The sequence below is a fragment of the Eptesicus fuscus genome, chromosome 2 (assembly GCF_027574615.1).
Source record: "Eptesicus fuscus isolate TK198812 chromosome 2, DD_ASM_mEF_20220401, whole genome shotgun sequence".
Taxonomy (NCBI): Eukaryota; Metazoa; Chordata; class Mammalia; order Chiroptera; family Vespertilionidae; genus Eptesicus; species Eptesicus fuscus.
The window spans coordinates 113363364-113500515 of record NC_072474.1 but is presented as its reverse complement, the minus strand read 5'-3'; the positions used below and the strand labels follow the sequence as shown (position 1 = coordinate 113500515).

Below are 137152 nucleotides of genomic sequence, written 5' to 3'. Positions count from 1 at the left end.
ATATCATTTGATGTTTTTAAAATAACTTAAGGTTGGGCACTGTCTTTCCTCAAGTTATTTTCAGGGTGTAGTTCCATGTGTTCTTATTCTGTATTAGTTTTGAAGGAAGTGTGGAGAGACAAGGACCAGAGGCCGCTGCTATTGTCTTCAGCTCCTCTTCCTCTTCTCCCTGATAAAAACTAAATTTCCTAACACAAGTGTGAAGTAGTGGCAGCACCACTACTCCTGCACTTTAGGGCTATTCTGCAGTAAAATAAGGGTGATTTGTTGGTCTAACAACCAAGACAGCTACTGAATGCCCTACAGGAAGGGAATTGACACAGCATGGGTATGCTGGACAAAGGGATGATTTCATCATGCTGCTCAAAACAGCATGCAACCTAAGCTTATGTTTTATTTCTGGAGTTTTCCATTTAATATTTTGGACCATGGTTCAGCCTCAATTATCTCTAAAGGCAGGGCAGATCTCAGTGATAGACACTGAGGATATTAGGGGGAAAATCAGTACATGCTGGGGACAATGCCCATGGTCAACATCTGCACTTTCTCTGAGAAGATGGGGGCCTGATCTGAAAGGCACAGGTAGAGAATGCTGAACCCATCTCAGTCACATGGTAACCCACCACTGAGCTCACCTCGGTTCAGTGAGCTGGAACTACTCCCATTGAGGATGTCACCAGTGGCTGCAGGACATCCTCTTGATCCTCAGGGATGAGGTCATGGTACTTCTGGGGTGCTCTGTCCTGACTGCCCTCTCAGAAGGACCGTTTTCATCCCAAGGAGTCTTAGGTTGCTGCTTAGCACCATGGAATGACATTTCTGAGCTTGAATTTGGCTCTTCATGTTGATTCTGAATTTCTTTTCTTCCTCAGAAATCAGAGCTACAGACTCTTAATGGCAGGCATGACTTGTTTGCAGCTCCTGTCAGTGGGTTCTATCAAGGCTGCTTCAGAGGGTTATGCTTTGTGCCTGAGGTTGAGCAACCATCCTAGATTTTGGTGAAAACCCAAGGGCTGAGAAACAGATTGAAGGAGCTTGTAATAGGATGCAGGCAATAGGAGTGTGATTGTCTTCCACAGCAGTGCCCAAAACCAGTAGGCACAAAGAATGTGCCATGGAACCATGCCTAGCCTCTGCCACACTAGCCCAGAAGAATGACAAACCTCCTGGGTTCTCTTAGGAGAAGAGGGATATGGGCTCAGTGCCTACTAGAGTAAGGCTACCATGATTCCGAAGCTGAATTCCTTGAGCTCTGGCCTATTTAAAATCAAGTGTACCAATTAAAGATGTTTGGAAGTATCATTTTGTTGAGCAGAGTCATTGGTCAGAATTTGCATTCTGTGTGTGAGCCATACTGAAAATTGGTGCCAGCTTCTACAGGTAGGACACTGAGGAAGAAAGATTAGCTAGGATGCTGGAATCATCTTTCCGGAGAAGGTGCAGGGTTGCACAAATTTACCTTTGTTTCAGAAAATGGAGACCCAACAAGGTCCAGAGATCCCCAGCCATGTCTGCTGGCCATCCTGATTAATTTTATTTTATTTATTTATTTTTGAAGATCTAATGGGGTTTATTAAGTAATTCCTGAATAGAAAGCATCCCGTCTACGAACTACCTCAGAGTGCTCTCAAGGGGTTGTACAAAATAGAAGTTTGAAGTTTGCTTTCAGAGAGAAAGGGAGAGGGAGAGAGAGGGAGAGACATCAATGATGAGAGAGAACCACTGATCGGCTGCCTCCTGCATGCCCCACACTAGGGATCGAACCTGCAACCCAGGCATGTGCCCTGACCAGGAATTGAACCCTGACCTCCTGGTTCATAGGTCTCTGCTCAACCACTGAGCCACACTGGATGAGCAGGTAAACCATTTTTATTAATGGACTAGAGACTCGGTGCACGAATTTGTGCACAGGTGGGGTCTGGCCTACCCCGATCGAGGCCGATTGGCGGCTGGTGGGGGGGGGGAGGGGATGCGGAAGGTTGGCCACCGGCCCTGCCCTCTGGTCGAACTCTTGGTAGAGGGGACAATTTGCATATTAGCCTTCTATTATATAGGATATTAAATAATGTGGAGGAGGAGAAGCTGATGCTGGGTCTTGTTTACACTTCTTTTGTTTACACAAGCTCTTCATGATACTTGCCTGTTTTTGGGGGGCATTTTCTTAGCACAAGCATCTTCTAGTTCTTGGCCTTATAATAGTGGGATGCCACCTCCAGAAGCCAACTGCTCTCCATCTCCAGACCTGTCTCACGAATTTCTTGGTGGTAAGGACAAGTTCATACTAGAGCAGTCCGTGAGGATGTTCCTCAAACAGCTCATGATAAATTTTAAATGGAGGCATTAGCCCCATGGGGTACCAGGAGAGTCGGGTGTATCAGTGTCATAGGCATGAAAATTCCAGGACCTATGGGAGAATGTTTGCAGGGGTTCTAATGAGCCCTCGCCCCCTCCTCCTCCTGCAATGAAGAGTCTGTTTGTGCTTCTGATGACGGCAATTGCTGAATTTTGTGCTGTTTCCTCCATTTGAGGCAAAAGTGCTTGAGCTACTGGCTCATCCAGGCTGAGAGTTGAATCAATTCTCCAGGTAACCTGGGTGTGTGAGATGGCTGAACACATCTAACAATACTCTTCACCTGTAAATTCCCTGTAGCCCAATGGGCACACTTTGACTCTGCTGTCAAAGACTCTTTGGGGGAGTACAATAGTCTAATCAGCTGGGTCACTTCTAAGTTCCTCTGCCTTAATTTATTGTCTCATTTGGCCTTTATTTAAAAAAAATTATTTTTATTGTTGACGTTGTCACAGATGTCCCATGTTTGAATTCACCACCTTTTTGTATCACACATCTTATCCCAGCTTCTTCCCCTTAAGTAGCAGGAAGTGTGGTTTTTCACCACTGTCATTGGCTACCTAAAGATGGGATTAGCAGAAACTTTGTGCTCGATGCAGAATTCTAAGATGGCCCCAGGACCTCTACCCCCTGGTGTCATGACCATAAATAGACTGCCTTGGAGGGCAGGGGTTGAGGGATTTTCCAGTTGTGCTTAGGACCTCATATCAGGTGGCTGTAACTCAAGAAGGAGATCACTCTGGTTTGTCCTGATTCAGATAGTTTAATGAGATCTTGGGTTTGCCCTGACGATGGGACTCCAGTATCTGCAGAGACTCTTCCTCCCCTTTGGCTTTGATAATGTGCCAGTCACAAGGAATTGAATCCTGCCAATAACTGAGTGATCTTGGAAGTAGATTCTGTCCCAGTCAAGCCTCCAGATGGGAATGCAGCCCAGCTGTCACCTTGCAGACTTCTGACCCACAGTCACCAGGAGATAACAAATGGACATTGTTTTAGCCACTCTGTTAGTGGTCATTTGCTCTAGAGCTAGAGAATACAGTAACCTTTCTGAAGCCTCTCCCCACCTGACCTACTCCAGGGTTTGTAGAGCTGTTGATGCAGAAGGAGTTAGGTGGCGCCGCCCTCAGGGCTGTTACTGTAACTGCGTGGGTATATATATTTCCGTAGTTCTACTCTATTATAGCACTTCACTGTGCAGTGACAGGTCAGCATTGGAGACAGATAATTCCCATCCTTTCCTTGTCACATCGATGTAGCTGCTCCTCCTTTCCCCCCCTTATCTGCCCTTTAGTGTTGAAAGTAGCTGGGTGACATCACTGTTGTCTCATTAGGGTTCTCCTCAAAACATATACACACATTACATGGAGGAAGCTTCTGGTGTGGAGGCCCCAGTGTGGGCAGTTCTCTGGTGCAGCCTCGGGGGCCGGTGGGTGGTAGGTGCATGACTGGTGGTCTCTTTTCTCGCCCTGAGCACACACATAGGGCTTCTCGCCGCCCGTGGATCCTCTCCTGAGCCAGCAGCTGGTTCTGTGGCTGAAGGCCCTGGCGCACTGGTGGCACCTGAAAGGCTTCTCTTGGCACGTGAATCCGGTGATGCACATGGAGGTCCGAGGCCTGGAAGAAGCCTTTGCCACACGGGCGCAAACCAAGGTCCTCTCATTGTGTCTCCTCTGATGCAGTTTGAACCGAGAGAAATACCCGAAGGGCTGGGGACACTTCTCACATTGGTAGGACTTCTGGGCACGGTGGCTTCTGTCTCCCACCTCCATGGGCACATCTTGGTGAGGCCCTTCCTGGGATGTGGAGGTGCCCCGACTTGCTGTTCTGGAGCTGAGTGGATTCTCCAGGGAAAGCCCTCCCTCTTCAGACCCAGGACAGCCCTCTCCCTGGATAATGAGTAGGGAAGGTGTTTGATTGCCTTGACTAGACGGGCTGCCACCATTTTCTTTACCTTCATCTCCTGGTCCTGTTTGCAGGGATGTATCTTGGGGAGTCCGGAAGTGTCCTTGTGTTGACCACCGTTGAGTCTGCTGTTGACCGCTGCTCCTTGAAGTGGGCAATGACTTAAGGGCATGTTCTCAGAAAAGAGGGCTTCCTGTCCCTGTCTGTGGTTGTGGACCAAGCCAGGGGCTTCATGCTCTCATCACTCAGGTCCTTCATGGATGCCTCCAGATCTCTGCCACTCGACTCCCACTTCTCCTCCAACGAGGCCCTGTTGCTGCGGTGCCTGCTGAGCATGAACTGCTCCAGCCCCGGATGGGAAATCATCTCGTCCTTGCTGTGTCTTTCTGGCTGCAGCCACGAGTGAAATGACTGATAGAGACTTTGCAGCTCCTGCCTCACACACCCGTTTGTAAATGAGTTGAGCCCAGTGCTGGAAAGCTGACCTCCGCTCCCTCCGCTCCCTCCGCTCCCTCCGCTCCCTCCGCTCCCTCCGCTCCCTCCTCTCCCTCCTCTCCCTTCTCTCCCTCCTATCCCTCCTCTCCCTCTCTTTCCTCTCCCTCCTGGTGGGCAGGTCCTCGGCGAGATCTAAGCTCTAGGTTTTCTGACCCAGGACCATTCTTGGATGGTTCACCTTGAGATGAGATTTTGAGACCCAAAGCCATTCTTAACACAGATTTTCAGAAAGAGTCAACTTCGGGAATGCACTCTCTGCTGGGTTGTTTCTCTGGGAATCTGTTTCAATGCTAACTGGTAAATGACTAAGTGCTGCAGTCCTCATGAAGACGGCTGTTCAAACCCCATAATCCTGGCCCAAAGCTGAGCTGCTGTGGGGCTCCATTGTCAGCCCTGGTGCCTCTCGGCACACGGTTCTTTATATTCCTGCCATTTGGGGGCTAATGTGACTTAAATGTTTGCTGCTTATGTTCTAGCTTGCTACATTTTTCTTGTCAGTGCTTGAGCTTCTAACAACGGTTTCCTTCTGTCTTGACTGTGAGCCATGTATGCTTTTCCTGCCGGGGGGAAAGAGTTTCAGTTCCAATCTCTGACTTTTCTCTTCATGTAGTCCCACCATGTCTAGCGAAGTTTGACTTGGGAAGTACTTTCTCTTTTGAAATCCCCAGGACTAACCCCAAAACAAGGGTGAGGTGTGTTTAAAACCCTGGTCCTGCCTTTACTTCCCCCCGGGCATGGTGGTTTAGACACGTGCTGATGGGCCAAGTGGAGCAGCATGATGAGATCCCGCACAGTCCTCTGCCCCACTCGGGACAGGGAGCACTCTTTGTCCGGTGCATCCAGGCTGTCTTAGCTGTCATTGCATCTGCTGGCCTGTGTTGCATTGATTCTGTTGAGCCCTTATTCTACTCATAATGGCCCCATAGTGCAAGAGTAGTGATGCGGGCAATCCGGGCACACCAAAGAGAAGCCCTAAAGTGGACGTATAAGAAAAAACATAGGGTTCAGACTCTTCGTGGTTTCAGGCATCCACGGGGAATATCTCGGGCGTATCCCCTGCAGATATGTGGGGACGACTGTACCTCCACGAAGCTCTGAGGGGTTAAGAGCCATTTACTAGTAGAATGAAATGCCTTTATCCTGTGCTGCAGCCCACAGCCTAGGAGTTTTCTCTGGACTCATTGAACACTGCCATCTGGTGTGTCAGAGGAGGAACTAGCAGAGATTCAATTCCCCGGAGGAAATGGAAGCAACAAAAACAAAAGTTATGGCTGCACCAATTTACATTCCCACCGAGGGTATGCACGGGGTCCTTTTCTCCACACCCTGGATAACACTTGTTAGTTGTCTTTCTGAGAAAAAGTCACCCCAGCAGGTGTGAGGGGAGACCTCGCTGTGGCTTTGATGTGCATTCCCCTGGGGATTAGTGATGGCGAACCCTTTTTATGGACACTTGCTCATTGGTATCTCCTTTGGGAAAATGTCTCTTCTGGTCCTTTGCTCCTTTTAAAATTGGATTATTTTTCTGTGTATTATTTTTTTGCTATTGAGGTATATATTCTGAAGATCAACCCTGATCAGATATGTTTGCAAATATATTCTCCCTTTCTGTCAGTTGCCTTTTCATTTTGTTGTTGATTCCTTTGCTGTACTGACACTTTTTAGTTTGTAGTCCCATTTTTTAAAAAATGTTTGCTTTTGTGTTGTTTCGTCTGTGCTCTTGGTGTCAGATCCAAAAACCATGATTGCCAGGACCAATGTCAAGGAGCTCCCCCAGTGTTTTCTTCTGGGAGTTTCAGGTCTCGCGCTTACATCTTGAATCCTTGTCAGGTTGATGTTTGTGTGCGGTGTAAGAGGGTGGTCCAATTCCATTCTCTTGAGGGGGCTGCCCAGTTTTCCCAGCACCATTTATGGAAGAGGCTGTCCTGTCCCCATTGTGCGGGAAAGTTATGGATCCTCTTCCCAGAAGAGAAGCCTGCTCGGTCCAAACATAATGTTGTTGCCAAGTTCAAGTGTTTCTGATTCCATGAAAGTGCATCACTGGCTCCCTTACAGGATTATTTCTAATTATCTTATTGCCCAGCCAGTGTGGCTCAGTGATTGGGCATCGACCCATGAACCAAGAGACCACCGGTTTGATTCCCGGTCAGGGAACATTCCTGGGTTGTGGCCCCAATCCCCAGAAGGGCAGTGTGCAGGAGGCAGCCAATCAATGATGATTCTCTCATGGATGTTTCTTCTATCTCTCTGTCCCTCTCCCTTCTTCTCTCTCTAAAAATCAATAAAACATTTTAAAAAATTACCTTATTAATTACCATATCTTTCTAACTTTTTTCAAGGCCATAAGACCCACATAATCAAGCGCAGATTGTGACTGAGGAAATATACATTCTTTTGAAGCCAGAGTGGTCACAACTGCTGTTAATTTTTTTTTTTTTTTGAGCAAAGATGTTATTTACTACCAAGAAGAAAGTGTTTAAAAGTGCAATTCTCCCAAACAGTTCTCCCTATGTTCTTGTTTTAGTTGGAGACAACCTGCATCTTTTGGTCATTCCGTCTAAAGCCCGGAATCACCCTTACCCTCCATCCTCCCTCTGTCCCTTAGACCAGCCAGTCCTGCTGGTCTTTTCTTTCTCCTCTTGGTCCAGTCTGCTTTTCACCATCTTGGCTCCCACCACTTTCCCTCTGGATTACCTACCACAAGTGTCCTCACTAGCCTTTTGGTCTCTGGTCTTATTTCATGTTACTTTGGTGGGACCAAAGAAAATGGATTTATTTAAAACCCATCTACCCATGACATTCCTCTGCTTAAAACCCTTTGAGATCATCGTACCCCAGGGTAACAGCCTGCCTCTCCCCATGTTCCATGAAGTCTTTCAAATAGTGTTCAGCTCGTCTCTGCTTCCCACATTACTGTCCGGAAACAGCCCTCTTTGTAGTTACCCTGTAGGACGCTGGAGCCCACCTCTGGGCCTTGCTCATCACGTTTGAAAGGCAGCATAGTTTGTCTCTGTTAAAACGTAGGCTCTGGAATGATACTGTCCTAGGTTTGAATCCTTGTTTGGGTGTGTGCTGACAGCTTCTTGGGCAAGCTAGTTGTCTAGCCTCAGTTGTCTCATTTGAAAAGTAGGGGTGCTAACAGTAGCTGTTTCATGAGCATGTTGCCACAGGAATTTAAAAACCTGGATCAAATTCCAGTGTGTGTCATTTAGGGATAGTAAAGAACATTATAAAGTGGTGAACAAAAAGATAGATACAGAGACAGTAAAGCATCAAACAGACTTTCAAATTACAGGGGGAAAGTTTGGGAAAGGTGGGGGAGTTTTGAAATCAAACGAAGGACTTGTATGCATGCATATAAGCATAAACAATGGACGCAAAACTCTGGGGGGGGGAGGGCATGTGTGGGTGTGGGGTGGGGGGGGGTAATAGTAAGATATGTACACATATAATACCTCAATAAAAATATTTAAAAAAAAAAATTCCAGTGTGTGGGTGGGTAGGGGGACGGGGGGTGTTTCCACACCAACAACAGTTCTGACACCAGCTGGGTCCCCTTCAATTCAATTCAATCTTCACGCTTGATACCCAGAGATAACATCCGACTCCATAAGTTATGGGCTTAGTTCTACAAAACTGTCCTCCCTCCACCCCCAGAGGTACTCACCAGCCTAGGTTGCCGCCTGTTGGAGACCGGGTGTAAGCTGACACGGTCCTTGCACCTGAAGGGGCTAGCAAGGCTTGGCCCCCTACCCACACAGTTTTCCCAGGCCTGTTTGGATGGCGGTTATCAGTAGAATGAGAGCAACCATTCATGGCTTGCCAAGAAGTCTGTAACTATTTACTGAAATTTACTATACTAAGAATCTGCCCGATTCACTGTACCGAGAATTTGTCCTTCTGCTCTGTCTCTCCCTTAGAGATTAAGAGGAACAAAGAATACATTCCTCTTCACAGACCTCCTATTCAGTATTTGTGTATAAAAGGCATTACAGAGTTAATAAACTCACTACAGTCTCTCATAGTCCTCCCGATCCCGCTGTCCTGTCTTTCTTTTCTTAATTCCTACCTCCCTACCGCAGCCCGGTTCAACCTGTCAGGCTGGCCCTGACAGCCGCCTGCTTCTGACTCAATGGCTCTAGATTGGAGATTCCAACACTCCCTCTTTGTGTTCAGTTTGCTGGAGTGGCTCACAGAGCTCAGAAACATGTTAATCACTAGATCACTGGTCTATTACAAAAGGATATAACTAGGAACAGCCAGATGGGATGCATGGGACAAGGAATGGAACTGGTGTGGAGGTTCCTCGCCCTCTCCAGGTGAGCCTCTCTTCCAGCACCTACATGTTCATAAATCCAGTAGCTCTCCGAACTCGGTCCTTTTTGGGGTTTTAGGAGGGCTCTGTTGCCTAGGCATGTTGCATTAAATCATTGCCCATTGGCAACTGAACTCAACCTGTAGCCCCTCTGCCTTCCCGGAGGTTTTGGTGGGACTGAGCAGTGGTTGGTTCCACTGGCCACCAGTCTCCATCCTTAGGTGAGGTCCAGTAGTTGCTTAGGAAATTCTAAGATTCAGGACTCTGCCAGAAATGGCCGAAGATCAAATACACATTTCTCATTATAAATCACAATGCCACAGGGGCTTCGTGGGAAGCAGGTAGCACATTGGAAGGCAATGAGACTTGGCGGGTGTTAGACAGCATTTCCTCTGTCTAGAGCTCTCTCATCACTGAATTTACCCTGCTTCCTCTGCTTGGCTCGCTCCTTCTTAACCTTTGCCTCAGCTCTGGTATCTCTTTCAGAAGGCCCTCCCCAGGTCCCAGGGGCTGGGACCACCTCCATCCTTGCTCTCACTGGGCTGATCAGACTCAGCTCATCCGAGCTCCTTGGGGGATGAGACAGTGTTTTCATGTCTGCATCTCCAGCTCCTCACAATCTGGGGGCTGAGTTGAATAGAAATGTTAGTTATCTTCCTCCTCAGCCTGTGACAGGGAGCACGAGGACCCAGCATTAACCACACTCATTTCCTTGGATCCTCTCGCTTGCTACTTTTCATTTATTTTCCAAGTCCACATAAATGAGGTCTATTATTCCTGTCTGTTTCTATCCTGTCGGGCTCGACAGGTGACACATTGGGAGAGACAGGGCTAATGAATATGAATGGAGAGGAATTGGCAAACATTCTCTTTTCCCTACCAAAAAAAAAAAAAAAAAAAAAAAAAAAAGGCAGCCCTTTTCCCATTGTTCATCGGCCTTGGAATGATGGATTTCAAAAATGGAATCAACTCCTTTTATTACAGCACATTTTCTAGGTCCAGCTGAGGACCCCAACGCCTTCTGCAAGGAAAGCGAGTCTAGAGGGATATTGAAGACTGGTTTCTACCAGCCCCTTGACCTTCACCCCCCCACCCTAACCCTCAGTGACTGGATGGTCCACACACAGTTCCCAGGTCATCACGGCGTCTAGGAGTTAGAGTGAGAACTTGGATGGCCAGGGCAAAAGGCTTGTGAGCTTAGTCTGTTTTATGAATCAGACCCCTATGGATGCTGCTCGATGTTTGTAATGAATTTGGAAATGAGTTTGCATGTCTATGTGTGCCGCGCCAGCACAGCCAAGGGTTCGGGGAGCCTGAGCGGGGGCGACGAAGGATGGAGAAATGATAGACAAAGAGAAAAAGCTGGGTCTAGGTGGATCTTCTGTGCCTTGATGAGGCCACAGAACAGATCCAGACTGCAAAGCTGAGGCTTTATTTATAATCAGGGACAAATAAGGTAATCTACAATGTTGTTTTAAGTTTCACTTGTTTTGGCAGCACTTGCTGCCCCTCCCACAGCCCACTAGCTACCCAGGAAAGATCTAGGGAGCAGTCACAAGATCAAGCTTAACTATGCTTAGAGGACTGTGCCCTCCAAGCTGGGACTTGTTTGTGACTTTGCCAGCAGGTCAGTCCAAGGCTTAACCCTATAACTGCTTACTACATCTCACCCTTTCTTTTAAATTTAAGCTACTAATAATGGAAGTAAAATTTAAACAACAAGAACAAATTTCTGACTATTAAAACATTAACAAAACAGCCGAAACCGGTTTGGCTCAGTGGATAGAGCGTCAGCCTGCAGACTGAAAGGTCCCAGGTTCGATTCCGGTCAAGGGCATGTACCTTGGTTGCGGGCACATCCCCAGTAGGGGGTGTGCAGGAGGCAGCTGATCGATGTTTCTCTCTCATCGATGTTTCTAACTCTCTATCGCTCTCCCTTCCTCTCTGTGAAAAATCAATAAAATATATATTAAAAAAAAAACATTAACAAAACAATGCCAATGCAAAACCCAATAACAAAACAATGCCAATGCAAAATCTAGACATGGCTATTAATAAAACAATGCCAATGCAATACAACAATAATGCCAATGCAACACAACAATAATGCCAATGCAACACAACAATAATGCCAATGCAACACAACAATAATGCTAATGCAACACAACAATAAAGAAATCAAACTACAGTAACATTTTCCTACTAAATGAAAGTTTCTTTTGCTGATTTACTCAAGAGTCCTCGGACTTGGCTGTGAAAGAGTTTGCAGAAGACTGGCAGCTAACCAATGCTAGCATGGCCAGAAACATGGTCGAGGGAGTCGCCTCCACTTCTTGCTTTCTGCCATCTGCTGGGCCTCAGTTGTTAACTTCTTCAGCTGACCCCATGTTGGCACCTCGGTCTCTTGCGTAGCCTTCGTCATCTTCCTTTTCCGCTTTGCTGTCATCGGGGCAACTTTCAGTCTTTTGAACGATGGGACAAGGAGCTTCTCTGGGTCCATGGTGGTGATGCACGTAACGCTCTGGCACCCAAATTGGCTGCGCTGCTCCTTCTGGAAAGATACAAACACAACCTCTTCCCCACATCATTACTGGATCTGGTCCAAACCACTGTCCAGTTTGTGCATCCTTCCATCAGGCTAACCCCGCGGATGCTATTGTACAGGAGGCCCAATGCCTTTCGGCTGCTGTACAACCCTCTGCATCGCAGTTCAAAAAATTTAAAGTATAAAAAACATGACTGAGTTTGTTTTGAGGTGACACATAACATCCATCTCCCCCTTTCTGTTTTAGTAATACTTTAGTTGGAGAATGAGCCAAATAAGCCATTCAACAATTCCAGGAGCTTGCCAAATGACCCCAGTGGGTGTATGTGTCATAAGGAAAATTAAAACCTGTAAGGGAAGGGAGTAATCAATTCTAGTAAGTTGTGCTGAACTTAAAGCATCCTCAACTTTATGTAAGGATGTCTTGGCTTCCTCTGTCAAGCAGCGTGGGGATGACGGAGATGAATCTCCCCTTAGTATATGAAATAAAGGGCTTAAGTCAGCAGTGGTTAATTTTAAAGCAGGTCAAACCCAGTTAATATCTCCTAATAATTTTTGGAAGTCATTTAATGTAAGTAAAGTGTCAGTCCGAATTTGGATTTTCTGAGGTTTTATTGTTTTCCCTCAATAATGCTGCCAAGATAAGAAAAAGGAAATGTCCTTTGAACCTTTTCGGGTGCTATGCATAATCCAGCACAATGCAGGGAATCCTGTATTATAAGATATTTAGTTACTTCATTTTTCCTTTCTTACAGGCCAAAACATTTAAAATATATTTATTAATTTTTACTTGATAAGGCTTTCCATGCAATTTCAAGTATATCAGATTCTGTTAAATTTAAAGATTTCCTTTAAGAAGAGAGAATAAATTTCTTGTATTACTCCGGGCCCTTGGAGCTTTCCAAGAATCATCTCTATTAAAGCCTTGAAATTTTAACATGGAAAAAAACCATCAAACAAATACCTATGTATGATTTAAATATTATAATACCTTCTATAATTATCTTAAGATATTAATTAGATTTTAAACTAGTTTTTGCATAGAAAAATTTTGGTTGGGATCACAGAATTAATCCTCTTTTTTAATTAGACCAATAATAAGCAACTTATTTTGAATTCCTAATTATTAGAGAAAACACATTTTATTTTCTCAAAAATAAATTCTTATACTTTAGGCATTTAATTACCACAACTATATAATTTCTCCCAATTTAATTTGCACTTGGAACTTTTAAAGCTGGCAAGTCAAATATATTTAGCATTTCCTAGATTAATAACACTTTATATTTTTAAGAATAAGCAGTAGCAAGCCTGCAAGTATTCAAATGCAAAGATTGTCCTTAAAGAATGGCTACTGGTGGGAAACTGATTTCAAAGGTTCTTTAAGCGTTTGCCACCCTGACAGGGGAAAAAAACTTTTAGGCTACTGAAACAGGTTTTTTTGGCCCCAGCTGCTTGACTCTTCAAAACGACCAAGATTTTTCTGCTGGGGAAGTCGAGAAGCAAAACTGTAGCCATTCAAATTAACACACTCTTCAAAGATAGCTGCTGGCAGGAAACTGGTCTACCTGTATGCTGGGGGAAGGCCAACTACCCTTCTTCCTCCATTAACCAAGGGCATAGCCAGTTACCTGGGCTATTTAGATTTTTATAATTAATACATTATATTTCAACAATTTTTTTGAGATTCAAATCCAATTCCAATTATTTTAAGGCATTTACTTTGGATAAATTCTATAACAGAATTTACTGGTTTTCTTAAAGTTAACTTTTTAACAAGGTTCATTAGTATTTTGAAAACTATTCTTTATTATGGAAATGCGAATCCTGTTGCTGGAATTTGCTTGAATTTCTTTGGAGAACACTTTTTCGCCGTTTTTCTTAGAAAAGAAAAAAAAGCCCAAACCGGTTTGGCTCAGTGGATAGAGCGTCAGCCTGCAGACTCAAGGGTCCCAAGTTTGATTCCGGTCAAGGGCATGTACCTTGGTTGCAGGCACATCCCCAGTAGGGGGTGTGCAAGAGGCAGCTGATCGATGTTTCTCTCTCATCGATGTTTCTAACTCTCTATCCCTCTCTCTTCCTCTCTGTAAAAAATCAATAAAACATATTAAAAAAAGAAGAAAAGAAAAAAAAAACAGTTCTGGGTTTTTCATTTTCTTTCTATAGCTTTTGCAGAGAGATTCCAGCTTAAGACAATCTAAATGTCCAAAATCGGACTATGCGTGCATTCTGTCTTACAGCTTGGTTCTCTCCCCATCAGCACAGAAATTCCAGACACATTTCTAAATTTTTAAGACTTTTTCATGGGGAAAAAAGAAACTTTAAATTAGCATACTGAGTGGGCTTCCATATTGGATAGCCACGTGTTTCCCTTCCCCCACATCCTGCTTACTTCGGGGGAAGTTTCAGCAACAGATCTTAAATTTTTTTTTCTTTTTTGCTTTTTGAAGTAGTAACTAATCACCCAATTTGGCCAAGATTTGCATTTCCCTGCCACATTCCTCCACTCCCCTTCTGGAGTGGGCTCTAGGCAGTCCCGAATCAGGGACCACAGACTGAAAGCAGAGGTGGGCATTTCCTCTGGACCTTCAGCTATATAATGATTGCAAAGTTGTTTTCCTACCTTCTCCCATGCCTCTATATTTAAAATCATGGGCAGGTTTTCCAAAAAATCGAAAAGCTGTTCAGACCTCACAGAACAGCCCCTTGCTTGGAGCATAGCCTTAAGCATGGATACGCATACATTTTTTCCCTGCGATCCTGAATTTCCCGTGTTTTACACCTAGCTAGTACTAAATTGTGCTCCTTACCTTTTTTGCACGTGCTTCACTGGAGCATCCTTTCACCTGACAATTTGCAGTTCCCTCACACTCAGGTCCGCATTGAGTGCCACTTGGGCCGAACTCAGCACCGCGTTGGGCGCCACTTGGGCTGCGCCTGCACAACCAAGGGTTCGGGGAGCCTGAGGGAGGTGGTGAAGGATGGAGAAATGATAGACAAAGAGAAAAAGCTGGGTCTAGGTGGATCTTCTGTGCCTTGATGAGGCCACAGAACAGATCCAGACTGCAAAGCTGAGGCTTTATTTATAATCAGGGACAAATAAGGTAATCTACAATGTTGTTTTAAGTTTCACTTGTTTTGGCAGCACTTGCTGCCCCTCCCACAGCCCACTAGCTACCCAGGAAAGATCTAGGGAGCAGTCACAAGATCAAGCTTAACTATGCTTAGAGGACTGTGCCCTCCAAGCTGGGACTTGTTTGTGACTTTGCCAGCAGGTCAGTCCGAGGCTTAACCCTATAACCGCTTCCTACATCTATGTATCCCTTGTATAGGTGAAGAAATCATGGCTCAGACAGGTTAAATAATCTCCCCAGCATCACCCAGCTAGGAACTGTGAGTATTTATTTTCCACAAGCGCTGTTGGGAGGAGAAAGCTATGCGTGTAACGCCCAGCGACGTGCTGGCACCCAGGATCACACCACCTTCGCACACCTAGCCAGTGTCCCCAATAGTACGCTTTTCAGGTTTTTGTGTCTCCTATGCCGATGTCCTGTCATCCCTCCCCACACCTCTCATATTTTCACCTGTAGAGGGGATTTTCTGCTCCAGCCCTCTTCCCCGTGACCTTCACGGTGGGCAGAGGAGGAAGAGGCAGTCCTGTCAGGTTCAGTTTAGTGATCTGAGCACCTCGGGGGCCACCTGGCTGCCCATTCTCTCCTGGATTCACCTCGCCCACAGGATGCATGCTCTCTGTTTCCTCTTGTGGGCACTTATAGGGAAGCCCTGCCATCTGGTCAGTGGCTGGGCATCATTCTCTACATGAATGCAAACTATCAGGGGACCCATCGTGACCACAAATATTCACGACGTTCTCCACTCTAGTTGTGTCAGCAATGAAGTTGACATGTTTAATGCCATCTGTCTGACTTCGTGGTCATCTCCTGGTTGATTCCAACTTTGGGAGTGGATTAAAGGGTTTTAAGGAGGCCAATTGAACCTGGCAAGACTGGCTCAGTTGGTTGAGCATTGTCCCAGTTTGATTCCTGGTCAGGGCACATGCCTGGGTTGCAGGCTTGATCCCTGGTAGGGGGAATGCAAAAGGTAGCCGATGGATGTTTCTTTCTCTCTCCCTCTCCCTTCCTGTCTCTCCCTTCCTGTCTCTCTACTCTCCGGTGAAGATTAAAAAGGCCAGTTGATAATACTAATCTTGACCTATTGGCTAGGGACTTTGAAACGCACATTCTGCTGGCTGGGAATAAAAATAAGATGCAGGATCAAGGCTTTGGGCTTAGCCAGGGGATTAAGACCTCAGATTTTAACTCAATAGCAGATGGTGGACCAGAGAGTTTATTTCTTTGCTCACAAGTGAGGAGCTGTTTGTACTTGACGAGGACTTAGCAGAAGCTCGGTGATGCTCTCTGGCTGATCTTACCTGTCTGGGCATGAGCAGCCATCCCTTGGCGAAGCGTGGTTGAGGCAGATGTGATGGGAAAAGTGTCTTTGAGCTTTGGTTAAGGCTCCCTCCCAAATAGGCAAATCTGTCTTACATAACTGACCAGACATAGATGGATGTCCCCGTTTTTACTGTTTCTTAGCCAAATCTGCAGGCCAGAACTTTAAGCTGAAAAGACAGCTGTAATTCCTGTGGGGCTGAGAGCACTCCTGTAGGCTTTATGGAAGTCACATGAAGTTAGCCCTGCACCAGCTGCTGCAAATTTGGTTCCCGCTTGTGCTGTGTTGAGTTGCCTTTGTTTCCTGGCTTCTGGTGGGGTTCTTTCTTCTGGAAGGTAGGAAGCTCACCTGAGAACCTGGTTCAGATGTCCTGAATTAAGGCCCCTTCCAGCTCTACCGGATGATGATGATGATGATGATGATGATGATGATGATAAATAGCATTATCATGGTCTAGTCCAACCCCCACATCAGACATCTTAAAAATGTATTTTTCACCTAAAACAAAGCATAGTTCTGAGAGGGTGGAGAGCAAAGTCACAGGGAGACAGAGGGGAGGGAAGGGGGACAGAAGGAGAGGCTGGTCACAGATCAAACGCTGGTCTCCAGAGACAGCTGACAACCGGTTTGATGGCTCCCTCTGCTGGTCCTCCCCTTGAACAAAAACACAGCCGAACGAAGCTGGTTAGAAAGATTATGTTAAACTTAATAACACTGCAGCATCTGTACTCGACTAAAGGCAGGAAGCAGAAACAGTGCCTGGAAAATAAGTTCTTTATTTCTCTAGATTTTCAAAGAAGCAATACATTCAATGGTAAAACATGTATTTGTAAGAGACTGGGTTTTTGCAAGGAACACAACACTTTTTGTGAAATACAGGAGAGGCTACCTGGCTGAACAGAGAGACGCTTTTTGGGATCTTGTATAATGACATCAAGTGGAAGCGCTGGGAGGGCTAGAGCCGTGTCTGTGCTTCCTGGGAGCCCTGGGTGCTGAGCAGCCCCGGGTGCTGCCTCCGGCCCCGCCCCCTGGGCCTACACCCTCTTCACTCCTTTCACCATGAGGCAAGCAAACACCATCAGGACCGTTTTAGGGTTCACTTCAACCAGGATTTCCAGAAGGGCATACACTCCTGCTCCAATTTCCCGGGCCATAGGGATGGTGTACTTTGCACTGGGGAGTTTCTCTTCCTTGTTCAGGCTTTCTGTCTTCAGAGGTCAGAGCTCATGGGAGCTGGTTGAATGGCAGCGATGAGATCCAGAACAGGTAAGCTCGTACTCCTCTCGGGGCCCTTGAACTAGAGATGGATGAACGTTTCTTCACTTCCTCCAATGTTTCCTTTACCTGGTTGACAATAATGTCATTATTGGCCTTTTGCCCACCTCCAATTTCTTCCAGAATATTCAGTGTGTATCTGTTGAGCTGTTCCGCCCACCTGTACTGCTGGGTTTGGAGCCTAGTCCCCCCACTTGCTGCTGGGACTTTTGGCCCCACCTGCTGAGACCAGCTGAGGGGAGATCTGGGTGCCCTAAAGTGGGGTGCGGGAAGGGGGAGACTGCACAGCTGGGCTTTTCAGACTGTCTCCCGGGAGGTTGCTGTCTGGGACCCCAATGGGGCGAGGGCTGAGCTGTGTGGCTACATTGCAGGGAGGCAAATCCAAGCTCCCTGTGAGTTCGCCCCTGCCACCTTGGGAAGGAGAAGCGCTAGGTCTCAGCTTTCAGGGGAGGAGAACTGAGTGAGCTCTTCACCGACTGGACCACAACAGCATGTTGGTTTGTGTCTTTCCAAACTGATTTCTCTCTGACCAGGACAGCTGGTCCAGCCCGAGGACACGCCCCTTCAGTTCCCCACCACCGTCCCTCCTGAGTGCCCCCCCCCATCACTTCCCCTGCTTCGTGTTACCATTAATTATAGCCCTGGGCTCTGCATCTGGCGCCTTCTCTGATAACAGTGTGCTTCTTCCCCACTGCCCATGAGTCCTTTTCCCTCCCTCTGGTTTTCTAAGGGTAAGAGCAGTGCCCTGGCAACGTCTAATCCCTCACCTGGAGGTGGGGGTGGGGTGAGTCAGAGCAGGTGCTCTGGGGAAAGGAAACAATTAGCTGGATGAAGGGACTGATGAAGTCGTGTTTTAGGCCAGTGCTCCTCACGTTGTCATATGCATACAAGTCACTCGGAGATGTGCAGGTTCTGATTCAGGCGGTGAGCGAAGGGACCAGAGACTGTAGTTCTTACAAAATATCCGGTGATGCTGGTGCTGTAACGCTGAGGCTAGCAATCAATACATTTGGGCACAGAGAGAGGGAGGTACCTGCTCATAGTCATAGTTATTTTGATAAGTTGTTGATTACCCAATGTCCCGGGTGCTTCCCCTACATGTCCTAATCTCTCTTGCAGTTGAAGCTGTTCAACTAACTCCAGCCAATGGGCTGCTGGGGACATGGCATATGTCACCTCCTAGCTGAGGCCATGAGGAGCCAGCCCTCCCTGCCCCCCAGCCCTCTCTTCTCTATTTTGTACCACTCCGATTCCTAACCCTGTTGGAACAGAAAGGAGGGCATCGGTGGACAGCAGGGCACATGGGTACTCTATCATCTGAAATGTGGCCCCCAAAGTAAGATCAGCAGGAGTGCTGCCCAACCCGAAGGGCCCGGCACATGAGGACACAGAAATTATCACTGAATTTAAACCATTGCAAGTTTGAGGTTTGTAAGCTGATTATTCTGACTAGTATGACTTGCACCGAAAAACGCAGTTCGGCTGCCTACTGCAGGGAAAGCCAAACTCCTGAGGCAGATGCAAAAGGAAAGAGGTTTCCTTCAGGTGCCGCGTGACCTGGGAGAATGATGAGCTCCTGTCTCCAAGACCAGCTCCCCTTCCTGATCAAGCCCATTCTTATAGGGAGAGGGAGGGGAGGGTTTCTCCCCTATCCAATAGTCTTGCTAGCTTTTGGTGTTCTTGGGTATTGTCCATTCATCTTTCCAATTTTCGGCGCACTCAGTATAGAACCTCCCCAGGCACCATTTTAGCCAATGTGGGGGACTCCTGGTGCTCTGACTGCCTATCACAGGGGTGGGGAATGTCCAGCCCATGCGCCATGTAAGGCCTGGGAAATCATTTGGTCTGGCCCTGCCAAGGCATTAGGGGTGAGTGAATTAAATGTTTGATCAAATATAGCAGGTTAATATTTAAGTTGATAATTTTGTATGGCCCATGAATGATTGTTATAAAGATCCCCTTGTAAGGGTAACTGGATGAAGGTCTCATTTGTAGACTCTTCCTGCTGTCAAGGGGCATAGTCTCACCGATCCCCAGGTCCAGAGATTCTTGCTATCTACTCAAGGAAGAAGGGGGTCAGGAAAGGAGGGAAGCCTTTACACGAGGAGGAGGGTTGCTGTCTTCGGAAGGCAGCAGAGGGGTGCCTAGAGGATGCGATAGCTGAACAAGCGAAGCTGATACCCTGCTTCATATTTCAAGAGGTGGTGTTGCCAATGGGCTTCCAAAGTGAGAACTGCTGTGTAGACGGGCAATCAATTGTCTAGTGAGGGGCATGCCTCCTAGTGCAGGGGAATTGTAGTGAAATCAGAAACTGCAGAGGCTAGTGGATCCCCATGACCTAATCCTGAGTGGGGCCTTGTGTGGCACACCCTACAGCGGGATACGTTCCTGCTGAGCGACTCCTCTGGGGAATGCGGACAAAGGAGTTATCGGCCCAAGCATGGGCATCAAGTATTGCAATTGTCAAAACAATAAAAATTAATATTGTGAGGGCCTCAGAGAGGGGAGGGCAGGGTCTGAGTGGAGCCGGGCAAAAGGGGGGAGAATGGGGACATCTGTCATGTCAACAATAAAAATAAGTAACATTGTCACTTAGCTTCTGAAGGTGCTGTCCCTTTCCCAAAGAGGGGTTTTAAATAATTCAGGAGTGCAGGTCCAGCTTCCCCTCCTGGTATCCACGGCAGCAGCCAGATTTGAGCTTTAGGGAAGTGTGTTGTCAGCAGGATGGCATAGGGACAGGTCCATCGCTTGGCTAACTGCTGTTCAGGACCTTGAGTCTTCCAGGTCTTGAGTAAGACTTGTTCCAGCCAGAGACTGACCTGCAGTGGTGGGGAGGCAGATGAGCCTGCAATGGGCAAAGCTGTGTGGAGTTGTCAGTGGTTGCCCTCAATGTTGTGTATACTAGTATTTGATTTTTTGACTCATGTTCTACATCTAAAGGGAGTGTTTCTGAAACGGAAACTTGGAAGGGTCTCCCATAAATTATTCCAAGAAGGCTTAATTTCAGCCCACTTCAGGGCGCTACCCTAATCCAGAGCAGGGCAATAGGGAATGTCTGGTCACATTTCAAATGTGTTTCCTGGCATATTTCTTTTTTTTTTAATATACAAATATGCCCAAAATGTTTATTAACATATAGTTCATTTTCAAGATTTAAAAGCATCTGCAGAAATGAATGCTTTTTTGGCAAAGCCTGTGTCACACTGGTGACCGCCTGGTCTCCACCTGCTGATAGCGTGAAGCCGTGGAACCGCGCCTGTCGGGTCATTGCGCTGGCACTTGTGCCCGCAGCTCCTCGGCGCCTGCGGTTTGTGTGTGAACTTCATCTCTTGCGTGCCCCCATGAAAAGTCTGGTGGATACGTTTTCTTTGTTCAAAGCTCAGTCTGGCTTCACCCATTATTTCAAATCGGTTAAACCTCCAGTCCCACGGCTCCTCGCTCTGCTCTGGCATATTTCGCTAGGGTCTTTATTGAGTGGTTCATTTTCTCAGACTTCCATGTAGAACAGGGTCTCCAAGATGCATGTAGTTTCCATTGAGTCTGTAGTGCCTGACCTATCTCCTGGGAGATTTCTGAAGTGAATGGTGGTCCATTGTCAAGTTGAATGCTGTAAGGAAGTCCAGTCCTAGGGATTAGTTCTTGGAGTGGAAGTTTGCTCACTCATTTGCCTTCTCGGTTCTAGTGGGATATGTCTCTGCCCATCCAGAAAAGGTGTCTACAAAAACGAATAAAAATGTAAAGTTTCCTGTGGTTTTAGGCATCTGTGTAGTCAACTTGCCAGTCCTCAAACGGGCATCCCCCTTTCTATTGTCCTCCCTTTTCCCGTTGGGGCACATTCTGGGTTAGGATTGTTTGGTGCATATCTGACAGGCTTGGGATCTTCTGAATGGCCCTTTGGAAATGAGGGCCCTTCAAATGTGGTCTAATGAGGTCCACTAAAGCATCTCTTTCATAATGGGTCCCTTCCTGTAGGTGTTCTAGAATGGAATATACTAGAGCTTCAGGGAGCAAGGACACACCTTGAGTGTTGATCCATATAGAATGAGGGTCAGTGTTAGAGAATCCCCATTTATGGGCCTCCTCCTCCTCTGGGTCTGTGCAATGGGGTTTAATTTCCGACAAGTCCAGGTGGGCAATTAAAGCCCCAAGAAGTGACGAACCTCAGGCGGCTTGTCTTGCTGCTTTGTCGGCCGTTTGGTTTCCCTGGCTTTTTTGGCACCCATCCCGGTGTCCCGGGCAGGGCATTATGGCAATCTGGTTCAGTAAATTCACTACCTCAAGCATTGTAAAATCTCTTTTGCATGTTTGATACACTTATTCCCCCAGGGTAAGAGCCCTCTTTCTTTCCATATTGCCCCAGGGGCATGGACTGTCTGGAAGGGATATTTGGGGTCAGTATGGATGCTAACATTCTTTCCCTGGGATCATTCTAAGGCTCTGGTGAGGGCTGTCAGTTCAGCCTTTTGTGCCGAAGTTCCTACAGCGCGGTCCTGGGCTCCTGTTACCTTGTCTGTGGTGACTGCCACGTCCCTGGCTCGTGAAGCTGCTCCTGTCCGTATGGGATTCCAGCCAGGTTCTGTCAGCGCTGGTTTAACAGATCTGGTAGCTGGACTACACTTTGCCAATGATTTCTGAGCAAGTGTTGAAGGTCTGAGCTTCCCGCTGAGTCCAGAAGTAGGATGGCTGGGTTTAAGGTAGAGGTGTTTTGTAAGGTAACATTTGGGTTGTCTAATAAAGTGGCCTGATATTTTCCCATGTGCCCCGCTGTCAGCTGATGCCCTCCTTTCTGTTCCAATAGGGTTGGGAATTGGAGTGGGAAGCAGGTTGCCCCAGAGTGCATTTCTCTGCTTCCTGTAAGAAATCTCAGGTAGCTGCTATTGCCCAGAGGCATGGCGCCATTCTCTGGTCCTGTGATCTAGTTTCTTTGAGAAATAGGCTATGCCTTGAGGGGTATTTCCCCAGGTTCTGGATTAGCATCCCAAGTCCAATTCCTTGCCTTTCATGAATGTATAATTTGAAAGATTTCTGTAAACTGGGCAATCCTAGTTGGGGAGCAAAAATGAGTTTTCCCCTCAAGGTGTCATAATGCTACCTTGCAGTCTCTTGTCCATTCAAGGATTCCTGATTTCAATTGAATATCCCTTAAATATTCTGCTAATATTTCCCCAAATATGGTGGGGGGATTCTTAAAGCCGTGTGCAACACAGTCCAACTGCATTGGAGCGTGGCTTTAGTTTCTGGGTCCTGCCATTCAAAGGCAAATAATTGAGCCTGTTCATCTATTGGGACACAGAAAAAAGCATCCTTCATGTCTAGGACTGAAAAGTATTTGCCATCCCTCGGCATCATGGTCAACAAACTATAAGGGTTGGGCACCGTAGGATGGATGTCCTGGACAACGTCATTTATGGCCCTGAGAACCTGTACAAATCGGTATTAATCCAATTGGAGCTTTTTGACTGGCAAAATGGGAGTGTTAGAGGGAGACTGGCATGGACGAATTAATCCTGATTTTAAGAATTTCTGCAATACTGGTTGAATTCCCTCTAAAGCTTCCTTTTTATGGGGGTACTGTTTCTTTTGTGGGATCGATGCCCCTTCTTTTAGGTTTTTATGGGTTGGATGCTAACTGCTCTACCTGGGGTTCTGTCAGCCTAAATGGCTCAATCAGCTTGTTTGTAGATCTCGGGTGGGAAGAGTTCACCTTCAGGTCCCTCCGGGCAGGGCAGGAGCACCTGGAGCTGGAGAGCATGTTCTGGCAAGACTTCTAAACATAACTGCTGCTTCTCAGGGGAAAAGGGATTTGTGCATGCAACTTACAAAGCAAATCTCAGCCCAACCATGGAATGGGCAGTCTGGCATGTAGAGAAAACTATGGGTAAGTTTTTGGTCTGAAGCTGGCATTCTATAGGTTGAAGGAATGCCTGTTTTGTAATTGTCTGGTCACTCCAGGAGATACAAAGAACTCATACAACCCAACACCAGCAAGACAATCCAATTTAAAAATGGGCAAAGGACCTGAATAGACACTTCTCCAAGGTGGACATACAGATGGCCAACAGACACATGAAAAAGTGCTCAATGTCACTGATCATCAGAGATGCAAATTAAAACAATGAGGTACCATCTCACACCTGTCAGAATGGCTACCATCAGTAAGTCAACAGACAACAAGTGCTGGCGAGGATGTGGAGAAAAGGGAATCTGAGGACACTGCTGGTGGGAATGCAGATTGGTGCAGCCACTATGGAAAACAGTATGGAGTTTCCTCAAAAAAATTAAGAATAGAACTGCCTTTTGACCTAGTGCAGTGGTCGGCAAACTCATTAGTCAACAGAGCCAAATATCAACAGTACAACGATTGAAATTTCTTTTGAGAGCCAAATTTTTTAAACTTAAACTTCTTCTAATGCCACTTCTTCAAAATAGACTCGCCTAGGCCGTGGTATTTTGTGGAAGAGCCACACTCAAGGGGCCAAAGAGTCGCATGTGGCTCGCGTGCCGTAGTTTGCTGACCACTGACCTAGTGATCCCACTTCTGAGAATATATCCTAAAAATCCCAAAACACCAATCAGAAAGAATTGATGCAACCCTATGCTTATAGCAGCACAATTTACAATAGCTAAGATCTGGAAACAGCTCAAGTGCCTATCGGTAGATGAGTAGCTACAAAAAGCTGTGATACATTTACACAATGTAATATTATGCAGCTGTAAAAAAGGATCTCTTACCCTTTGTGACAGCATGGATGGACCTGGAGAGTATTATGTTAAGAAAAATAAACCAAACAGAGAAAGACAAGTATCACATGACCTCACTTATATGTGGAATCTAATGAACAAAATAAACTGAACAAAATAGGTCCAGAGATTGACAGACTTCAGAGGAAAGGGGGGAAGGGGAGACAGGAAGAGATTACCCAAAGAACATATATGCATAAGACCATGGACACAGACAATAGTGTGGTGAAGGCTTTGGCTGGGGGAGGTTTCAGGGGGGCGGTAAAGAGGAGAAAGTGGGTGTAATACCATTAACAATAAAAAAGAATGAACTTTGAAGAAGAATCATAATAAACAGCCTAGCTCAGCAGCACAGAGACTCAGCCATAGGTCTACTCACACATGGAGGCTGGAACCAGGGAGAAAAGCATAGACTCTCCAAAAATGGGTGTTAGCACAACCGAGGGAATACCTGGGCTGACTTTCATGAGGATATACATCTAATATGATTTAGGTATTTTTCATATTAAAAAACTTTGGACCCAGAAATCCTTTTGAAACACCTATAATTGACAGCTTGTGTTTCAAAAGGATTTCTGGGTCCAAAGTTTTTTAATATGAAAAATACCTAAATCATATTGATGTATATCCTCATGAAAGTCAGCCCAGGTATTCACTATTCTACGGAAGTTCACTTTTAATACAAAATTTAATATAAAAGACTATCTTTATGACCTAAACGTAGGGAAGGATTTCTAAAATAAAGCACAAAAAGCCCCAAAACCTAAAGGAATTTTTTTTCCTTATGGATTTAAAAAAAGTCTATATTTCTTTTAAAAGTTTAAAATAAGTAGTTCAATAGTAAACGGACAAAATACGAGCAGCCATGCACAGAAAATGAAAATGTCCAACGTGCAAAAGTACACTATCCCACTAGGAATCGGGGAATGAAAACGGAAATAATACAGTGCTTCATCCAGGTTCAATATTTATTGCCAAATAGTATGTTGATGTTCCTATTTCTCCGTGTCTTCCCCGGCTCTCAGACGACGGTCTTACTTCCCAGCTACCAGGCTGGCAAGTTGCTTTCCACGCAGGTGACTACCATTTACACTCCCAGCACCACCCGTGATCCGCGGCCAGCGATCATCAGTGGTCGATTTGCTGCACACGGACGGGCTGCAGAGCCCCTTGGGGGGCTGTGGCCTCTTCCGGACACTGGGTTGTCAGTGGAGCGCTGTGCGCTTCTCTACCTGTGCAGCGTCCTCTCCTCTTGCTCCTTCTCTGCTGGGGTGATGATGCCCAGGTGTTCAGATGGCCCAGCTATGAGACCCCTCCTCCCCCCAATCAGATGAGATCCCTGCCAGACTGTGCACATGCCATGTGAATGAGAAATAAACATTTGTTTGGCTGACCAACTCAGGTTGTTTCAAAATAGTCTCAGAGTCACAGGTGTAACCACTCTCTAGGGGACAGACCTAGAACTAGAACTGCTGGGAATGAGGGGAGGGAATGAATGCAGAACTGGCATTCCCTAAACCAGAGTTAGTGAAACCTAGTCTACCCCAGTTTGAGAGACAGACATAAATGACACCATTCCTCCCCACAAAAATGTGTAAACGACACTGTACATGTCTTGGGTCAAATATATTTAATTTCATCTTTCTATGCTTTGAAATGTCGTTACTGAAAAAGTGAAGATGACAGACATGGCTCACATCCTCTCTCTATTGGACAGCACTGCGCCAGACGGAGTCCGAAATCCTCACCAAGGCGTCTCAGCCCAACCAGCGTGCCTGATACCAGCTGCAATCTTAAGGCAAGTCTCACTGAGCTCAGCCTGAGGCCGCAGAAGGCTCTGCCTGTTGCAAACCAGAGCATTCCAGACCGAGGGGTTCCCGGTGCTTCCTGCGCTCATCTGCCCCTAAGCCTGAGAATGGGCATCAGCAACCTTTCTGAGCGTCAGTGTTCTTACTGATGAAATGTGGATGAACGACTGCCACTTCCTAACTTCATGGCCTTGAAGTCAGTTTCTGCCCAAGTCCCTTCTTCTGTTCCATGGTAGCCGTCCTGGTGGTCCAGGCTTACACAACCCCCTTCAGACCTTCACTGGCCATTGATGTCTACTGCCCCCTAAATAACCAGGGGCAACAACGTAGGAGCCTCCTTCTGTAGGGTTAGAGGACAACAACCCACTGCAATTGGGATAACTATCAGCCAAACTGCTGCCCTGAAGCAACTCCCATCTCCTCTTTGTTCTCCTCAGGGGCATCTCAAGTTCAAGTCTCTTTTCCCTTTTGACCTGCTTGGGTGTGGGATTGAGAGGAGGGAATGAAGCCCTCTCCAAATATCCTCTCGCCCCTTCTCCCCATGTAAGTGTGGTCCCGAGGCTTCTCAATGGCTTGAGCACTCCCACCCAGGACCCCTCCCCGTGGAGAGCTATGCAGGTTAAGTGCCCGTACATTCTCCCATGAGGCCACTGACCATGGTGCAAAGATTGACACTGCTGCCCACACCAGCACCTTGCAGATTTCAGCCAGAGCAAAACAAAAATGTACCTGGGCTCCTAGCTGGTTTGGCTCAGTGGCTAGAGCATTGGCCTGCCGACTTAAGGGTCCCAGGATCGATTCCGGTCAAGGGCACAGGCCTGGGTTGCAGGCTCAATCCCCAGTAGGGGGTGTGCAGGAGGCAGCCAATCAATGATTCTCTCTCATTGATGTTTCTCTCTCTCTCTCTCCCTCTCCCTCCCTCTCTGAAATCAATAAAAATATATTTAATAAAAAAATGTCACCTGGCCTCCTCTCAGGGTGCATAGTTAACCAGCAGGGCATGGAATTCAGAACAGACCCCAGGGGAAGCAAGGCCCCTGCGCTGTGTACGGTGACGCTGCCTGGACTGTACGTGGGTCAGGAATGTACCGCGTGCAGGTAGGCTGTGCAAGAGCGAGCCACGCTGCTTAACATTTGAAATGAAAGGGCAGAGAAATGTTGACAGTTGCTTTATTTAACAAAATTTACTCCAACTTCTAAATCTCTATATAAATGTTTCCAAAGCGCAGCAGCACACAGTTAACACAGAACCTCTAGGGGTGCTTGAAACGGGCTATGCAAGGTTTTATTTTTTCTCACGTTGACACTGACAGGTTCCCACCGTCTTCGAAAGGCGGGGCAGCATCACACCTTCACTTCCTGCGACGGCTTCTACGGGAGGTCCCAGAGCAGGAGGCAGGGGCTTTGGAGGGTTAATACATTGTGTTCCATTTAGTTCAACAGCACTTGGCCCAGAACAGGGGCTCACAAAATTGTTTGGGGCTGGGGAAAAAATTTGAGTAAAATATAATCTATTAAGTCATTAGAAAAAACAAACAACGTTCACTCTTTGTCATATCATAAATATAAGATCATCTCATTTCTGCTCCCCAAAAGAAAATCTGTTAAAAATAAGCGTAAAATGATGTCATTAGTTAAGTACTATTAGTAAAGTTTAGTGAAAGGAGGTCCTTCAAAATCATGGCAAGAAAGAGCACACAAATACTCAACCCAGCTCTGCTCCCTTCTCCAATCTTGTTAGAAATGACGCTACAGCGCATTTCACACTTACCTACATGCTAACAAGCTATTTTCTAATGCTCTTCACATAGGGAAGGAAGACAGCCAGTCTTTGCATCCTCACTTTTTACGACTCCCAGGAGCCTTCCTGATTCCTGAACAAGTACTGTAATTCTGAACCCCCTCATGAACGTGAGCTCTGTACAAGGACGTAAGCTGCTTTAGGTAATACTTGCAAAAGGGTTGATGCTGCAAAGTGTAAATACTTCATGTTGACACATAACACTGACCCGATTCATGGCTCTCTCCCGAAAGGCCAGACTAAGCTTTCAGGAAAGATGCGACTATGTAGTGAGGTATAGGAGGAGAAAGAAAATCACAGCCTTCTCTTCTCTGAATGCCTCAGGAGGCTCCTTTCACGTTGGAGGGGCACAGACCTACACACGGGCAAACCTGCGCATGGTCTCCTGTATGCAGCGAGGCAGGCGCGCTCCACTGCTCAGAACGCCCCGACGGGAAATGTGTGGGACCAAGGCCTGTGATGAAATGATCGCCGGGGTGGCCACTCCGTTTGTTCATACAAATCCGACCCACTCTCGACTGTGCTTTCATTTGCTCAAAGTGAGATCAGACCATTATAAAAAGGTACTTCCAAAATAAGTTATTTCTAGAATATAAAACATTTTATATTTTCCAAACCACCTAATTTCATTATAAAATAGGAAATCAGAAAATTAGGTATTAGTTTTCATATGGTAAAAAATACTGATATGTGTACATACACATATATACACATAAAAAATCCAAATTTCAAATTTCAACGAAAATTAACCAACTCAGTGGTCATGTCCCAAATTACACATAAGACGTTAACTACTGTAATGAGAAACAATGACACAGAAGAACTGCAACACCCCTCTCACCCCCATCAGAGGGTAATCTAAGACTTTCCCTGTGGGGAAAAAGAAATATCCATCTCTGACTACCCAATGCAACAGGAATCTCTCTCGCGTCTTCCTCAGCTGTGACAACCCCAGTGGCATTCCCTGCCCCAGCACAGGCCTGAATGCCACAGCGAGGAGCACTGAAGGGCCGGGCTGCCGTGTGTCTGAGCCGTTCGCCTTCTGCAGGACCGTTGGGGCCCAGCTGAGTGGGCAAGGAAGGACTAAGACGCAGTCCAAGCTCCATCTGCCAACTGAGTATTGCCCAAGAGGGCGGGCTGTTTTCTGATGCACACGAAGGTGCTGTTCAGCTCAGCATCAGTCTTGACACCTGATGATGGAGAGGGGAGCAGGAATGTTCTGAGCTGCTTCCTAGCAAAGCGAGCAATGGGGAAAGCAGGACTGTGGCAAAGGTCAATTAGAAGCACATTGTTACTATCATTGAAGACACGGGATAGTGTTCCTATAATCTTAACAAAGATGGTGGGACGTTTGCATTTTGTTGATTCATGCCCATTTTTAGTATTTTCACGAGGGACTACTTTTAAGGGGCCTCAAAGGCACAAAAGCAAAGGGACAGGAGGTGAGTGGGGAGTTGTCTGAACAGGCCCCTCTGTGGAATAAGTGGCAAAGGAGAGAAGGCTGCAACCTGGGGTGGAGGGCAGTGTCTGTGAGCCCTGCGTGATGGATGGAGAGTTAGTTCCCAAATGAAAACTCAGTCACCTTAAAGTCACAGCTGTCTCCACAATCTGACCTTGCATTATCTCCCCAGGTTTGATCTATGTTGTAAGAGGCCCTCATATCCACATTTTAAACTGGCTACTTTGATTATGAGAGGGGTAAGGACAAACGAAAGACTTAATTTGAGATATTTTCCCTTTGTGACCATTTCTTTTTTTATTTGCAAAAAGGCACATTCCTTCCCCAATTGTCATAAATTAAGATGTTCAAGAAAGAATGCAAAAGCTTGAAAATGTTTTCTTTCTCCCCTAACACACGCTGTGGAAGGAGCCAATTCAGGCAAAACTTGACAATCATTCTTTCAAACAGTCCCCAAAAGCACAGTTCTCTGTGCTGTAAAGAACACTTAATGAGGATGATAGAGGGGGTGAGGGATTTAAAAGAATGGCCACTTTTCTGTACCCAAATTTAAGATAACAGTAGAAAATATAATTTCCATTATGTACCAAATATTCAGGAGACGAGTTAATGCAAAGAAAAAGTGGATGAGCATACCAACCATGGGTTTAACTGGTCAGTAGCATTCTGGGATATGAGCCGGTGTAAGACACTCTAAACTCACCCTCTCCCTGGATGACAAGAGGTTGGTATCCACTCAGAAACCGGGCTGCTAAACAGAAAGGTCTCAGGTCCCACTGAAATTGTGTTGCAAGTCTCACTTCTCTCCAGAAAAATGCATGTCCATAAATCTGTGCTCCTTCAGGGGCTTCAAATACCTTCCGAGTTCCAGTCAGGTATCAGGCGAAACCAGACGCCTGGTTCTCAACATTCCTACAAGGGATCTGAACAATTAACGGTCCTCCCATTCCTACAACCTCTATTTCTCCTACTGAGTTAGGGATGGGAAAACAACAAATCAATCCTAATCAGAATAAACTAAAAGTAAAAAAAAAAAACCAATTTGCTTCAAACACCAATTTTTCACTTATTTGCCCTTGGAAGAAAGAACATCCCAATCCCTAGTTGCTTCTATCAAATGCCGTTGGCCATGACTCATCCACTCTTCCTGGTCTTCGTACAGCCGTCCGCAAAACCAGCACTTAAATGTACACGGTGAATCATCAGGCAAGGAATCCACCACCTGGTAGTTGTTTTTGTGGACTTTTTTAAGTTTCATTTTCAACATCATCTGCCTTTTTATTTGATTGGCTTCCTCCACGTTCTGGTAGGTCAGCCGAACGTGATGCCGTCGGATGCCTAATTGACACCTGGTCCTCTCCGATAAGACGACTTTGAGGACATTGCCTTTGTACTTGTTTATTACCTTCATCACATTGGTCACTTCCGGTGAATCAACATCAGGATGGTTTAACACAATGACGGGCTGGTTCCGACGGGGGCATTTAATCAACTGGTCCGGTTTAACGGCTATCAGTCGAAGCTGTCTTGCAACCTGAAAAATTGAAGGATCCTTGAGACAGAGGCCAGGGTCAGCCTGCATTTTGCTTTTCTTCTTGGATGAATTTACTTGCTTGGCTTTGTTTTTATTTACGGGAAGACTTCTGGAGGGCACTTTCCCTTGCTTACTCAATTCACCGCTTCCTTGCTGACCATGCAGAGGGCCAGTTTTTTTCAGGACGGCGCCACCAACAGCACTCTCTTTTCTCGGTTTAGGCCGAAGAGATGTGTCGAGGCTGTGGGACATGTCTACTGGCCCACTTTCACTTGCTGAAGACTGTAAGTCTGAATCTGTCTGCTTCGCGGGGCAGAACGGAATGGGTTTTATTAACTGTGTCTCACTGTAAGGGATGCTGACGGGCGCTTCACATGTAGCCTCGATGATGTGGGCATCCTCAGAGGAATTAAGAACCCTCAACACGGCTCCTTTGGGGATCAACACGGGAGTCGCAACATGGGCCTTCCTGGTTACTTGGCTTTCGGTTTTCCCATGGCTGCCTTCTACAAACTGTGGGTATATGTGCTGACGGGTAAGCTGTCTACTGATACCGCTGTCATCCTGAGGTTTTGAGAGAGAGTGTGTGGAATAGCCAGCTCCAGTAAGTGCCACATTAATTGCTGGAATACCTTCAGGGCTAGCTTTTGAAGTTACCTTTGCCGCTTGCCCTACGGAGCGACGATGTGCATTATTGGCAGCCAGGGAGGGAGGCTTGCCACAGGATTCAATTAACTGAGCGATCTTTCTGCGCAGCAGTTCAATTGACTTTATTTTGGATGTGGAGCTATTCCACTTAACGCCCTCAGGGACGTCTTCAGATCCGGAGCTCAGAGAAAATACGGATGAGATGACTGGGCCACTGAAAGAGTCACTAGTCCTTTCGGAATTCTTTAACTCCCAAAGTTTATCCCCAGGCGGCTGAGCTCTGATTCTGTCTTCTCCTGTTATGTTTATGTGTAAATATTCACTTTTACGATGAGAGGAAATCTGGCCTGTATTTGAAACTGCCTTATATTCCTCTGTCTGGTTGTCTTTCAGCCTCCTAGATGTAACCATTCTCACAGGAATACTGATCTCACTTCTAGATTCCAAGTCATTTTTACTGACGGGCAAAAAGCCCTTTTCTCCCGAGAAGGAAATGGCTGCAGGTGATGCAGCCAGAGGAAGAAACTTCTGGGGGTCCCTGTGCAAATGCCTCCCATCTTCAGTAAAAGAAACAGCAGCTTTATATGGAAAAGGATTTGGGGCAGTGCCAAGGCCACACAAAACACTGTTTTTCACTATAGATGATGGAGAGTGACCTTGTAAGGCAACGGGAGGAAGAGGAGTTCTATGTGGATACATATGACTTTTTTTCTGCAAATCCTCAACTCTGGCAGACTTGAGAAGGGATTCTCCACAGGGGTACACACTGGAATCTGACATGAACACATCGTAAGACCGTACCCATTTCACATTTTTAACTTGTTTCTGAACGGACTGAAGGCTATCAAGGCCTCCAGGTTCTCCAACACCCCCTTCCGTTGTCAGGGACTTGGTGTGTTCTGCAGGGAGCATTTTCCCTTGATCATCTGAACCCTTCTCGTTAGTCCTCCGTTCAGAATGACCTCCATCACCCCCGCCAGCTTCTAGGCCATTATTCTCTTCCAAAGGAAACAGCTTCAGAACAAGCTGCTGTGTTCCATTGACAACCTTCACATCTATCAGCTGGGCCAGACAGTTGGCCGGTACCACGAGCTCCGCTGGCGCCACCACGGTCAACGGCATCCCGGGCTGCACGGGCTCTGTGGCCGGGGATAACACTTCCACCTCCACGCTCTTGTTCTCCAACACGCTGACTTCACTGGGCTCCAACAGGGTCCCTTTGTTTGGAACACACACCACGTCTTTTTGGTGTTCCTTCGGCTCGGGTACGAGCGTGATGCTGCGCACTCGGTCTTTGTTTGTCTGGAGGGAGAACCTGGAGAGCTGATCGGACAACTTGCTCTGCAGTGCGGGGCCTGGATCGGAGGCTTTGGAAAGCTCCGCGTTTGGTTTGGATGCGCTGGTCCTTTTCGGCTCCAGCTTGGCCAGGACTTTGGGCTGCCGCTTTCCGCCAGCCCTCTCGTGAACTCTCTTCCTGTGTTTGACAATATAGTCGTTCCTAATAGCACCATAGTCGCAGTACTCGCATCGGTAAGGGAAGATGCCTGTGTGTTTCACCAAGTGTCTCTGAAACTCCCCCTTCGTGTAGGAAATGTGGCTGCAGTGAGAACAAATGAACTTGATCTCTTCGTGCTGAAGCATGTGCTTCCTGTACTGCAGAGGGTCCTTCGTGGAAAAGCGACATTTATCACAATAGTATTTGCCTGGTTTAAAGTTCCTTACCTTGAATTTGTTATTGCCAGGACTGGCGATGGTGTCGGCTTTATTTCCTACGCGAGTCGCGCTGGGATCACTGTTCCCGAAAGGAAAGTGGGGAGAAGCCACGCCAAGGCTGCACTGGAAGCACACGTATCTGTCCTCCTTGTGGCTCTGCCCCGGCCCCTTTTTCAAATCCTGAAGAGGGATCTGGTGAACAGCCTTGCACTTCACACACGTGGCCGTGGTCATCACGGCGGCCTCGGCCTCTGAGCCTTGATACAAAGCCGCCTGAGCTTCTTGTCTGTCTGGCCGAGTGGCTCTATTAGCATGAGGTTGTCTAGGCGACATGGTCAAAGAGTTATGTCCATCAAGTACTTGTGAACTGAATAACTGCTGTCCAACGTCCTTCATCTTCTTAGCTGCATTTCCAAACACAGTCCACTGGGATCCAGGCAGACTTCATATGACTGAATCCTTCGGGGGCAGCCTTCAACGAACTCTCATTGGCAGACACGTGGTTCCTTCTGGGGAGCATACTGAGTTATCTTTCTAAAATGCCACAACATAGATGCACGCTCCTCCGATATGACTGTTTCCAATTCTCTGCTATTCCAGGCAACACTAAAGGGGAAAAGAGAAATCACAGACCATGATGAACACATGAACTTAAGAGTTAGCTGAGCTATTACCCTATATCTCAATGACCGTGGGAATTCATGCTCAATCTCAACATAGGATCTTAGACACATTGATGGTAACACATAATACAACCGAGCAAGCAAATAAGGAATGTAAACTGAAAATATTTTCAAATCGGTCTCTAACACTCATCACTTAGACCAGTGGTCGGCAAACCGCGGCTCGCGAGCCACATGCGGCTCTTTGGCCCCTTGAGTGTGGCTCTTCCACAAAATACCACAGCCTGGGCGAGTCTATGTTGAAGAAGTGGCGTTAGAAGAAGTTTAAGTTTAAAAAATTTGGCTCTCAAAAGAAATTTCAATCGTTGTGCTGTTGATATTTGGCTCTGTTGACCAATGAGTTTGCCGACCACTGACTTAGACCAACTGTGAACATAAACAAGGAGTAAGGAAAGCACAGCGGTCCTTCAGAAGAGCCTTTCGTGAGTGACAGTCATTTTTCAATGTCGCGGAGGGCATCCTAGCCATGTCACAGGGATACTCTCATTGGCCTCACTAACAGCTGGGACAGTGCGCTGTCAGTCAGCTCAGACATGCGCGTCTTCAAGTGGTGCCGCCGGGGCTTTGGATCGGGTACCTGTTCGTTTCCGCATTACAGCTAAGGACCCGCGTGGACCCAAGGCTCTCACGCACACCCCGCTTGCTTTCACAAGTGCTAAGTCAATACTGACAGTATTCGGTAGCCAGATATTCATCCCGCCCACATCTTCCTGAGCCTGTATCGTGAACAGGGCCAGGCACTACCCTCAGTGCTGCAGGGCACTGAGCAAAAGCAAATGAGTCCCTTCCTCCTGAGGGCAGGGGGTGGGGAGGCAGGTTATGTATTCGTCAGACAGTAATTGGGAACAAAATACCATAAAGGCAGGCAGAGGGAGAGGGAGTAACTGTGTGATGAAGTTTAGGGCTGGCGTGGAGGTGAAGAGTTGACAAAGCCCCCCCCCCCCCCACCAATAAGCTGACTTCTGAGCATAGACCCCAGAGCAGCCAGGCAGTGAACATGTGGCTGTTTGGGAGAAGGCATCTCAAGCAGAGAAGCACCGGTCTGTGGGAAGTGGGCCTGGAGCATGTGAGGGACAGGAAGGGGCTGAGCAGGGAGAGACCGAGCCGGGAGGGGAAGCGAAGGAAAAACTGGAGGCAAGCAGGGGAGTGGGAGACTAGCCAAGGCGGGGTCTACAGCACAGCCTCCTAGGACGTGGCCTCTCCTTCGCGTGGGAAAGAGCCAGGGAGAGACCGGAGTGGGGATGGGACGTGGTCTGTATAGCGATTTCCGCTCCAGCCTCCAGCTGCGGAGGGTGAAGGGATGGGGCAGAGGGACCAGCTGGGACACGGAGGGGGACCAGGCTGCGGCCGTGCAGGCAGACATTTCCCACAGCAAGTGCCACAGGGCATGTAACACGGTGACCACTTTTATATAAAAAGTTGGTTATGTTTAAATACCCCCTCCCCCCCCCCCCGCCGAATTCACAATTAGGACTAAGCAAAAACCAGTCTGTTTTGGGGTCTGTAAAAGCCTTTCTTTTATGACCTTAAAAAGACCCCACTTAAACCTTTGGGCTTCAATTTTTTCAGTGGCAACTGGAATTAAGGACAGGTCTCCATGGGAGAACTGTTGAAGTCTGGCGCCTCTCTCAGTGTGGGGGGCCCCTCTCTGTGTGGGGGGCCTCTCAGTGTGGGATCCCCTCTCTGTGTGGGGCGCCTCTCTCAGTGTGGGGGGCCCCTCTCAGTGTGGGGCGCCTCTCTCAGTGTGGGGCGCCTCTCTCAGTGTGGGGGGCCTCTCTCAGTGTGGGGCGCCTCTCTCAGTGTGGGGGGCGCCTCTCTCAGTGTGGGGGGCCTCTCAGTGTGGGATCCCCTCTCTGTGTGGGGGGGCCTCTCAGTGTGGGCGGCACTCAGGGCACGCAGTGTCCACTCTGTGATGGGCAGCGCTGCGGAGGGTTGGCAGCCGCCTTCTGGGGCACCGAGAGGCCAGGAGCCATACAAGGTCTGGAAGGCTCTGCAGGGTCACGGGGAACACCTCCAGCACGTTCAGGTCGAGCCTAGAACCTGCCCGCACAAGCAGTCTGGAAAAGCGTCAGAAGGACATCAGCGCTTGATACCAAGCTTCAAAACATCTTCACCAGCTGACCACGCGCCTGATGCTCTGATGGTGCCACGAAACTCCTTTCCTGTCCACGCGGCTAATTTTACCATCGCGTAGTTCTCGTGGTCAAGAACTGACCCTTAAACGAGACTGAAACCAGCCCCCTGGTAACTTTCCTACATCCCGACGCTGGAGCTGCCAACAACTTAGTCCCCCTTCAGAGCCTGGCTGTGACCCCGCACATCTCCTCTCATCCAGCCCTCGGTTCCCAGCCCTGTTCAAATATCTGCCCGTCTCTCATCTGCCAGCCTCATGATCCTACCCTTTCCAGACAGAGAAGGGACGGGGAGAACAGCAAGAGGAGAGGAAACTAACAGGCCTGCCCGGCACAGCTTGCTCCCCAACTCTTCCAGCTGAACCCGACACGCTGACCCTAAGACGTTCCCAAAGAAATCGTGTAACCAGGTGCCTCTGTTTGAGGCATCATCCAAACCAGGATTCCGTTTGCACCTTTCCAGTTTCCCAGCCTCCAAGAGGCTTCAAAAGCCACGGAAGGCAGTTTTGCCCTTTTCTCTCAGGTCCTTTTAAAACGCAGGGATGTCATGCCTTCCTAACACTAAAGACCGGCCACCCCGATACTGGACGGTGAGATCACGTACATTAGCAAAGAGTGAGCGGGTCCTGACAGGAAGGTCCCAGAGAATGAGCCAAACCACCGCAGAGCCTGGGGAACACAGGGTCCCTTTGGAGGTGATTATGCAAAACCGTCCCAGCACTGATTTTAAGGGAAAAATCCCCAGGAGCAAGTGCTAATATGACGCACAGGCTGTGATTGGCAAGTGCAGTTTATGGGAGAACCCATCTGCTTGGTGACCACAGCATTCTCAGGACAATGCAATGTTTCCACTGGCATTTCCCTCAGTCCCGGTGAGAAAGAGGTCAGGCTTCCTTAAAGCGAGCAGACGTTCTCTGTGGCCTTTGCAACTTGTGTCGCTAGTCCAGGGGGGAAAGGCCCTCAGCTGGAACACCCCAAGTCAGATGAATGGACCAAGTGGCAGAACCGGGATGGCTTTGACCATGGAACTTCCTCGTGGACAGCAGCAGGCGCACCTGAGCAATGGGCTCCTCCTCCCCGCCCCCTCCAGCAACCTGCTCTATCGGGTTCACGGGCAAGCACTCTAGGCTGGGTCCTCCTGGCAGCTCACTGCCCAGCCGGCCGAGGACTACACTGAATCCAGCAGCTAAAGGGCCGTGTGTGCGCGTGCGCCTGACACTGAGAAGGCACCCAATAAATGACTCTCACCCTCACTGTCGGTGTTCACCTGCCTTCCAAACTTACCACAAACCTTTTAGAGAATTTAGGGAGGCTCTCAAAACATGGAAACTACTTAGTATTAACTTTTTTTTGTTGTTGTTAATCCTCACCCGAGGATATTTTTCCATTGAATTTTAGAGAGAGTGGAAGGGAGAGACAGAAACATCGATGTGAGAGAGAGACACTGACTGGTTGCCTCCTGCACGCACCCCGGCCAGGAGTACATGTCCTTGACCGGAATAGAACCTGGGACCCTTCAGTCCAAGGGGCCGATGCTCTATCCACTGAGTCAAACCAGCTAGGGCAGTGTTAATTAACTTTTGACACAATACATAAGATGGCCTTTACATTACTAGTAAGTTGCCTGTTTCTGAACAGCACAGAGCGAGCTTTTTAACGTAGCATCACCTGTGTGTCAGCCAGACCCTGCCACACAGTGTCACCAATGCACTGCCCCCCACGGCCCCACCCTTCCTGGAAAGGCCCACGTACAGCACTTGCTGCTGGTGGGTCTTCCTTTTGACTGTGAGCTCCCTTGTCCTGGTTTCTCAGATTTATTGTGGGGACACATGAAAAGCCGATACTCACTGTAAGAACCGCTCCAGTGACACTGGGGGCTATGAAAACCATACAGCACTGTACATACCATTTCTTGTTAAAAAGGAAGCATTTGACTTCTCAATACTGGAAACACCCAATATTCAGAATTAGAGGAATACTAGCGAGACGGCTCTTGAAGCTACAGGTTCTGGAATTAGATTACAGGCTTTGACTCCCCAGCCCGGTGGCCTCCTAGGCGACCTGGGCGAACTGTCGATTCCCCGTCAGACAGAGTAATAGTACCTCCACCGCAGGACCGCCGTGAGAAGGAACTGTGATCATGCGACTACAAGGGCTTAGATAAGTTCCTCACACATCAGACACTGCTTAAAATATTATTTTCCAGTTTTTATGAAATTATGCCTATCCCAAAACTAGTCAAGGGGGCTAACTAACAGGCTTCTTAGCTGCCAGGCAATTGTTCTCTCCAGAATATATACTGAACCTCACTTTATAATTTTAATGACATTTGCTTGGTTGTTCAGCCTAAAAGAGAATTTACCTCTGGGGCAACACCATCCCTGCAGCCTGACTGGCAGAGGCGGACAGGTGCTTAGATGTACTGCAGAGAAGATGCTCTAACTACAACTTGTATAACTGCCTCGTCTTCTCCAAGCCCAGTGAGCTGTGCCATGTCCCTGTAGCAAACGAATGGGTCTCCATGCGGGATGTTCACGTGAAAAGAAGAGCAGCTGGCCAACTGCGTCAATTGTATCATCACAGACACTTCTGCTCGTGAGGGATGCCCGCCAGAACCAGTTATCAGCTGGTCAACTGCTTCCTTTTTGGACGGAGAAGCAAATTTAGGAAGCCCTTTCCAGAAAGCTTTTCACTGCGGCTCCTGCCTCCCTGTCCCGGGGGCGGGGTGGCAGCTGTGTGCCCAGGAAGAGCAACGGGAATGGAGGTGAAGGTCTGCAGGCCCAACCCCGAATCTGTCCCTTTGCTGGGTCCTTAGGCGAGTGACTTCCCTCTGTGCATCGCCAGGCAAGGAAACTGGCTCTGAGGGCATCCATCTTCAAGGGTAACGAAGAGACACAAACTAGGTAACGCAGGCAGAGCACGCAGCCTGGTAGCAGAGGTGCTCAAAACGGCACCCGTTCCTCTTGTGCGCTGGGCCTTTGCACAGGCTGGTCTGTCTTTAAACCTTCCCACCCCAGCGGCCGCCAACCTTCGGACCTCCCGGACCACCACCGGGTGGCGACGGCTGTCCTACCCCACAGTGTCCAGAGCATGTAGACAGGTAATCCCTGATTGGGGGAGGGGGTGGAGAGAGTCCGACATTAGGGATCCAACGTGAAGTGTGTAAACGTAATACTTCCCTAGTAGGACGGCATTCAGGAAGAAACTTGCCTCACTCAGTAAAATCTTTTTCAGACCAGTACAAAGACTCAGGATTGAACTGAATGGTAAATGGATCTAAAGCAGGAAATAGAGCAATTAGGTTATCGGACGTGTTGCCAAACTGCTTTACACTTAGAAATGACTGAACTACAAACTGGTGGCCATTCTGAACTACAAATTGGTGGCCATTCTGATGACAAAAATTTTTTCCAAATGCTGCTGACAAATGTCCCCCCTGGGGACCCTAGCTTTCCACCTGAAACCATGCGGTTTGCTTGGGGCTCAGAACCGGGCAAGAGGCTGGAGGCCGGACAAGAGAGCCCGTTCAGATGCCCCCGCCATCCAGGTGAGAGTGTATCTAACAGCAGGGACAGCACCGACCCGGATGGCAGGAACAAGGGCCAAAACCTAGGCTTCTGACTCGATAGCTGTGAGATGCCGGACTTAGCTTCTCTGAGCCCGAGTTTTCCCGTTTGTAAGATGGGGATAAAGAATGCCTAATTTACACGGCTGATGTGAGGGACAGGTATCTATGCAAACAGCAGGTAACCTTATACGTGGCAGTCAGTACATGTTTTGTCAAGAAAGAAATGTACATTTTTGTAAGACTCCTTGGAACACAGAAGAGTCAGTGATCTGCAGAGAAGCAGAAACTCCGCTTAACAAAGGGGGCCGAAGAGAGAAAGGTCTTGAGGCAGTTCCATAGCTGGGGGTGAGGACCCCCCCCCCCCACCTCACCCCCGCAGCCTGTCAAGGAGTTACTTTGGATTGGACCCGACACCGTTGAGCACATCAGCTGAGACTACTTCAGAAAACGGTTCTGATAGTTTAAAAAGAAAAACAGTTTAACAGGAAACCTTTCGAAAGAAAGGCTGTGACTAATGCTAGAGTTCAAGTCTACAACTCAGAGTTCTATATGTGGAAACATCAACGTTAAGAAGCAAGTATGCTCTTGTTGGCATTAAAAAATACAAGATATAAACCAAGGTAGTCTTTACAAGGAATATTACAAAATTCTGTTATTAAACAGCTAGTGACTTCGGGTCTCTAAGGTAATACATTTTTGTATTTCTGTCATTTTTTTTTTTTTTTGCCTTTAGGAAAAATCAAATTTCATAAAGGAAATGAAGTAAGAGTTTAATAAAAAGTATAATCAAACACAGGAGAAATACCTCCCCGAAAACCAGTGATGCTTAAACCTTGCCTGCATCAGGGTGCCCACGTTTCATAATAGGTGCAGGAGGTGAAACCTATTTTTTAAAGAGGTCCCTGGGATGGTCGGTCACCCTGTGTGGGAGGCTCCAAACTAATGCTGCCTGGGCCCCAGGTGTGGTTCTGGGGGGCAGCCAAGGCTGAGAACAAGCACCTGGCAGGACAGGTGCAGGGGAGCGTGCAGGAGTGGCAAGAATACCAGCATCCTGTGCAGCCTTTTAGACCCGGACCCACCTGCGGGTGCCCGGAGGCAGGACAAGGCCTCTGCCTTAGACTGCAATGAGGTGATTAGGCAAGTGGACTCTGGGTCATACCTTGCTTAGCCACGTGACCTTGGAAATACCATCACTGAGGCTCTCTGTGAAGTACGTAATGACAGTCACCACTTAGCAGACTCTCGGAAACTGCAACGTTCCCGGCACAGTGGCTGGCACGGTGAGCCCACTGCGCTTGCCCCGGGACTGCCTGACCCCCACACCTGCCAGGGGCTGCTGCCTTTAACAGGAGGTGGAGAGAAGTAAAAGCTACCCCCGTGATCGGATCCGGACGCTCCGTGGCCGGCTGCATCCGTCAATCTCAGAGCCCCTTGGCCCAGGCCAGGCAGAAGGGTGCCTGCAGGAGCAGACTCATACATTACCTCCTCAAAGCACACCTCCAGTTACCTGCTTCCTGGGAGAGAACAGGCCTGGAGAAGCCGTGTGGCTTTTCTAAGGTCAAGGAGCTGGTCAGCTGGTGACTAATGGGAATCCTTCGCTTCCTGCTACCCGCTGGGTGAGGCTGTGCGCCGAGGTCACAGCATCTGCTGTGCTGGGCACGGTTCCGCCTTCTGGCCCGGAGCCGGCAAGCCGTGGATGCGAGTCCAAAGCAGGGCAGGTGGCAGCGGCTCTGGCTGGTCTTCTCAGGCACCCGGGCCCATCCGGTCTGTACTCCAGGCCCTGGCACAGGCGTCTACACTCAGAACCCTGCACGAACAGCCCTGCAACAGAAGCCAGACACTTGGGTTGAAGAAGTCCCAGGCCTGTGCAGCCTCGGTTTCTCCAGATACTTTTCTTCCAGAAAAAGGGGGATGAGCCCCCAAAGTGCTTCTCAAGCAGGGATGTTGGGCAAAGTCACAGAGGGAGCTTAGACCGGAAAACAAGGCCTCCCAGGACTCCGAGGACCCTTTGCCTGGGGTGGCTCAAGCCTGTGGCTTAAAATTCTTCCCAGGTGACGCCGCTGCCTCCCCGCCCCTCACCCCAGGATGAGTGTCTGGTTTAAAGGATCTCCAGCCACTTTCAGCTGGAGGGTGGATCCTGGAAATGGCAGTCTCTGAGTTTGTGAACAAAGAAAATGCCTTCTCTGCTAGGCAGCTAGAGAACAACTGAGACCGGAAAACCTCACTGGCAAGGAAGGACCTTGTTCGTCACAGTCAACAGCACAGGGCGTGGCCATTACACTTAATACATGCCGGATGAATGAATGAATGAGTGAAAGAAAGAAAGAAATGCCAGCCTTTATGGCGACAATAATGTTCTTTTTCTTCCTCTTGCACAAAAACTGGCCCAGATCCCCTTACTTACTTAAGAGCAAGTAGACATGTTTTCATTTTTTAATGGCTATTCCTGGGTTTTTAGAATTGACATTCGTCTGGCATAACGCACCAGGGAGGAGGCCTAACAGACAGAATCATGCCCTCCTCCTCGGTCTGTTTTCAAAACGCACTTGCAGCGAACGCCATCAGCACAGCAAAACTGGACACACGCACGTGTTACTTTTCAAGGCTACGTTAGAACCCAAGTAAATAGTAATTTTAAAAAAATGCATCCCAGAAAACATCGATCTCATGCAATTTAAAAAGCCGGACATTCTGCTTGCATTCCAGCGCTCACAGAGCCTATAGGGTGCGGGTTTCTAAAGAACCGTGTTTCTCAGGAGCCTGTGGCCGGTTACTGACTGCTGTGTGCGCCCAGCACGGGGCTGGCTGAACTGTGCGTGTGTGACTCAGAGACAGATACACACTCGTAGTGTCTGCTCCTCTAGGCAAGTCCTCCCCGCTCCTGGTGACTCTCATTCTACACTTAGGGGACAGTGTTGAAGGGTTCGAACACATCACAGTTTAGCCGTTTATAGATTTTTTAAACAACGCTCAGCATTTCGCATTTCGTTTTATAAAGGTGGGTCACTGCATGGTTTTTTTAAAGTCGGGGGTCTGTTAAATACCCAACATCCGTGAGGAACGGAAGTGTTTTTCATTCTCTCCCTTGGCTTTCTCCTTCCCATGGAGAAATGTTCGTTCTTTGGCATCCTGCGTTGTTCCCCTGGCCTGGAACTGCCCAGCAACCCTAAGATAAACAGGCAGGCTGGAGTGGGGGTGGGGTGGGGGCAGTCCTCTCTTCTCCTTCCCCAGCAAAAGATGCCCAGGTCCCCCCCAAAACAGAAGCCCGTCCCTGGACACGCCCTAAAACACCCAAGAAAAAGACAATGCCAGTCGGTTTTCAAGTTTATTGTTGGCACGCTCACACCGATGGTACAAGATTCGAGGCGAGTCCACAGCAAACGGCGTGGGCGCTGGAGGGCAGCGCGGTGCAAGGGGTGCCCCGTGGTCTCCGGGGCCGGCCGGCCGGGCCTCCTCGAGGGATGGAGGGGGAGCCGCTGACTAAGTCAGAACACGTCAGCGCGCACCTCCGAGGCCGAAGGAGGCTTTAAAAATGGCCTCCTGACGACACTTCCTGCTCCCCCGACCGGTAGAAGGCTCCCAGGAGAGGCATCATTTAAAACACGGGGCGGCCTGGAGGCACCGGCGGCGCCGCACCAGCGCCCGCAGCCCGGACCCGCGGCCACCGAGGGGCGGCCCGGCGCCTCCGGGGCGACCCTGCGGGTCTCGCCGGCACAAAGGCGGGCGGGCAGGCAGGGGGCGCCGCACCGCGCTCCCCGCCACCGGGGCCGCTCGGGGCTGTGCGCTCCCGCACCTCCCGTCCCGCTCCCTACCCCCACCCTCTGTCCCTGCTTGGCACCAATCCCCCCCGCCGCTCGCCCCCGGCCCGGCACCCAGCCCGCACCCGCCTGTGCGGGGCCACCTGGCCAGGAAGCCGGGAGACCGGGGTGGGCGCGCAGGACCCGGCCCGCACCCCCAGTCCCGCCCCGACTCGGCGGCCCCCGCGCCCCCCCCCCCCTTCTCGCCCAGACCCCACCTGCCCCGCGCATTCGAACCCGGAGCCTTGGCCCTCCTGCCCAGCCACTCACCAGCCAGTCCCGGTGCACGGAGGGGCGCCGAGACCCGGGCCCAGGCCGTGCCGCCGCCGCGGCGCCGCGCCCCACACCCGCCGCTGTAGGTCCCTACTCGGGGGCGGAGCCGCGCCGCGCGTGCGCAGTGCGCAGGCTCCGGGGCCCGTACCTAACGGAGCTGTGGTCCCGCCTGGTCCCCGCGCCATGCAGAGCCCAAGAGCAAAGCCGAAGACCCGACAGCCCGGGGGCGGGCTGAGAGCTCAGCCCAGCGCACCCACACCCGCTGGTGCAGGGGCCAGGCTCAGCCTGGATGCCCACCCGCTCCAGGCGCCTCCGTGCCCGCAGGGCTGCCTGCTTCCAGCCTGGGCCCAGTGCCCACTCGCGGGCACCCTCTCTGTGCCCTGCTGCGGCCACCCCTGCCCGCGTGGAGCTTGAAGTCCAGCAGCCGGCGAGTGACGTCAAGAGAAAAGGAATCAGGTCTTCATTCTCCCGAGTCCTCTCTTGAGATGGTCTAGAAGGCCGGGTTCGAATCCTGACTCCGCCACGCCCCAGCTCCGGAGCCTTGGGCAAGGAAGTCCCCTGGCCTCCCTGAGTCTCAGCCCCGAAGCCTCGTCGGTTACGTAGGTGGGTGTGAGGGTCAGACAAGACAAGGATTGTGGGAGCATCTGTAGATGGAGTGAGCTCATGCAATGCCAGCGGTTTTTTCCTGCTTCTTCGACCCCAGAACCATTTCTGGGACCCCCGCCCCTGCACCCCCACCCCGGCACCCGCTCACTTCTGTCCTTCTGGGAGGAAGAAGTATTTAGAATAGACCCTCCCAGAGGAAAGAGTGGGGCCATGTCGCTAGAGTCCCCACAATCAGGGACACAGATGCGTTCCCCTATCAAATAAAATTGCTCCCTCATCAGGGCAAATTGCTTCTCCAGGGATCACAGCCGAAAGTCTGTTTCAAAGCTCCGGAAGGAGCAAGGCTGGCTTCTGGCGCCTTCCTGTGGAGGCCAGGGGTCAGGCATGGGCATGGGCCAGAAGCAGGGAGGAGAGGCAGGGCTGGGTCCACTCTTCAACATGGAGTTCTAGACACAGTGTCAGCCACAGGATCAGCAGCAGGATAAAACTGCCCCAGACTGAACGAGCAAGAGCCGGACGGAGGGAATACCAACCCGGAGCGGATCACCAACATGGGCTCTCTGCTGCCATACTCGACCCATCGCTGCGAAGGGCGCTCTGTCTCCGAGGGCCCCGGGCGCTCGTGGATGTCTTCTCAGAACACACACTGATGTACCAAGAGTTCATAGCCGAGAGAACGGGACAGGAGTTCATTGTCTCCCTTAAGAGTGAGGTGGGCTTGGGAAGGGTGCCAAGAATCTAATCTGGCCACTGCCAGGCAATTTTTAGCAACGAAAGGAGCCAAATTCAGGGAAAACTGTTCATTTTAAGTATTGGAGAATCCCAAGTCTGAGTAGTAGAGATTTCCCCCCTAAAATTTAGTCTAATTTGTTTCATCTCCTTGTAACTTGCACCCATGCACCCAGACAGCTGGGCCCTCTTGAGGCAAGTAGAATGAATGGAAGTCCCTCTGCGTTTCCTGGAGGTTCCCCTGCAGGCAGAACTGGTTATAAACCCCAACTGGCACGAAGCTGTGAGCCTGCTCCCGAGCCTGTCTGAACCTCAGCACTGATGTGAAGGTCAGTGAATAATAGCACCCATCGCACAATGAGTCCTCAGCATTACGCAGGAGGGAGCAGGTCCGGGCTCGCACAGTCCCTGGCGCATGAGAAGTGCCCGGTAGCAGTTTTTTTATATTTCTCAGGAGCCCAAATTCAGTGACAAAAATACTCCGTGAAGGGTTGGGAAATGAGGAGTTTACAGCCTGCAAAAGGGCCAAGCAGGGATGGAAACCCCTAAAGTTGAAGGGTTGTTCCCTAAAAGTCCCGAAGCAGGGAGAGTTCACCCAGAAATGTTATTTCTGGACATTCACCCAGTGCGCCTGTCCCACACGTAGGTCAGCCCTTCAGTCTTCTTTCCCCGTCTTCCAGCTTAGTTTGTCTAAATCTCTTCCTCGTGTTCCATGGATCACCTCTGTTACAAGTTGAATTCTATCCCCTTCAAAAGGTATGTGAGAGCCCTAAATGGCCAGTGGGTGCGGATGCAAACTCACCCCTGTGAATGTGCGCTTATTTGGAACTGAGGGTCTCTGCAGACATAGTTTAGACGAGGTCATCAGGTGAGCCCTAGTCCCATGGTTGGCATCCTTAGAGAAGAAACAGAGGAGACTGCTATGTGAAGACACAGAGACCCAGGGAGAAAGGCCACATGAAGACTAAGGTCAAAGTTGGAGTGCTGCTGCCACAAGCCAGGAACGCCTGGGGGCCATCGGAAGCAGGGAAAGGCAAGAAAGGCTATTCCCCTTTAGGTTTTGGAGGGAGCAAGGATCTGCTGCACCTCGATTTCAGACTTCTAGCCTCTAGAACTGTAAGATAGTAAGTGTGTTTGTTACAGCAACCCTAAGAAACTCCCAGAGATGATTGCCTAACATACAGGAGGAAAGAGGAAAGGCATACGAACAAAACCAGCCACTGAGTGTAATGGCCGGGAGCTGATGTTTGCTCACTTATTCATTCAACAAACATCTGAATGCCTGTTCCTTGCAGGCACAGGTCAGATGCTGAGGATAGGATGAAGAGCAAAATAAGGCTCTGCTCTTTGGGAGCATTCCTTTAGCAGGGGGTTGTAGAGCTCGGACAATTAATGGGATAAATAATTGGGGAGTGCTAGAGGCCGGCTGGGGAGGAAATAAAACTGGGGCGTGTGATGTGAAAGGGGGTGCAAAGCAAGAGAAAGGATCTGCATGGTTCGGTGAAGCGAGGGTTAGAGGATGAGCTCTAAGTCAGGAGGAGGAGCCAGTGCAGGAAGGCGGAGGAGCTTTACACAAAGGGGAGAGCATGTGCCGAGGCCCTGCCGTGGGCACACACTGGGCATGTTTGAGGAAGAGCAGGAAGCGCGGTGCGGATTTGGATCATCCCAGCCACTTACAAACTGCGACCGTAAGGAGTCATTTCCTCCGTTCTGCCAGGGAGGACGGTGGCTCAGAGGGAGGCACTTGACCCCACTGTGCCTTGGAAAAGGGCCAGGTCTCTAACAGCGGGATTGGGAACTTTGGGCTACATTGGGGGAGGGGAGGCAAGGACAGGTAAATCTCAGGCGCTTCAAGACAATGAATAAACAGGACATCCATGGCTTTTTTTGTTATTGTTTAAGACTTTTCACAAGTTTCTAGTAATTTCTTTGGCCTCAGTTTGCTCATCTGTGAAAGAGGGATAAATGCCTCTTTGCCCCCGTCCCCCAGCTCAGTTCAGTTCTTCTCCCAGTCCTCGGGCGCAGGGAGTGGAGGCTGCAGGGTCCAATTCTCATCCCATTACTCATCTGTACCAGCTGTGTGACCTAGGGCAAGTTACTGCCAGTCTCTGAGACGCTTTTCTCAACAGTAAAAAGGAGTTAAGTGGAGCAACCTTCCATGCGGGTTGTCCGGGCAGAGGACAGCGCCTGAGGCTAGGCTCAGATCCCAGCCGCCCTGCCTCCTTCCCTGGAGCTCCCGATTGCTCACGCCTTGCTTCACCACCCACCGGCCTGCGGGACGGGAGCTTTGAGCAGCGCACTGGGCATGCGTAGCCAGTAGAACCCGGGAGGCCGCCGGGACGCTGGCCCCGCCCGCAGGCGTAGTGCGCTGCAGTACCACCCACCGCCTGTGGCGTCGCTGCGCAGCTGCCCTGCTGGCTCCCGTAGAATTCTACCAGGCGTCCGCCTGAGCTGCCTGCTGCCAGCTCTGCGCTCGCCCGCTGTCAGGGCTGCATCCTGGGCGCCCCCAGCCCATGGCCCGCCGCCCTCCCCCTGTGAGAATCTCGATGGGCTTCTTTGCTTTTGTTTCGCTTCTTTTGCGGACCGGAGCTGGAGCAGGAGAGGAGGGGGGGTGGGGGGCTGGACTCGCAGCGCCGGCGGGATAGCCAAGGACTCCACGCAGCGCTGTGCGCCGCCCCCTGGCCTCCCCTTGCGCAATCCTGACCTGTGTCTGCAATGCTTGCATTCAGTCAAGTGCAATTATCGTCCCGGAGGATCACACAATGCCGGGCGCAGAAGAGGCCGGCTTCCAAGTCCAAGCTTGTCGGAGCCATCAGCGTCCCTTGCCCAGACCAGGGCTAGGCAAAGCATGGTGGGGACAGGGGCCGGTCCCCACTGCGGTTCCCCAGGGAGGGGTTGGGTGCAGAAAGGGAGATGAGCGGTTAGAAACATTCATAGCAACTGGACACGGCTGTGGGGCCAGCAGAACAAGTAGAGGAATACGGGTGGGGTGTACTTACTGGGGCTGGTCACTCCTGGCTCAGGCAGCGTCCTTGCCCCCCAGCAGTAGACGCGGGTAGGTTCAAACAGGATAGGAATGAGGGAAGAGCCCTAACCGGTTTGGCTCAGTGGATAGAGCGTCGGCCTGCCGACTGAAGGGTCCCGGGTTTGATTCTGGTCAAGGGCATGTGCCTTGGTTGCGGGCACATCCCCAGGTGGGGGTATGCAGGAGGCAGCTGATTGATGTTTCTCACTCATTGATATTTCTCTCTGTCCCTCTCCCTTCCTCTCTGTAATAAAATATATTAAAAATAAAAAAGAATGAGGGAAGACCTGGTCCTTCAACACAGAGTATGTCCTACCCTACACTGCTTCCCACAGTATCTCCTATGGCTGCTCCTCAGCCTGTGCCCGCTGCCACATCGGGCCCCTCTCTGCCCAGCTGACCACTAGGCTTCTCCTTCACCAAGACCCCTGATAGATGGCAGGCCCACCAGCACTTACCCTCAGTTCATGATTACAATGGCAGCGGACTTTTCTTAGCTGCTTCCCCGAATCGGTTTCTCCTTTAGTTCTTGGTAATAACCCTCCTCCAATTTCTTGCTGCTTAGAAAAAGACTGAACGTACACTTCCTGTGTGTAGCTACGCGTGTGATCATCAATGGGAAGTAAGTGGGAACAGAGTATCCGTAACACCCAGAAGTGTCCCTGAAGGAAGGGACATGTGACTCTTTGCCACTTTCCTCATTCTGCTGGCTTGAAGACAGGGATGAAGAGGCAATGGCCGGAGCTGGAGCAGCCACATGGACCATGAAGTGAATAGAGCTGGCTGAGGATGGGGAGCAATAAGGTAGGAGCCTGAGTCCCTGATCATCACGGGCCCACCATAACTGACACCCACTGCTTACCCCCTGACTTAATTTACTTAAGAGGTAGATAGGCTTCTATATTTTGGATTTCCTGTCACTCACTGCAGAACCCAGTAGGAACTGATCCAGTGTCGGTAGGGAAAGGAAAGGGTGGGAATGGGCAAAGCATGGGCCAACATGATATGAAGAATGAACGGTTTATGTTGAATGGTTTACAGACTCGCACAGTTCAGCAGAGAAAGCTGCAGAGGAAGTAGAGGTACTATTTCTCTTCCTACCCCGCCCCCTGCAAAGGTCCCCACATGTGAAGTCAGGGCCACTGCATCTCCTAGGGTGCACATGGGAGGCTCTCACCGCTTTTATTAGAATCTCGGTGTAAAGGGCCGTGCGCCTTCATCTCCCTTTGAAGTAAGCGGTCCTCTATGTGCATAGCCTGGTCCCGGATGCTCAGCTGAGCACATCCAGGTCCAGGCACTCCTGTGGCACGTCGTTCCCTCAGCGGAGAACAGCCCCCAGCAGGGTGCTCAGTGTGAAGTTTTGAGCCACGTCTTCATAATTGTGTATTACTTAATGAGTACCCACCATGAGTAATGAGAAGGCAAAACAGAAGGCTGATGTGGAAATGCTAGGAAATGGGAGCTAAAATGGATAATTTTTCAGCATTTTCAAGCCTCACGATGAGCTTCCCTAGTGACCTGAGTTGCAGGTATATGTGACCCAGATTTATCAATATTACACCAAACATTTTTTTAATTTTATTGATTTTTTTTTTTTTTTTTTTTTTACAGAGAGGAAGGGAGAAGGCTAGAGAGTTAGAAACATCGATGAGAGAGAAACATTGATCAGCTTCCTCCTGCACACCCCCTACTGGGGATGTGCCTGCAACCAAGGTACATGCCCTTGGCGGAATTGAACCTGGGACCCCCTCAGTCTGCAGGCCGATGCTCTATCTACTGAGTCCAACCGATTAGGGCTACACCAAACTTTTTATTGTTATTCCCTAAACAACACAGTATAACAGCTATTTACACAGCACACACACTATATTAGGTAGCATAAGTAATGTAAAGAGGATTTAAAGTATGTGGAGGCAAGGGGATCCCAAGACAGGTGCTGGGCGCGGAGGCCATGGGGGCATAGGCGACCAAGGAGACAGAACTAAACCTCACATCACCCTGCTTGGCCCCGGAGGATGGCTGGTTAGCCAGAGACGGGTAAGATTCCTCAGGGAAGAACAACCTAAGACAGGCACAGTCGCACAGGGGCCATCAGGAGAGAACTTGGGGGTCAACAGAGGTGGGGCACAGACCTTCACCCCCCCAAGTTTGCAGGGGCCTGAACCCTCACCCCTGCTGAAGGAGATCTCCTGCCCCCATGGCTGCTCAGCTTCACATGCCCAGCTCAAATCGGGACCCAGGTAACAGAGACTTGGCTGACAGCAGATGCCCTCTCACCGCAACAAGACTTGATGGAGATGTCTTGCACCCATGATCCGGGGAACTGGGGTCTAGGATATATAAATCCAGCCTAGCACCAGGAATGCTCAGGGCCTACTCAAGAAGGCAAATAATCCTCTCCACTAATAATTACAGGGTAAAACAAGATGGTTGTTAGAGTATTAAATTTGACAGTAAAATAGTAGTCAAGTTTTCAGACTAATTTAAATTGGCCAATCAAAATAAGCAAATACTCTAGAAAAATCAATTGTACTGGACAAAAAAGCTGTTACTAAAGTGTTAACTAAAATTTTTATTGGTAGTTCATCTCATGGTAAAATTGCGTAACATATAATGAACCTAAAGCAGTCACATTTTAGTGTAAAAAAGTAAAATTTAAAAGCTATCAAGATTACAGCATAAAATTTCCAAAAGCCTCCCAATATTTAAACCAAAAAAGGGGGGATAGTAGAAGAATATCATGTAAGGAAAAATATCCTGCAAATAAATTACATCTAGAAAAGTTTTACTTTAGAAAATTAACTTTCATTTGTAATGCTAACAGCAAGTCACCCAGGTAAAACATACATGGTATCAAAACAAGCCAAAGGAAAATCATTTGGGCAAAAAAATGAAAAAGGATCGCAAGTCAAATTTATAGAAAATATTCCTTTATTAACTTTTGGTCGAGAATATGTTTGTATATTTTCAGAAAACAACTCCGAGACATGTGGATTCCTGCAACAGAGAGGAATTGACAGGAGTGATCCAGCCATGAAGTCAGAAGAGAAACAGTCCAGAGATGGAAGACGCTGACGATGCCTTGCCATACTAGCAGTCAGCAGATATGCGTCACTGCAGATTGCCCAGGACCAAACCAGAGAGGGTCGGACCTGCAATACCACCGTTTGTCCACCATCCAGAGCTGAAATATCATTGCTGTTATGAACACATTAACAACTGCTGGACATAGAAACCGGGACTCAAAAGAACTGTTGGCCCAGAAGGAAACTCACTACAGACTGATTCATTTGCCTCTCAGCATAACCATTATTGCTTGTCTTGTTTTCAGTCCCTATAAGTGTATTCCTAGTATCACATGAGCTCGCTCATCTAGGGGAAATGATGAACAGCATAGACTGAGGAACAAGAACAGCAATGATCGGACTGTCGGACCTCAGAGGGAAAGTAGGGGAGGGTGGGGACAAGGGAGATAGATCAACCAAGGGACTTGTGTGCTTGCATATGAGCCTAACCAATGATCATGGACAACAGGGGGAGGGGGGCTTGCGTGTGGGGGGGATTGGGAGAGGAACGGGGGGAGGGGATTGATGACAAATATGTGATACCTTAATCAATAAAGTAATTTAAAAAAAAAAGAAAAAAAAAAGTATGTGGAGGATGTGCAGAGGTTATACACATGTAAACATTACACCCTGTATATAGGGAGTTGAGCACCCACGGATTTTGGTGTCTGAGAGGGTCCTAGAAACAACCCCCAGCAGATCCCCAGCGATGGCTGTAGCTTTAAACTCTTCCAACCTCTCTGTTCAATGGGATGCTCTAAAAAGGTCCCTTCCCCCTTTCCAACTCCCAAACCTCCTCCCTGACATGCTTGGACCTCCAGTTCTCCTCTGTGCTGGCGTCTACCTGCCCCCACTAGACTTTCTGCACCTCCTCCGTCTGGTCTGTGGTAAAGCCCCAGATATGGAATTCCTTAGGTTTCCGTTGGTTGCTTGCTTGTTATTTGCCAGAGACTATCTCAAATAACTTACAGAGAAAGAGGATGAGGGTTAAGTTGTCGGAAGCCTTGAATCCCTAAAAATACCTTTTCAACCCTTACGTGGATGAAAACACCATTCCCTCAAGCCTTTGGATGCAGAGTTCTGCTGTCTTCCTGGGTTCAGCTGGTGAGACGCTGGTGTGACGCCTGCTTCTCCTCTTAGTCAGGTGTCCCCCTCTGTCTGCCTGGAGCGTTCAGGTTTCCTCTGTATCATTTGTGATGATGTGTTTATCTATTTACCTGCTATCTATCTATCTATCTATCTATCTATCTATCTATCTATCTATCTATCTATCTATCTATCTGTCATCACCTGCCATTTTGGTCAGTTAATGTATCTTTAAATATATAAACTATTGTCCTTCAATTTTGGATTTAAAAACACTTTTTTTTTCTCTCTATAGTATCTGTTTCTATCATTATCATCATCATCTTCTTATTATTATTATTATCCAGATAATGAAATTCTTGGTTGATCTTCTTTGCCTCTCAACCTCTTCTCTCATATTTTCTACTTTTTTTTCTGTTCTATTTACTTCCTGGAAGATTTTCTTGATTTTTATCTTCCAAGATATGTATATTTTCTTTCCTATGGAATTTTATGAATGCAGGGTATTCTCTAATCTCTCTGGGGATTATACTACTTAGAATTTTTAAATAGGTTTTTATTCTTTTGGTGGGGACAATTTTATTCTCTTTTTTTCCTTCTTTATTATTTCCCCCATCACCACTTATCCCCCCTTATACCTGCTTCTACATCTCCCCACCTCCCCCCTTCCCCCCTGCCCATTCTCTTGCTTCCAATGAGAGGTTTTCCTTAAATGTCTGGGGATCCCTGTTTGTCCCCCATTTATGATAATGAAGTAATGGGAATCCAGTGTGAAGATTAGGGTCCATGGCAGGGCCTGATGACTTTGGGTTGATTGGGTAGGAACTGTTATTCATGCTAGAGACTCCTCAAGCCAGAAAGTGGATTTCTTTCCTCTTGGGACATCCTGCCTCCTTTTAGATGATGGGGTATTTAAAACTATTGCCAGAGTATTTAGCAAACATCCACATACTCTCCACCCAGCCTTAGAGCATCCTGATGTCAGAGTATATTTACTTCGGGTCTCCCTCCTCAGAAACAAAACATCAATATGGCAGATACTCTCCAGGCCCATTTACCCTTCTCCCATGTACATGGTCTCCTTTCCTTAGAGAAAAAGACCAGTTTTTAAAGAGAAGTTAAAATGGGGACTTGAGTTGTGTATGTATTTGGAAAGGGACTCAAGATGTGAAGAGTGCTGATTGCTTGCAAATATGATGAGAAATTGCTTAGAGCTGTTGACTTAGCAAATTGTGTTTTATAGGTAACACTAGGGGCCCAGTGCACGAATTTGTGCACCTTGAAAGGAACTGTGGGCCACGAGGCTGTGGTAGGCACAGGGACGGGTCTTGGCCCATCCTCTGTGCCCCTACCTGGCCCCTCCTGCCTCGACCCCCAGTCCTCTGCTGGCAGCCCCGCTCCTGCTGCCACAGCTCCCATGCACTGCTGCTGCTCCCCAGCACTGATGGCAAAGCGATTGGGGCTGGTGCCATCAGCAGGTATGAGTGGGGCTGGCACCGTCATCAGATGTGAGCAGCGGCTGCTGCCCAGATAGCCCCTCAGGAGCAGGGGGAGGTAGAGAAGCCCTCAGGGATGATCAGGGCGGGCAGCCATCACTCACACCCGCTGATGGTGCCGAGTGATCTGGATGGGCGCCGGGCACCAGCAGCAGGTGTGAGTGGTGGCTTCGGTACTGGCTGTGGGTGCGAGCACCGGGCAGGACCGTGGCATGCAGGAGCCAAGAATTTTCAATAACCACCAGAGGCTTTCCCCGATGACAGCTACCGGCACCCAGCCTTGGTCTGGCACCCCCACTCACCTGCTCCACCATCCTGCTGTCGCCAATGCCCGCCATGTTCTGCACACGCTCCTTGGTGGTCAGTGCATGTCATAGCAACTGGTTGTTTGGTTGTTCTGGTTGTTCCACTGTTAGGTCTATTTGCATATTAGCCTTTTATTATATGGGATCATTTTAGAGGGATGTATTATGAGGCTTGGTACCAAAGTATGATGATTATTTTTTCTTTTTTTGCAGCCAATTAAGAAGTTTTCATTTTCCCATGCTGCCCTCTAATCATGCCCACATACATGTTTGGTTTCTCACATTTGCTGGTGTGTTAACAATGTTCTGGTTTACTCTTGCTCTGACACGATGCTGGAGTGCTTTTCATGTTGCACAGTCATCTCTTCCCTCATCTGTCTCCAAACCAGCTCTCCTTTCTCAAAAGGTCCCTCTCCACCATAACAAATTTTAATAACCTAGTATACTCTTATGTAATGATAATATAAAAAAATAGCTGGCTACGTGTGGTGGGGAGTAGTTGTTTTTATAAACATAGACCAATTTTATATACATTTCTTAGCAAGGTGCTTTTATCACTTGCCGCCCATCATGACTATTTCAACAGGAAAATCCATGCAATGCTAAAGCATTCTTTTAAATAGTTGCACACTATTCCACAGTGAGAGTACACTTAATTTAAGACCTTTTTATTACTGAACTTACATTTTTTTTTGCTTTGTTACTGGGCAGACAATGCTTCATTAAGTACCCTTCCTCCTTTCTACTTCCTACTTCAGGAAGTATACTTTTAATTCTTCCAGAAGTAGAAGTGGTGGGAAGGATACATATATTTTTCATTTTCACAGAGTTTGCCAGATTAATTTCCAAAGAGTTGAGGGATTCCAGTGGCCACTGTTACTAATAATTTATAGAAACCTGGCCTGCCCTCTCCTATCTCCCCAACTAGCGCTGGATGTAACGTCCTTCTGAACGTTTGCCTCCCAGTCAGATGTTTCTTCACTTCCCTGCCTCTGTTATTGTTTCCTGTGTTGCTTATGAAGTAACCCCAGCCCTGGTCAGTTGGCTGGGCTTTATCCTGTACAACGGGAGGTTGCTGATTCTGATTCCTGGTCAAGGGCACATGCCTGGGTTGTGGGCTCAATCCCTGGTGGGGAGGCAGCCAATGGATGTTTTTGCTCTCACACTGATGTTTCTCACTCCCTCTCCTTTCCTCTCTCTATAAAGATCAATAAACTATCCCTAAAAAAACAAAGTACCCCGAATACATACAATACAACCACAAATGGCAAGGGCATGCAAATATTTTCTTCTAAGTAGTTATTGTTATATATTTTTATCGTTAAATAATTAATAGCCATGGAATTTTTTTTATGTAGGTATATTTTTTCCTCTTCATTTGACAGACAATTGTGTTTCCAGCAAAACTTCTTTAAATAAACCAATCTTTGCCCACCTTTATCACATCTTCGATTTCCTATTTGTGAATTTCCAGTATGTTTCCGTTAGAATAGCTTTATGTTTAAAAAAATCTGGTAAGGCAAGCTTGCCTGCCTCCTCAACTCCTCCCACTATTTTTTTTTCTACCAGTGTCATTGCTTCTAGGCCCCCTAAGTGCACAGAGCTTGGAACTGGATGTGTGTATACTAACATGTGTAATGATTTCCATATTTATTCCTATAGATCTATATTAAGCAAAACATGAATTCATACTGACGTCTTCAAATCTCATGCAGAGTTATGACTCATTCTGACCTGATCTTTGCTTATCAGTAATCTTTCATTCTAGTTGTGAGAAGCCTGACTCCTCCACCCACCATCCATTTAGTTATTTGCATTTTGTTAAGGATTTTTGTATGTATGCGTAGGGCACATAATCTGGACTTCCTTACTTTGTATTGTCCGTGTCAGGTTTATGTGCTTATTTGTGTATTCGTTTATGATTGGGTTTATGAGTTCAGAAATGTTCTTTCTTGATCTTCTTAAAAAGTTTGTGAATTTTGTGTTATAACTTGAACATTTTTTATAGGATACTTCATGATGTAGAGCAAGCATGTTAAACTCAAAGGCTAACACGGGCCAAATAAATGAGGCATATGGCCCATGGGCTGCGAGTTTGACATGCTTGATCTAGAGCTTTCTTTGTGTGGAAAAGTTGCTAATTTCTTTTAAAAAATGGAGTGCTGGCCCTAGCTGGTTTGGCTCAGTGGATAGAGTGTCAGCCTGGGTTGCAGGCTCAATCCCCAGTAGGGGGTATGCAGGAGGCAGCCAGTGATTCTCATCATTGATGTTTCTGTCTCTCTCTCCCTCTCCCTTCCTCTCTGAAATCAATAAAAATATATTTTAAAAAATTGGAGTGCTGTTGAGATTTTCTGTTTCTTCTTGTATTAGTATTGTCTCTATGGAATTATATTTTTCAACCTCACTGAAAGGTGCTTATGATATGTCTTTAATAGCCTATCAATGTATGTATTCCCTTTTATTCTTTAGTAATTTGTTTTCTTTTGCTTATATTTTTTTATTACTTTTGCTAGCTGTTTATTAATTTTAATTGTTTGAAGAACCAACTTTTGGCTTTGTTGGTTTTCTTTTATTTCCTTTTGCTTGTATCATTGGTTTCTGCTCTTATCCTTAATATTTTCTTCTTTCTACTTACTTTGGGTTAATTTATGTTTTCTTTGTGTCTTAAACTGGAAACTTAGGTATTTCATTATGGAACTATCTTTAATATGAGCATTTAAGCCTTTTTAAGCTATCAATGCTTATATTAAATTATAGTTAAATGGCAGCTGTATCTCTTAAATTTTGCTATGTTATGTTTCATTATCATTCATTTTGAAAGTTTTAAACTTTTGTGTGTTTTTTCTTTGACCTTGAGTAATTTATAAATGTGTTGCTTAATTTCCAAATATTTGGAGAATTTTCTAGGCATCATCTTAATATCCTGCCTCGTGGTTTGTCAATAGCTCTCCCAACCCCCCACACAAGTACACCCAAGAGCAGAAGTTTTCCATTAAGTAAGTTTGAAAATTTTAACATTTTCTAGGTGAAAACATTTTAAAGCCATCATAAATTGGCTCCAGCAAAATATCTATTATTGGCCTCACTACAAGCACTTGGTGATAAAGTGTTAAAACAAAAACACAATGAAGTTATGGGAAACCAACTTAGATGATCTTATTTATTGTATACTTATTTGCTGCTGTTTCTCCCACTTAATTCACGGCTATAATTCCAACATCTACAAGATTGTCTAACAACATATACATACTCATACCGAAACTAGTGCTTGTAACAAGGTATTATTAAAGATGAGGAAGATATAAATGGATACAAATGAGGATGATTTCGTCAAAAAGAAATATTCATGAATGCTATAATCAGATAAAGCTAAAATCCCACTGCTCTACTGAGGTGAGGTATAAAGTGGCACTTTTCAACTGAAAATGAAATCATAGTTGAAGAGGGATCAAATCCCTTTGGAATTTGGGCATGCCAAGCCCAAATCATTGAGCTTTTAATTACAGATCAATGAGACGCTGGGCAAGACCCAGACCTGGCTGGCCCCACCGAATGGAGTGTTGTGTATGAAAAACTTGGATCCAGCCGTGACTAGGTCACCGTAAGATTTTGGCCAAGAAGGCACAGCTTCCTCAGTCATAGCATGGGTTCAGAATCCTGGCCCTACCCTCTTTATAGAACTGTTGTAATAATCAAGTACAGTTAAAGTTTATAAATCTTTGTCCTTTAGTGATTTATTTACAAGCAACATGTCATTACAATCAACACCGAGAACCAGATTGTCCCTTTGGCAGACATGGGGATGGGCCACCTGGATCTTCCTTGCAAGAAGAACCTGCTGATTGCCAAGTTCTCTGACAGCCTCCAGCTGCAGTGCCTCTGGATGTCCTGTGGCATTTGAAGGTCATGTTTTTCTTGGACAGCCCTTGGCAATGAGTCAACATGGGTGGTGTACGAACACCTGGCCACTTCTGCCCAGTGTGGGACTCTCTCCTCTATGGGCAATCTTTGCTCCGGAACTTACCAATGGGCTGGCCAAGGCTCTCCCAGTGCTGCGTCTCAGTCTGATGCTCTTCCTACTCATCTTCCCTCCTCCCCTCTTTCCTCTCATGAATGTCAGACCTATGTCACAGCCTGAAGGCTCTCCCTGCCTCCTCCTGTCCCTTCTCCCCTTTATCTTTCACAGGCATTACTTCCACTAAATGTTTGCACTTCTAACTCCTGCCTTGGCCTCTGAGTTCCAGAAAGACCCAGCTAACATGCCTCAAATCCCAATCATCTAAGCCAGCCCTGCCAATATCTTGAGTTTTCTATTTCCTTTCGAAGATTTTTCACATGTTAAGTATCATGAGCATTTTATTTTAAGATGGTTGATTTCTACTTCCTTTTCCTCATAGCAACATATCATGCATTTATGAATAAGAGGTGATAAAGCATTAAAAAAAAGCCTCATAAAAATGCTAGCCACCACGTGATGCTCATTTATTTTAACAAGAGCAGCGCTTGAGGAGATTCAGAAACATTTCTTGAGAACACAGCACGGAATGGCATGGCCTCATGATAGGTGAATCGGAGGTCTCAGTAAAATCTGCCAATAGCTTTTTAGAGTGAGGCCTAGATTCTTCCCACACATGAGCCTGTGGACTCTCTGCAGAGCCCGCTTACACACTGGCCTGGGTTTGCTGAAGCCCAGGTGAGCGTGACCAGCCCCCATACTGCCTTCAGCTCTCACCAGTCTGCTCCTTAGTAGCCAGGCTCCAATGTATACACTCTTGTCTCTTGGTTCCCATGTTACCCTGTGCAGGCACATCTAAGACAGGCTCAGGTGGGCATCAAGAGTTCCAACTTGCCCGGCTGGTGAGGCTCAGTGATTGAGCATCAACCTATGAACCAGGAGGTTACTGTTCGATTCCCGGTCAGGGCACATGCCCCGGTTGCAGGCTTGATCCTAGTATGGGGTGTGCAGGAGGCAGCCAATTAATGATGCTCTATCATCATTGATGTTTCTATCTCCCCTCTCCCTTCCTCTCTGAAATCAATAAAAATATATATATAAAAGAAGTTCCAACTTTACAAGGAGCTCCTGCATCAAATGCTCCTGGTCTGTCCTAGAGGTGTTACCTCACATTGACCTTGTGAAAGGTCAGAGCCAGGCACCTGGTTGGTAAATGCTCCCAGTGCTCATTGTCTGCTATTTTGGACAAGAGATAATCCTGGGCATTGTGTGTAGTATTTTCCTTGGTATCCCTTGCCTTTTAATTCTATTTTGGTTTTACTTCTACATGGAAGCTACAATGACATAGTCTATAACTTTCACATGCAGGCTTTGGTAACATTTGAAGTCATTGTGTACTATTCATTTCAACCAGGCCTCTTTTTTTACTTTTTTAAACTTCACTACAAGAGTTTATTTAGTGATATATTTTAAGGTAGGTAACTCTGTATTTTTAAATCGTTTCTCTCTCTCTCTCTCTCTCTCTCTCTCTCTCTCTCTCTCTTCCTCTCTGTAAAATTTCACAGAGCAGGAAATGTACCTGGGAAGATGTGCTTGGAGGGAGCCAGGCAAGAATGTGTAAAAATCCGGGCCCTCTTCTTCTGTTGAATAAAAGTACATCCTCCTGGCCTTGAGCAGGGACAGTGCAATGTTCCCACAATGTAACGCTAACGTGAGGCCTGCTCTTCCTTTGAATGGAAGTCCACAATTGGACTTTTAAGAATGACTGTACCTTCCCTCAGGCTTAAGCTTACTCCCTTACTAGGAATCTGCTAATTCCATTTGTCTTAAAGCAACTCTAAGCAGAGTATACTGGAGCTGGCCATTTCACACCATAGGGAACGCATTTCTGATTTCTGTCTCTCAAGCGATATTCACAAGTGCTCTTGTCTTCCTACCATATTTCTTCTCTGTAATTGAATTTCCAGGATGACAAATAAAATAGAGCTGGCATTCACTAACACCTTCAGCATAAAGGATCCCAAAAACACTGTAAATTCACAAGTCCAAACATTTCTGAAATAAACAAGGTTGCACGAGGTCCTGGGAAGAGCATAGATTTGGGGGTCTCCCCCAGACTTGCCATGTGCCAGCTGCAAACATCCCAGCGATAGTTTCTTGTAACCTCTGTTGCTCATCTGTAACATGAGCACAATGATCATCTTTACAGTTTTTTTCTTTAGAAGGTATTTTTAAAAAGCTAGGTTTTATTTATGCATCGTATACATATTTGTTCTGTGGTTTGAGATTTCAAAAACCATGGTTGAGTTTCCAATTTCCATTATAGAACATTTTTCTTTTCTATGAAATCTAAGATGTGATCCCTTAAAACCCCAGAAGAAGAATCTTTGGAAATAGGTGAAAAATAATAGAGACCCGGGATCCAGTGAACTGAAGATAAGCAGATCAGGCTACCAAAGCGAGGAGAGTCTGTTGAGAGGGAGGGGCCGCGTCAGGTAGCATTGCTCCTTGTGGGCCCGGGTTTTATCTTTCCCGTCAATCAGCACAATAGGAAAATACTTGTAGTGTTCAATGATCTCTTCCACCGAATCAAACTTCTGAAACACAGACAAGAAAGTTAATGAAGTTTACTTCCCTTTGGTGCTTGTAGGTTAAAGTACAGATGTTCAGTTTTACTTGGAAAAGGGAATTAACGTTTGGGGGGGCGGTTTGTAAAGGTGTGTCAGAAAGCCATTTAAAAAGGGGTGTGGCAACCTCTTAAAGGATGAGTGACAAGAATTATAATAATAAAAGGCTAATATGCAAATGGTCGTCATGCCATGATGCTGTAATGCCGTGACGCCGTAACGCCGTAACGACCGATCAGCAGAGACCTGAGGCTGCGTGGGGCCAGGCCAGGGTGGGGGACCTGAGACTGTGTCCCCCGCCTGGTGGGGCTTGATGGGGGTGGGGCCAGCTGGGTCTGGGTCTCCCCCAATGGGGGTGGGGCTGGGAGCGATTTCAAGGTGCGTGCGGGTGGGTGGGGATTTGACTCTGGGTCCTGTGGTAGGCCCCAGACTCTGACAGAAGGGAGATTTTCATATACATTTTACTAATTTTCTTTCATCTCTGACACTTCTATTATAGAGAAAGGGCAAATAGCAATATTAAAATATTTCCTCTAATTACCGTATTTTCTAGCGTATAAGACGACTGGGTGTATAAGACGACCCCCAATTTTTCCAGTTAAAATATAGAGTTTGGGATATACCTGCCCTATAAGATGACACCCAGCGTATAAGACGATCCCCCGAGTTTTGAGAAGATTTTCCTGGGTTAAAATGTTGTCTTATGTGCTGGAAAATACGGTAACTCCCTTTTAATGTGCATGAATTTCATGCACTGGGCCACTAGTAAGATAATAAGGGAGAAAAAAGGCACTTAAGGAGACCAAAGGTGAACTAAGGCAGCCGAGCTTCCCACACCCAGTAGTCACATCACCTGGCCAAGCTTCACCTTTCTCACAGGTCCCTGTTGTAAGCAGTTAAGATAAGTTAGATGAATGAGTTTCTCAGCAGTCAGCCCAGGGGAATGCCCGGTGCCTCCCTTACCGTCCCCCTACCTGAGACAAACCCAAATGCAGACAATCAAGACTTGACCTTCGCTTAGTAAATTGGTGGGAAAGGCCTGCAGAAAACTCTCTCTCCTGTAAACCCCTCCTGTTCTAACTTAGTGTGATCAGAAGGTCTGTGATGACCATGGGCTGCTGATAGTTCTTTGTCAATTTAGCTTCCTTCCCTGGGCTTCTTGTGAAATAAACAGCAGATTATTTCACTTTTATGTTTCTAGAGATGTGCAGATAAAGTCCTGTGCAGATTTGAGAGAAAGTAAGATTATGTCAAGTTTAGGGGAATCAGAAAGTGCTTTGTTGAAGATACAGACCTGAAGTGGGTTATTTATTCTGGGTGATTCCAGATACATGGACAGGGAGGGTTAAAGATAGTAAAAGCAGAGGGAGAAGCAAGACAGGGGTTCAGAGAATCGGGTCTGATGGGCTGAGTTTGGAGGAGTCCTTGGAAGGGAATGCTGGGAGGTAATGAGGAAGAGCTCACACCACCTGCCTTCTAAACTTCTGAACACAACATTGAGCCTCCTGGGCTATTTTGTGAGGTGAGCAATGACCTTGAAGAGCTAAAGACACTCCAGCTCAGAGGTCACATAGCTGCAAGGCCAGGACCAGGAATGGAATCTGGTTTTGCTGGACACCTGTCAGTGCTTTCCTGATGCAATGTTGCCTGTGGCTGTGACCCTGATGTCCCAACAGACCAGGGCAGAGATGACACAGCCTGAAGGAAGGCGTCATGATGGGGACAATCTGCTTCTGCTTCGGTTCTGTCTACTCCTCCCTCTGCGCCCCCATCCTGGCACAGAAATGTCCGCAGGCCTTAGGGATAGCCAGCAGGGAGCGAGATGGTCAAGGTCCCTGTCTTCACAGAGGGGACATCCTGATGGGGGCAAAATAAATTCCCACACACAGGTCATTTCAGGTAATGTGCTGTGGAACAATCAACTTTGGGCTGGAATCTCACCAGGCCACCCAGGGGCCTTCCCTTGGGGGCTGCATTTGGCTGTGGGGAGATTGGGAGGGGGTACCAGGTTGGAATGCAAGGTACCAGTAACTGCCCTGGCTGTCTCCTCTTCCTGCCCCTTGTCAAGGTATGGGGGAGGGGAGTGGGTATGAGGGACTTGAGAAAAGACATGTGTGATGAGTCTCCTGACAGTGACCAGTTCCCTGAGCCATGCCATTCTGGTTCTTCCTGGCGACTGAGTCCACACACATGCCCCCTTGCCCCTAAGCTCCTTTAAGTGGGTTCTGTCTTTCTAGAGTTCTGATTAAAACTGTACATGACTTGCACGTCTGGGCCTGTTACTGGATCTATTAGCAGAGTTTTCAATGAGATAAGCTGTCTGTCCACCCTTGGCAGGTACTGGATAAATATTACTTAGTTCCTGCCTGGGGCTAAGGTAAGGCGGTTCCCTGGCTGTCCAATGGGGTAATACTCGGTCTGCGAAAGCTGTCCTAAGGGAAGGGCCTGTGGCACCCGGATGTCTGCGTTCCACGCAGGGCTCTCCCACCCACCAGCTGTGTCCCTGGGCAAGTTTCTTACAGGCTCTGCCTCAGTTTCTCTATGAACAGCGATGGTGATGTTAGGACCTGCCTCTGAGGGCCATGGTGAGGATTAGCTGACTTACTAACTATACAGCCTTTGGAAGAGACCTCAGTGTACAATGAGGGCGCAGCACACATCAGTCGTCGCTGTGAGCTCCTCCCTCCACGGTTGTCAAGAACACAAGGAAGGAGCAACGAAATCCCCCTAGACGTGTGCAGACTGTCCCTGTGAGCCTTAAGGAAGAACAGTTTTCCCGTTTCATTTCCAGACCGTTTCCTCTCTCTCTCTTCATGCTTGACAAAACAAAAAGTGATTCATGAGAACAACGTTTCACATAGAACTCTTGCACAACATTGGTTCACGCACATGGCATGACGGAAATGCTCTTTCCTGGTGGGAATCTTCAGAGGGAAGACGCTTGCTTCCTATTCTCATTCCTGTTTGCTTAGAAGGGCCCCGGAATAATGGATTCAACATTAATTGTTTTAATAATCCACCTGGATGACATTTTATATGAAACACGTAGGAGGAAGCGGGCAAGGCAGGGGCCATAAATCAGACTGTCGATTCTCCTTATTGACATCTAGTGATAAGCCTGCAACTGATATATTCCCCTGAAGAGACTTTTAAAAATTATAATTAAGCTCTTGTTTTGATATGAAATGATGTTTTTTTCAGGAGGACAGCAAATGCCATCCTAATATTGGATCTTAATGTTTGTTTAAGCCTTTTGTGTTTGCCCTATGTGTTCACTGTAGGATATATTTCACTGCTGGAGGGTACGCCAGTCTGTTTGGGCACACACATGGGAGTGAAAGCAGAAGAGAGGAAAAGAAAGAGAAGGAGAGAGAGAAGGAGAGAGAGAGAGAGAGAGAGAGAGAGAGAGAGAGAGAGAGAGAGAGGCGAGAAGCAGACAGGGGAAGTGAGAAATAAACCCATGGGTTATTTGTTTTCTAGTCTTCAATGTTGAATTTATCCAGTGAACATCTGTCATAATTTTCAGCCATGGATCATACACCTTTGCAGGACAAGGTGAGGCCTGAGGACTGAACTGGCTCAGTGAGCAAATGGATATAGTGGGCTGACTGGTGGTCCCCCAAATGTGCCATGTCCTAACCCCTGAAATCTTATATATCAAAGAGCGACTGTCGCTTCACATGGCAAAAGTCAGGATCATGTTGAGGATCTCGGGGAAAGGAGCGTATCTCTCCTAGGTCCCCCCTAAAAGCAATCACAGAAGGGAGGGAGAGCCATTCCGAGGAGGAGGAGGAGGAGGCAGTGTGACCACGAGGCGGGGGTTAGAGTGAGGGGCCGCAGCCCAGGAAGCTGACAGGCGCTGGCAGCCAGAGGAGGCAGGAGGGATCCTCCGGAGCCTCCAGAAGGGGCGGGCCCTGCCCACACTGGGACCCCTGTTTGTGGCCCCCAGGACTGTGAGAGAACACGCGTCTGCTGTTTTAAGCCGCGGAGTTTGTGGTCCTTTGCGGAGCAGCCACAGGAAGGAAGGCACTGGATGCTTGCTCCCCGAATCTGAAGCCAGTTGCTGGCCACGTGGCTAGCAGAATGACGCAAATGCCTTCTGTGGGCAAAATGGACCTTCCCAGCCTTATTCCTTGCAGGCATATGCGAGTTGCTCGTCTTCTGCGCTTGTGCGAGGTGTCACTGTGCTGTCCCTTCCCCGGGGGCCGCGTCCGGGCGGTGGCAACTCTCAGGGCCCCGGTCCTCGCCTGTGCCCGGTGCACAGATCTAACGGAAGGGCCCCCGGGGCTCAGTTACGATGGAATCTGATACCCCTTCCGCACCTGCCTCTGTGTCCGGCACTCTATTCACATCATCTCACCTTTCACTCACAGTCACCCCTGGAGACAGGTGCTGCCGCCTTGTATGTGTGGTGACACCTAAGGTGCGCAAGACAGCCACAAAGCCACACCAAATCAGAGCGGTCTCTGAAACCCGGGTCTCACTCCATTGTCCCTGAGGGCAGACGAAGATGCTGTCTCTTCAGGAGCTGGCTCCCATTTAGCAGAGCCTCCCCCGCCCCCGCCCATATCAGATTCTTTGATCTCTTTTTAGGAATGGGTAATTTGCCTGGCCAGCGTGGCTCAGTGGTTGAGCATCGACTTATGAACCAGGAGGTCCCGGTCAGGGCACAGGCCCGGGTTGTGGGCTCCATCCCCAGTGTGGGCCGTGCAGGAGGCAGCCGATCAATGATTCTCTCATCATTGATGTTACTATCTCTCCCTCTTCCCTCCTCTCTGAAATCAATAAAAATATATTTTAAAAAATGGGCTATTCTTCCTCAGCAAGGGAAGGACCCCCACTGTGACCGGTGACAGGTGCAAGGCCTGTCTGGCTCTTGGCCCAGGGTCTGGCTCAGAGGAGAGGCAGGAAGAAGAACCTGTGAGGTAGTTTCTCACCAGCACGGTGGCACCCGTAAGCCCACGTCCGTGTGACCTATTCTCCCACCCGTGTTCTGGGCTGTCTCCCAGCGGCCTGGGGTTTGTGTGCGCTTGCCATGATGTGGTCTGAGACTGCGTGAGGAAGTCGGCATTTGAATCCCAGCTTTGCTGTGACGAGCTGTGACCGGGGGCCAGTTACTTCACACCTCTGCGCCTCACTCTCACCGTCTGTTAAATGGAGGCATGGGCAGCACCTACCTCACAGTTGCTGTGAGATTTAAATTGATCCATCGGTTACTGACTGTTAGCTGCACAGAATAATGCCTGTGCATAGCCAAAGTAAAGAAGGGTCATGGAAATACATGGAAAGGAAACTCTTGTTGGAAGATGCGTGAGAAAATTCCTTAGTCACATAAAAGGGTCTCCTTCAAATAGGCATTGAAGGCGCCAGGGGTCCTCGCTGATCCGAGTGGAGTAGCTCACCTGGAGGCTGACCTCTCACCTGAGATGGGGACGGGTGCCTGAGAGGAGGGCTGGTACCCGTGGAGGCGGCAGGAGTGGCTGTCTGTCTGATGGAGGGCCGAGGATGTTAGCATGGACATCCCAGTGTACCCATTTCCTCTCTTATTAGCAGATCAGGCTAAGGTTTGACGGTCGGGGGGGGGGGGGGGGGGGGGGGGGGGAGGGAAAGCTGTAACCTTCTCAAGCCTCAGCTTCCCACTGGTAAAGGGGTTCAACTTCTTTCCAGAGTTTTCCAGGACCACACGAGAGAGCAAATAAAACAGCCTGTTGCAGGGGGCTCTGCGGCACGGTAGGGCGCACGTTTCCACTTTCCGTATTATCTAAGGAAGGCCTGGCTGGTGTGGCTCAGTGGTTGAGGTTTGACTTATGAACCAGGAGGTCACGGTTCGATTACTGGTCTGGGCACATGCCGGGGTTGTGGGCTCGATCCCTAGTGTGGGGTGTGCAGGAGGCAGCCGATCCATGATTCTCTCTCATCATTGATGTTTCTCTCTCTCTCTCTCCCTCTCCCCTCCTCTCTGAAATCAATAAAATTATGTTTTACAAAAAAGAAATCCTTAATCCCAAGCATTTAAAAATCATTACATTTTCTTTTTATATGAGAAATTTGAGGAGCTGAAAGTTGGTGCTGGAAGGATAGAGGGATACCGAGCTGGAAAGTCCAATAACCATGGGGTCTAGTTCAGGGGAACTATGACCTAGTTACCCAGATGACTCCGTCATCGTCACGAAAACAGAACAGCTAACGTTTACTGTGGCCGATATGCTCCCTGAGTGTTCTCCTGGCTTCCATTCCTGAACTCACTGACCCTCAGCACAAAGGAGAAATGGGCTCCTCCAGTGCAGACGCAGGGCTTCCTAATCTGGCCGTAGCCGGCCGAGTTCTGCATTCATCTGCCTGCTCATCTGGGCTCTCATTTATGCCAGGCTTTCCTGGGCTGCAGCAAAGGCGGGTGAGCCGACCAGCCGCTCCAGCCCACGCGTGACACAGGCAGGGGCTCTGGGCGGACACGGGGCTCAAGCGGGACAAGCCAGGCAGCTGCGGAAAGGCTTTCGCACGTGGGGGCCCACCTGGGGCATTTTGGCAGCCCTGGCAACATGCCTTCTTTCGCTCTCTATTGAAGGAGAATAGATATTTGGTGGGAGTTCGGGCCTCCATAACCACCTACTACAGATCGGGGAGGTGGGGGACTTAAGCAAAAGAAATTTGTTTTCTCACAGTCTGGAGGCCGGAGGCCCAGGTCCAGGTGGGCGGGGCTGGTTTCTCCTGAGGCCTCTCTCCTTGGTGTGTAGATGGCCCTCCCTCCCGCCTTCCCTTCCTCTCTCCCTCCCTCCATCTTCCCAAGAAGAGTTGAAAGGACAGCCCCTCCTGGCCCCTTACTACCTCGATGTCGCTAGCATTCGCTTAATTTTCTGAGCTTCAGTCTCCCTCCACCTAAGGTAGAAGTCAAAGAATCTTTGAAAAGTAAAGTGAGATCATGCAGACAGACCAGGCCTATCGTGACCATATTCAGTGAAAATCCATCTCCTTTTCCCTTTCCCTGTGATTCATTGACACAGTTATGCATGGATGCTGTCACCGATTCATCCCTTCACCCGGCCACCTGCCAGCCCATCTGCCCTGAGACGGGGCACTGGGTGCTGTGAGGAAGCCCACCTTTAGTTTGGGGACCAAACCTCCCGATTCCTATTGCTAACAGACCTTGTCTGAAATGCCGGCAGCGGGAGTTCAGTGCTGGGCAGGCAAGGCCTGTGGCATTAAGGAGGCATTAACGTGGCCTCGGTGGAGGCTCTGGGAGGCCTGATGGAGACGCCTGGCAGAATGAGTTTTCTTTAGTGGGCGAAGCAGGGCGGAGGGTGAGTGTGAGCCTTGTGCAGGGACGCTTGCAGAAGGGGCTGGAAGGATTAATTACACTCTCCACCTCCAGGGCGGCGCTCTTTCCTCCCATCCTGCAGGCAGGGGACGTGGAGGGGCCTTGGCCCGCGCCCTGCACGTTCTCCCCTCGTTTTCCTTTTAGTGCAGAAAAGGGGAGCCATTAGTTATACCCACTTCGTCTCCTCGGAGTCCCGTCCCCAGAGCAAACTGCCGATTCCTCTCCAGGAAGCGGATTTTCACGTTGTAGACTCTGTTCCCATGAAACACCACCAGCACGTAGGGTTCTGTGCGGGACTTCGCCGAGCAGTCTCGGACCAGGAACGTGCCGTCCTGAAGGAGAGGAGGAGCCATTACCCCTCAGGCTGCCCGCGTCCCACCCTCGCCACGTGGAAACGGCGATGCCTGGCCTCCAGATTCCCCGACGGCTTTAGTTTTGGGTCAACTAGCTCTTGACTCAGATGGACTCAGTGGTTATGGGGTGACAGTAGGTATTAGGGTTCTTGTTATTTTCTGAAAAGTCAACCAGTCGGATGACACCCCTTCTCCCAGATCTTCCAGCACCCCCACCTCCTCAGCACCTGCCTCCATCCTCAGCTGCCTGCCTGTGGCTTACCTGCTGTCACTCCTCAGGCTGCCACCACCTCCCAAAGGCCCCGCCTGGCTCTGGGAGATGTCAATGGAGGGATTAGGGTCCCCAAAAGGGATGTGGAGCTTCAAGGTCATTGAGGTCAGAGTGAGTGTAGAGGCTGTAAGAAGGGGGAGAAAATGTAGCCTGGCATGAGGGGAAGGCAAGAGCAGGGAGGGCAGGAGGGGGCAGGAAAGGGCTCCAAGACAATGTCCCAGAGCGGGAAGGAAGCCCAGGGGCTTGTTGCAGAAGCCAAGGCTGTAGACAGCGAGGGTCACGGTGTGGGATGGTCTGAGGGCTGAGAAGGGCACCTGCCGTGGGTCAGCAATCATCAGGCGCTCCCTCGGGAAAGGCTCAGGGGGAAGGGCCGGGCGGAGAGGCTAAGGAATGGAGCAGGCCTCCTGGAGGTGATCACTCCTGCCTACACGGATCAGTCCTGTGGTCACGGGACGTCACTTACATGATGAGAAATCTGACTGTAATTTCATAGATTATTATAAATGACCTATACAATGACGTATTAGGTATAATTTATAATAGTTGTTATATGTAGTTATATCTTTCTTGACTAATAGCTGTATATTTACATGTGATTATAGCGTATGTTACACGCAATTAATATTTATAATATATAGATTTATATAATGCTTATGATATAACAGCGATTTTCATCTCATAGCACACATAAACTAATTGCTACAATTCTGCGGCACACCAAAAAATATATATTTTTGGCTGATCTGACAAAAAAAAAAAAAGGTATTCGTTCACACCAGACAGCTGTTGTTCTGCTGACTGTTGTCATTTTTTAAATTTGACTAAGGGAAAAGAGGTCAAGGCCCCTGACTAAATTGTCAGGTATTGCATGTTTTAAAAATTCTTGTGGCATACCGGGGTTGAAAATTGCTGCTCTAGAATAATACTTAAAAATGTTAAATTTATAAATAAAACTATGGTGACATTCTAATGATGCTGACAGCTTAGGTTTATTGAGAATTTCCCTCAAGATATCAAGCACTCTACACACATTATTTTATTTGATCTTTACTTAAAATTTGAGGAGGTGTTTTATCCCCATTTTACAGGTGAGGAAATTAGGATCCAGTAGCTTAAGTGAATCTCCTAAATCATCATAACTTATCAATGGAAAACTTGCTCTTTAAATATTCCAGCCTCTGAGAACATTGAGTGGCATTGAGAAATTTTCTGGAATTTCTTTTGCCTAAAACATTCGGCTGTAATTTAAGCCTTAAGACTCAAGTACAGAACATGGCCAAAGATCAGAAAGGAAGAGGGGGCCAAGATGTGTGACCAATTTCTGGGTTTATTATCTTAAACTGTACAATGAGTTTGTCACAATGAACCCTTCTTCTCTCTCAAACCAATCAATCAATCAATCAATAATATTTTAAAAAATGAATGTGTTCATTAGTGGGTGAGTTCATTAGTGATAGGACCCCAATGAATTTTAATAAAACCTAGCTCTCTCGGTATTGATATTATAAAATTAAGATAAATTTACATTAAGTTGCTATGGAAAACAGAATAATGCCCCTACACACAAGATGTCCATGTCCTAACTTCCAGGATCTTGGAATATGTCACCTTTACATGGAAAAAGGGATTTGCAGTTGTGATTAAGGGTCTTGAGATGGGAAATCATCCTGGATTATCTGGGGGGGGGGGGGTTTCAATGTAATCAGAAGAATCCTTGTAGGAGGGAAGCAGGGGTGTAAGAGTCAGACATGGGGGGTGGGGGCACAAGTCAAGGCTGGCTGGCAGCCCCTGGAATCTGGGAAAGGCAAGGAAATGGACTCCAGAAGGAACCTCCAGAAGGAACACAGCCCTACACCTTAATTTTAGTCCAGGGAGACCCATGTAGGAATTCGACCTCCAAAACTGTAAGAGAATACATCTGTCTTAGTTTACTAAGTTTGTGGTAACTGCCAGCACTGAGAAATGCAAGGTGGAGGCAAGAACCACTCCCTCGAAGTCCACTGCTTGCTATGTCCTGTGGGCAGAAAACCGTAAGCTGATGGGCCCGTCGAAGCCTTACCTTGTTCTCCTTCATCAAGGCCTCTTCCACCTCCTGGCGACTGTACTCTCCAACGTACCATTCGCTGTGCTGGGCCTCCTGCAGGACAGGTGAAATGATGACCATCTTAGGGTTAAGGGGAAGCCCTGATGGTTAATTAATGAAAATGTTCTTTTGTTCCCCCAGTGCCAAATCACAGTTTGATCGACAGCAGAGATGTGGCACAAAAGTTCTGTCCCTGAATCTGGATGCAGAAGAAGTAACTGCAGCTGAGGAATTGTGAAATTGGCGTGACGGAGTAACCTGAAACTCCACCCCGTCTACATGAAAGGCCCTGTGCACCAGGCTCAGAATGGGTACTAAACCCTCATGCTCTCTACCTGCTGGAGCTTACTGAGATGGGATGGCTAATGTTTGTGGAGTCTAGGCTGCCCTAGTCATCATGGGAGGGGAGGGCAGGACAGGTGTAGAAGGGAGCATCTTTAGGCCACTTGCCTATAGCCACATGCATTGGATCTGCAATTTGAACCCTAGTCTGCCTGGCTTTTACCATGTGCCGTGCTCCCTTATTTATACCAACTGATTTCTATGGATTATAAAATCCATCATGACAGAGAGAAGACGGGGCAGTCAGAGAGATGCTCCATGGACCTGCAGTTCTCAAGGATCACCAGCACATTGAAAACCCCTCCTCATCCATTGTCCCAATCCATCCCTGCAGCAACCCTGACAGGTGGGCATGCCAGGCAGGGGAGGGGCTCAGGAAGTCAACGCCTGTCACCTGGTTGACAAGTACTTGGTCGCTCAGTCTGAGTCTCTGGTCCTCCCACAGATGGATCTTCCCAATGATGGGCATGTGTGAGCCAGCTCCCCCCTAACTCCATGCCCTTGCTTCCTGCCATCCCAGGCCTGGCACAGGGGTTTGGCCAGCCGGATGTGCTTGCCATTCTGTGGACACATGGCTTCAGGACTTGGCATGAGTTGGCACTCCTGCCTGGAATCCCTCCTACTTCTCACCTCTCCTCCTACTTGGTCTGTCATTCTCTTCCATCAAGACTGGGATCAAACTCATCTCTTATTGCAAGTGTCCTTTGGAATAAAGTCCTTTACTTTTTATTACAGTATATTGTTATAATTGTTCTATTTTATTATTAGTTGTTGTTAATCCGTGACTACCTAATTTATAGTTAAGCTTCACCATAAGTATGTCCATATGTACGTGTGGGAAACTACATAGTAAGTACAGGGTTCAGTACTGTCTGTGGTTTCAGGCATCCACCAGGGGGCTTGAAACATCCCCCGTGAATAGGGAGCACAACTGTATAGAAATTAAAGAATCTGGTGGAAGAGCAATATGAAATGTTATACAGCAAAACTCTTTAACATGTTAGAACCCAATAATATTGAAAAAAAGTTAAAGTCCATCGTGATACCCCTCTGAGGCAACGTTCAGTAGAGCTCTATTCAGACGCCAAGTTTATCTAGAGAGACAATGCAGAGAGGTGTCTACCTCTTCATCAGACCTTGTGGGGAAAGGCTTCCTCCAGCTCATGTTTTTATAGTGAAGAGCATCTTCCCGAGGGCCGCAGCTGGCTGGAGCCTGACATCTCTGAGGAGGATGGGACTGCGTGCTTTCTTTACGATCTGGGAAAAGTAAATGCACATTTAAGTGCGATTTTGTTAGTGTCATATTGCCTCCCTCCAACAAGGAGCTGGATGGAGCCTGCCACTCCTCTCTGTGTCTGGGGCAACCTTGGTCTACACCACCATCATCTCACTCTGGGGCAACCTTGGTCTACACCACCATCATCTCACTCTGGGGCAACCTTGGTCTACACCACCATCATCTCACTCTGGGGCAATCTTAGTCTACACCACCGTGGCCTCACTCTAGATGGCACTCTTCCCTGGATTCTTTGGCTTCAGCTTTTGCCCCTTCCTCTCTAAGGCAGTCAGAATAATCTTTAAAAAATGTGATTCTGACTTTGCTACCCGCCTTGGTAAAAATCCTTCCATGGTTTCCTTTACACATGGAAGAACACCCAGATGTTTGACATCTGTCAGTGAGACACTCAATAATCTTTTTCTTCTGATTTCTCCATCCCCCATCCCTTCCTCCATCCCCCCATCCATTGTTCCTTCCTTCCTTCCATCCACCTGTACACCATCCATCCATCTATTCCCCCATCCATTGTTCCTTCCTTACTTCCTTCCATCCACCCGTACACCATCCATCCATCCATTCCCCCATCCATTGTTCCATCCATCCATCCATCCATCCATCCATCCACCCATCCACCCATCCACCCACCCACCTACCCCCCATCATCTGTTCTTTTCTGGCCATAATGAACTTTATTCAGTTTCTTAAACAAGCCTAGCTTATTCTCAACTCAGGCAACACTATTTTTTTTAAACTTGAAGAATGACATTTTGTCTTAATGGAATCTCACTTTTATTTAGTTTTTTAACCTGAAAGAAAGAATAACAAACTGTGGGTATTCAGACTCGGGCATTTGGCAGATATTTTATTAGAAATTAACAAGGTGAGCCAGTTAATTCATGGAAAACAATTGCAGTATTTGCTGCCAACTATAAATTTAGAGTTTTGAAATACAGGTTGGAATTTGGAAAAACCTGCAGCTGCTATCTTGACATAACATAATCTGAAAAGACTTTTCTCTTGAGATTGGTGGTAGTAGGTAGTGATTTTAAACTATTTCATAATGAAGTATGTTAACATTGAAAAGTTCTGCTCAGGTCTATGAATCATTATTTTCCAAGTGACTAATGTATGAAGCTATAAAATCATGTCTGGGTATATATATATATATATATATTTTAAAAGAAGACAGAACAATCAATTTTAAGGTGTTTAAAAAATTCCTTGAAAAGGTTTTGCTTTCAACTGGTACCTTAGCTTTAAGATACTACCACTTGTCAAGTTTTCTTTTTAATTTGATTGATTTTTAGAGGGAGAGAGAAACATCAATCGGTTGCCTCCCATACTCACCCTGACCAGAGGACTGAACCCACAGCTTGGGTATGTGCCCTGACTGAGAATTGAATCCACCACCTTTTAGTGTGTGGGACAATGCTCCAACCAACTGAGCCACCCAGCCAGGGCACTTGTCAAGTTTTGATGTGGTATTTTCTCTATATTCTTGGATGAAAATAACATATTTTCATAGCTTATCATTTCATTTCAGTAAATAATAATAAAAATATGAATTTGAAGAAATTAAGGCTATAAGCCAGGAGTGAGGTATTATGAAGAATAGTAAATACAAGATTTGTAAATAATTTAGTAATTTCAAGCAAGAAATAACTAAAAAATTCATAAAGCCTTGAGAGTAGAAAAACAATATGGAAATAAAATACTGGACAATAATCTATATATATAAAAGCCTAAGCAACCGAACCACTGGTCAACTGGTCAATATGACGCGCACTGACCACCAGGGGACAGACGCTTAACACATAGGATCGGGCTCCCTCCTGTCTGAATCGGGCCTGCGGGGATAGGGCCAAAACTGGCTATCCAAGATTCCTGGAAGGGTTCTGGATTGTGAGAGGGTGCAGGCCAGGCCGAGGGACCCCACCAGTGCACGAATCTGTGCACTGGGCCTTTAGTAGCAAATAAAATGGAAGAGCGGTAATTAGTGTGAAGGCAGAGTTACAAGCTAATATAGTCTTAATCCAGTCTAGAAAATATAACCAAAGTTACAGTCTTGGTTAGTAGCTTGACAAGAACTTTGAAAGAATAGAATACTTTTTTAAATTAAAATTTTAATTGAGTTTATTGGGATGACTGGTTAATAAAATTATATAGGTTTCAAGTGTACAATTCATAATATATCATCTGTATATTGAATTGTGTGTTCACCATCCCAAGTTAAGTGTCCTTCCATCACCATTTAAGAATAGGATACTTTTGACACAGCAAATTTTTGAGGCAAAATACTAACTCAAACATTAGGGAATATTTATATGCCAGTTACCGAAAGTTAGGTTTCATGTGCATTTAGTCTGCTTCTGCTCATCAAAGAGCTGAATTCTTTCTGGGATTATTAAGAACAAAAAGTATGTCTGAGACATCGGGTGTTCTAGTTTATGGTTGCAAGGATTGTGGCTTTTTACATTGAGCCTAAGAATGTTTGTTATAGGGAATTGTGTGCATTAAACTGTTTGTTGTAAGGGACTGTTTGACCACTTAAAGTTTAAATTACATTCATCACAGTACGTTAATTTTACCCACAGTTTAAGGCCTTGAAAATAGGAATAATGCTAAAGATATTTCTCCTTTTAACATTTTATTTAAAAAATTTTCTGTATTATTTGGAAAGAGGATGTAAACTTTAGAGTTTTAAAATCCAGTCATGCTTTTATTTAAAACTAGAGGCCCGGTGCACAGATTCGTGCATGGCGGGGTGGGGGAGGGTCCCTCAGCCTGGCCTGCACCCTCTTGCAATCTGGGGCCCTCGGGGGATGTCCGACTGCTGGTTTAGGCCCGGATCTCCACAGGCCAGGGTGTAGCAGTGCGCCAAGCTACAGGCAGCCAGGGAGGAGCCTGAGCCTGAGCCGGGGTGGGGCACTGCACCGCTCACACTCATCCTAGCCCAGAATGGGGAGAGGCTCCCGATACTGCGGCAGCTGCGCTCGCCAGCCATGAGCCCGGCTTCTGGCTGAGCTGCGCTCCCCCTGTGGGAGCACACTGACCACCAGGGGGCAGCTCCTGCATTAAGCGTCTGCCCCCTGGTGGTCAATGTGGATCATAGTGACTGGTTGATCGGTCATTCCAGTCATTCCGTCATAATGGTCACTTAGGCTTTTTTATATATATAGTTGTTAAAACCAATGGAAGAATAGGATAACTTCCAAGAAAGAGAGAGGGGCATAAGGAAGAGATGAATCCAATATCTGGCAGGAAAAGAAATGAAAAGCAGTGAAAAGAGGGCAAATAGGAGGCACAAAATAATATAAAAACAAATTTTAAAATATTAATAATCACAATAAATATCAAAGGTATAAACTTAGCATTTAAAAATCAGATGCAAAACTTTATGTGATGCACCTGACACTATACAAAATAATATTAAATGTAAACTGTAATAGAAAAACATTTAAAATTGTTTTAAAAAATCCCCAGAAAACAAAATTTGATGCAGATTGGTTTAAACATTCCAGTTATGGGCTAATTTCACATTTAAAATGTAATGACACAGAGAGCTCACTAATGAGAGGATGGAGAATTATATGCAAGCCGAATCCTAAGCAAGAGAAAGCTAAAAGAGCTATAACATTAAAAAAAGACTTTAAAAATGTATTTAAAATGTAGAGAAACAAGAATAGAGGCTTATTACTGGACGAGCCACAACTATCCTTTCAACATGGATTGAAACAATAAGAACATACTCGAGAGAAGAAAATAACAATCATTAGCATTTCCTATCAGTTGTGTAGCGTACACAATAGTCTTCTGTGATTATGAATTTTTCATTATATTGTGGCAACTGATTTATTATATTTCAACTCTGAGTGCTTTGCTTGAATATTTAAAAAATCCTACTTGAAGAACAGTGTTGGGAAGCAGCTAAATGCATTTGTAGTCTATTCAGAGCACGAGTTAAACAAAATAAAACAAGCAAGAAAACCACTTGGCCGTGCAATTTCTCCCTGAAGGTGGGGTCTATGCAGGAAAAAGCTGCATAGTTTAAATAATAAAATGAATAAATAAAATTTGGAGCTTATAATCCACTATAACTGTTTAATTGGTTTTGTTCTAAAATCATATAACTAATCTCTGAAAAGTTTTCTTTACCTAAAACACTGCATTTGTGTTTTATACCCCCATGGCATAGGACTCTCCCACTTGGGGAATGGAGGGTCACAGAAATAAAGAGGTTGAGTCAGGGTAAATGGAAGAACATTGGGGAGGACACTGTGTAGGTGATCAATGGAGTTTGAATAAAAATGATATGGGTTGCAAATTCATACTGTTCTCAATAAACACTAATATTTCAAAATTCTTATGTATATGAAGCTCTTAGCACTGTGCCTGACCCATATTAGTAACTCAATAAATGCTACTGCTAATGTTAACATGATTGGGAGCACACAGCTCTAGACCTTTCTTTTGTAACTTATAATAAAAGCATTTTATTTTAACCTAGTGTCCATACATATTTATTAGCAAATTTACATACAATTTAAAAGCATCTTAGAAGGAAAAAGCTGCATAGTTTAAATAATAAAAAATGCAGACAGAAAAAGAAAACGTTGCCCGGCCAGTGTGGCTCAGTGGTTGAGCGTTGACCTATGAACCAGGAGGTCATGGTTCCATTCCCAGTCAGGGCACAGGCCCAGGTTGTGGGCTTGATCCCCAGTGTGGGGTTGTGCAGGAGGCATCCCATCAATGATTCTCTATCATCATTGATGTTTCTATCTCCCTCTCCCTCTCCTTCTCCCTCTCCCTCTCCTTCCTCTCTGAAATCAATAAAAATATATTAAAAAAAAGAGAAAATGTTAATGGACAAAAACTAAAAACAAAAAGAAAGCAAGTCACCCACAATCCCAAACTCAGAGAGTAACTACTATTTTGGAATATAACCAAACCAATCGATCCTCTTCTAATAGCGAAATTATTATTATTTTTTGTCCTGAGATTCATCTGCATGGGCTTCTAATAGCTTGGCTTGAATTCATGTATCAGAGAACTGAGCCAAGGCTGTTTATGAAGTAGCGACTGAGCTATCAAGAATAACTGAACATTTCTACAACCTTTTCTCACTTGTGAAATAAAGATGACAGTGTCTCCATGGATTCAGATGTAGATTTCACCATTCTGCAGGAAGAGGACTGCCCCCCTCACCTGAGGCACTCAAATTAAACCCGTGAGCTGTAGAGAGCCCACGGGACTGAGAACTCTGGTAGAGCAAGGATTGCGTGCTGTTCTCTGTGCACCTAATTCCTACCAGCACTGTGATTCAGAGGCGAACTTTTACCCAGTAGAACGACCATGGCTCAGTAAGTTGATGGAGGGGCATGGCAGCTGCTTAAACACTGGTTAGTTAAAGGATCGGGCTATCTCTCTCGCATTTTTAGGGCCCAGCCCAATGTTGGGTATCAATCATATGCTTGGTGGATATTTGTTAACTGAAAGAGGAATTAATAGTGTTTGAAGGTGCTGGAGGCCAAAACATTTCCCCTGTTCATGCCAGGCTGTTTCTTTAAACAACCTTGTTTCCTGTGAGAGGCATGGAGAACAAGCTACAAGAGCCCAGTACAAATGATCTATGTTCAACCCTGGGGTGCTTGACTGGACTCAGGTCTGCGAAGGCCACCCGCTCCACTAACTACTGTTCCATTCTTCAACATTCTCTATTTTTTATTTGTGCAAGATTTTGCCTTTCAACTTAAGACTCTGGATTCCTCTTTAAGCTATGATTCTGCTTCCCCATCCTTGCAACATATTCTCAAAACCTTATAAGTAATGCCCTTTCTGGGCCTGTTCAGCCCCTGGACCTTCCACCCGGATACCCAGCCTTATCATCTTCTTACACCGCCATCTGGCCTCCAGCACCACTGTCATTTGATTCCAAGGGGTTGAGCCCATGCGGTAAATCGCTGCCCCCTTTAGCCACCTTCCTTTAAAAAATAGTCCTCCCTTGGGAAACTCTTATTAGCCGTGTGTACATCAGGAGGAATGAGTTTCCAGATTGGCTTTCCAATATAAGACCCAGATGGCAGAGGGCAGAAGAGAGAGAAGGACATGATGGAGGCTAGGGAGGAAACTCTTGGTCTAATGGAATCAATTGGGTAGGGAATCCCTGGAGAAGGAAAGGGAATAAAGAAAAAAAAAGGAGAAATATTAAAATGTGTCTAGCAGAGGGCTGTGTGTGTGTGTGTGTGTGTGTGTGTGTATTAACCCTGTGAGTTAACACTATTATTTAAATTTTATGGGTGGGGGAGGGTGAAGTTCCAAGCATGAACTTGCTGAAGCTGACCCTACTGTAGGGAGAGAGGAAGAATTAGGACCATGGTCAGTACAGTGCTTAGCCTTCCCATGGTATTGCTTGGCAACTGCTTTCTCCAGCCCTAAGCTCGTTTTTTATGGCTCAACAGAGAGCGAGACTGCAAGATTACACCTAAACACACATCTCCCAGGCATTTAGGGAGAAGAAAAAAAAAATGACATCTAGTTTGGGCAAAATAATATTAATGTCAAAACCCATCACCCTCAGTAATCATTAAATACTAGAGGCCCAATGCACGAAATTCGTGCACTGGTAGGGTCCCTAGCGGCTGCTGGCTGGGGCTTCCCTCCCTTCCCCTGGTCACCTGCCACCACCACTGCCGCTGGCCAGGAGCTCCCTCCCTCTCCCTGCTGGCCCCACCCCCTGGTCAAACTCCCACACAAACTCCCGGCTGAGGGGACAATTTGCATACTATGCTTTTATTATATAGGATGCTACTTCAGATCTTACCACAGAAATGTTATCCTTTCGATTTTTATCTTTACAATCAATAAGTAAGTGAGGTCAGTGTTATTTTCTCCATTTCTCAGATTCTCTAAAGAGAAATCTGTTTTACACCCAATAGATTGGCAAAAACTCAAAAACAACTGTTAGAGAGGATGGGACACACCAGGGACTCATAAGCTGTTGGTGAGACTGCAGGATACATCTACTTTGAAAAATCCACCATGTACAAGTGAAGAAAGGCATATCCTAAGACCTACACATTTTACGCTTAGAGAGAGAACTTAGAGTATGGACATGGGGAAAATGTACATATTATGTATGTGGGAAGACACCCACAATATTGTTTATAACATCATAATGCTCATAAGAGAGGAAAATGCAAACAACCTAAGTGATCTTATTTAATTATAGATGAAAATTGTTATATTCACCCAATGGAATGCTACCTGTCAATGAAAACAACCTAATGCCCTTGATCCACATCCGCTCAGCAAGTCTGAGGGTCACAGAGCAAAGTCACGGAGCAGGAATATTGGTGTGAGAGGACTTACCCGTCTGTTTTATGATTCCTAGGTCAAGTGCTCTTACCTCTGCTTTGCATACTGTGGTTGCTCATCATGAACGAAGAACTGAAGAAAATGTTAGAAACATTAGATATGGAACAAATAGACCCATATGAGTTCTTTTCATGTCACTTCAATGAGCACAATTATGATTCTTTACTTTTTGAAGACTCGAACTTAGACTTGCCTTCTGACCACAGCCACTATAGAGAATGGCATGTGGCTGGCCGGGCTCCTATTCCATAGTAATTATTTCCCAATGGAGGGAGAGCACAGAAAGCAATTTAGTCTTCCTTGAAATGTGAGCTAGCTGAGAAAACTGTGTGAATTATTGTAAGAAAGTCCATAAAGGAAAAGGGATTATAAAAATATGTGATAAAAGACAATGGAGAAACCCATGGAGAAACCAATAAACACAATAATAACGATGTTACCAAGACTGTTCACCAATGGCTCTAGTTAGCACTTTACTTAATGTTTAGCTTTACTTAACACTTAGCTCAGTTTTCTGGTTCACTTTGTATTGTGGCCAGCGCCATCATTATAAGCGCTAGGTGCTACCACAGTTAAATCTAATTACATGGGGCATGCTCCATACCAAAAGAGCGCTATTTCTGAAGCCTCCGGGCCAATTAAATGAAATCTAGCCCTTTCCTAGCACCCCTGAAATCAACCGAGGGCACACCTGGTTTTTGCCATCCTAGGGGAGCCTTGCTTTGTGGATAAAAATGCTCGCAGAGTATTTAACCACCATGCTGTGTTGCAGTCCCCGGTCAGACTTCTCCTGACATCCAAGACTTGGACTCTGTTAACACCAGATTCCTTTACCAGGAGCCAGTGTACGACCTTAATAAATGTCTGGGCGGAAAGTCATCGGTAGCAAAATGTCTGCCCTAACTTCATAGGATTTTTAAAAAGAAATGTTGAGAGACTAGGGACATCCTCTGAGGATATTTTAGGTCTCAAGTACTGAGTTTGTAAGGACTGAAGCAAAAACAAACAAACATACCAAAAGAAGCAAACACAAATAAAATAAAAATAATGATTCTTTCACTTTTAAAATGTGTGTTGAGCCCTAGCCGGTTTGGCTCAGTGAATAGAGCATCAGCCTGTGGACCGAAGGGTTCCGGGTTTGATTCTGGTCAAGGGCAGGTATCTCAGTTGCAGGCTCTTCCCTGACCTGGGCCCTGGTCAGGGCTCGTGCACGAGGCAACCAATCGATGTGTTGTTCTCACATTGAAGTTTCTGTCTTTCCCTCTCTCTTCCACTCTCTCTAAAAACCAGTAGAAAAATATCCTCCGGTGAGGATTAAAAAAAAAAAAAGTTAAAAAGAAAGAAAGAAAGAAGAAGAAAGAAAGAAAAAAGAAAGAAAGAAAAGAAAAAGGTGCGTTGAGTACCTACTGGGCACATGGCATGTTTCGAGGAATGTAACATGAGTAGGACGTGGCCTCTGCCCTAAAGCCCCTAAAGCCGCTCCATTTGTGGAGGGAAGACACTGTATCATAATCACAAGTGGGCTAAGTGCTGGGACAGGTGTGTGCACAGCAGGAGTCCCTGCGGTAGCCTTAACCCAGACAAAATCACTTTGGGTCTCAGGAAAGCCTTCCTGGGAGACGTGCTAACCAAGCTGACTTCTGAAAGATGAATAGGAGATGGTGAGGAGGGAGGGTGTTGTTCCAGGCAGAGGGAACAGCAGGTGCAAAGGCTCGGAGGCAAGGAAACATGGCTTATTCTGCAACAGACCGGAAAGCAGTTCCTTCTGGATAGAAGGTGAGGCATGGGGATGATAAGTATCATTAAGTGGCTACTGCATGAGTCCAGGTGAGATGGAAGGTGGCTGGCCCATGTTGGGAGCTGGGAAAATGGGGAGACATGGAGAGATTTAAGACATGTTTTGGAGATAGAATTTGGGGAGGTGGGAATGGGAGAATGAAGATGGGGAAGAGGATGCATCATTTGCCGGGGAGAGGAAGTTTGTGGGAAGATACAGTTGGTTTGGGGATGAAAGTAGAAACAAAGAGATCATTTCAACATCATGAGTTTGAGATGCCTGTCACCTTTTAAGGAAAACTGCCTGTTGGGTCTGGAGCTAAGAAGGGTGATTGTGGCCGAAGATAGAGATTTAGGAATTACCAGCATAGGGTTGACAGCAACACTGGGGTGGCTGACACTGCTCAGGCTCTTAGTGAGAAAAGCCAGGCCCTCAGATGGACCCTGAGGGATCCCGGCACTTGGAGGTCAGCTTGGGAAAACGTCTGAGAAGGGGGCTCAGAAGAAGCCAGTTAATAGAAGAAGAAAAATCAGGAGACTTTGTTCAACTAATTGAACAAAGAAACAAAAGAAGCCAAACCACACCAAACAGCTGCTACAGATTTGGGTGCCAATGAGAGCTCATTATCTTTTCACGACAATATGAGGATTTTATTTTCCTTTTAGAAAATTACATTAAGAGAGGGTATTTATATTGTGCTATGGGCAGAATTTTGTGCCAGGTTGGGCCTTAAATAGACAACAGCCTAACAAGAATTAGGAAGCCAGAGTTCTAACACCCACAGGCCAGAGACCGAGACCAAAGCTACTGAAGGTGTGAGATAGGACAAGGCAGGAAAGTGAGGGAGGGGAGGACATGGGGGTGGCGGACACCCTGATGGACAGGGCCTGGCCATGGCAATGAGAGTGCACACGTACCACGCACTTGCAACAGGCCTGGCTCTGCTCTCAGCTTCGCCTGCGAGGGGAATGATGTTGCCCAGCATCACGTGGTTTGCTGGTGGTGGAGCGAGGCAGCCCGATCCCAGTGAATTCCTCCTCCTAACCACTGCTCTACCCCACCACAAACAGGGTGACTCCCTGTAAATATCTACTAGGTACAATGACAGCATCTTCCCCCTGGACAGGCCCCTGGGGAAGTCAGGATGCATGGGCTGCAGTTTTAGGATCGTCAGTATAGACATCACGGGCTGCTGAACGTGAAGCTGGACTTGACTTCAATGGGAAAGGGCCTCAGATTCTCTGGGCCTCATTTTTTCCCTCTGGGAAATGGGTCAGAACTGTCGCCTGGATTCAGTGGCTTTAAGCTGGGGTCTGATGAATAGAGAGAAGTTTTCCAAGTCTGGAGAGAGTGGAGGGGGGGTGCTATGGAGGGAAGGGGTCCAGGCAGAGAAATAGTGTGTGCTGATGTCCTGCGGTAGGTGACCGTGGAGAGTGGAAAAGTGGGTGAGGGGCATGAACGGAGGCTGAAGCCACTGGTCAGACCAGGGTGGCAGGGCCTTCTAGCACAGTTTGGAGGCCCTGGGTTTCGTTTTAAGGAAGCCACCACTAATTTACAGTGTCTTCCAGCCTGAGCCCTTGCTTCCTCAACTGTTTAGTTGGGATGTCAGTTGTTATAATAACCTGATCAGGAAAGCATTTAATCAGAAAATGGTCTTTTTAAGTCCCGGCCATCTGTAAAGTGAAATTCAAAAGTAACGGAGTCTAGTTAGAAAAGCCCACTTTTCTCCCCGGATTAGTAGCATCTGTCCCAGTTAATCTGATCTAGTTAATGCTCAGGTCTCTGAGTCCGCCACACTTCTCTAGCCTCACCCGGAGAAGTACAAAGCACGGGAAGGATGTCGCTGTTAGCTTCGATAACAGCTGTGGCTCCGGACTTCCTTATCGAAGGCCCAGGCCTTCCCGTTTCTCAGGAAGTCTTGGCGAGTCATTATCCTACGCAACACATCGCCTGACCCCTAAGCCGGGACCCAACCAGGCATTCCTGGCTCCTTACCTGGCGACAGCAAGAGGGACTTCTGGAGCACTTTGGTTTTGGGTCCCGTGAGAGGATTCCGGCTTCGCCGGGTGATGAGGAGCTGTAGAGAGGAGTCAAATAATTTCAGGATGCAAAAGGAAAATGACTCGAGACCAACTGAGGCCCATTGGAACTGCTATAATTCCATCCAGTAATCTCGTGCGATCCAATTTCTAACCTCTAATCTGCAACCCATGTATTCCACACTGACCCTGGCTCCTGGGAGTGGCTTCTCCTTGAGGCTATATTATAACATGGAAATACTGAATCTTCGATACTATTATGGGGAACACTGAATCTGGAACTCATCATTGAATTTCCCAAAACATAGAACGGTACGCTGGGAGGTGTTTGGTGTGGAAGAGAACTGAAGTGGAATTCTGATTCAAATAAAGACTTACATAGAAACATAAATGAAAAGGTGAAATCCAAGAGCCCAGCTGGTGTGGCTCAGTGGTTGAGTGTTGACCCATGTACCAAAAGGTTGCCGGTTCGATTCCCGGTCAGGGCTCATGCCTGGGTTGTGGGCCTAATACCCAGTGAGGTGTGGGCCGGAGGCAGCCAATTGATGATGTTTCTCTCTCATCAGTGTTTCTATCCTCTCTCCCTCTCTCTTGAAAATCAACAAAAACATATTTTAAAAAAAGATTAAATTCAAGAACTGTTTTGAGCAATGTAGGGCACGGGGATGCTCAGTGCTGGCCCACACCCCCAAATTCTCATGCCCCTGTGCCAGGGCAGGCAAGCCCCAGGAGTCTGGGGTAGACCAGTAGTTCCTAGCCTGCTGGGTAGGCATGCCTTTTCTCAGAATGTCCCCCTTAATCGTCAAGTTTTGAATAGTTCTGCCAACCAGATGAACTGGAGTTATTTAGTAATCACATAGACCATTGCTATATCGCTTTTTATTTCCTTCTCATCGTGAATAGATTTTAATCAGCCATCAGAAGCACCAAGGGCACACAATACCGCCCTGGTATGCAACCCCATAAAATGCTCTTAATTTCGGCTGCAGTCATAAAGCTAAGGAAGCGTACAGACACCTCCGGGTCTTCACTGGGGTTGTGACTCTGTGCTCTGTCCAAGGTTGATCACCGAATGGACACTTTTGATTGAGGGACTGTGATTGCTTGGAATGTGACTGGAGTCAGTGGCTGGCCCACTAGCTGCACATCCTATAAAAGTGCTTTGTGTCATCAGCAGCCACCCAGAGCGCCTGCCCCTGGTGAGCTGAACACAGTCGCACTGTTGCATTGACCATCAATGGAACCCACGGCAACAACCCCTGAGGATGCTGAGCTTCAGTGTGGGAAAGGGCTCAATTTCCTTTCGGGTTTGAACTTTTTTAGATCGCCAACAGACCCCCCCACTCCTCCATCAGAGGCCTTGGGAATCTGCAAACCCAGATTAGGCCTCGCTCAAGCCTAATGTCTTCAGTATAAGGAACAGCACACTGGAGAGCCACGGAGGCCGGTGGCCCGTCCAGAGCCACAGCCGGTCGGTGGAGGCCCCTGTTGCTTTGTGACTGCGCTTCCTGCGTGAACTCTTTGGGCGAGGCTCAGCCCTTGGCTGTGGGCGTAATTCTTCATTCTGAGTGCATGGTGAGCAGCACTTCACAGGTGGACATGAGGTTACTACCTACTTCGCATCCTGCCAGCTGTCGAGCGGGTGTTGGATTGCCTGCTTCCACAGCAGTGACCCCAATGGTGTGTGTGTGTGTGTGTGTGTGTGTGTGTGTGTGTGTGCATGCACTCAAATGAGGGTGTAGGTGTGTGTGCACGGGTGACATCAAAGAGGGAGAGACCAAGAGCAGGGGGCCAGCAATGTCTTCCCAAATTGCCTGGGGGTGACCTGTGCCTCCCTATCAGCAGACCACGAGCCCAGCCCCAATTTAAATCACCCCGATTAGACCAGAGCATTCTTGAACAGACAGATAGGAAGTCCTGGGTCCATTGGGGTCATGTTTCCTGCTCTCTGCCCCGCCCCCCTCGACGTGCTCATCCATCCCAGGCTCTGAAGCAAACGGTCCTTTCAGCAAGTGACTAACACTGTAAATATGGAAACAACACTTGGCCCAACAGGATGAGGGAATGGAAACAAACATAAACAGTTTACCTTTCTCTGCTCCAAGGACCTGTGTTAAATGAAAAGAAAAAAAAAAAAAGTTGAATGACTCTTGGTGATAGAAAACGTCATAATATGTATTTTTAGAGCAATTGGTTAGTAGAATTGGGCAACATTTTTGTTAGTATTGAGATTTTTTAAACCTACAAATAACACTCCAAAAGACTGAGCACAAACCAAGCGTACCCTCTTCGCGGGATGTAGCAGGCAGATATCCAGGCTGCCGACGGGACTAAAAATCACGTTGGTTCTTTGGAAAGCAATGTAACCATAGCTCTCAAGGGCCTTAGAGAGACTGTTATTCTCACCCCAGCAATTCCACGGATGAGACTCTTTTTCTAAGAAAAGGACCTAAAATCTGTACCGAGTTCCATGTACGAAGCTGTTCAGCATGTCCTCAGTTACACCGTCAAAACCCTGGGAACAGTCTGTTCCAGCTTCTATGTCTCTGGATCTAGTGTTGTTCATCAGTGTATTTTGTTCATTATATTTCGCATGTGAGTGAGATCATGTGCGGGGGCGGGCAAGAAGAGGTCAATGGGGGAAAGAGGGGAATTATATCTAATACTTTCAACAATAAAGATACAAAAAAATCCTGGAAGCAATCTACATGCCCATCTAAGCGGGCACCATTAAGCACGTTTTGGTGCTTATTCACTTACTGGGCTATTATCCATGTATCGCAAGTATTGACGCAGAGTGTGGAATAAGATTATACTCTAACTATGCCTGAATATTACATAAAAAGTCCAGAATAAAAACTGGACTCGTGACAAAATTTCCATGTGGGGGTATGTGTGTGTGTAAAGAGGGATTTGAAGAGATATGACAAAGTAATAACAGAGGTTGTGTTTAAGAGATGAGGCTATCGTTAATTTTCTTCATATTTGAAAAAATGAGCATGAAAATAGTCACATTATTCTTTTTCAAGGAAGCCATTCCCAAACAGTTCCTTTCTCTTTCTTTCCTTAATAATAATGGTAGAATTCCTGACCATCTTTCATTATAAAAATCTATGTTATTGGACTTGCATCCTTGGGCCCTGTTCTACTCTGAAAGAAGTAAAAGAGCCTCACAAGAGGTACAGTATTTGCTGAAGTGTCTCCTTAATTGTGAATAATTTTCTTTATTAAATTAAAAAAAAGTATATTTTTATTGATTTCAGAGAGGATGGGAGAGAGAGAGAGAGAGAGAGACAGAAACATCAATGATGAGAGAAAATCATGGATCGGCTGCCTCCTGCACACCCTCCCTCTTACTGGGGATCAAGCCCACAACCGGGGCATGTGCCCTGACCAGGAATTGAACCGTGACCTTCTGGTTCATAGGTCAATGCTCAACCACTGAGCAATACTGGCTGGGCAATTGTGAATACTTTTCTAAAGTGCACTTCACGCAGCTGGGGAGCAGCTCAGGCATCATTTAGACAGCAGCTTCTTAATTTGAGGCACGGAAGAGGTCCTCGATGGCTGAGGGGGCCCATGAACCTTCTGAAATGAAAAGCTACATTTTTTTCCCATCATAAACCTGTGCATATTTTAAAGGAAGGTTTATTATATATACCTTTCATGAAATTTTCAAAAGGGTCTGAGGTCCATGAAAAGTTTAAGCCAGCAGCATGCAGATACGGAACAAAGATGGGGTGCCACCTGACTGGCATGGCTCAGCGGTTGAGCATCACAGTTTGATTCACAGGGCAAGTGTCCGGGTTGTGGGCTCAATTCCCAGTAGGGGGAGTGCAGGAGGCAGCTGATTAATGATTCTCTCTCATCAATGATGTTTCTCTCTCTCCCTCTCTCTCTGTAATCAAGGAAAATATATTTTAAAAAAAATAAACAAAAACAGAGAGGGGGAGCCATTCACCCAGATTCCCACAGTTACCTTGCGGCTGAGCTGACTAGGGAGGCCAGGTATCTCGACTCACATTTGCTTCACAGACAAGAAACCTTTAGCAACAAAGAGCATAGAGAGGCTCCGGAAGTCTTGTCTGAAGCTGGTCTACAGACAAGCTCTTTTGTCTCAAAGACCATGGTGGCCCTGGGAAGGGGGTCTGGAAAGGGGACATGCACTTCATCATGGACAGCAAATGCAGGCAAGCCTACAGGCGAAGTGAAGAGGGTAATGAAGCCGTCCTAATGAGTGGTTTGGAAGTCTCCCCACCGAGTCTTCCCCAGGACTTTGAACCTGGCAGTTCAAAGCCTCAATCGGATGCAGCTGTGGTTCTCGGGCTGGTCAAAGGGGAGGTGCCTGAGCTGTCAGTGCAGCAGAGAAGCCGACCGGCTGGGGGGACAGATGTTTTATCTAATTGAGGCACAGTCCACTTTTCGCTGGAGGGCACTGCATTTAAATTTAATGAGATCAGGAGAGTGGAGTGAAACATCTCTAGTTTCTCTACTTTAACTTTTTGGGTTGTTTTTTGAACATAAATATATGCAAGCTAAATAATGTTTTCCATAAGCCCCTTCCTCCCTCTTTCCTCCTTCCTTTTTTCCCCCTCTCTGTTTGAGCTCAGAGGTGTCTCTGTGTTTCCTAACGCAGAGGGTGCTAGGTCGGGGCACACTGGACTTGGCGCTCTCAGGGGCTCTGCCAGCTGGGGGGGCTCTGGCCTCTCCAAGGCTTCTTTCTCTTAGGGTTTTGTGAGAATTAAATGAGACCATGAGTCTCTACTGTGTTTGAAAACTATCAAGTGCTACATGAACTTGAGTTGGGGTGGGTAGTTGGTCATATCTGATCTCTAAGACTGGCCACACACAAGTGTGACATTTGTCTTATGAGATAAGCTTTTGTGACCAAGAAATGGCCTTGGTGCTGGCTCCAGACAAACAACGGGGAAACATCTTGGCAAAAGATAAGAAGGAAGAACACGTTTTTCCACTAGCCGCATGATTTTTTAGATGATACCAACTTCTAGCAAAAAAAAAAAAAAAAAAAAATGCCAACCAAAGCTGCAAGGAGAACGAACTGGCCTGCCTGGTCCCTGCCCTCCAGGCCTGACCTTCTCTTGTCCTTGTTCGTTAGTGACTGGGGCCTCTTGTCCTTTCACACTGACCACTGAGTTGTGGACTGTAGGTCACCGTGGGTGGCAGCCATCTGCTACTTGGGACACATGAATCTCACTCACAGGAAGAAAGGGGTGGATCCCTTTGGGTGTGTGGGTACCACCCCCAACTTTCTCCTTCCTGGTGGCGCCTGGAAGTTAACTCCCAGGAGAGGGTGAGCTGGTGAAGTACTGAATGAGCCAGGGCTGGCCTCTCCTTCAGTTCTATGCTTTCTCCTGGACACGATTGCCTTATGGATTAGATGGTAATGTGACTTAAAAAATTTTTTTTAAAATTGATTTCAGAGAGGAAGGGCGAGGGAGAGAGAGATAGAAACATCAATGATGAGAGAGAATCATTGATTGTCTGTCTCCTGCATGCCCCACACTGGGGATCGAGCCTGAAACCCGGGCATGTGCCCTTGACCAGAATTGAACATGGGACTCTTCAGTCTGAAGGCGGATGCTCTATCCACTGAACCAAACCAGCTAGGGCTGGAAATTCGACCTTTGATTTTACATTCTCATAATGCCAATAAAGAAAGAAGAAAGGAAGGAAGAAAGAGGGAGGAAGGAAGGAAAGCCAACCTCTGCACTGGCTCATAATGAGACAAGCACCAAGTCCCTTAGGAGGCCAGTGGGCGTGAAGTGAGGACACTCATATTGTTGGACAGAGACTTTCCACCAGTCACGGTGGACTCACCACCCTCTTCTTAAGGACCTTCCTCTGGGGGCATAAGGAAGTAAACATCCAAGGAGGCCCTAAGATATCTCCATCTTACCTGACTGTCATGCCATTGATTGAGCCTCTACCGCTCACCTGGTCATATATGCGGTCACTTTTTTAACCAGGGGTCCTCAAACTTTTTAAACAGGGGGGCGGTTCACTGTCCCTCAGACTGTTGGAGGGCCGGACTATAGTTTAAAAAAAAACTATGAACAAATTCCTATGCACACTGCACATATCTTATTTTGAAGTAAAAAAAAACAAAACGGCAAAAACACCCACATGTGGCCCGCAGGCTGTAGTTTGAGGACACCTGTTTTTTTACTTTAGCACAACTTTATAAAGTTGAGTGCACTTATCCCTCTTTCATGGCCAGGAAAACAGAACCGGGGATGGAGTGGGGCGGGGAGATTTTCCAGAGTTCAGGGAAGTAGGATGCAAACCCAGGTTTGTGTGACTCTGTATCTTGTGTTTCTCCTACTTCGCAGTCCTGACTTTCCTGTGAAGAACACCTAGCAAGGTGGACTACAGTTCCCCACATTTCATGTCTGAAACACTGGATACTGGAAGCCATGGTGGAGACTCAGTCTTCCAGGGGAACTAGGCATGTTGTCGTCATTGGCCCCATAAACATGGAATATGCTGGCCAGTATGATCTGGGTTTAAAATCTGGACCTTAACTTGTTTTGCCTTTAGCTTTCCCACCTTTATTGTTAATTATTATTATTATTATTTTAAAATATATTTTTATTGATTTCAGAGAGAAGGGAGAGGGAGATAGAAATATCAATGATGAGAGAGAGAATCATTGAATGGCTGTCTCCTGCATGCCCCCTACTGGGGATCGAGCCCACAACCTGGGCATGTGCCCTTGACCGGAATCAAACCTGGGACCCTTCAGCCTACAGGCCGATGCTCTATCCACTGAGTCAAAGCGGCTAGGGTAGCTTTCCCACCTTTAAGATAGGGATGCAAATACACCCTAAGCCTGGCTGCTATGATAATGAAGTGTAACTGAGTATTTAAAGCAGATAGTATCTTGCCCATCCCAGACCCTTCACGCACAAAAATTCCCCTTCTCTGTTTCCCGGGACGAAGTTGCCACTCACCTCATTTAAGTTCTTTAAGGTTATCTGTCTGCAGGGAAAAGAAATACAGTGTCACATAAAATACAGTTCATAATGGTCAACATAAAACCATTCTGAGCCCTTAAAACCATTGATTACCTTTTTTATTGCCAAATCAACAACCCATAGTCCAGTGTGATATTTATCACCCTCCTATAAAACTAAAGCCAGGTTATTTTTCTCATAATTTTCTAAGCACAAGAAGAAGTGATGAGCCCATGTGAAAAGTGGTGGCAGAAAGGGCATGAATAAACTTGCTTCTCGCTTTAGGAGAATTTAAATAACATCATCATTCCTCCTGACATTTGGTTTTCCTTGTCAAGTTTCATTGCCTCAGCCAGACCTGCTATTATTCCCTTGATTTTAAAGCTCTTGGTTTTCTTGCTCCGAGGAAGTGTAAAGGGCTCTAACTAGGAGGGTGTCAGGTACAGCGGGATCCCAGGAAGGCGTGTGTGGGAGGAAGGGTGCTGAGAATGATGGAGACCTGAGGCAGAATTCCCCGAGAGCTGAGAGAGAGGGGAAGAATGCACGCTGAGATCGCTATGTGGACACAGGACAAGTCTCAGGAGAAACTCCAAGTCTTTCATTTATATTGACAGGTAAGCCAATGAGCGTCTCTAACCCTCATTTTTTCCCCATCAGCAAAATGGCCACAATCGTATTCACCTGCAGAGGTGAAATGGCTGCGTGTTCAGTGGGCTCTGTGTCTGAAAGTGCTCCAAGTTGGATGAGGAGATTGGGGAATGGAGGTGTGTACATTCTGTCTACATGGGTCTGCTGGTGAGAGACTGGGATAAAGAAATGCCAGGGGTTTAAGGTTGCAACCCAATCTCAGGCGAAGGCTGTTGACCTGGAGTTACAACGCTTGCATGTATCTGATTAGATAATTTCAGAAGCATCTGGTGCTCAGGTGCTACATCCTGGCCTCAGATCTCAAACAACAGGCACCAGTACTGAGGTCCCATGTTCTTTTTTATTTTATTTTATTTTATTTTAATTTCCACTAGAGGCCCGATGCACAAAATTTGTGCAAGGGGATCAGCCCCTGCCCACTCTGCCTCAGCCCCTGCCACTGCGGCTTCATTAGCATATCTGGAAGGACGTCTGGTCTAATTAGCATATTGCACTTTTATTATTATAGATTGATTTCAGAGAGAGGAAAGGAGAGGGAGAGATGATGAGAGAGAATAATTGATTGGCTGCCTCCTGCATGCCCCACACTAGGGATAGAGCCCGCAACCTGGGTATGTGCCCTGACCAGGAATCGAACTCTGACCTCTTGGTTCATAGGTTGATGCTCAACCACTGAGCTACGCCTTTGGGGCAAGTCCCACGGTCTTTAACCTGGTGCATAGCTCCTCTGAGATGGGACATTAACACCCTGCCTCTCCCTTTTAATGGGCCACGTAAGACGATAAATAGGATTCGAAGTAACGAAGTAGAACGAACACCCATACTATTAATTAATTTTGGGTTAAATTGAGGCTAATCTCAGGGCTTTCACGTTTAAGCGACCATGGTGTATTTGGAACACTGCCGATTGGGCGTGTGGCTTTGAAGCACAGTAACCTCTGTTTTGTAAAATCTGCTGTTTGAAATTTCCACTAGACATACAAGGTTCTTTGTTCTGTGAATGAATTCTGCTGTTATTTGCTTCTGTAAAAAATGCTTGCTCTAATGATAGGGAAAATCAGCTTAACTGTCTGACCTTGCAAGCCGCTCTGCTGCCATCCCTAGCTACCCCCATGCCAGGTGGCTTTTAGTTATCTGTGCTCAAGGCTACTGGACTGTGTTGTACTCAAGGCTGCAAGCTTCCTGTGACACATCTGCTAAGCATGCACAGGGCTCTTTTGAAAACGTACAAAAGGGACCGGAAGCCCCAAATTTAGGAGACAAAGACATTCGAAACGTATAAAGGGAAAATGTCCCCCATGATTGCTTTGCTCAGACTCTGGAAGCATTATTCCTCTGAGCCCGCTGGCGTAATAAGAGACTCCAAATTAATTTGGCTTATTAAGGCGTCCTATGTTCAGCTCGATGATTTACAGTATAAAGGCTTCCTTTTAAAGTGTGTCATTGATTTTCGTCTTGTGATTTTTAAGTTTCAAGGGTCAACCCATGTTTGACTCCATGTGTATAGCACTTGAACAGTTTATGAGAACCTACAATTTTCTTTATTTATACATTTACTTTATTAGATTTACAAAAATTAATTGCTAAAGAAAGTGTTGCTGGTCGGCATTAGAAGTACTTCAACATCAAGCGAGTGAAATGTATCAAGGTAGTTCAAATGGCTAAGGAGATTTCACTTTTCACTTGTAAACGAGTCTTGTTGTCTAAGATCTCTTGACCTCTCTCTGGTGACAGGCAGAGCGATTGTCATTCTGTTTTGGTGAAATCACTCCATTTATACACTTTGGAACTGGTCACCTTAAATATTGGATTTTTAAAGGAAGAACCCAAGGAATTGTGAGAAATCCCTACCGTTGTTGTTGAACATTGAAATAGCATGTGGGTAAGACCCCACGTGAGCTGCTCCCCTCCCCTGTGAAATGGAGGCACCCGGCTTTGGGGGTGTATGGGGTTCTCTTAAAGGGGATTTGTGAAGGCAGGGGGACCTCACAAAGTCACAGAAGGGTTCCTTGGTCTCCTGGTCTCCTCCCCACAGCACCAGGTTGCCGCTCCGAGTGCATCTTTGGCCTCATGCTTGCCCACGTTTTGTGCCTGGACATGGCTAACAGAATGTGGTCAGTGACCACCTAGCAAAGCTTTGCCACATCCTTTCTGGTGCTTAATAGGTGCTCAGTGTGTGTCTGAGGATAATACCGTTTACTATAAAAATAGCCCTTTTTGAGCCTCCCTTAGTTTTCAGTTCGGTTTTAAATCCTCGTTCTATGGTCCATGAGCTCTGTCACCTTGGACAAGTGAAATTTCCTCTCTGAGGCTTAGTTTTCCCTCCTGTAAAATGGGTAAATCCAAACAGCAAAAAAGAGGGTTGATTACGGTTCTCATGAAATAATACTACACGTGGAAGCTTCTTGGATAAAAGAACACCTCATCTCTGCAGATCACGTTTCGCACTTCCTTTTAAAAGAAACTTGTTATTCTGGGGAAAGTGCAGGTCTCAGGCAGTTGTAAGAAATGACGGATCAGAGGCGGGGCCTTTACCCTGTTTTCCCCGATGGCAACATCATGCAAAATTATGGTAATAAATCAAGTTTAGTACCATAGGGTCAACAGTGCCCACTCATAAACGAGAATTCGTTTATCTTCTTCATAATCCATACATTCTCTCTTTTAAAGGACCATGGTTTCCCAATACCTATATTCTTTTTTCTCTTCCCAAATCATCAAAATACACTTTTCTTTCTTTTCTCCTTTTCTTTTCTTTTCTTTTCTTTTCTTTTCTTTTCTTTTCTTTTCTTTTCTTTTCTTTCCTTTCCTTTCCTTTTTTTTCTTCTCTTCTCTTCTCTTCTCTTCTCTTCTCTTCTCTTCTCTTCTCTTCTCTCTCTCTTTCCCTTCCCTTCCCTTCCCTTCCCTTCCCTTCCCTTCCCTTCCCTTCCCTTTCCTTTCCTTTCCTTTTCTTTTTGCCACTGAAATTGCTTGAACTGACGTGTCTCAGCATGGCTGGTTTGAAAGGGAACACCTTGGTTGAGGAGATGGGTGTTCTGTCTGTTAAAACCAGGCCCTTGATTTAAATTACATTTTGGCTGAAGCCTGCACTGCGGGCCACTGAGTTTGTTGACCAGAAAGGAGACACTGTGGCTCAGTGACCTCTCTGCATTTCTGTGTCCTCATCAGTGCCCCGGGGATTGTAGCACTGTGGGCCGGAGTAATGCACCCACCCCAGGACTCCGAAGCCAGCCCTGGTGCAGCTAGCGCCCAGCTGGGGTGTTACTCCCATGACTACCCAGGAGGGCTTTATCTGGGCATGTGCCATGGTGTTGAGATGACGATGGATACATAGCTAGACAGCCATGCCCGTCAAATCTCTTTCTAATTATGCTCAGGAGAGTCTTGGTGGGGCATTAGTGTACCCAGCCCCCCCCCCCCCCCCCCCCGCCCCAACCCCTCACCCCTACATGCACTTCCCTTTGAGCAGAGAGAAAACACCCAGGCTCAAAGTTTTGGTCTGAAACTGTTTGTGTTTGGGTGGTATGTTTCCCTATTACACCAATTTACTTTAGTTAAGAATGAACGAAGAAAGAAAGAGAAGCCCTGGCCGGGTAGCTCAGTTGGTTGGAGCATCGTCCTGATACACCAAGGTTTCGGGTTCAATCCCAAGTCAGGGCACACACCAGTAGCAACCAATGAACTTATCAATACGTGGAACAACAAACCCTTCTCTCTCTCTCTCTCTCTCTCTATCTCTCTCTCAGTCAGTGAATTACATAAAATGAGCTGAGCAAAACCTATTCAGTACATGGCTCTTGTAAAAGCCACGATGATGGCCTATGATGGTTGCGAATGTTTAACCAGCCATGCCCCCACTTCAAAGTTCCCTCTGGGGTAAGTGCTAATGAGCGTGTAAGTGGCATTTTCCTTGTCTGATGGGCTTCCATTCAGCACTTGTCCTGGGAAGTCAGGACTCAGCTTTAAAGGGGAGGATGGCAGGCGGGTGCAGACAAATGGGCGAAAACACAATGGCCTCCAGGGGAGCAGCCACTGTGCAGGCCCAGCTGCCTCCTTCCGGGGACCCCCCCCCTCCGTTGCCAGATGTAAATCACAGCCTGGGGGGCAGGTGGGGAGAGCATTCACCTCCCAGGGCTGGAGCTGCTATTGGAGGGAGCTGGCTAGTGCTCCTGCTTCGGTAGGAGAGGCTCAGCCCTCCAGCGTCCTTCTGTTTTCAGGGAAAGTGACCCCAGCAGACACCTCCGTGGGGGTGTCTCTGGGACTTGAACCATCAGTAAAGGCCACCTGCCAACAAGCATGAGGCCCAACAAAAAAGGCAACACTCTCTCTTTTTTATTATTTTTGTTCATCGTCACCTGAGGATATTTTTCCCTTGAATTTTAGAGACAATGGGAGGGAGGGGGAGAGACAAAGAGAAAATCCACTGGTTGCCTCCTGCACGGACCCTGACGAGGGCCGGGAGTTGAGCCTGCAACTGAGGTACATGCCCTTGACTAGAACTGAACTTGGGACCCTTCAATCCACAGGCTGATGCTCTATCCATTGAGCCACACCGGCCAGGGCCTAAAGCAACACTCTCTTCCCAGTGCCACTCCCAGGGCCTGCACAGCAGGGCTCCACAGGTTTGGCCCCTCGGTAGTCACCAGCCCTATCGCTTCGACCAAGCCACCCAGCTTCTCTGTCTTAGTGACCCTCTGTGCCCAATGGATAGGGAAGTGATATGTCACCAGCCACCCACTGTGCCATCCGCTGGGCTGGGCACGTGGCCCTTTGGGGCCTTAGGAAACCGTACTTGATTGGCTGCTGGGAGGATTCAAGAAGAGGTAACGTGATTGGCTTGGAGGTGGTGGTGGAGAGACCCATCAACACCTCCAAGAGCCTAGATGTGCTAATGAATGCTGCTCCTCCTGGCTTTGCATTCATTTAATGAGGAAGCCTTCTTTAAAGGATCAAACAGATGCAAAGGCAGCGGCTGAAACGCCAGAGATGAGACATGTGAGCTTCCAAAGGTTCCCACACCACTGGGTACTGCCCCACGGACCAAGACGGGCTGCGGGGCCCCCCACGGAGTGCAGGGAGCATCGCTCCAGACACGAGAGCCGGGGTGCAGACAGGTCCAGCCAGGGACTGTCCCAGCTTTCCCCACAGTGTATCCCAGAACTGGGTTCCCTCTGGGTTCTTACCCTGGCTGCCCTTCCGATTCACCAGGGGAGTTTTAAAAAATCGTGATACCTGGGCCTCACCTCTTGGCAATTTAAACTGATACCGGGAATAGTACCGTTACAAAGGGCTTCCTGCCTGGCCCGCGTGGCTCAGTGGTTGAGCGTCGACCTATGAACCAGGAGGTCATGGTTGGATTCCTGGTTGCATGCCTGGGTTGCGGACTCAATCCCCAGTAGGGGGCATGCAGAAGGCAGCTGATCAATGATTCTCTCTTATTGATGTTTCTCTCTCTCTCTCCCTCTCCCTTCCTCTCTGAAATCAATAAAAAGATATTTTTAAAGAAGGCTTCCTCATTAGATGAATGTAAAGCCAGGAGGAGCAGCATTGCATTAGCACATCTAGGCTCTGTTCGCAGGAAACTGGGCTCTGGGCGCCTAATTCTGTTGGGGATGGGCAGGGCGGGAGTTGGGGGAGATGCTATTTACGTGGTTTTCTTCCTCCCTAGGAGGTGACAGATGTGGTCCTGGGCACTTGAGACAAATCACGAGCCTCCTCAGCACATTCTGTCACATGCGACGGTCATTTTCTTGTCACAGATGAGGAGAGCAGTGCTCAGCTGTTGAAGAGCTTTCTGCAATGACCCGGCCGGGAGTGGCTGAACTGGGGTCCAGACCCGGGTCTGCTGGGTCCCGATGTCTTGTTCTTTCCAGCACAAAACAAAACAAAACCCCAGAAAGAACAGCGCTCTTTTCTCCGCGTGAAACGAGCCGGTGTCACCGTCCCAGCCCATTGGCCCGGGAGTTTCAGGGACGCTACGTTTTATATTTCTAGTTCAGATGACACCGCTTCCTGGGTTGGATGGCCTGTGATTGTTGCTGCCTCCTGGTCTCTGCCTTTGAGAACAGAAATCGAAGCAGAGCACACGTGGTGACTGCTGGTCTGGCTCGGACCCCCGATGGAGGCCGCAGATGGGAATACACGTTTATCAAACATCCGCTCTGTGCCGGACACTAGCCGGGGGACGCACACCGGAGGGAGACAGTCCCTCCTTTCGGGGCTGGAAGGACAGACTTGTGTTCAGGTGTATTTATGAGATGGCAGAGGCACCAGCAGAAAGGGCTCCGGGCCATAGCGGAGCAAGGAAGGCTGGTGACAGAGACAGCTGGGCAGGCACCGCTCCGAGCTGGTCAGAAATCAGTTAATCCTCCTGATGAGCCCAGGACCGTGGTTGGCAAACTGCGGCTCGCGAGCCACATGCGGCTCTTGGGCCCATTGAGTGTGGCTCTTCCACAAAATACCACGGCCCTGGGCGAGTCTATGTTGAAGAAGTGGCGTTAGAAGAAGTTTAAGTTTAAAAAATTTGGCTCTCAGAAGAAATTTCAATCGGTGTACTGTTGATATTTGGCTCTGTGGACTAATGAGTTTGCCGACCACTGGCCCAGGAGGCAGGCGGGAGGAACAGGCCTCTCACCTCACTGCTGAGGAAAACCTCAGGGAAGGTGAGTCCTGTGCCGGAAGGCCGTTTCCCAGCCTTGGAAGTGGCCTCTGTGCTGTGGGCCGTCCTGTTAAACTGTAGGGTGTTTAGCAGCATCCCTGGCCTCTCTAGCCACCATGCGAGTTGTCACAGCCAGGTCTCCAGGCACTGCCAACTCCCTGGGAGACAGTCACCCCCAGGTGAAGCCCCGTGCCCCAAACCTGCCAGCTCAGAAGGAGAGCCTAAATGACAGGGGCAGAAACAGAATACTGGGGACCAACTATAACTGTAAGAAATATTAACCGCGCTCTGCGATTGGGTTGTTCTGATTACAGAAGGCACATTCTAACCTGCTGGGAGCTGCATGCGGGCCCTGGGAGCTCACCTGGAAATGCGGCCCATCCTCCCCACCGGGAGCTGCCTGTTATCACGGGAAGGTTATCAACCTGCTGCAGAAAACAGAGGCGCCCGACCTTTGCATATCACCAGCCCTTTGAAGATGCCCAGCCTTTGCATACCCACAGGCCTTTGCAAATCTCCAGTCCGCTTTACCTGTTACCTGCCCTTTGGCCCTTTGCCTACTTCTCCATGGAATCTTTGTCCTCCTACTCAGTATAAGCAGCTGGCTTATGGGGGGCAGAGCAGATTTTTGTGGGTGACCTGCTGCTCTCCCAGCTGCCAGTGGTATTGGAATAAACGCTCATACATGATTCAGCCCTGTCTCTGCTGAATTGGCTCAAGTAGTGACAGGCAGCCCGGATCCATTGGTTGTCCGGGTTCGTAGACTTCAACCTGGGCTGTCTGAATCCCGACGTGAGAACTCCTGTCCCTTCCTACACGCTATGTCGACCGAGGAGGGGACAGAGGAGGCAGGAACTGGCGTCGGGGAGTGAAGGGGGTGTGGCCTGGAAGCTGTATGTGTGTGTGAAGCTGGGAAGGATGAACAGATGAAGAGACATTCACCACGAAGAGGGGAGATGACGTTCTAGGCTCTCCAATGGCCCTCGTCAGCGATAAATGGGTTTTCCATAGAAGCTGTAAGCGTGCCTAATATTTTAAACTTCTGTATCAGAGAGAAAGGCTCACTCTAAAAACCCTGGTGCCCCGCCTGTGGGTCAAGCCCGCAGGGAGACAGTGCACCTCATTCTGTGCGGGACACGAGGGCAGCGCTAATCTCTGCCCAGATTTCTCTTTTTAAAAATATGTTTTTATTGATTTCAGAGAGGAAGGGAGAGGAGAGGGAGAGAGAGAGAAACATTAAGATGAGAGAGAATCATTGATCGGCTGCCTCCTGCATGCCCCCTACTGGGGATCGAGCCCGGAACCTGGGCATGTGTCCTGACAGGGAATCAAACCGTGACCTCCTGGTTCATGAGTTGACGCTCAACCACTGAGCCACGCCGGCCGGGCTGCTCTGACTTCTCAAACAAGGTGATTCTGGGCATTCAAATGCTGGGGGAAATACGCCCATCCGGTTTGTCACACTTTGAGATCAGAGCTGCCTGCCCACGCCCCCTGCCTTTGGAGCGAGGTCTGTCTTCAGCTCCTCGTGCCTGAGAGCTGGTTTAGTGATGTTTATTTGTAACGTTTCTGACCTATGGGCTTCCGCACATGGCTGTATTCGGATGAAATACACATACATTTCACGGTGACGGGAAGCTGGGGACCCCTACTGTCCCCCCAATAGCCTGAACAACCACCTTTTGGTCGTTTTTACATAAAAAGTCCCGATTCTGTGCTGGCATTTAACATTTTCTTGAATAACTAATTCATGTCTCAAGTGAGCCATTCTTTCAATAACTCCCTTCATTACCAAAAAGCTGTGCTCTCAGTTAAAGAATCCAGCCACAAGTTTCTAAGACTATTTCCCCCCCAGGTATAACCGGCCCCTCCCCACCCCTTAGGCAGCCTGATCTGAGAGGGGACTGGTGGGTTGTCCCTGTCACCCCCTCAGAGTGCCCCCCCCCCCCCCCAGCCATTTCACCAGCAGCCATGGCCAGGCTCTCACCTGGGCCCCCTCTGGACTTCGGGGAAGGGGTGCCTCTGCGGGGAGGGGGACACGTTGCCCTCGGGCTCGGGGGGCAGGGGCTGGTACTTCTTCGGAAGAGTGACAACAGGCAGCCTGTGGGAAGAGTCACAGGGGAAGTGAGAAGCCGGTGGCGCAGGTGGCTCCCACACGCCTGCCCGCAGTGGCCCCCGCCTGGGTGGTGCGCCTGTGTCTGGGGCCAACGCTTACAGCTCCGCCCGGTCCATTTCAGGTCTGCGATCGCCCAGGCGGCATGTAGGCGCCTAAGGAGCCCACGCCCACCTCCCTGCCACGTGCTCTGTGGTTTGGTTCTGCTTTCTGATGTGACTTGCTTTTTTTTTTTTAAAAAAAAAAACCGGTTTGTCTCAGTGGATAGAGCGTCAGCCTGCGGACTGAAAGGTCCCAGGTTCGATTCCGGTCAAGGGCATGTACCTTGGTTGCAGGCACATCCCCAGTAGAGGGTGTGCAGGAGGCAGCAGATCGATGTCTCTCCCTCATCGATGTTTCTAACTCTCTATCCCTCTCCCTTCCTCTCTGTAAAATATCAATAAAATATACTTAAAAAATAAAAAATATATTTTTATTGATTTCATAGAGGAGGGGAGAGGGAGGGAGAGATAACTGATCGGCTGCCTCCTGCACACCCCACACTGGGGATCATGTACCCTGACCAGGAATTGAACCCGTGACCTCCTGGGTCATGGGCCAATGCTCAACCACTGAGCCACACCGGCCGGGCTCTGATGTGACTTTCTACAGGGTGTCTTTGGTTCTTCCATATGCCACCTGTTTGCGTTTTAGGAGGCCTGGGGACAAAATATCACAATAGCCTTCCATTTATCCCAGACTGGGATATCCGCGCTGTTTAAATTCCCAAAGAAATGGGGACATGCTTGAACGTCAGGGCTGCCTCACTCACCCACGTATTCACCATGCACTCGCTCACTGTGAGGGGTATGGGGCACTATTGACAGATGCTGGGAACACAGAGAGGAAATGGCTCAGGTACTTCCCCCCAGGAGGGCAGAGAGCGGCCGTGAGAAGGTTCCCGGGAGGGAATGGCTGAAGTACTCCCAGGAGAACAGGAGTGGCTGCCTCAGCAAAGCCCAAGAATTCAAGTCTGTTTCTCTCGCCTCCGTGTCTATGTACTCACATGTAATACTCTTTGTACTTATGTATGTACTTATGTAAATGTAAACTGCTACAAGTCCGTTGAAGGCATTTCCCAGAGCCAGTCCGATCTGGCAGATTTCTGGACTAGAAGGGAGAGAAACAGGAAGGAATAGGGGAAGCAATGATGAGGGAGGGTATATTGAATGGACAACTGTGAATGAATGAATGAATGAATGAATGAATGATTGAGTGGATGAATGAAGGCTTATTTAATCTAGGTTGTTGGCTAACTCATTAACACTTTTCAATGTCAACTTTTTGTGTTTTCCTTTTTTAAATTTTGGAACTTTTCAAATTCTGGAACTTATTATCTAAGCATATAGCAGAGCAAAGCACCAATCTAAGTGTCTTACCGAGGAGGTGGTAAGGGAGTCTGCAAAAGAAAAGAGAATCAGAAGTTAAATTTATTGTTGTATGAGCCAAGCTAATGGTTAAGAATTTTTTGATTTACAAACAGAAACTACAAATCCCAACTACACTTCCAGGATATAGTTTTCCAGTGATATCTCAGCCTTCACAGTGTCCACACTCCTGTGCTGCTAAAGTAAGGAGTGGGGAATGCATGCATTTTCATGATTCTTCTTACCTTGTTTCTCGTGGAGGGCTTGTCTCCTAAAACATGCGAGGGAACAGCAGTGAGTTTACAGAAAATGTCATCACGCCATTTTTTAAAAATGCATATTTAAGTGGAAATCACTCCTGTGTGAATAATCTTGATATAATGTCAATTAACCTTAAAAAAATTAATCCTCACCCCAGGATATGTTTATTGAATTTAGAGAGGGGAAGGGAGGGAGATAGAAATAGAGATAAAGACAGAGAGAGAGAAACATTGATATGAGAGAGAAACATTGATGTGAGAGAGAAACTTCAATTGGTTGCCTCCTATATCTCCTGTATGTGCCCTGACTGGGAATTGAACCCACAACCTTTCAGTGTATGGACAACACTCCAACCGACTGAGCCACACCAGCCAGGGCAACATTTATTGATACCAAATTAGGTGCCCAGCATCAAGGTAAATACTTTAGTTATGTAATTTCATATAATCCTCTTCTTTGTGCTGGAAATAAAGAAACTGAGGCATGGGGAAGTTAAGTATCTTGCTTCCAGCCACCCTGAAGTTAGCAAATGCTAGAATAAGATTCCTGGTCCCCTCTTAACCACTAATTCTTGATTAGAATGAACATTCTTTTACCTATAGCAATCTCACTAATTCAAGTTCCTTATTTGTGAGATAAGGTTGGACTAAATGCTCTGAAGGTTTAAATATGCTCTGAAGAACTCCCAGGCTCTCTTCGGGGATTCCTAAGAAGCCTGAGGTTGGGGGCTAGTTCTGGCTCATACCCATGTCATTGGGGGGAGGGGGAGAGGAGGAAATCTCTTCATCGGCTTCCCATTGGATCTCCTCTTAAGATTTCTTTTGGGTAAAATCCAGCTGCCAAAAAGAGCACAATACACTACAACACAACACACCACACAACACAACACCACCACACCAACCACACCACACCACACCACACCACACCACACCACACCACACCACCACACCACACCACACCACACCACACCACACCACACCACACCACACCACACCACACCACACTCCACACCACACCACACCACACCACACACCATACCACACCACACCACACCACACCACCACACCACACCACACCACACCACACCACACAACACAACACCACACCACCACACAACACAACACAGCACAACACATACTTGTCTAGATGATTTCAGGGGTCTCCCAGATCTACAGTAACTAACTCATTGACTAGAATTACCATTCTCCCTATTTTGTTTCTGTTTTGGAAAATACTCTTTAAATAGCTAGGGTAGGCCTCCCGGCATGAGTTCAAGCACTGATGGCAAACGGGAATCATGGGTGTCATTGGAAAAACACAAAATATGAACCAGGGCGTATTTCACCACCAGCAGCGATATAGTTCATGTTGTATCTCTGGCTATTGTGATGATATGACCAAAAAGTTTAGATCCCATGTTGCTTTCTTAATGCACAGAGTTAGAAAAACAGAAAACGAACCTGCCCTCATTTTATTGAGTATTGGCTTCACCTCTCATGCTCCCTGAGGAGCCATCTGCTGGTACTGATGACTTTCCCCGTGAAGCTAGACACTGGCCTTCCTAGCAGTCTTCTTTCATAGCCACCACTCACCTATGGGGGATCAATTCAATTCACTGGAAACACAATTCAATAAAGTGACCGAGTGTCCGAATTCAATAGGAACATTCCATTTATTGTTCCAGAGACATCTATCTCATCTGCTTCAGTGACCGGGAGTTCAGAAGAGGACATCCATCTTCCTTTTATTCACTGACATTATTGCACACATAGCATGGGTCAGGCATGGATTCCTTTTCAATATATGTATTGATGTAGTTGTTGGGGAATGTAATATCAAAAAAACAAACAAACCAAAAAACAAAAACACCAGAATGCTGCTATTCCCACATATCTTACATTTCAGTGGCAGGAGATAGAAAACAAAGTCTATGATGACAGGTGGTGACAGGTGCCACAAGAAAAATGAAGCAGGGTGAGGGACAGCCAGGCATGGAGAGGGAGAGATGGGGGATGGGGTTGCTGTGTTTTTGGCAGACTCCTGAAGGCCTCCTGGATAGGTGATGGGAACGGAGGCCGAGGAAGGTGAGGGAGCACGGCATGTGAATATTTGGGAGAGGGAACAGCAAGTGCAAAGGCCCTGGGGCAAGATGGGGGAGGGTTGGTTGTGGAGGTGGGGGTGCCCAGGTCACAGGGGTCTCGTGGGCTGTGGTAAGAACTCTGCCTCAGCCATGGTGCATCTTTTTGATACACAGCCCAAGGGTTCTCTGTCCTCATTGTAATGTTGGGTTTTCTCTGGCATCACTTAGTAGTTCCCTCACTTGAATAATCTGGGTATGCTATTATCAGCAGCAATGACAAAAATCCCCAAGGGTTTCAGCTACATCAAACATGCCTACTCGTGGTAATTTATGCCATCATGCTTCTCCCATTCATCACCTAGATCAGTGATTTTCAACCTTTTTCTTTAAAAAAAATTGATTTCAGAGAGGAAGGGAGAGGGAGAGAGAGATAGAAACATCAGTGATGAGAGAGAATCATGATCAGCTGCCTCCTGTATGCCCCACACTGGGAATCGAGTCCACAACCTGGGCATATGCCCTGACTGGGACTCGAACCATGACCTGCTGGTTCATAGGTCGAGGCTCAACCACTGAGCCATGCTAGCAGTGCCAACCTTTTTTTTAAAAAAAATTTATTTATTTTTAGAGGGAGAGAGGAAGGGAGGGAGAAGGAGGGAGAGTGAGTGAAAGAGAGAGAAACATCAATTTGTTTTTCCACCTATCTATGCATTCATTGGTTGATTCTTGTATGTGCCCTGATCATGCATTAAACCCAAAACCTTGGTGTATTGGGACGATGCTCTAACCAACTGAGGTATCTGGCTAGGGCTCAACCATTTTTATCTCATGGCACACATAAACTAATTACTACAATTCTGCAGCATGCCAAAATATATACACTGAGTGGCCAGATTATTATGATCTCTGAACACATAATAATCTGGCCACTTAGTGTGTGTGTGTGTGTGTGTGTGTGTGTGTGTGTGTGTATGTGTGTGTGTGTGTGTGTGTATATATATATATATATATATATATATATATATATGGGAGGGTACATGGGAGGTTTGCCAGCCTGCCTGCTGGTCAAACTCCTGGTCGAGGGGACAATTTGCATATTTGCCTTTTATTATATAGGATATACACTGAGTGGCCAGATCATTATGCGTTCAGAGATCACAATAATCTGGCCACTCTGTATTTTTTGCTGATCTGTCAAAAAAAGTATAATTTTCATTCATTCACACTGGTTGGCGATTGTTGTGTTGGCTGTTGTCATTTTTTAATTTGACAATCTAAGGGAAAAGAAGTCAGATATTGCATGTTTTAAAAATCTTTGTGGCACACCGGTTGAAAATCGCTGGCTTACAGAATTGAAATCCAACAAACTAAGAGTTAGAGATGAACATCAGGTAATGCATGAATAAGAAAACCGGACATAAAGGAAGCAACGTGTCATGTTGTCATATGCGAAAACTCAGCCTTTAGCTTTGAAGATAACCCAGATAAAATCCAACCAGGTGTTTTTTTTGGGGTGGGGGGGGGGGGGGGGAGTGTTGTTTCATAAAGTGATAATGCCTCAGGTATTTGGGCTAATGGAAGAAGATACGATTGGAGCTGAATTTCTTGAATTTGAATCTTAATTCTGCTACTTACTATAGGCAGAATCATAGCAGTGCTCAATAAATACTCATGAAATCAACAAATGGATTGAGGAATGGCTGAGTTTTCGCATCGGGAAGAGTGAGGAATGTTACACTTCATGGGAATTCGTGGGGGGAATAAATGATTTGAGAACTTCCAATCCATGGCTTTTCGTGGATACCCACTGTTACTAGGATTATTGTGTAATGGAAAAGCATGTGCTTCCCGGTGAAGTACATAAATATTCTCAAACTCTGAAAAGTTTTATGTCTATCACACAGGAAGACCCAAATATTTCTTCTTCTAGGTCTTTCCCATCGTGAAATGGAATAAAGCAGGTTCACGGGAACGCGGCTGGCACGATCGCCATCTGGCGGCCACAAGTGCAACTAGCACCCTCCGACCTGGGTCGTCATGGGCTCTCCCGTCTGAGACAAGACAGATCTCCTTTCAGCTGCAAAGTTGACAGCTTCTTGGAGGTAATGTAGTGAGGTGAGCACCGCATGGCTGTGCAATCCGTTGGTCCCAGTCTGACCTCTACAACTTATTGGGGTGAAACCATGAAGAATGTTTCAGCCTCACAGGGGCCTGTGAAGTTAAAGCAAAATCTCCTGGAGAAGAAGAAAGTATCGCCAGACGTTTTTGTGGTGTGTCCGAGTAGCTTGTAACAATTTATAAGAGCTGGTTGTTCCATTTTCTGGGGTTTTGCAATGCAGTCATTAAACACAGCCATAATTTAAAAATCCTATATAATAAAAGGCTAATATGCTAAGTGTCCAGTCGTCCGGTGACTGGTCGACTGTTCAACCAATCAAAGTGTAATATACTAATGATATGCTAAGGCCACACAACTGCTCACTATGACACATACTGACCACCAGGGGGCAGATGCTCCTACCGGTAGGTTAGCTTGCTGCTGGAGTCCAGCCGATCAGGACTGGGTGAGACGGAGCCGGACATGCCCTGGAGCCCTCCTGCGGTCCCTCCCCGGCCCTGATAGTGCACTGGTGGGGCCCCTCGGCCTGGCCTGTGCCTCTTGCAATCCAGGACCTCTCGGGGGATGTTGGAGAGCTGGTTTTGGCCCGATCCCACAGGTGGCTCCCCTTGGGACAGGCGCCAGACGCAGGGCTCACAGCTGGCAAACACTGCTGTGGCGGTACGAGCCTCTCCTGATCTGGACTGATTGGGCAAGAGCCCGTGGCAGGCATAGTGGGGCTGGGATGAGCGGGAGTGACAGGTAGGAGCTGCAGGTGGCGTTGGACTGCGGGTTTCGGCCCAATCCCCACAGGCCACCTCGAAGGATCCCACCCGTGCATGAATTCGTGCACTGGGCCTCTAGTAAATTATATAAATGTACACTGGAGTTACAGTCAAGACAAAGGTAACACATGCTCAAAACTCACGACTTTCTAATTTTCCCTCTACGTTTTACTAGCATCTTTGCTGAAGTTATGTCTCTCTATTGTGTCTATGGTGGGAATACCATGAAATAACATTTCTTCCCCCAGCGCCATGCCCGCGGGTCATGTTGGTAGCTGGAAGTTTGCCAAAGCGGGAGTGTTTATTTACACCATGAACACTGGCCAATGATACAAATCAGGGTTTGATTTCCTCTTTTGCTGCTTGTCTGGGCTTAAGAAAGTGATGGAGAAAATGCTAATAAAGCAAATTAAATTTAAAATTGTGTTGCATCTATATCCATTGTGAAAAGAGGAAAATTGGGCAACTGAGAGTTCCTGTGGCTTCACATACTGTCAGCACTTGGTGTTGTCAGCGTCTGGATTGAGGCCATTGGAATAGGTGTGGAGTGGTGTCTCATTGTTTTAATTTGCATTTCCCTGATGACACAACGTGGGGCCTCTTTTCAGACGCTTCTTTGCCATCTGCACACCTTCTTTGCTAAGGTGTCTATTAAGATCTTGGACTCGTTTTTTAACAGGATGCATGTTTTCTTACTGTTGAGTTTTAAGAGTCCTTTGTGTATTTCGGATAATAGTCCTTTATCAGATGTGTCTTTTGAAACTATTTTCTCCCAGTCTGAGGTTTGTCTTCTAATTCTCTTGACACTGACTTTCACAAACAGTTTTTATTTTAATGAAGTCCAGCTTATCAATCATTTCTTTCATGGATCGTGCCTTTGAGGTTGTATCTAAGAAGTCATCACCATACTCAAAGTCATCTCGGATTCCTCCTATGTTATCTTCCAGGAGTTTTATAGTTTTGACTTTTCATTTAAGGCTATATTCCCATTTGAGTTAATTTTTGTAACAGGTCTACAATTTTTTTTTCCATGTGATTATCCAGTTGTTCCAAGCACTATTTGTTGAACAAATACCTTTGATGCATTGGATTGTCTTTGCTTCTTGGTCAAAGATGAGCTCACTACACTTATGTGGGTCTATTTCTGGTCTCTATTCTGCTTCATTGATCTATTTGTTCTTTCAATGTCACTCTCTTGATTACTACAACTTTACAGTAAGGCTTGAAGTTGAGTAATGTCAATTTTCCAACTTTGCTCTTATACATTACTAGTATTTTCAGAGATCCAGTCTCTAAGCATTTTCCACTGCTTGTGACCTGGTTTTGGTGCTACTACTAATGAGCTGTGTGACTTAATACAAATTGCTTGGCCTCTCTGAGCTTTGGCACCCTTCTCTGTGATTTAAACAGTTGGAAAAGAAGACATATAAAACCCAAGAATTTGTTTCTGGATAGAAGGGACAATGGCACAATAGAATGGTCACAAATAGGATCTCTGAAGTCACTCAAGTGGGTTCTGACCCCACTTCTGTCACTTACTGAGTAACTTTGGGCAAGTTATTTAAATGCTCTGCATTTCTGTTTCTATGTCCATAAAAGGCAGATGACAAAGTGTAGTTCCTTGGATGGTTAGGATTAAATAAAATAATACTTGTTTTACAGTTAGCTACCATTCAATTTGTGTTAAACATAGGCAATACCCTTTACCTACGAAATATGATCATGAAAATCAACACCTTTAGAAAGAGATCATCAGTATAAGTAGAGAAATAGACTCAGGACAAAATACTGGCCTCAGTCACGGTACTGCCATGACTAAGAGTTTCATGATGTATGAAAGGTAACCACGAGGCTTTGGAGTCCTGATGACTGATGATGGAAGCGTGATACAAAGCAACTTATGATCCAAGTAGTTCAGGTGTATTTGACAAGGCCCATTTGAGAAAGCTCTCCACGTGTTGGTCTTTCAGAAGTGTATTCCAGCAATAAATTGCTGAAACCAGTCTTTGGGTCTAGTGGGGGGAGGAATTAAGGCAAAGTCAAGGATGTGGGAGGGACCTACTTGCTTTGACAATGCCTCAAAGAAGTCATAAAGTACAATGTGTTAGGATCATGTACTTGAACAGCTTTATGCTGGGGTTAGAGAGGAATGTGGGATAAAAAGATCTTTCCAAAACTAGCCAGGGGAGCCGTCTCTCCTGCTGACGTGGTGTCCTGGGAAACTGAGGAAGGCTGGGCAGTCAGGGTGAGGTGAGGGGCTAGGACTGAAGGGGGTGGGCCTGGGATACAGGATGAGTGGCTTTGTGAGCATGAACCAGAGCCATGGATTCACACAATCCTAGAGACCCTGAGCCCACTATATTTCTATAGGAGGGCTATTAGGGCCCAGTGAGGGGATATGATTTGCCTATGTTTAAAATTGGAGCTGAGCCCTAGCTGGTTTGGCACAGTGGATACAGCATAGGCCTACAGACTGAAGGGTCCCGGTTTCGATTCCAGTCAAGGGCACATGCCCAAGTTGTGGGCTCAATCCCCAGTGTGGGGCGTGCAGGAGGCAGCCTATCAATGATTCTCTATCATCATTGATGTTTCTAGCTCTCTCTCCCCTCTCCCTTCCTCTCTGAAGAAAAAAAATTGGAGCCGAGATGGGGCCAGAAGCAACCCAGGCTACCTGCCTTGCCTTCCGGAGGCGCCCACCTCATAGGACTGTGTGATGGAGGGCCCCGGGCTTGTCTCTCAGAGGTCCTAAGACACCGGCAATGCTTATCTCATACCTGATTGACAGGGGCTAAATTTTAGAGTTGATTTAATAAATATTTACTGTGTATCCTATGTGCCCGACATGGTGCTGTGCATGACTATAGGGACAACAATGTCAATGGCAGTGGTCTCTGGGATCGAGGAGTCTAGCTTATTCCAACATTTACCTAGATCAGATTTCTTCTGTATGCTGAGCACCAGCTAGAAAGGCGCTCAGTCTACAGAGCGTCAGGCCGACACCCGAGTGCTGGGTGAACGGCAGAGGGAACGGGGGCGGAAAGAACTCTGGGACTCACTAGCTCAGTGTCCCTTTGTTGGGGTCCACCAGGTCCCAGTGACTGTGCTGTGGATTTTGCACAGGTTACCACCTTTCAAACACACAAATACCTTATGACGTAGTGCCATTTTCTCCATTTTATAGACACCTAACCTTGGAGAGGGAAGATACTTGTAGATTCCATGCTTGGAAAGCATTCCAGCTGGGGTTTGAACCCAAGGCGCCTTGTCCCCAATTCCAACACTCACACAACCACATCTTAGCTGCTCCCGAGCATCAGGAATAGTACTTGACGCCTCCTGAAGTTACCGTCTCACACCTCATCCCAATGTCCCTTGTTCTGCAAAGCCTTCCTGAGTTCCCAAAATACTTAACAGAGAACTGGCCAGACTTGGGCTCCTCGTGGCCCTGGCACAAAGCAATTTTAAACAAAGTGACCTTCTCCCCTGGCCATTATCACAGAGGACTGCAGCTGCCTGTTTTTTAAAGTCTCCTACTTGTGGCTACTTTATATGTCTCTGTAGGAAAACACATTTGCTCTGTCAAGCAGTTTTCAGACGCCTTTCCTCTTCTCTGAGCCTACTTTCTTTCTTTTTTTTCTTTTTTAAGAAATATATTTTATTGACTATCCACAGAGAGGAAAGGAGAGGGATAGAGAGTTAGAACATCGATCAGCTGCCTCCTGCACACTCCCTTCTGGGGATGTGCCTGCAACCAAGGTACATGCCCTTGACTGGAATCAAACCTGGGACCCTTCAGTCCGCAGGCCAATGCTCTATCCACTGAGCCAAACCAGTTAGGGCTGAGCCTTACTTTCAGTGGTGGTGAGTCAAAATACAGCCCTGTCGTCTCAATGATTGGTTTTTTAAAGTTTTTAAAAGTTTGTAACGTTCACTTTGAACTGAATATTGTATTAATGCCTCTGTTGCTTTTGAGCCAGGGGTTGTGTCTGAAATAAATTTAAATCTGTTAAGGATATAATATATAGGATGCTAACTTCCATCATTTTTGTGATATTTTGTGTTGCAGTGTACCGCCACTAGGCGGCAGCACCATCTACCAATTCTTGTCTTTCTCCACAAGGTGGATGAGTAGGCTATGGGTTAGGGAACAGGAGGGGGGCTTTGCAGAATAAATTTTAGATACTAGCCCAAACAGTGGAACTCTGGGACCATTGCCATAGTTGACAAAACTCTGGGTTCTGGTCTGGGCTGTGAATACTTGCTTGGTGACCTTGAGCAAGCCACTTCTCACGCCAGACCCCCTTGTATAACACCAGGGAGTTGAACCAGATTAAAATCAACGTCGTCATCTCTGATTCTTTTTTTTTTTTTTTTTTTTTTCTATGTGGGATGGTTGATCTTGAGCCTGCAGGGAGCAAGCTGGCTCCAGACTTCTCCAAGTCCAATTTCTTTGCCTCCAATTCTTAGGTGTCCAAAGACAGGGGTCACCTCTGATTCTGATTCCTTTGGCATCTCAATCCATTTGAAAGCCAACCAGTAGAAAGGTCTTTCGATGGCATCATGTGGAATTCTATTTTGCTTCTTTTCAAACAAGTTCATGTTTCTGGATTTGCATGTTCAGTCACTTCTGTGTAATTCTCTCTTTTCTTGTGTAGTTTATTGTATTTTGTTATAAATTATTTCTTGTGTAGGGTATGCTTGTCACTTCAAAGGAAATTGGTTTAGAGTTTGTGTTTCATTTACTAATACACCCAAGGCAAAGAGAAATTCATTTTAGCCTCCTTTATTCTTAGCGTTAGGAAGCTAAACCACACCACATTCGAATATTACAGCCATCCCCATTGGGAAAGATGATTTCCTCTGAATCTGTGGTTAATGCTAATGGTTCATCACAGACAACTTACACTATATATATGTACTTTGCCTTCAAGTAAAACTTTTATCCATTTTCAGGAATGAAAATAAAGTCAAGCTTCAGGGAAGATAAGTTCTTAAAATCTGACGGCTTCCAGATAATGTCAGAAGATGATTGTAAGAAAAATGACACGAGATGTACATTAACATAAATCTATAACTGCTCAACTTGATGAAAAATATCACCATAAAATCCTGCCATTACTGAACCACCCGGTATGTTTTTTTGTGAGAATGAATAAATTATCTGAGAATGTGTTTGCATCAAAAACATAGAAGTTTGTAATAAACACATAAATCATTGAAGCATTTTCTAGCAAGATGCCTAATCTTAAAAACGGGGGCATTCATATCAATTCTCCCCCTTCCAGCTTCCTCCTCTGTGTAGTACCTTCGAGCTCTGGGTGGTAATGGAGAACCATCAATTATGGACGTGTGGGAGGATGTAAAGAAAATAATTCCTACTGAAGTTTTCCATACCACCTCCCCCTCTCCCTACAAGCCCAAACTTCTGTATGCCTGGCTTTCACTGAGGTCCTCTCTGTAGTTTTGGCCTCCGTTGACACTGGGGTCTGTTTAAAAAAAAAACCAGTCCTATTTTTGTAGCCATGGTACCCATATTCCAGCCAACATCCCCTGTAAAATTGACAGCACTAACTTATCTCTGAAAGGTATGTCCTTGTTGCTCTCTCTGAAGACTTGGTTTGCTTTCTGTGTTATGGTCAATTAATATCCATAAAGCAACATGATCCCCTTTTTGCTTAGACTACTAGGAAGCTCAGAGGCCAATTAATATCTTCATCTTAATACAATGTAGTGATGTGTGCCTGAGGATCCTGAATTTTATCTTTGTCATATGGGCTACCTAGGTTTTTCTACGATTTTTATTTTCATTTTCTTCTATTTTATTAAGCACATTTTTGTTAATGACTCCAATCTCTTTGTGAGAAGAGGCAAAGTGTAGATAAAGAAATGAAAGGATAATTGTGATATTGTGATTTATAATAAGAAATATATATTTGGTCTTTGTCCCTGTGTCTGGCACAGAGCTCCCAAATCCCTTAGAATTTCCTAAGTGGTGAGAACTGTAAAGGCATCTTTTGTTATGTCAATCAGGCAAGTTTTAGGCCACACCTAAGGGTGGGGGCTGTTGCCTGTGGAGCCATTCATGGAATCAAGGGGCTGGAACTTTCAGTCTAACTGGAAGTTGGGAAGGGGAGGGGGCTGGAGATAGGGTTCAGTCACCAATGGCCACTAAGCTAATTACTCTTATCCATGTAATGAAGCTTCCGGGTTGGTGAACACCTGGAGATTCAGGAAGCATGGAATCTCCTCACCCTCCCCTCATGCCTTGCCCTGTGCATCTTTTCCATCTGGCTGTTCCTGAGTTATAATCTTTCATACTAAATCAATAATCTAGTGAGTAAAATGTTCCTTTGGGTTCTGTGAGCCATTCTAGTAAATTTACCAAACCCAAGGAGGGGTGGTGGGAGCATCCAATCTATGGCGAGTCTGTCGGTCAGAAGCAGGTGACATTCGGGACTGAGACTGGTGTCTGCAGGGGAGGACTGAGCCCTCCACCAGTGGAATCTCAGGTTACATACGTGGGGGTAGATAGAGACAGAATTGAATTGACATGTAGGGCGCCAGTTGGTGTCTGAGAATAGCTCAGTGGTGTGGGGTAAAAAAGCCCCCAACCACACGTTGAAGTTGGGATCAGAACTATTTTAATAGTTAAACATAGATATTGACAGGTAAAATAATGCCCTAAAGAAGCTTCTGCAATTAAAGAAGTAAAGGTGGACATCTATAGCAAACTGTAAAAAAGAAAAAAAGAAAAAAAAAAAAAAAAAGAGAGAGAGAGGCATTGAGAAGTCCTGCTCTTGTCTGGTTTCTCCCCAGAACTCATTTCTCAATGAACATCTACGAAGGTCCAATTGTGACCTGGAACATTTGTATATCAAATGCTCATGGCCTGGTCTGGGATCTCTGCATCTGATCTCCCTCTGTGTCAAGAAGCATGACAACACTGCCTGGCCAGCATGGCTCAGTAGTTGAGCATCAACCTATGAACCAGGAGGTCATGGTTCAATTCCTGGTCAGGGCACATGCCCAGGTTGCAGGCTTGATCCCCAGTGTGGGGCATGCAGGAGGCAGCCTATCCATGATTCTCTCATCACTGATGTTTCTATATCTCTATCCTCTCCCTTCCTCTATGAAATCAATAAAATATCCTATATCCTAATATGCAAATTGACCGTCATGCCAACACACAAGATGGCTGCCCCCATGTGGACACAAGATGGCCGCCACAAGATGGTGGCAGCGGAGGGAAGTTGGGGCAACCAGGCCTGCAGGGGAGGACAGTTAGGGGTGACCAGGCTGGCAAGGGAGGGCAGTTGGGGGTGACCAGGCCTGCAGGGGAGGGCAGTTAGGAGCAGCCAGGCCTGCAGGGGAGAACAGTTAGGGGCAATTGGGCCAGCAAGGGAGCAGTTAGGCATCGATCAGGCTGGCAGGCAGAAGCAGTTAGGGGTGATCAGGCAGGTAGGCAGGCAAGTGGTTGGGAGCCAGCAGTCCTGGATCGGACCTAAATGGGCAGTCAGACATCCCTCTAGGGGTTCCAGATTGGAGAGGGTGCAGGCTGGGCTGAGGGACACCCCCCGCCACCATGCATGAATTTCGAGCACTGGGCCTCTAGTATATATATATATATTTTATATATATAAAAACATGACAATACTTTCCATACTGATGTACTTGGTGTTTCTAAGGAGCAAAATGCATCAGTTAATGGAGAAGAGCCATCACGAGTGCTGTGTACGTTGAAGCTGTTGCCACATTTAAGGACTGAAGAGGACTGATATGAAAGCCCTCATTTTTTGGGGATTAGGAATGGGATAGGAGGAAGAAGGGGATCTAGGAGGCTATGCAGGATGGAGACAGAGATGTACCAGGAGCAACTATTGTTTCCACCATTGCAGCATCCTTCCTGCCTCCACAAATGCGACTGAATTAAATAGTCATACAAGCTCCGCTTCCTTTACGTTTTAAAGAGGAAAGTAAGACTCAGCTGGGTTAAGTGACTTACTAAAGGTCACACAGCCGGGGAGTGGCAGAGCTTGGGTTTTGGCTACTCTCATTGTTCCTTCTGCCATGCTTCCTGGTGCTGAGGTAATCTCTCTGCTCCTCCAGGTCCACCCTCCACCTTCTCCACCCCACTCTCCGCCCTGGGGACCCACTAGAATGGCCCACTTATGGGCTGTCCTGTGCTCTGGTTTCTGGGTGGGCTCAGCCTTTGGGAAGCCCCAGGAGATAAGAGGGAGGCCAGGCATATATTTCCTTGGCTTCCACCTTGTGCGGTGCACTTGGGCTGGTGGTGTCCCTCAACCAGTGGTCACTGCTCCTCTGAAGGCATGTGCCCCTTCTGGTCTTCAGCCACTGTCCCCTCATTGCTCTGGGCCTGGATGGTTGTGACAGTGGCCACTGCTTTAGCCCTAGTTCTGGCACCATCTCTGGTTCTTCCCCTATACCCACACCCCTCAGAAAACTGCTCCTTAGCAAATAAACTACCTGACATTACCTTAATTTGGGCATGCCATTTCCTGTTAGGACCCTAACTTTCCCATTAAAGAAAGTGTGGGATTAGTAATATGTTCTAAAACATAGCAGTAGACATATAAAAGGTGAATTTGATATGCTTCAGTTATTGGGAAATATAAATCATGGGACTGTCATATTTTCCAGTTGGGCACTGTGAGAGAGGATGGGGACATAGGGAAAATAATGAGAGAAATTATGGTGGATATGATCCTATTACATTTCTTTGTCCTCTGAGCACCACTGACATTGATTAGTTCCCTTCTGCCTCCTACCCGTATCTTCATCTCCAAATTGAGCTGCTTTGCCTAAAGCTTTAATATCTGTTTTCATATTAATTAATCAACATTTTAAAATTAAGTTTCTATATTGTGATTTTATTGGGGGTATGCTTAGAAAAACAACTTAGAAGTTAAATGAAATCCATACGTTTTAAAACGATTTCTTTCTGAAATTGCACAACCCAGAATATGAGTTTTCACAATCGATTACTTCATCAATAAAATAAGGTGATAAAAAGGCACAAGATGTATGAGAATCTTTGAAAAAGTAGATATTTCATGAAGGATGAAAGTTCAATAGAGCTCCCTGATTTAAGAAAATCTGTGGCCACAAACAAAAATGCAAGAAGATTTTGGAAGCAAAGACCTCTACTTCTCTGTCAAACGTTGTGACTTGACTTTACCTTTAGCATGTTGGCTCCTGATGTCCTTTGTAGTGGGTTTGTCCACCTGTAGAAGACAATGGGCACCATTATCTCTTACATTGTGACTATGATATCTTATAATGTCCTACTGATTGTGACTATGATACCATATAATGTCCTACTACTCTGTCTGGTTAGAGTCCCAAGGATAAAGGCATAGGTCTCTGGACTCATTGTTCTTGGAGATCACCATGTGTGTATGGTTGGCAGGCAGTCAATACATGTCAGTATTTGTCCCCCTGTGCCAGTGAAGAGTGTAGTGGCCTTGGGTGGTATCTACACTAATAAAAGAGAAAGATGCAAATTGACTGTACCTTCGCAATACCCACCAGCCAATCAGGAGTGAGTATGCAAATTAACCCAACAAAGATGGCAGGTTAATTTGCATATGCAGGTGCCAAGAGGCCGAGGGCAGGATGCTTACGTCGTCACCATGGTGATGATGCAGGCATTCCACACCGCCCCAGCAGCTCCAGGCCTCTGGGCAGCCTGGGAAGGCAGAAAGGTGGCTCTGGCCAGAGCGAAGGTGGTGCCGGCAGCCAGGGGAAGGAAGGCCCATTCTTGCACGAATCTTCGTGCATAGGGCCTCTAGTTTGTCATAAAAATACTTGGGTTTGAGATCCAAGCCTGTCTCTAATTGCTGTGAACCTTTGAAAAGGTATTTAGCATGTTATAAGCCTTAGATTTTTCAATTTTATAATAGGGACAATACTTAGTCAATTCAAGTCATTGAGCTATTATGAAGACCAACCTACAGGATCAAGGACGCTGAAAGCAATTGAGTAGGCAGATCAGTGTGTGGCCTCTCTTGACAGCCTGGATTGGGATTTCACCTCCATCACTATGTGCTAGCTATGAGAAATGGCAAGTCACTGAACCTTCTGTGCCTCAGTTTCCTCATCTGTGAAATGGAGGCAACAAAACTACTGATACCTCCGGAGAGAGGGAGGATTACATGTGACACATCACGCAAAGTGCCTAGAGAAGGGAGTGGGTTGGCACCATGTAAGTGTAATAATTGTTAGTTGTCATTATTAATATCATGAAAGACATTAATGAACTACTAAGGGCTGTACAATTGCTAGACCTGAGGGTGAAGAAGATGACGAATACATCATAATAGTGCCCAGTGCCTTTGAAAGCCTTTAAGCCTGTCAATATTGGGGTCTATGATGATTACTTTTATGTTAACTTGACAGGGCCTCATTTATTTGATTAACTGTTACTTCTGGGTGTGTCTGTGAGGCTGTTGGCAGAGGAGATGAGCATTTGAATCAAATCAGTAGACTGAATAAAGCAGAGGGCCCTTCCCGGTGCAGGTGGGCCTCTGCCAGTCTAGGGGCTGGATAGAATTAAGAGGCAGAGGAAAGGATAATTTGATCTCAGCCTGACTGTTTGAGCTGGGACACTGGTTTCCTCCTGCCCTCAACTGGGATTGATACCATCGACTCTCTTGGTTCTTAGAACTTTGGACTTAGATGGCAACTTCCACCACTGGCTGTCCTGGGTCTCCCTCCAGCGTGCAGACGGCAGAGCTTGGAGTTAGCCTCGATAGCCGCTATTTTATTTAGATGTGTATGTGTATCTCTCTCTCTCTCTCTCTCTCTCTCTCTCTCTCTCTCTCTCTCTCTCTCTCTCTCCTATGTTTCTAGACAACCCTGACTAACACAGCGTCTTAGTGTTCCTCTTTATTGCCATCAAGTTGGGGTGGCCAAGGTGGATGGGAAGGAGGGGTCATTGGTCCCCTGTCACCGCTTATCTTGGATGTTCAATGTCCACCTCTCTCCTCTCTGGAACATTGAACTGCCATATTTATGCTTGGAAAGGGCGTGGCTCTTCAGCTGGCCAGCCTAGTTGGGAGTTGAGCGTGGTTTGGTTTTTGTTATTGCTATGGCTTCTTTCATTGCACCATCAGCTTCTAATTCCTCCAAGGTTACCCTGTGGAGGCTAGGGTGCTGGAGGCTTATTTCAATGTTCTTGCACCCTTAGCTTGCAGCCTTCCCTGTGTTCTGTATGTATTAGCCTAACAGTCATGAGATCTTGAGCTGAGCTATAAAGCCTCAGAGAGGGTAACTGGCCCAAACTGACAGAGCTCATAAAAGTCGGAGCTGTTAACAGGGATTATAATGCTCACCTTGCAAAGTTATTTTGAGGATTAAATGTCACTATTCATTCCAACTTATACTCAGAAAGACCTTCCATAACTCTCCATACTTGTCTTTAATTATTTTTATTTTTAAAAATATATTTTTATTGCTTTCAGAGAGGAATGGAAAGGGAGAGAAAGATAGAAACATTAATGATGAGAGAGAGTCATTGATCAGCTGCCTCCTGCACACCCTACACTGGGGACTGAGCCCGCAACCTGGGCATGTGTCCTGATGGGGAATGAAATCATGACCTCCTTGTTCATAGGTTGATGTTCAACCACTGAGCCACACTGGCTGGGCTTTAATTATTTTTTTAAACACTTATCACTTGACATATTGTTTGACGGTCTAATGCTTATTCATTTATGAATGATCCCCCCCACTAGCATGTAAGTTTCATGAGCACAGGGACTCGCATACCAGAGCCTATAATTGTGTCTGGTACGTGGCAGGCACTCAACACATATTTCTTGAGTGAATTTGTTGAGTGAATGATTAAAGTGTTGAGCATGGTGCCTGTGTGAAGAGGAAATGTTCAGTATTTTACCCCTCATCTTGCTCTTCCAATCTCTCCTGGGTATGTTCTGTGTAAATGACATTGGTAAAATTTGTGGCTTCCTTTTCTTGTCAATATTAACAGAAGCTCTCAAGTGAAATAGATGAACAATGTGAAAAAATAATGCACAAGGAAGAATGTGCTATATTCAAAAGCATGTTCACACTCACCAATAAATGTGACACAATAAAAAAAAAAAAAAGAACAGTGAAATCACTTAAAGATAATTTAAAAAGTAATAGCCAGTCTTGGTTGTATGCCGTTCCCATGTAGAGCTGCTGGGTGGGTAAATTAAATATGTTTTGAGATAAGAAATTTCACAATAGGTACCAAAAGCTTTTAAAATGTTTTCCGTCAATGGTTAAGGAAAATAATTAAAAATTCCATAATGGGGTATATCTATAAAGATTATGCTTATTAATGTTCAGCACATGGGCAATCTTATATAATAAAAACCTAATATGCTAAGTGTCTGACTGTTTCTTCGACTATTTGACCAGGAGGTTAGCTTGCTACTGGGGTCTGGCCCATCGGGACCGGGCTAGATGGGCAGGGTACATCTGGAGCCCTCCCATGGTCCCCCCCGGGCCGGCCAGCCCCGATTGGCCCTGATCAAGACTGGTTAAAACAAGATGGGCCGGACACACCCTGGAGCCCTCTTATGGTCCCTCCCAAGCCCCAATCGTGCACCAGTAGGGTCCCTTGGCCTGGCCTGCACCCTCTTGCAATCTGGGACCTCTCGGGGGATGTCGGAGAGCCGGTTTCAGCTCGATCCCCGCAGGCCAGAATATAAGGTAAAAAGAAGGAAATCATGTGTATATTATACAACAAGAACTCCCTTGCATAAAATGTCTGCATAGAAAATACTGATAGGAAATACACCCACACATTAGGACCGAGAGCCCTGCAACCCTAGGGGTGATTAATTTGTATTTTATGCATTAAGAAAATGAAACATTAGCAAAAGTGTTATTAAAAATAACGTTCTATATATGTGTTTAGAGAATTTGCATTTACAAAATATTTTCACAAGATTATCTTTGTAGTTTCTGAACAGCCTTTGAAGTAAGCATGGCAGGGATTTTTATTTCTGTTTTGGGCCAAGAATCTGGGCAAAATGGTATATTATTACCTAAATGATCCTAGTTCAAATTCTGCTTCTGGAGAATGGGGTGAACTTTGGAGAATGCATGTGGAAGCCTGATGCCTGGCTCACAGAACATCCTCAGCAAATGCCTTCTCTCCTCCCTCCCACGGGACCACGGTCCCACCAGTCCCAGGAGCCTGACCGGCTCATTCCTCACAAGATGCCTCGGGAATAGGAGATGAGCTCCTGGCTGCTAGGAAGTGCCCCACACGTGTCTGGTTCATGTGGTCACACAGTTGACCTTTACTCACTTCTTCCTGTGTGGTCCAGGTTTGCCCCTCGGCAGGGATAGAAATCTTGGCACCTAAGGAAAGGGGAGTGTCCACCACACCCTTGAAATAGCGTGTATCTGCGAAAAAGAGTAAAAATTACTCATCCGTTCCATCAGCACAATTTATAAAACTTTTGCGCATCTGCAAACTCATTGAGTCACCAGAACAAAAGCGTGAGGAAAGCAATTGCACTCCCCCTTCACAGACAAAGGAGACGGAGGCAGGGAGAGGAGAAATTCCTCTGCTTGGTCCATACACGTAAATGCCAAAGTCTGGACTAGAACACCCTCATTCTCACCCCCTGGGAATTCTTCTCATCCTTTCAGGCTTGGGCTGTATTACACACTTTGAAGATCTTTCTAGATCCCATGCTCTCCTTCTATTTTATACACTTAACATATCCTATCGGATTTATCTGTTGATTTTTCAGTTTCTGCCACTAGATTGTGACCTCCCTGAGGACATGGATTATGCTTTGTGTATCTTTGTACCCCTTAGTCAGTCCCAACATGGTAACTGACACACAGTAGGTACTCAGTAAATGCCTGTTGAGAGAGTGAACCAAGGAATAGCATCCTTATTTACAAGGTGATTCTCTTCAAAAGAACTTCCCGTAGAATCCTTTCAGTGGGTCTGGCCCTTAGACATACCAACCCGTCCTCATTCCCTCCCAGAAGTGTGCCACACCGAAGGTTCAGAGAACTCTCTGGAGCTGCCCAGTGTGCCCCAGTTAGAGAGAGGCAACGTGGGTGTGAAGTTAGGTCTTCCTCACTCTGAGGAAGTTGGGCTTTTCTGCCATGCTCTGGTGCTGCTCCTATGCGGGCTACCTGCCAAATGGATCCACCCAGTGAAAATTCTTCCTGTCACTCTCTGCCCGCCCCTCCGTGCAGGCATCTCTGGCTGCCCGCCCCCTGCCATGCTCCCCAGTGGCTCTAGGGCTCAGGAAGAGTGCTATGATGATAAAAGCCAGTAGTTACAGCCAGCCAGTGTGGCTCAGTGGGTGAGCATCCACCTATGAACCAGGAGGTCACTGGTTTGATTCCCAGTCAGGGCACATGCCTGGGTTGCAGGCTCGATCCCCAGTGGGGGAGTGTGCAGGAGGCAGCCGGTCCATGATTCTCTCATCATTGATGTTTCTATTTCTCTCTTCCTCTCTGAAATCAATAAAAATATACTAAAACAACAACAACAACAACAACAACAACAACAACAACAACAACAAAACCCCCAGGAGTTACAGAGCTCTGCTTCTGCCAAGTCCTCTCATGGGAACTCCACATACATCGTACGTGGCATCCTCCGCAGAACTCTCCGGAATAAGTTCTACGATGATGACCCCCATTCAAACAGGGAAGAAGAGTTTGAGAGACTTGCTCAAGGTCCCACCTCTAGAAGGCCATGGAGGCAGGATTTGAACCCGCGGTTACTCAATGCAGAGCCCACAGCTTTAACCTCTGTGTGACATCGCAGCACGTGCATTTTCAGGTTTCAGACCCGACCGTTACCTGCATATTCAGATTCCTTGATGGGCCGGGCGGGCAGGATTTTCATCCATTGCCAAGCCTCTGCCACGTGAACATTGGGGTCTTCATAGTCGTCATCCCCGTGGCCCTCTGCTCCATCCGGGTCTGCGGGGAAGTTCCTCTCCTGAGCAGGAGGGAATATTTGAGTGAGTCAGGAAAAGTACAATGGTGATAAAGATGGCAGGCTGCAGGGCTGGCGAGGGGAGCGGGATAGGTTCTCTGAGGTGTGAGCTAAGCGTCTGGGCTCTGGGGCAGGGACATTCTAGGGTAGGCAGCATTCTGATGATGTCCCGCAGTATTTCTATCCCTGTTATTCAGTCAAACAAATATCCGGGTGTACACATGTGATTAAGATGACACATGGGCTCTAGCGGGCTTGGCTCAGTGGACAGAGTGTCGGGCTGTGGAGCGAAGGGTTCCAGATTCCATTCTGGTCAGGGGCACGTACCTCGGTTGGGTTGCAGGCTTCTCTCCAGTCTGAGCCCTGATCAGGGTGCATGCAGGAGGCAACTAATTGATGTGTTTCTCTCACATTGATGTTTCTCTCTGTCTTCTCCTCTCTCTCCCACTCTCTCTAAAAAAATCAATGGAAAAATATCCTCAAGTGATGATAACCCCCCCCCCCCACCGCCAAAAAAAAAAAAAGAAGATGACTAATGGGCTGTCTTTGAAATAGAGAGATCATCTTGAGTTACCTAAGCCCTTAAACGCAGAAAGGGGATCTATTTGCAGGGCCGTGATCTTATACTAAGGAACCCAGGAGGTCAGGTTCCTCCCTGGCTCAGACACTCCATCTGTAGATTGGAGGTGGCGAAGCTGCCCTATTTGGTTGTATCCAGCTGAGCCCAGTGCATGTAAAGGTTCTACTTTGCACCTGCCCACAACCGCTAGGTCCCTCCCTTCCCGTGGATGTGCTGAGTGTAGTTACAGCAGAGCGCCAGGGGGAAGCAGGCTTGCCGGAAGTTTCCCAGGTGACCCGGTGAAGGGAAAAGCTGAGCGGGCTGTTCTCAGGAACCGCATGTGGAAGTGAAGTCTGGGCTGGAGCACAGGCATGCGGCTCCTTTGGGCACTTGACAGATGAGCATTTGTGCAAGGGCGCCATTTATACTCCATACTGTGTGGCCAACACCTAGACACCCACAGAGAGCAGCCACTTTGGGGGAGTCCTGGACCTGCTGGGTGAACTGGGGAGGTGAGAGCGGAGTCCATCTCTGACCAGTTGCCTTGCTGGATCATGGGGGCAGGGCATGTGGGGACATGGGGTAGGGGTGGGGGAGACAGTAGCCACCACCCCCTCCCCCTGTCTGGGGAGAATCTGCCCTAGACCCCGAGAGTCTTGCCCACAGAACTGGATAGAAATAGTCTGGTTTATATCTTCCTGGGAAGGGAGACAGCTTTGTTTTAATTATAAGAAGTTACATCTATTTTACCTATTAACCTATTTATTATCTACTGTCCCATCTCAGAGGTAAATCGTTTGTGACTGACTGATTGATTGTGTGTGTGTCCTGGAGTGAAGTTCCATAACTTTAAGTAGATTGAAAAAAGTTTTTTTTAAACAGGAAAGAACCAATGATTTTACAGGCAGATTCTGTCTGTCTATCTATCTATCTATCTATCTATCTATCTATCTATCTATCTACCTACCTATCCATCCATCCATCCAATCTATTCCATCTATCATATACAGATATGGAGGTTGGAACTATTTAAATAATACCTTTATACATATACAATTTAACAACAAAATTACTTATAAATATTAGCTATCTGAGTTATGTTATAAATTTCTCTAGTCATTAGAATTCTTTGCAAATATTATTAATGGCTTCATACTGGGAATGTAATATATTTAACTATGCTTATATTACTGAATACTTAGCATGATTCCAATGTGCTGCCATTTAAGATATATTATTATAAAATATAAATGAGTGTATTTAAATATTAATCCAAATTTTGGCTTAGTTTCTTAGTTTAAATTCCCAACCATAGAATTATTGGGCCAAAGGAAATGGACACTTTTCTGTTGTCTGGTTAATACGATGAAATTGCTTTCCAGAATGTTCGTTCCACTTGAACATTTCGCCACGAGTGGGAGGAAGTGCCTCCCTCATCACACACTTGCCAGCACTGTGCGTGTTGGTATTTTCAACTCATCCAGTCTTCGCAGTGGCCGTGTAAATTAATTTTCATCTCCTTTTTATAGCTGAGAAACTGGCATACAGTTTTATACCCAACAATGGAAATACAATTTTCCCTGCCAATAAATTATACATTTAACATTCTTTTCTCTTTGTTTTAAATCTACCTTGGAAAAAGCCAGTTACTTTGTAAATATCAAAGATGGAGAAAGAGGAGAGGGGAGTGGCTGACTTACGCAGTCCAGGGGAGGCTCAGGGATGGGCTGGTGCTGGCCTGCCAACAAAAACAGACCCAAGGTTAATGCGCCTGGGTTTTCTCCAGAAATCCTGTGCTTATTTCAATTAACTTTTCTGGACGGTAATTGCTCCCAATGAAGTGCATATTTCTGTCCTCACTCTTTCTGCTGCTCTTGCAAAACAGGGGTGATGGAAAGGAAGGGAAGGAATCAAATCCAAACCAAGAAGCCTCATGGTTTCCACGGCAGGTTAACATCCTCAGGGAAAGAGGCAGACACCCCCCACCCCCATCAAGTGCCCCCAAACCATGACTCAGCTCCAGGAGAGGCTGGTTTCCTCTTCCCTCTCCCCCAAGGGCACACGTTACCTTTGCACTTCTCTGTCCATACCTCTGTCTCCTTAAACAGACTGTACCCCAGTATTTTGAGAGCGGGTCATATCTATTCATTCATCTATCTCCAATTCCAGGCAGAAGGCTCAATATGACCAGGTGACTTTTTTTAAAAAAAAGTTGATTTCAGAGAGAGGGAGAGAGGGATAGAAACATTAATGATGAGAGAGAATCATTGATCGGCTGCCTCCTGCATGTCCCCTACTGAGGACTGAGCCCACAACCTGGGCATATGCCTTGACCGGGAATTGAACCGTGACCTCCTGGTTCCTGGGTCGCTGCTCAACCACTGAGCCACACTTGCCAGGCCATCAAGTGAATTCTTGATAGGCGTTTGTTGAATGAATATTGTTCAGTGGAAGCTTCTCAGCACTCCATTCCCTCACCTGGGCTTATGTTGTGAAGGTTGCCTGAAGGTCATGCAGGGAGCTCAGTGTTCTATGGCTGACATTTTACCCTCAGACTGTGCAAAACCACCCAGGAAGGATGGTCACGTGGCCTGCAGGTTTTTTTTTCCTTCCTCCTCGACTTAATTTCCCTAAATTGCATCCCAGTGTCATGCTGTTAGTCTGCATGAGGAACATTATACGCAGGAAATGTTCTTATCACATTCCTTATATTAGCACATCCGTGAGAAGTTCCCAGCAAGTCTCCGCACCAGAAGCGGTGTGCTTCTTAGCCATTGGTTTGCTTTAATGGAAAACACCAATCCCAGGAGAGATTATATTTTCCCTCCTCCCTGGCTGCTAAGAACCTCAGGGCAAATGTCTGGCTGTGTCCAGGGAGTGTGGTCTGACATGTATTTCTACATCTGGGTCTGGCTTCATCGTTTTTTAAAACGTTCTTTTACCCTGAATTCTCTTGCCATACCAAAATACAAAATTCATAGCTGTGCATGTGTCCCCGGTCCCCAGTCTTCTGTGGGGTGGGATGTGTAAATGAATGAAAGTTTGGCTGGGTGGAAACACAGCTTTCTGGAAGTTGCCTAGGACCTGTGCGTGGGAGGGTGTTAGTCAAAGCTAATCTCCAGGAGATCTGAGATAGAAGGGGCCGAATTCTACCGGCCACCAGTGCCAGCGCCCCCTGGTGGTGGGACTAGCAGCTGTCATCACCCTGAGGCACTAATAATACCTTCTGACCCGGCAGGATTACATCCCCTGTAGGTCCCTTGGAAGAGAAACCCACAGGTTGCTCAGGCCCTTCTGGTAGCAATTTGTACGGTCTCATGAGTGGAGACAGGCTGGCCCGCTGGCCACTCCACACTCTGGTTCCTGCCTCAGGGCTGGCCAGAGGCAGAGGGCCCCCGAAGCCCCAAGGAACAATAGATGCCACTGGGCAAAAGGGGAGCGTTTGGAAAAAGACCTCCTTTGACCCACATCGGATTGTGATGTGGGCGAGAAGAAGCCTCTATTTCATTCAAACGACTAACATTTGTAGTTCATGCATGATGGATGGTAGCCTGCCCTGGTTAATCTGGTCTTTTCAGTTTCTCTGAAGGAACAAAGCAAGCCAATAAATATGTCATCACCGAGGGGTGCCTCCTCCCCCAGGCAGCGGTGAGATTTCAGGCTCCCGATCGCTCCCGTGCATCGTTAAGCGCACGATAAATGAACAGTCAGCTGTGAGGGGTAGTGAGGGGTGCAGTGGATACACCCCAGAACTGGGAAGCAGAGGCAAAACTTCAGCCACCACCTGACCTCCTCCCTCGCCGAGTGAGCTGGAGCTTGAGCCTTCCTCTTGCCGGGTCCCAGTTCCCCACCGAACGGACACCCCCAAAGGCTCCCCAGTCTCTGAGCCTTCCCGGAACTGAAGGACAGGTTGGCTCCTCAGAGAGCACCGTTTTCTAACAAGATGAATGGAGCTGCTTCCCACGTCGCCGTCCTGGAAGAGTTATGCTCAGGTTCTGTCTGCGGAGGCCCATTCATCACCTGCCGACACCAGGCGGCTCTTCTGCGCGGCCCCTGGGGAAGTGTCTCTTCACAAAAGGCAGCCCCGCTTGGACGTTATTGTTAAGAGGGACATGAAGATGAATGTGTGTCCGGTAGAAGCGCAGGGCTTTCCTGACTGACGGGCAGAGAGCAATTAGCCCTGGACTTGGACACCTCTTCTCACGCCCACGGAGGGATGACACAGGCGTATGGCCAATGCCCATCAAATTAGGAGGTCCCCTGACCATTTTCATCTCGGGTGCTTAAAAAAAAAAGGAAATAAGAAAAAGCAGGTCCCCAGCATGAACCGAGTGCTTGCACCCACGCTCCCACGCTGACACGCACATTGCGGTGGGAGAACTCCCAACTTGGAAGCTCCAGCTCCCTTCCATGGAAGATGGCCGTGAAGATGGATCCTCGCAGACTGTTTGCACTTGTAAACGCTCCTGTGAACTTGAGCACCTGTAAGCACAAGACTGACGCCTGTCTATGCCTGATTCGCTACCCTTATAGGGACAGGGGAGCTGGCCGGGCCCTAAGTGCTCTTGCCATGGTTATACTTAGGAAAAATTCCCCAAGCAGAACCAACTTTCATTTTTATTTCTTCACAAGATTTCAGTGGGAGGGGATGGGGAGAGGAGAAGGGGTGAGGGTCCAGGTTGCCTTCAACTCCAGACACTACCAGCAGGACCTACTCAAATAGGTGGTGGAACGCAAGAGGCCAGGGATCCAATCCATCACTGAGGACTCCATCGCAGAGGCAGCCTCAGCCACCCCTCACTTCCCCTTTCTTCTCAGCACTAGAACCCCCGAGGTCAGCTGGGCACATGGCCACCTAGAGTAAGTACTTATGATACATCCAAATCGGTCCCAAATCCGGCCATGGATCCAGGTTTTGGTTGATGGAAGAGGTGGAAAGTCAACTCGCAACTTCCAGGAAAGGGAAAGTGTTGCTTGCTGTTTATTCCCTCTTTTCCTCCCCTCTGTCGCTCCTGCTCTCTGGGTCACAGGTATCACTACTTTAGGTGATGGGACAAAATCCCATTTGAGGACACTGCAAGGGAGGGAGGGGGACAGGAGGAGCGGGAGATCTGAGGACCTCGAGGAGCGGGACTGCCCAACAGCCCTGGACTGCTTACCTCTAGATGTGACTCACATAAGAAAACAATAAACACCCATCATGGTGAAGCCTCATGGTTTCCTTTTTAAAGCGTCGCACAGCTTTTCATGTTGTACCAGCTTTGCACTTCACCAATAACGTAGCAGGGCCTCTGCTCACAGGCACGAGCAGGGAAGACGAGTGAGGAGCTCTCGGTTACGATCCTAGTCATGGCCCTTTGTGGCCATGGGAAATTGGGCAAGTGCATGAGCCTTGGCCAACTAATACTAACTTGTGGAATGGGAATCAGAGTCTCGACCCCAAACAGCTGTGGGGAAGTTTAGAAACGGACCTCCCTGGCTCAGTGCCCTGTCTAAGGAACACCTGTGTTCTGTGTTCCACGTCTTTTCAAGGTCACGTTCATGACCAAGTCTTTTTCACTCAACCCAGATCCTTACCACTCTCTGCTTTCGGATCTGTGGTAGGAAACTATCTGTGATTTAATGCTCCTTTTAAAACAAAACACGCGTCTTTTTCAACATTCAACTTCGTTGTCACGCTTTGTTGTCACTTCCTCACATGGGCTCTTCCAGCTGGGGTTCCCCTTCCAGCTGTGCAGCTCGGAGAGTTGGGGGCCGTCACCATCTGGTTGACCTTCTCATTTTAAAGATGAAAAGAACTGAGGCCAAATGTACGGTGATGGATTGGGGCTCTCCTCTCCTGATTTCTGGGTTCTCCTCTCTCACTCCTCCTGGGCTCTGTTTCCCTAATCTGTGCAGTGAGCATAATAGAATCACCCTCTACAGCTAAATGACACCCATGTATCAAACGTGGCCCACACTAGGGACCTGACTCCATAGATGTTAGTTTCTTTCCATTTTCTCTCACTTTCAGATCCTAGGACTTGCTGATGTCCTGAGAGAACCAGCGTTCAAATTCCGGGCTCCAGACACACAACCTTGGGTTCTTCCCTACACGCCGTGCTGTGCTGCCTTTCTCACGTCTCATCTTGTAGGAACTCCAAGGTATTTGGGGACAGAAGCATCAACCCAGTCTTCCTCTCACCATGATGAGAAAGAGGATCGTCTACACTCTGTACTCTGGCAGGTCCCAAACTTTAGACCATTGGTCTATGGCTATCGGTAAAAGCAGGAATGAACTCCTTTATATCCATTTTCACTCTCTCTGAGGGAGGGCTATAATGTCCAATGAGCCCTGGTGGTATGAGTAATACTTGGGAAGAAGAGAAGAAGAATGAGCAAAAGAAGGAAGAAGGGAAAGAGAAAGAGATAGAAATAGAGATGGATACAGATTGCACATCTATTATCATAAAAGGCCTGTGGTTGTGACGCCATAATGGCATCATGACCAAACAACCGGTCACCAGGAGGTGCATGGAGCACCTCTTGCGGGCCAGGACGCGCAGCTTGTGCGGCAAGACGGGGCTCACGTGGGGCTTGCGCGGGGCTGGTGGCGGGGGGGCTGCGTGGCGAAGAGGGCGCAGTGGATGGGCACTGGCAGGCAGGAGCAGGGAGCGCAGTGTGCGTCCCCAGGTGGTAAGTGGAGATGGTCCCGCTGCAGGGGGTTGGGGGGTTGAAGGGGGCTGGTGCATGTGGGAAGGGTGCGAGCTGGGAGCATCACAGGGTGCAGGCAGCATCCACGGAGCGTATGAGGCGTCGCGGGGCCATGGACATGGCCCTGATGGCAGGTTAGGCCTAGGGGACCCTACACGTGCACGATTTAATTGTGCGCTGGGCCTCTAGTATATGTATAATATGACTGTTCTATATATCTATTATATATGCATGTACTGTATATATTTATATCTTTCATTTATCTATCATCTATATCTATCATCTATCTATCTATCTATCTATCTATCTATCTATCTATCTATCTATCATCTATCTATCTATCCATCTACCAGCTCAGTCATTTAGCTCCTTTGGGCATTTCAGTTTTATTTACTGAAACACAGTCTCCTTATCTGAAGATTGTGAGTGTAAATGTCAAGCACACGGAGTCCAAACCCGCAGAAATAGCTACATTTGTTGGTGAGTTGAGAGAACAGTATTAATGTTCTCACTGGGTGGCCCTTGGAAATCCAGTTCCCTTCTCTAGTTCTTAATCTCCTCACCTGTAAAGCATGGCCTTAGAATCTCAGACTTCCCGAGTCCTTGGGACATTTTATCTTTATATTTTTAAAGAGCGCTTGTCCCCAAAACTGGTTCTAGTATCTGTTAGATGAAGAACCACCGATGGCTTAAATGAGCAGGCAGATGAATGCAGGAGTGTGGGAGGCCAGGCAGCTGCTTGTCATTCTCTTTCTTGGGAGATCCCCAGAAACTCAAACGAGATTTTCTAAGACAGTTGTTGTCCAGAGAATTGACGGCGGCTTCTTGGTGGGGGACAATCTTGAAAGATTCTTTTTGCTTCTCACAGTGATTCTTAAGAAACCACCCTAGAACTACCTGAATTGGAATTATTTTGTTAAAATGAAAGATTCCTGGTCTCGGTATAAACCCGCCAAAGCATAAACCATGGGGTGGGCTTGAGAACAAGTACTTCTCAGTGTTGTGCTTCTGATACACACGGAATTTGGAAGAAAATTCTTAATCCTGGGGTTTAGCAATCTTGGGTGATATGAAATCTTTGCCTGGGCTTACCAGAAATCGGCAAACACCTTTTCCCAGTAAGTAAACTGTCAACTTTTGAATTTCTTTTTGTCCACCAGGCCTCTGCTAAATTGATGCAAGTGTTGCAAGATCGAGCAAGGGCCAGCAGGCGGCACCAGCTGCTCACATATTCCACACCTGCCTTTTCTTCCTCTAGTTCTAAAATCGTCCAATTTTCTTTTAAAAGTGGAGAAACAACAACAACAAAAACAATCTTCTAGACTGCTTTCGTTAGAAAACTAAAAGCAAAACAAAACAAGTGTTTCTGGACAAAATGAAATTTTTCCTCTGATTAATGGACTCAACACGATCAGGATTTTTATGGTGGATGGTGACTTAAGACAGAATGACCCACTTTCTAAGTAGGGCTATCTTCCCACATTTCATTCTCTATTCAGGGACAGGAGAAAAGCTCAGTTTATTTTACGGAAACGCATGGCGCTGTTCTCTGTATATCAGCCTCACCAGGGGTATTGGTATTGACAGAGTGTCATGTTTGAATACATGTCTGTCTTCTCCAGCCCAGGAATCCTCTTCAATTTTGGATAGTTTTTAGTATATAAAAATATAAACTACTGTCCAGCCAGAATGGCCGAGTGGTTGAGCCATTGAAGTAGGAGGTCAGAGTTCCATTCCCAGTCAAGGGTACATGCCTGGGTTGCGGGCTCAATTCCCAGTGTGTGTGTGTGTGGTGTGGGGGGGGGGTGGGGTGGGGGAGAGAAGAATGGGGGGTAGGAGGCAGCTGATCAATGATTCTCTCTCATCATTAATGTTTCTATCTCTCCCTCTCCCTTCTCTGAAGTCAATAAAAATATATTAAAAATATATACTACTATAGAAGAATTAAGATACAAATAAGTAAAAAAGAATGAAAATCACCATAATTCCTCATACCAAGACAATCATCCTAAACACGCGCACACACACGTTACAATCTATCCATATATGGTCATGCTGTGTTCACGCTCTTTTCCTGCCTGTTCTCTCATAGAACTGCATGCTATCATAGACATGTCAGGGAACCCACTTCAGCATCATCGTTTCTAATGGCTACACAGCATTCTCTCATATGGATGCCCCACCATTATTTTTAACTAATCCCCCGGCAAAGAAAATCACAGACAATTTAAAAGCACCTGGGAATGTAATACATGCCCCGTGACAAGCCATCTCTCATGTCAATCGCCATGTGCATCCCAGTTGTATGGGTTCTGTTAGAGTTGAACAGACACCTGCAGTGGTTTGCCAGCGTGCGGGGGTGGGGTGCTTTGCCGCTGAGAATTGTGGGCAGGGCATGCACTCTAGTGCGCGTGGGCGGGCCTGTGCAGCTGTATCTCACTGGCCATTCTGGGGGTTTAGATTTGTTTTCTTTTCCCTGCTCGAGTCTCTAGAACATTGTTGATGGATGAGATACCCACCTGCCAGTTTCTGTCTCCCTTATTGCAGGTGAACAGCAGGGTAGAAGGGAAGGATGCAGGTCCTGGGGTTTATAATTCACCAGCCACAGCATTAAATGAGCAACTTCATGCCCAGGCACCGCCCCCTTTAACATTTTCTACAGTCTCCCCAGGACTCTGAGTGGATGGTGGGATGGGGTACATTTGAGACCAAAACTCTAGTATAATTTGGAAGCATTGACCTTGAGAGAACACAAGGTCCTCTGTTAGGACCTGACTGGGAAACCTGACCACATGTTCTCTGGGAGGGCTTAGAGCTGGGTGCTTGTTTTTTTATGTAGATTCATACTTGAGATTTTTAGTTTACTTCTTCCTGTTCTCCCCACTGCTACCCAGGTGTGTGCCCTGACTGGGAACTGAACCGGCAACCTCAGAGTGCACAGGACGGTGCTCATCCAACCGAGCCACTTGGGCCGGGTTCCTTGAAATTAAGGCGCTCCAACAGGAACAGTACATCCTCTTAGTCACACTGGATGGGGGTCCTATAAGCACCAAGTACCAAGGGCTGGGCTCCGAGAAGACACACAGAGAAGCAGAGTATGGTTTCTGACCCATTGCCTGGTGCATTTTTGGGGAGAACCCATCACACCAAGTCCAGTTGAGGGAACACTCATGAGTAGCCACAAGACTGTCTTAGGCAGACTCCTACCCACGCTACAGACGAAGGAACTCAGGCCGGAGCGATCTGTGCTCCACTCCAGGCCACACAGCTGCCAGGTGGAGAGACAGGTTCCCACCAGCGCCGTGGACACCACAGGCCAGGCTCGTCCCGGGGAGCGAGAACAGGGAAAGGCCATAAGGATCCTGTCATTTGGACAGGCCAACGGTGTTACTGAAGAACAAAAACACCAGGAGGAAAGGAAGAGTCTGACAGGCCCGTGCTGACTCACCTGAGGTGCTGCTGACTCGAGGCCATGACCTAGGGCAGAACAGAGAAGCCAGGTCAGTGTCAGTCGGCAGCATGGGTCACAGACCTTCCTGAAGTGGGGGGAGGGCAGTCATCCAGGGCCACTTCACAGGTCAACCTACGGAACGATTTCTCAACATTTGTATTGTCCTAGACCAGTGGTCGGCAAACCGTGGCTCATGAGCCACATGCGGCTCTTTGGCCCCTTGAGTGTGGCTCTTCCACAGAATACCATGGCCTGGGCGAGCCTATTTTGAAGAAGTGGCGTTAGAAGAAGTTTAAGTTTAAAAAATGTGGCTCTCAAAAGAAATTTCGATCGTTGTGCTGTTGATATTTGGCTCTGCTGACTAATGAGTTTGCCGACAATTGCCCTAGACCCAAAGAAACAGCTCAGGACAGAGACTATAGAAAATAGAAAAACGCACGCGGCAGAAAACAACCAGCCGCACAGGCAGTGTTTGGGCAAACCTCCTCTTCACAGGTGCCCGTGTGTGTGAGGCTGTGTGCACACACTCAAATACACAGATGTATGAGCATAGCATACAAGATGGAGCAGGATCCTGATGTTAACAATGGGTTGGTGTCTTTAACAGTTATTCACAAACATGTTTCCGGGCTGTGTAATTTCTGGAGGGGCAGGAAGGTTCTGGCTAGTTTTCACTATTGTGAGTGAGGTTGCAATGTGCATTCGTGCCTGTATTTTTAACCTCATGGCTGCATATTTCCATGGAGACCCTCCATCCAGGGCAACCAAGGGGACCATGACAAGGGCTGTCTCACCCCTTGTTCACATCCATCTTCAAGGCCTTCCTTGCAGGCTGCATCAGGGCCTAGTCCAGTCCCCAGGTGAGAAGGGACCATCTCCCGGCATCTCACCACCGTGACATCCATCCTTTCAAACAGCGTTGCCTATTGGCACTTTGTTCCTGTCTGGTTTCCTTGATGACCAGTGAGATTGAATTGTTAATGTTATTATAATAAGTTTTAAATGGTCCTGGGCCATTTGCCTTTCCTCTGTGGTGAGTTGTATGTACAGGTCTTTGCTGTTTTCCAAGGGGCTCTTTGCCTGGCCGCCACACCGGCCCTGGGCCTGGACAGCGCTGTGGAAGCACCTTTCCCTGACGTCAGCGAAGATCTGAACCGCCCTGGGGCCATGCGCAGCTCCGGAGGACTTTGCCTCTGTGAGCGCCTCTGTGCCTCTAACGACCCGGCCCTGGCGTGGGCCCTGGCATCGCGCCTTTCCTCCGAGGCTCCCAGAGTGCGTCACTGGAGCAATTAGCTGAGCATCGCAACACACGCGGGTGTAAATATTTATGAGGCCTGGTTGGCGGCGGGGACACTCGGCACAGAACAGCGAGGCCTGGAGATGCTGGTAACCAGGAGACCTCAGTCTGAGTCCCACTTCCAGCTCTCGCTGTTGCCTCTGCTCACCATTTTAAACTCAAAATGGCCCTGCGGGGTAGCTGCTACTGTTCTAAGTTCCCAGACAAGGAAAGAGGGGGCTCAGAGGGCCCCCCTCACCTGCCCCCGTCCTACAGAGAGTGGGGGATTGGACACCAGCCCTGGAATCCTGGCCCCCACCCCTCTCCGGGCCCTGGCCTGCAGGCAGTGGCCAGCCAGGCTTCGCAGGAGCCCTGCAGCTGCGGGCTCCGAACCCTTGTGGTTATTAGCTCTTGGCATCCTTCCAAGTTGCCTGATTCTGCAGAAATTAACAGTAAACCAGCCAGCCAGGCGCCGACCATTCATCTGGGGCCCGGGAGCTCTCTGACACTTTCAACACACGGCCTGTTTCGTGACATCAGGTCTTTGATGAAGGCCTCAGAGGCTCCCCGGACTTGCAACTCACTCACGAGAAACGGAAGGCGTGTGTTTCCCGCTGTGCAGTGAGCTTAATGTGGCCCTGGCCGAGCGGCCTGCGAGCCTGCACCGGGGTCTGGGACTTCCCAGGCTCCCAGGGAACTTCGGCTTTAAATCAGGATCCCGTCTTGTTTCTTATCTTGACCTCACCTGGTGTTTGGAATCCAAGACCATTATGTTCCAAAGCACCTTGCAGATAATGTGGCCCCATTCGCTGTTCTAAGTTTTAGGCTCTTGGAGGCAGAAGTGAGGTCTTTTGCCCCCTAAATGGAGTGACTCAGGGGGGCACGGGTCCACAGGAGGCCGGGCTGGGCTCCCCACAATGCAGAGGCAGCTGACGCTCAGAGAATGAAGCGCTTTCCCCAAAGCGGGGCAGTGAGCGCCAGGCAGAACGGGATTTGTCCGACTCTAAATCCCTTATTATTGACAAGTCTCGAGCAAGCAGCAACTTCGACCACAGGCTCTGCGTCTGGGAGATTCCGATTGTCAGGTCGCCTGGAAGCGGCTCATCTGACCCACTCTGCCACCCGCTCCCTGGGTCCCACAGCCACAGCGCTCACGCACAGGGGAGTCCTCCGGGACCCGCACCCCCGGGCTCTCCGTGCGTCATGCAAGCTCAGTGACTTAGCAGAGGCAGCAAAGGCAGGGAGGGCGGTGTGATTTCGCTGAGCCCGCAAAGGGGAGCGAGGAGGGGCTGAAGTGCCGCCCTGGGTCTGGGGAGGACGGTCTGGGGAGGACGGCCTGGGGAGGCCTCCTGGACTCCAGTCCTGTCTGGCTGGAGGGCAGCTGAAAAGCTCTCTGAAAAAGACTCCTGTGTTCACACACTTTGCAGCCTGGCAGGCCGGGGCGATTCATGAAAGACGCTGCTAGCAAACCTCATGAAGATGGGCTGTGTTTTCTCTGGGCTCAAGCGGGGCCCGTGTTAGCTGCTGCCCGTGCCGGGAATGGCAGGGATGCTCCCTGGCTCCTGTCCTCAGCAGCATCCATAACGAGCCATGTGCCAGGCCACGCTGGACCCGACCGAGTTAAAGCTCTCCCCCCACCTGCTGCCTCCCCCTGGGGACCTGAGGGAGGCAGGTCTTCCTCTGTGTCCCGGGCGTCCACCTGTTGGCGGGGAGGTCACGGGATGTAAGATAACAAAGCAGACCTCAGAGGTTGGTGGCTTTCAATAGTTAGGGCTCCTTACAAATAAAGATTTTTAATTTCTGAATTATTTAAAATTTTTAATATTTCTTAGGAATTTAATATGTTTAATCATTTCCCGTTTTTAAAGGGTACTAAATGGAGCCCCCTGCCCTCCCTCCCCTTGCTGCCCAGGGGCACAGGGTTTTGCTTATCCAGGAGCGGAGTCTGGAAGGTGTGTTGTCCCAGCTCCATAGAGACGGGATTTGTCCTGTCTCCAGGGTCGTGCTCCCGGCACCGGGACTAATTCCTCACCACCTGACGCTGCTGCACATGGGCCCCTCTGGGTCTCCCCAGGTCCCATGCAGGCCCAGCATGTGCCAGCAACGCCCCCAGGAAACGGCCAGGGTGACTTCACCGGCTGCTCCCTCCCTCTCCCCTCTCAGGGCCTCCCAGGTGAACGGGGGTGGGGGGAAGAAGGGGGATGGCGGGGGGAGAGCAGGGGGGTTTCCGGCTCACTGCTCACCTGATAGAATATTTATCCATCCTGCCCTGACATGAGAAGACCACTTTAGAATAAAAGTCTCAAATGTGTGGAAGACAGTTGGCATTTTTGAGAGTTGCTAAATTCAGTTTTAATGTAAGTCCATTCCCTTCTTCTCTGTCGTTGAATCTCTGCTCCGTAAGTCACGTCACCCAACCCTCCTGGCGATTCCCGGTGGGCAGTATCGGCATATGGATTTTAGGGCATCATTGGATGCTGGCAACCAATGGGACCAGGAATTAAACCTTTCGCTTTGCCCTAGTTGCGTTGGCTCAGTGGATAGAGCGTCGGCCTGTGGACTGAAGGGTCCCAGGTTGAGGGCACATGCCCGGGTTTTGGGCTCGACCCCTAGTAGGGGGTGGGCAGGAGGCAGCCGATCACTGATTCTCTCCAACATTGATGTTTCTATCTCTCCCTCTCCCTGGCTCTCTGAAATCAGTAAAATAAATACATAAGATGTCTACATATATATGACACCTTTCGCTTTGCAGGCTAAGTGGAGGCCCAGGTGTGCCCCTGAGGAGTTCTCCATGGCGTCTCTTCACACCCGGCCTGTCTGAGGGCAGAGTCCACCTCCTTCCTCTCCACCACCCACCGGGAGGGAGTGGGGTTTGCAGCAGGGAGCTGTGGGAGCTCAAGCTGGGAAATGGTGGTGCCAGGGAGGAGAGAGTGGGAGGGGTAATCTCGGAGGGCTGTGCCGGCTGCGGGCAGTGTGCACATTCGCCAGGCGGTGGACAGGGACGCTCAGAGCTGCGGCTCAGAAAGGTACATGGGAGCCGCTGCGATGCCCTGAAGAGGGCAGGCTGGGGTAGAACAGTCTCAGCAAGAAGCAGTGCCGTCTCCACTGGGACAGGGAGTGAGACCACCAAAGCCCTCCCTGTCCATCTGGCATCTGGGCAATGGAACCCACGCTCAACCAGAACAGAGTACAGCGCAATTTCTCAAACTTCCTGCCCAGGGCCCCCTCTCCTAATAGGGAGACCAGGTGCCTAATACAGTGCCTGGAACATGGCCCGTACACGAAAACATGGTGGATGAGCGTGAATGAGTGAGTGAATGAAGGCACACATGTCCAGGGAAGCGTAGATAAGAGGGGCATCTCAAGAGTAAGACCGCCTAGGTCAGTGGTTGGCAAACTGCGGCTGGCGAGCCACAGTTTGCCGCTCTGTTGACTAATGAGTTTGCTGACCACTGGACCCAGGCCCATCCTATCCCAACACGGCCTGCAGTCCATACACAGTGGGAACCCGCTCCACATCCCATGTAGACACCCCTGAAATCGGTTCTCTTTTCTTTTGTGACAGACACAAGATTGGAGAGTGTCTCGCAAGCATGTACTCCAAGCATGTCCAACTCAAAGGCTAACACAGGCCAAATAAACAAGGCGTGTGGCCCGCGGGCCACGAGTTTGACATGCTTGCTGTACTCCTTTGAGGCAGATGAAATTCACATGGCGGTAGAGTCGGGTCAAGGCTCCTTTTTCATAAGTGAAAACTGGGTTCATGCTTTGTAAGAAGAAGCCTTCCTCGTTTCAACAACCTCCTTTTAAAAATTCTATTTAATTCAATAAATATTTGGCCCTGGCCGGTGGCTCAGTTGGTTGGAGTGTTGCCCCATTCACCAAAAGGTTGCAGGTTCGATTCCCAGTCAGGACACATACCTAGGTTGGGGGTTTTATCCCT

At 47.4% G+C, this 137152-nt stretch overlaps 2 protein-coding genes and 2 pseudogenes across 3 annotated transcripts; all 4 read right to left on the bottom strand.

The window, feature by feature from the left end:
• Positions 1-3710: 3710 nt before the first annotated feature.
• LOC129150577 (zinc finger and SCAN domain-containing protein 4-like) lies at positions 3711-4959 on the bottom strand (annotated as a pseudogene).
• Positions 4960-27040: 22081 nt separating this feature from the next.
• On the bottom strand, positions 27041-33509 carry ZNF518B (zinc finger protein 518B). 2 transcript variants are annotated; one of them, XR_008554503.1, is made up of 2 exons: positions 29850-33509; positions 27041-28948 (listed from the first exon to the last, which is right to left on the bottom strand). XR_008554503.1 is itself a non-coding variant. In XM_054708155.1 (2 exons), the coding sequence occupies exons 1-2, from the start codon at positions 33435-33437 to the stop codon at positions 30213-30215; spliced, it is 855 nt and encodes a 284-aa protein (XP_054564130.1). In that variant the 5' UTR covers positions 33438-33509; the 3' UTR covers positions 27041-30212. The 2 variants fall into 2 exon arrangements, 1 of the variants encoding a protein (XP_054564130.1); XM_054708155.1 differs by having other exon boundaries at positions 27041-30680; positions 33051-33509.
• Positions 33510-60130: 26621 nt separating this feature from the next.
• CLNK (cytokine dependent hematopoietic cell linker) lies at positions 60131-129056 on the bottom strand. The gene is made up of 17 exons (XM_054722411.1): positions 129046-129056; positions 128286-128422; positions 123490-123527; positions 121092-121233; positions 119566-119663; positions 115441-115486; positions 101266-101291; positions 101033-101052; positions 99489-99602; positions 90193-90220; positions 85311-85329; positions 83178-83259; positions 79437-79477; positions 71876-72009; positions 70387-70464; positions 67880-68035; positions 60131-60358 (listed from the first exon to the last, which is right to left on the bottom strand). Exons 1-17 carry the CDS (start codon positions 129054-129056, stop codon positions 60212-60214), a joined length of 1317 nt encoding a protein of 438 aa, XP_054578386.1. The 3' UTR covers positions 60131-60211.
• Positions 110625-110774, bottom strand: LOC114234920 (small nucleolar RNA SNORA38; annotated as a pseudogene).
• Positions 129057-137152: the final 8096 nt, after the last annotated feature.

Coding starts and splice junctions, on each gene's coding strand:
- ZNF518B (XM_054708155.1), bottom strand. CDS start 33,437: ATGAAGGACGTTGGACAGCAGTTATTCAGTTCACAAGTACTTGATGGA. Junction 30,681..33,050: donor CTGGCAATAACAAATTCAAG/GTAAGGAACTTT, acceptor TCAATTTTTCAG/GTTGCAAGACAGCTTCGACT.
- CLNK (XM_054722411.1), bottom strand. Junction 72,010..79,436: donor CCACAGTATGCAAAGCAGAG/GTAAGAGCACTT, acceptor TACTTTTCCCAG/ATCGTAAAGAAAGCACGCAG. Junction 68,036..70,386: donor CCTTGATGAAGGAGAACAAG/GTAAGGCTTCGA, acceptor CCTCTCCTTCAG/GACGGCACGTTCCTGGTCCG.